This window comes from Clytia hemisphaerica, unplaced genomic scaffold (genome assembly GCF_902728285.1).
Source record: "Clytia hemisphaerica strain Z4C2 unplaced genomic scaffold, Clytia hemisphaerica genome assembly, whole genome shotgun sequence".
Classification (NCBI taxonomy): domain Eukaryota; kingdom Metazoa; phylum Cnidaria; class Hydrozoa; order Leptothecata; family Clytiidae; genus Clytia; species Clytia hemisphaerica.
The window spans coordinates 696,047-840,225 of record NW_027104211.1 but is presented as its reverse complement, the minus strand read 5'-3'; the positions used below and the strand labels follow the sequence as shown (position 1 = coordinate 840,225).

Sequence of the window (144,179 nt, the reverse complement as noted above, 5' to 3'; positions counted from 1 at the left end):
TCCTGAAAATTAAAATAATAATAACACCATCACACCGGTTTGTCAATTTTAAAATACCGGAATAATGACAAAAAATCAAAACCCGTAATGCTGTACTTAAAGATCCAAACCCTTCACACCGTAAATGGTAAAAGAACAACCCCCTTATCATTTACCCTGAGTATCAGAGGTTAATTTTTCAAAGAAAGTAGTAACCTCTGAAGACAAATTATAGAAATTTTATCGCGCATATGTCAATCTAATCACTGTAGAAAAAATCTAAGATGAAGAGCAAATATTACCCATATTAATGTCTAGCAGACTGTATCAGTATGCAGTTTACTATTTACGAATTCCCCAGAAACCTCCAAGTGTAGTTGAAATGAGTTTATTTCGAAAGAAATCTTTTACATGATCCCCAAATGTATAACAGTAATTACTAAACTTTTAATTATGGAAATGTCACTTTAATTGAATCGAAATAATAGACAGACTTTATGTTATGATTCTCTATCACTGACTCTTTTTACAAAGCATTGATGACTTTTTGTAAGCTGTGTTTTCAACGACGGGAATAAAAATATCGACTATGACGCTCATCCAAGATCTTGGATGGTCGTCATGGTTACTTTTGTCTTCGCTGATTGCGCGATGAATAGAATCTCGATTCGTCGGCACAGCGTAAATATATGATTTTGAGCTGTGCTTTTCACGGTACTTATCATTATCTATCACTGGGCAAATTTCAGTCCCACTACAGGCACGACGCAACGGGTACGGCAGGTACGGCGGCCGCCGTACCAGATTTTCACAAAAATACCCAAAGTTTTCCTCTTCGTCGGTCAAATCGCTATAAAATCGCTTAAATTTCCTCATTCGCCGTACCAGATATAAAAAGCTTCCGTCGTGCCTGCACTAAGGGTAGGAAAAATAGGAAATTTTCTACTTTTTACTCCTTGAAAGATCAAATAGGTCAAATTAGTCCCAACAGGGGTCGTACAAATCGCAAAATTTTCCTATTTTCCTAGTCCGAGGGTCGGAAGTCCCTTAGTCCGAGGGTCGAAAGTCGGGCGGCCCATACCCGTCAGCTTGCAACCCTAGTACCCCCCGGATTTGTTAATATTAGCACTTCAAAATCAAACGTCAGGAAATATTAAATCTGATAAACATGGTTTATCGATTATAAAAGGGGATTTCCCCCTAAACGAAATTCTGTGTGATGAGAAAAACAAAAAGTTCCAGGGAAAGTAATTTCAACCACCTTTAAGAGTATCGCCCTCTTTCTTTATGCAAAAAAATCAATGCCCTATTTTTAGGCATTTTTAGCCCAAAAAATGATAACAGAGGACGAACGGAAAGGGGTCGAATTATAGGACCTCCGAGGTAGATCTAAAAATCACGAGCAAACGTCGAGTAAACCTCTGATTGGATAGAAATTGCACACACCAGACATATTTTTTCAAAATTTCTAAAGAATGAAGTAATCCTTGCATTTCTCAGCCAATGAGAGCTTTACTCGACGTTTGTTCGCAACTTTTTTAATACATACTTGGGTTGCTAAGAATTTGCCAGTCTGGAATCTACCATTCGCCGGCCTATTGAAAATTGGCCAAATCGCAAGAATACCCCAAGAATACCCTCTAGGGTGAATTTCACAGAATTCGAGAAGAATACAGTCATTTTGTATTTGGTTAACAGAAAAAACTGCTTCCTTTCTTAGAGATAAATTAACCCTTTCAGTCCCACGCGACCGCACTGCGGTTCTTTTGGACCCGTCGTTTTTTCCCAGAGGACTGCATAGCGGTCCCTGATTTATTTTTTAAATTGTGATGTTTTGGCGGGAAATAAAGAGATGTCTTTAAACAGCTTTCAAAGAAGATAGGATAGCGCGTCGTGTGCAAAAAACCGCGTAAAAAAAGCTTGTTCGAGTAAAAAGTTTTGTTTACAAAAGTATTTACAAAAACTTTTGCAAGCAAAATCTGTAAGGCCGAAAATGGGATTTTTTACAACTTCTATCAATCATTATGATTTTTCTATAAGGGCTAATCAAACAATTCTTTTTTCAGTTAGTAGATACTGTTGTGCTAAACATTTATCAGAAGAATGAATGGGTTTAAATCATTTTTTCATAAAAAAAATTACCATTGAATGGCAAAAAATTGCTGTCTTCAAATTTTTTTTTGCTTTTCTCTGGTCATGTGACACGCTGATGACGTCATTTTGAAAATATTTTTCTTTCAAAATGATCCTCATACTATAAGTGAAAAAAGGTGAAAACTTGAGAGGACTAGGTTTAGTGATTCCAGAGATATTGAAGAATGAGTGAATGCATTAAAAAACTCGTTTTACGGCTCTGGGAAAGTAGCTGTGAAAACTCTGGGACTGAAAGGGTTAAAGCTTTGAGGAAGATATGTAATTTTAACCCAAATGTTCACTCAAAAGTCCAAAACTCTCAAATTGATGATTTCTCAAGTTTCTAAAAAAGTCAAATCTAAAAAAGTAAGAATACGCTAAGAATATTTCACCCTTAATTTTTGCACTTTCTTAAGAATACTTGACCCTCGTCCAAAGTATACTATTCTTATCAAAAAAAAGCGTGTAGTGGACAATTACCTTGGATTATTCAAATCTTTCTGAAAACTGTTTACCAGTGAGACTGGGATGTGAGAAAAGCCTGATTTGTGGTTTAAACTACCTCTTTATGAATTCAGTGTTATGTAAGGTTTAGTCAAAAGTTTACTACTGAATTTTCAGTGAAAAATTCCTCACTACCGAAGAAACAATTATACATACATAGTTTGTTCTTGAGATTTTTTGAATTTAAAAAAAAAATTAGATCGCAAGAAGTTTTCTTTTAAACTGTAAAAACCTCACTTTTTACAGTTATTTTTTCTTATAAATAATTTTCTACTTTTTCTTTATTTTTGGCACGCGCCGTAAGCGCTCGCTTCGATGTACTTGATTTTCTTATTATTTGATTGGTAGTTTATCACGTGACTTTTGTGACTTAGCTAATTTTTCACTTATAACGGCCTCGTGTTGAGAAGGTCGCTCTCTTATTTCAGTATTTTATAGAAGATAAGGTGCATCATGAAATTTATTGAAGATATTGTTTGAAGTGACTATCCTGATTTTCCTGAAAGGAATTAACATAAATTTCCGTTTTTACATGGCGCAACAGCAGCTTGGTTACTGGTTGATACCGCATCCGATTTAAAGCTCACTGGCTACACGACTCTACGATTTACAAACGTATGACCGTTTTTTACTCGAGTTTTTTATTTTGAGAAGTTTTTTCTTGTCTCGTTTTTTCTTGATATTTGAGATTTTGTGATTTTCTCTGCTGAGATTTTTCTGTAATTCTTGAGACCATTACTCCAAGATTTTATCTTTGATTCTTGAGACTTTTTGCTCCAAGATCTGTGTTTTTACTCGTTTTTCCTTTCTGCCTGAGTGGTGAAAGGGCTTTGTTTCTGTATCTCCGGTCCATAGGATTAGGCCTGTTCAAAGTATTCCTTATTCTTCCCGGTTGTTTTTTTTTCTCCTGTGGGAAGAGGAGAACATAAAGTTTTGAATTGCGATTCTGAATTTTTTCTTGACGATTTTTTTTTTCGAAATTCCGTCTGAATTCGTAGTTTTATTGGACATTTTACTGACAATTTTTTTTGACAGATATTTTTTTTGTTTTGATTTTTTGCACTCAAGAAATTCTGTTCAAAGTAGATTTTTTGGCTAGAGAAGTTTGCTTATACTTTCTCGTTTTTGTCCAATTTTAAAGTTTCCTGCTTTGCTATAGTGAATCTCTCTTTCTATTTACTCTTGGCTATTGTGATTGTGTTTCGCTAGAGTTTTTCTTTCAAAAGGTGAGGATTGGTGGAATTCTATTGTTTGAAGTTTCCCCATCGTTTTTAGATCAGCTGTTGATAGCTGTATTTGAGATTTTTTATTTAATTTGGTAATTGGATTTGGTGTTGAAATTTTCCTTTCCTTGATTGGCACGCGTCGGAAAATTTCCAAATCTTTTCTTTCTCTGATTTAATTGGCTTTTGTTTGAAGTTTCCGTCTTTTATATCACCATGACACTGGATCGAAAACTCAAGCGGAGAGAAGGCCTTAGAGCTTTCTTAAAATCCACTATGGAGAATATCGAAAAGTATCTTAAAGGTGATGACATTTCTGAGGCTAAGTTAAGATCCTTTAAGTCTATGCTAGATTCCACTTGTGCCCAACTTTCTGATATCAATGAAGAGATTCTCCCACTTTTAGACCCTGAAAAGATCAGTGACGATGTAGTTCAAAGCATGGGGTTAATGTTTCCTGCAACAGAGATCGATGCTTGTCTTGACATTAAGCTTTTGGAGATAGCAAAATCGAATGGCTCCGCGTCTGTTTCTTTGCCAACTGCATCCGTTTCTTCTGGGGCAAGTGTTTCTCGACTTCCAAAGATAGAGCTCCCTACGTTTAAAGGTGATCCGCTCAAGTGGCAAGGGTTTTGGGATCAGTTCAAGATTTCCATCCACGAAAATGAGCGCATAAACGACATTGACCGCTTTAATTTTTTGAAAAAATATTTGGCTGGCGAAGCCTTGGATTCGATTAAAGGTTTGACTCTAAACTCTGATAATTACAAGGAAGCCATAGAAATATTATGCGAGAGGTATGGGAACGAGCAAGTTTTGATTTCGTCACACATGCAATCCCTCTTGAGGATACAGAAGATAAGATCAAAAGACAACATAAAGAGCCTTCGAACGCTTTACAACCACGTTGAAAGCTGTGTGCGAAATTTGAAAGCCTTGAAGCTCGAAGCTAAAGGTTATGGCAGTCTTTTGATCCCTATCTTAAAAGAGAAACTCCCTGACGAGCTAAAAATTGTGATCTCTAGGAAGTTTGGAAGTTCCATCTGGACACTAGATTTATTGCTCACTTATCTCAATGAAGAACTTAGAGCTCTGGAAAATTGCACCAATTCTGGTGGCGGAAAAGCTGAGCGAACTGATGAGAGTGATCCACTTTATAGTGCCCTTGGTCTTTTTTCTAATACTGAGAAGAACGTCTGTGTCTTTTGTAAAAAGAGTCACAGCTCTGCTAAATGTCGAAAGGTCACAAATACTCAGTCTCGTCGGGATATTCTGATTAGAGAAAAGAGGTGTTTTGTTTGTTTGGCTCGTGGACATCGTTCCAATGCTTGTAGAGATAAGTACTCATGTAATAGGTGTAACAAGAGGCATCACATTTCTATTTGCGATGAAGGTAAACAAAGATCTGAAGCTGATAACATTTCTAACAATCAGATCTCGATCTTGACTGATGCAAATAGTGAGCCTCAGTCTGAATCCAAAGCTCCTTGTAGTTGTAGTTGCAACTCTGTTCCTACTCCTGTTTCTCAAAATTGTGCTCAAGTTTCTTCACGTAGCGTTTTGTTGCAGACTGCAACTAGTGATATCTTTGGTTCCAGTTGTCACTACAGTGTGAAAACAAGATTGTTGTTCGACACTGGAAGCCAAAGAAGCTACATTACGACAGAGTTAAAAGAGCGTTTAAAATTAAAGTGCGTGAGAAAAGAGAATGTAGTGATTAAGACTTTTGGAAATTTGAATAATGCGGAAATCAAACGTTTGGAAGTTGTTCAGTTCAAAGTGAAACATCGGAAGTCTTCTAAATACGTTTTAGTTGAAGCTCTTTGTGTTCCAGACATTTGTAGCCCGATTGCAAACCAGAAGTTGGATTGTGCAAAGAAGTTGAATGAATTCTCTGATTTGGTGTTTGCAGATGTTTCCGAGGAGTTTGACTTGAGTATAGGTGTATTGGTTGGTATCGATTTTTATTTTCGCTTTTTTACTGGTAAGAGACGTGAGAGCAAGGAAGGTGTTGTGGCTTGTGAATCTTCACTTGGTTGGATTTTGAGTGGATCTGTTGTTTTCAAAGGTTTGACTGAAGTGACTTATAGTCATCAAATGAGAGTTGAGGTACAAACTGTTGATCCACTTGATGCCAAGCTCCATAAGTTTTGGCAGATAGAGGAGGCAGAGAGTGCCGAGGATAACTCAGTGATTAACCAATTTACCAAAGACATTTACCATGATGGTACTAGGTATGTCGCGAAACTGCCTTTCAAGCCTGACCACGAGAGTGTGCCTGACAACTTTTCGACCTGTGTGAAACGTCTGGAATCCCTTAATTCGCGTCTCGATCGTCTTGGTATCAATACTGACTACGAGAAAATTTTTATTGATTATGAGAAAGACGGAATTATCGAACGTGTGCCTGAGGCGCAGATTGCGAAAGAGGAGGGTACCGTTCATTACATTCCCCATAGACCAGTTATCCGTGAAGACAAGGTCACCACTAAGATAAGGCCCGTGTTTGATGCTTCTTGTTCTGTCAATGGTGTATCTCTGAATGATTGCCTTTATCCTGGTCCAAATTTACTTGCTAAGATTTTTGACATTTTACTACGTTTTAGAATGAACAAGATTGGTATTTTAGCTGATATTAAGCAAGCTTTCTTGAATATCAGCATCCATCCTGATCATAGAGACTTTTTGAGATTTCTCTGGAGAGACCCTACGTCCTCTGATAGAGAAGTCGTTGTCTATCGTTTTTTGAGAGTTGTTTTTGGTTTGACGTCTAGTCCTTTTTTACTCAATGGTACGATTCGTCAACACATGTCGAAGTACCTCGAGTCTGACAAAGCTTTTGTTGAACAATTTTTATCTGATTTGTATGTCGATGACATAACCACTGGTACTGATACCGTGGAAAGTGGTAAGATTTTCTGTGAAAAGGCACTTTCTAGTATGTCTGATGCAGGACTTCAGTTAAGGAAATGGACTTCCAATGACGCTGAACTGCAAGAATTTTTCTCATCTAAAGAACCACCGTTACAACCCAAGTGTATTGAAGATGATAGCTCGTTTGCTAAATCCCAATTTCAATCTCAGGATGAATGGAAAAGGGTACTTGGTGTTGAGTGGGACATTTCCAAAGATGTATTTGTCTTTAGGTTTGATTCGTTTCTGGAAAAGGGTCGAACGATAACCTTAACTAAGAGAACCATTTTGAGTCTTGCTGCTTCTATTTACGACCCTTTAGGAATTTTGACTCCTATCACTGCTAGAGTGAAGACTATTTTTCAGCTTGTTTGCAAAGTTAAGTGTGGTTGGGACGACAAGGTTCCACCAGACATAGCTTGTGCTTGGTATGGTTTTTTAGACGCTTTGGAAAGTGTGAAGATTGTTGAAATTGATCGATTTGCTTTTGTTTCCTGCAACAGTGATACTTTGAGAGTTGAGTTGCATGGATTTTGTGATAGTTCTGAGATTCTTTACTGTAGTGTTGTTTATTTGAGAGTGATTTCCGAGACTGGGATCAGTATTTTCTTTTTGACTTCGAAAAGTAAGGTTGCTCCTTTGAAAAAGGTGACGATTCCTAGACTTGAACTTCTTAGTTGTGTGTTGTTGAGTGATTTGTTGAATAATGTTAGATCTGCTCTCTCCGGTCGTATTTCTGTTGATGCTACTCGATGTTGGTCTGATTCAAAGGTTGCCTTGTGCTGGATAAAAGGGAATAGAAAGACTTGGAAGCCTTGGGTTGAGAACCGTGTAGTGTCTGCAAGAAAGGTTGTTCAGAAGGAGGATTGGCATCACATCCCTGGAAAGGATAATCCTGCGGATATCCCTACAAGGATGGTTCCTCAGTTTAAAGACGCTTTTTGTGAGAAATGGTTTAAAGGACCGGAGATACTCTTTGACGAAGATAAGCTTTCTTCTTTTCTTTCTAACGAATCTTCTCTTCTCGACACTGATAAGTCTGACGTTCTTTCTGAAGCTCGAAATCGTTTTGTTGACTTTGATGGTCGTTCTTCTTATGATCCTTTTGAGTGCAAGGATGAAGTTTTGAGTAGCGTTTCTTTTCTTTCTACGACTGACAAATCTGACAATGACATCAGCCTGAGCAAAATCATTGATGTTGGTAGATACAGCACCTTACAAAAATTGATTAAAGTTACCGCACTTGTATACCGCTTCGTCTCCAACATCAAAGCTAAACGCAACAATGATCATGTTATCAAAGATGTCATTTCATCTGAAGAACAAGAAGCTGCTCTTACCAACTGGATCAAGGAGGAACAACGCCTAATGAAGTCCATCCCAACATATCGAAAGCTGACGAAATCACTTGGTGTCTTCGAGAAAGACGATTTATTACGTGTCCGTGGTCGTTTTGACAATGCTGATATCACCACAGACCAAAAGCATCCAATATTGATTCGCAACGCCACTAGCCCGTTCACGAAGCTTGTCATTTGGAATTCACACGAACGGACAAAGCATCAGGGGATTGATTCAACACTGGCCGACGTTCGAAGAAGATATTGGATTGTGCAAGGAAGAAAAGCCGTGAAGAACACCATCAGACAATGTGTCGTATGTATTCGTTTTCAAGGTAGAACATTGCGTTCACCTCCAACACCGGACTTACCCGATTTTAGGGTTGATTTTCACGAACGTTCATTTAATTCTGTTGGCATGGATTTTGCAGGTCCCCTTTATTTTAGAAATTTTTTAGATAATGATAAAACCAAAAAGGACAGTCTTAAATGTTACATTCTTCTCCTTACGTGTGCTACTTCTCGAGCAGTCCATTTAGAGTTGGTACCGGACTTGTCAAAAGAATCGTTCATCCGTGCATTCAAACGTTTCGTCGCCCGAAGGGGTACGCCTTCGCTTGTTATTAGTGACAATGCAAAAACATTCCGTTCGTCCACCGTCAAAAGATTTATGACATCGCTCAACATTAAACAACGTTTTATTCTTCCAGCTTCTCCTTGGTGGGGAGGATTTTATGAGAGACTTGTGAGATCTGTTAAATCCTCACTTAAAAAGATTTTAGGACTTTCTTTCCTTACTTATGAAGAACTTGAGACCGTGCTGATTGAAATTGAAAGTTCCATCAACACACGGCCACTAACCTACGTTAACGAGGATGATACCGAAACCATCATCACTCCTAATCATCTTATTTTTGGAACTGACATTCATGATAATTTTTCTTTTGTTTCTGCGAACACTTTCGTTCCAGTTAAACGTCTTCGTCACTTACATAAAATTTTAGAACATTTCCGTAACCGTTTTTCGTCGATTTATATAAATGAACTCCGTCAATCACATATGTACAGAGAGATCAACAAACCGGATAAACGTAAACTCGTCGTCGGAGACATAGTTTTGGTCAAAGACGACACACACCTTCCGAGATCAAGATGGCCCATCGCTAAAGTTGAAGAACTTGTCAGTGGAAAAGATGGCAACATCCGCGGTGCAAAGTTATCTACCGTCACCAAGAATGGAAAACGAGGATCCATTCACCGCCCACTGGCCAAAATCATTCCTTTTGAAATCGTCGATAACCATCAACAGACGCCTGAGACACCTGTTTCACCCACCGCTACCGAACCAGCTCAAATGGTTGAAAACTGTGAGAAAGTAGTACATAATCGGGGGAGAACCAGTACGAGAAAGGCTGCAATCGAGGGACAGAACCTGCGAAGATTAAGAAATCAATATCTTTGAAACTTTTTCATGAACTTTTATTTCTTTGGTCGCTGAGGATGTAAAAACCTCACTTTTTACAGTTATTTTTTCTTATAAATAATTTTCTACTTTTTCTTTATTTTTGGCACGCGCCGTAAGCGCTCGCTTCGATGTACTTGATTTTCTTATTATTTGATTGGTAGTTTATCACGTGACTTTTGTGACTTAGCTAATTTTTCACTTATAACGGCCTCGTGTTGAGAAGGTCGCTCTCTTATTTCAGTATTTTATAGAAGATAAGGTGCATCATGAAATTTATTGAAGATATTGTTTGAAGTGACTATCCTGATTTTCCTGAAAGGAATTAACATAAATTTCCGTTTTTACATAAACTTTAAATGGTCAACGTGTATTTTTCTTTCAAATGTTGCCTCAAACGCGGGAAAAAGAGAAGAAAAAACTAATAGCTGGAAATAAACTACCAACAATTTTGAAAAAAATGGTCAATCGAAAGCCAAATAGAAAGGCGACTAATTACAGACAACAACAATCGAATGGCAACATTCTAAATGCTTTTTGCCAAGGGAAAAGTGACATTCCGTTGACTCGCCTAAGACTTCCACTTCCTGAGCTGAGATACCACTTTACACTCTCCTGTGAAAAAAATACCAACTCCAGATAGTTGGAAATGAACTTCAGAAGGTTTCTTAGTAGGATTTTTAGAACAAGCTTTCTTCAGTGCCTCTAGATGCAACTTTGTACTATTTTCCGACTATTTTCAGCAAGTAATCCCAGAACAACTTCAATAGACCTTTTCATAAATTACGTCACGAACATCACTTGCCTCGTATTCAAACAATTTCCATGGTGATCACATCCCTTGAGACATTAAATGATTTTTTTATGAATAGAAAGTAGCTGTAATAAAATCCGCTGGGAGTAAATCACCATGGTAATAATTTCAAAACAAGGCAAATGATGTTCGTGGCGTAATTCATGAAAAGGTTTATTCATTCAGAATAACTCATTGGAGTCTTAGTTTGGGAAGTGGAATCTTAGGTGAGTAAACAGTACTGAAGGACGAAAAAACTTTTAAAATAAATCATATATCCATTGCAATGTCTCGTGAAACAGATGCTTAAAACTTGTGGTATGGTACACCATAGGGATCTTTTTTGCTCACATTGGGCATCGCAGTGTAACCAGGTGGCGACATCATGTTTTGTTGTGACGACATAGAGTTGTTAACAATAACTTGTGGCTGGCCGCTGACTGGTGGTGGTGGTTGCATAACGAATGTGGTTCCACGGTCGTTCTTCTTGCTGCAACAACAACATTTACAACAACAACCAAGGAGAATGAGGAACAGAAGACCGCCGCCACCTCCGACTGATCCTTGAATTGCACTTGTTTGTGAATTCCACCAATAAACAATAGCTATTGGGAGAATAAAACCAAGAAATAGTTCTAATTAGTTTTTTGATCACCTTTTTTATTAGAAATTGGAATGAGCCAAAAACATGCGGGGCAAAAATGATCATTTCAAATCGAACTTACTCTGCACCAGACAACCTCAGGTTTATCGCTTCGTAGTACAATACTCTACGGCAATGAATTTTGAAATTAGCCGCAGATACTTAGGCTGCTGGCATCCACTAACGGATTCGTGCTCCTTATAGATACTACCTGCGGGTTTGTAAAGGTCTGTGATTCAAGCTAGTAGATATTGGGTCTGCGTACAGACAATATCAAACTTTGCTGCACTGCTGCTTGAGCACCTCATTTTTAAAATCATATATTTTAGTAAAATCTACAGATTAAAAACTCCAATATCATAATTTTGGAATTAATCCCCTAAGATTGACCTAGACTACAATGGATCCATAGCAACCATAGTACTCGTTTTCACACAGTTTGACGTCGTGCCACGGTATGCCGAAATATCCTGGGAGCATTCATAAAAACTAATCCTCCTATCGATCATTTGATTCATTATTTTTGTATACAAACACACAAACATATAGATATCAAGCAATTTTCTCATTTTTTTTCTCAATTTCTCAATTTTTTTCTCTAATGGCTTTAGTTGAAGTCTTCCAACAACTACCCTGCAGAACCAGCAGAACAAACGAGACATAAAATTGATGATAGAATATGGCCACGGACAGATTTTGCATTTTCAGAGACAGGGATGTAATTATAATTAGTTATACTGAGACGATTAATTTGTCTGAGACGAGCAATTTAGAAAATGAGCATTATGGAGGAGTGTACTTTCCATTCATGTTTCAATAAATAGGATCTCTTCCACAGATCAAATTTTACAAACTACTCGTCTCAGAGGATTTTTCCGTCTCAGTATAAATGAAAAAAACTATTCAATAAATTATTTTTCTTGCTATATATCAAAGAGAGAAAAAAGAAATAACATACCATTACAATCACTATTGACAATCTTATCATTAGAGAGCGTCACAGCATGTGAACTAATGCCCAGGACTTTCACATAAAGTTGAATCTGTAAAATAGACAAGAAGTTATATACAAATTGTTTTTGGAATAATCGGTTCGAGTGGATAAATTAAGTAAGAAAGTTGAAGTAGAACTTCTTCATCACTTTTTAACAAACAATTGTGCAAAACGTAAAAAAATATCTAAATCATAGACAAGTCTGGTCTGTAATTTGTACATCCATAGAAATTAAAATCAAAACAAAACAAACAAGATACCAAAACTCTGTTATAACTTGAAAGATCAGAAACGAAAAGATTTAATTCTTACTTTAAGATTTGTTTCTTTTTGGTCTGGTAAGCTCTCAATTTTGATTCTCAAGTAAACACCTCCCAAAGGTGTTGAAGCACCAGGTATTCCTATATCAGCAGAATCTTCAAAAGTCTCTTCCCAATCGAGGTCAGGAAATCCGAATGTAACAGATGGTTTTTCTCTACATGTCTTGATTTCCATATGGACACGCAATCTCTGGCCAGCAACAGACGTGTAACATGTTACACTGTAATCACCAAGAAGTTCGTCAAGAGCATTGGATTTCTTAGCACAATCTCCATCGTCACCTCGTATAACGATCACTGAAGTATGAGAAAAAAATATAATCTTTAAAACTTTAGCATTTCATTTAGTAGGTTGGTTCGCCCTGAGGTTTTGAGAATTCCTACCTCCTCTTAAAATACTTCTTTCTTGAGAAATTCTAGACGTTTTTTTTTTACCTGGTGCCTTTCATTGCTAAAAAAATCTCTTTAACCTATAAAGCTAAATTTGTGAACTCTCCTAGTTATTTCGAAACAAAATTGTATTAAAAAGGCAAATTAAACAATCGATCAGTTTAGCAGTTTATACATGTTTGGTACAACCTATAACAATTTGGTTTCTTAAAAGTCTTAAAAACTAGAAAACTAGATTTCATCAATTATAAGTAAGGGTATAAAATTCGTACCTGATACAAAGATTAGAAGGGCTGCAATCAGCTTCATGGTTGTTGTAGAGTTTATATCAAGAGATATTCTAAAATCCGTTTCAAAACAAACTGAGATACACGCAGACTACAAACACGTTTCTCTCACAGCGACAACCCAACTATGAATGGGAAAAAAATAAGAAATCAAATTACTCTTGAAAATCAAATTACTGTCTAACATCAATGGGTTCATAAAGATATTTCTATTCTATATGCCGTGCTTCTTAGAAATAGAGGAAATAGCGTAATCTGATTGGCTGATTGAAGTACACACCTGAGTACACGCGTAGCGTTTAGTCGTTTGAAGTAGAAAATAAATCTGCGATGAAGAGCGCGTAAAATTATAGTCTGTTCCAAAAAAGGACATTTTTTTGGAACCCTCGACACTTTTAAAAGTTGTTAAAAAAAGGGTTATTTAATGTGAATTGTGTTGCAGTTCGAAGGTTTTTGCTCATTTGATATAAAAATATTGCGCCACAGACAAAACTTTTTCAGCTTCACGAGCTTTACCAACCATTAAAATGAAGTATTTAGCCCCCACATTTAATGATGAGATTTCAGCTCTCCCCAAGTACATTAGGTCCCCCCCAAAATATTTGAAACATATTTAGCCCCCACCTTTTTTGGGTGTAACCCCTCCCCCCGCCCCCAACTAGCAGGGGGTTGACGCTATGATTAATTATTAAAAGTTTTTAATGCAGTAGAAAAAAACCATTTTTTCTTTTTCATTTCGCATTTTCATTTATAAATTCTTAGAAAATTCTAAAAGCTCACGTCAAGCCACTTAAAACTACCTTTTCAGCGAGGCACCTTTTAGCTATATCTTCTCTCTCTCAAGAGGAATATTTGAAGAAGTTTTTGGAATAGACTTCAGGAGTTTCTCCTGTTAACTGGGAATGCTGAACAAAAAAATCCCATTCGCAAATCTGTATATCAAAGCACAGTCAGTATAAGAAATATTATCAGCATAATTTTAGAGAATACCAGCAAGCATGTAGCATTTTCAGTGAGCATAAGAAAAATAATTATTCCAACAAAATCCCGACCTGATCCTTGCAAGAGTTAATAAAAAGGAGAGAAACTCACTCGAATGTGCGACTGCACTATTTTTAAACGAATTAAATGCTTTCTCACCAGATAATCCAATTTCCCTCGATTCTAACGTAAAAGTAACGACACAAAGCTGATTAAAAAGACCATTAAATATTAAAAATCTTTGTTGCACTACTTAGCAGAAAAATAATTAAAAATTTTTTTAGATTACAGAAAAAATCAATTATCAAATTCCAGTCAAAAGTGGCCTGGTTTAGACATTGTAAAAATACGAAAACCTTGTTTCAATGACTATCTTTCTCGGGACAAGCTTCGGTTGCTATGCCGAGAAGAATACTTTTGGTATCGTTTTTCCGACTTATAACTGTCTTTATTTTTCTTCCCATCAGGCGAGTGATGTTTACGTGAATGTTCGTTTCGACTTTTCCTGTCAGGAGAATCTCTACGTCTCGTGCGTTCGGGTGATTCCCTTTGTCGATGCGAGCGTTCCGGGCTTTCACCTCGCTTTCTTGAACGGTCTTGTGATTCCCTGTGTCTTGATCTTTCGTCTGGTGATTCTCTGCGTCGTTGTCGGTTGTCCGGGGAATCCCTTCGTCTTGGTCGGTCCGGGGAATCCCTTTGCTTTGATCGATCATGAGATTCCCTTCTCTTTGACCTCTCAGTTGATCCATTTCTACGCGATTGTTCTCTTCGTGTTTTTTCCACCTCTCTTTCTCGCCCGCTGTCTTTTCGCCTTTTATCGTCTTTCGTTTTCTTTCGTTGACGACGATCTGAAAAAGCGAAAAGTAAATTTCAGTTAACGTCAAATTAATAAACATGGATCATCAAACGGTTGCAAGCATACACAGAATAGTTCTTTTAAAAGGTTAAAATATATTTTTTTTCGTGCATACGAAGTCACTCGATCACCCAAACAGAAAAGCTTCATGATATACCTTAAAGGGAAAACTTATTTGGACAATTTACGTCGGGAAAAACTTCGTAGATGTTGTGAATTTTTTTGGTTATCACTCCTTGAAGTTGACAAAAAAAATTTCATTTGGGATTTCGTCACTTTTCCCCGACTAAACTTAAGACTAAACGTAACTTATTTTCCTGTCATTGTACCTGATATGTTCCACCTGTGGCACGTTGTTATTCAATTATAGCCAACCGCCCCTCCTAGGCCTCTCATTTCTTGAAGCATTCTTTTTAAAAAACACACAAGAAAAAAAACACATGCTATCTTACCATCACCAGACGATTCGTCGGACGAACTCGAACTATCGGAGTCGGATGAACTATCTGAATCTGAGGAAGAGGAACTCGAACTATCTTCTTCTTCTGCTTGTTGTTGTTGTTGTTGGACTACAGGTACTTTTGGCATGGTCTTCAAATGTGCTCGCAACTCGTCACTGTAACAAATAAACAGATTGAATTGCTCATAAAAACTATTAATATAGCTAGAAGTTCAACGTTGATTTTTCTGTTCAAAAATATTATATTCGTGAATATATCTTCAACGAGCACAAGACTATCTAATCCGAAATCTATCAAAAGTTATTTTTGGTACTATTCAGACAGACGGAGTAGTTTCAAGAGCCACAATATTAACAATTTTATTTTCCTCAGCTGTTGTCTAGATCTCATTTGAACTGATCATGAATGTCAAGAATCATGTTCAAGTGTAAGTAAGGACATTTTGGTGCCAATATATATTTTAATTTTAAGCTTATCAGAAATCTACCCATATTTAAGACCCATATAGGGCTATCCCAGAATAGTCTGTACCCCCTATGTTGAGGATGTGTGACGTTCAGGGTGGTATGGATAATAAAAAAATACAGGTTTATTAACATTGTCAAAATTCGAAGAGAGAAAACCTACGTTAGGCCACCTAAACCAATAGCAGTGAAGAAATTGATAGAAAATCGAGTGTTTCTTGGATCGTCACGCGGGAACACTCCTTCTACGTATGACGCTATTATCCTGAAAAAAATAACGGTGAAAATGAATTTGCAGATCCATTGCATTGTATTAACAATAGACCTTTCCATGAATTACGTCACGAACATCACTTGCCTCGTTTTGAAATTATTGGCATAGTGATTAACTCCCAAGGAATTTTATTAAAACTACTTTAAATTCTATTCATTAAAAAATCATTTACTGTCTCAAGGGACATAATCACCATGGAAATTGTTTGAATACGAGGCAAGTGATGTTCGTGACGTAATTTATGGGTCTAAGGTCTATTCAGATAGGATAACAAAAGAAACACAAGTCATATCGATAGGTTTTATACGTAGTTCAGGGATGGATATAAGACGTATTGTGTGAACAAAGTTTTTTGAAAATTTCTTCCATAAAGCTTACTCTACGTAGGAAGCAAATCTAAAATAGCGAGCAAAAAACTGAATAGTAGAAAATCTGTATTGCAGAGGCATAGTGTGAACCCCCTTCTATAAGGGAAATCCAACTTTTCATTAACGGCTCAATAGGGGGATAGGACTTTTTCCAATTAAAATGGGGGGGGCTTGGGCACTTTTGGTAGGGGATTTACAAATAAAGAGGTTGAAGAATTTGGTATTTGTAAACAAAATGTTTATATAAATAGTTAGAAACTATAGAAATTTAATTTTTTTTCGTATTTAAACAGCTGGTAAACTGCGACTAGGGGAATGTATATACAGGTGATGCTTTATAAATGAGGTGGTTCAGACCCCTCTGCACACGATGAAAGGTTTGGTGTTTGCTCAATATTCAAAGGTAGAACGACTGTTGACAATGACTCGATAAAGAAGTCGAAATATTCAGAAATTTTACCATCTCTCTCTTTTGTGTATTTCGAATGTCGAAATCAAGAAGATAAGCTTATTCGGATTAAGTTTTGTTTTTATTTGTTATTAAATTGTCTGGTAAAAATGGATTCAAAGGTAGATTTAACGAAACAGATGAATGACAAGTAAAAACTCACGGATCGTTGATGCGTAACTTCAATTTTTTGATGCCCAGGTATTCGACCAAATCTTGGAACAAAATTTTTATGAATATACGGCTGAAAAAAAGGATAATAGGAACATTCCCATTAGATTGGAGAAATAACACAAAAATATGATTTAACACCCATTGGAATTTCGGTGGAAATTGTTATCCTCATTATCGGTATTTCAGTGCGGAAATTTTCATCCCCACTAAATAAAAAGGGTCCCACTAAGACGAACATCTTTTTCATGATTGATTCAAACGTACCTTGAGCTAGTTGTATCATCTTCATTCAACTGAATGGCTGCAAGGACCTGAAAATAAACACAAAGTCTGTTTCAATATACTCTACAAAGATGACAAAAAAGGGCTATAACTTTTTATAGAATCCGATTTTGTGTTTGTTGGAAATATATTAAGGAGTGTAATTATTATCAAAAAGAAAAAAGTTCAAAAAGCTTGAAAAATGAAGATGAAAAATTAACTATTGTAGAATTTTGGTATCATCATTTTATATAACAAAATCTTTAAACCTTAGAATGTCATCAAAAATTTCAAAACAAAAGATATCTAGTCACAAATCAGTTAAAATAAACCAGCTGCGCTGGAAGCTCCGGCTTAAGAGATTAAAAGATGTGAAAGATGAGTTTGTTGTGTTAGTTGTGTTAGAACGTTGCCCACAAACTACTAATCAGAACAGATCAGAAAGCAAAGTAATAATTCTATTGCAGAGCGAGTATGAGAAATAATCTTAACAAATAATTAAACCAGCTGGAAGTTTAGCTCTTCTAAGTGATTACACATGCACTTTCTTGCCTAAAGAACCAATCCCACCCTGCCCACTCATCCTCGACTAAAAAGTTCAAAATTGGAGCTAAAGGAGATAAACATTTAGAAGTCAATATTTCCAAGTTCTTATAAATTTATTTTTTTCTAAACTTGCCAATTAGCGAAGCCATGATGCGCTGTTGATTTGATTGTCCGGATAAAATTTTGGGGAGAAAAATAGCCTAAATTAGAGGCCACGGCTTTTAGCTAAGCATTATTTTTTCTATTGGGATAAAATACTTGGAGGAGAGTAGGATAAACCAAATAAAATGGTACAATAGTGTGTATGTAATAAATAGTGGTATATTTGGAAAAAACCTGTTTCGGGTTTGAAAAATCTTCAAAGGGAACGGTCGCCCAAAAATATCATTTTCAGTTATAACACTGAAAATTTCTCCTATCTTGTTCAAATTTACACAGGAATTGTGTTTTAGTATCCTTTACTGAATTCTCATAGTGATATGTTTGTAAAAAATCTGTGTCGGGTTTGAAAAATCAAAAGGAACGGTCGCCAGCCGTGATGAAATTACGACAAAGTCCAAAAATGATCATTTTCAGCCATAACACTGTGAAAATCTCTCCCATCTTGTTCAAATCTACACAGGGATTGTGTTTTAGTATCCTTTATTGAATTCTCATAGTGATATGTTTGTAAAATGTCTGTGTCGGGTTTGAAAAATCAAAAGGAACAATCGCCAGCCGCGATGAAATTACGACAGACAAAGTCCAAAAACGATCATTTTCAGCCATAACACTGTGAAAATTTCTCCAATCTTGTTCAAATTTACACAGGAATTGTGTTTCAGTATCCTTTATTGAATTCTCATAGTGATATGTTTGTAAAATGTCTGTGTCGGGTTTGAAAAATCAAAAGGAACAGTCGCCAGCCGCGATGAATTTACGACAGACAAAGTCCAAAAACGATAATTTTCAGCCATAACACTGTGAAAATCTCTCCCATCTTGTTCAAATCTACACAGGGATTGTGTTTTAGTATCCTTTATTGAATTCTCATAGTGATATGTTTGTAAAAAATCTGTGTCGGGTTTGAAAAATCAAAAGGAACGGTCGCCAGCCAGGATACCGTGAGAGTGGGTAACTTGCATCAGTGGAGGCTAACATGCATAGCCCTCAAATGAATGACCCGTCTAGTCATTAAAATACAAAGTTAAATCAAAACAAAAATGGTAGAGTAGAGCTGCGAGCGGAGCTGAATATAGTTTATTTTAATGACCAGCCAGGTCATTTATTTTAGGGCTATGCATGTTAGCCTCCACTGATGCAAGTTACCCACTCTCACGGTATGAAATAACAAAAACGATCATTTTCAGCCATAACACTGTGAAAATTTCTCCAATCTTGTTCAAATTTACACAGGGATTGTGTTTTAGTATCCTTTATTGAATTCTCATAGTGATATGTTTGTAAAAAATCTGTGTCGAGTTTGAAAAATCAAAAGGAACGGTCGCCAGTGTCAACAATAATGTAAAAATGATGAATACAAAACAGGATCATTTTCAGCACTACACATAACACCACAAAAACTACTCAGATTGTTTTCAAATTTGCACTGTAATGATGTAATTTTAGTATTCTCTTTTGAATTCCAATGGCTATGTGTTTGAAAGTTTCATTGTCAAGTTCCAAGGTTTACAATGGTTTGTGCGTCTAGACTAGAAGAGAAGTTAGCCATATGCAAGATTTAAGCACTCGATCAGCTGACGATTCATGGCCAAAATTTCTCCAAAGTCTTTCCACATTGTTAGAGAACCAGTATGCATCAAACTTCTCATAAATTATGTCCAAAACATCATGAATAATGATGAAAATGATCAATTTTTCAGTCACAGTCAGCTAGTCCACTTTCGGCAGCCATCTTTTTCTTAAATACTTTCGGCCAATCAAATCACAGTATTATTGGAATCAAATAATCCGTTTTTATTAAATCGGAATAGATAATCGGATTAGATAAACAAACAAAAAATGTCTTGACCGTCGTCGTCGGACGAGAGAGAATTTAAGGCTCCTAGGCCGGAGCAAAAATACAGGTTAAACTTTTTTCGTCCGGTTTACTAGAACAAATGCTCGTTTTGGTAGTTTTGAGTTATATCTTTCGAACACCCCTTCTCACAGACCTGGTATGATGTTTACAATCAGTGGGGATAAAATTAACGGACTGAAAATCGATGGGAATGATTTTCTCATTTTCTGGGCATTTCAATTCTTTTGTTTTCAAGTGAGAAAATTCAGTGGGGATGGGGCAGGAAGAACTTGTTTATTTGATTATTTTCAGTGAGGAAAAAAATTGATCAGTTTCCACCGGGGACGATATTTTGGGCAAGTTTTCCTGTGGGAAGGGTTCCGAATTAATTTTTTCACACTGATGATATTCTAAGATCAAAGAATCATTTTTTTACTTTTCCAATTTATTTAATGTTGGATCACTTATTACTCATTTCACTCTTGTGAAAATGGTAGTTAAGGTTCAGATTTTTATTAGTTTGTTTTCTGTGCTCTTTCTTAATAAAGTTTATTGAATATTTCCCCGCTATAAGGGGAAATATTAGTTAAAAAGGCATTTCTCCGATCCTTGGCTACTTACGCCCTTTTTGCGCCCTTAAAGGGGGCGGGAATCCGCCACCACATTGCGAAGTTTGTTTTTGTTTTCATTTGCCTTAGTTATTCAGACAAAATCGCACGGATTTACCTTGATGTTACGCGCATGTTTTTGAGTAATCAAGACACGAATAATTCAGATCAAAATACAAGATGGACGAAAATTCACTATTGGCTTTTTAAAATTATAACTCTTTTCTGACAAACAAAAAACATACAATTTTCATCTAATTGGCGACCAATAATTACATGAAATGTGAGGCTAACACTTCAACTGTAATCATCAGTAATTTCAAGAGTTTTTCATCATTGATTACAAAGATATCCATGGATTACCTCTTCCGAATACCAAACCAACCAACTTAAAGATTTCAGAGACATTTGCTTGACATGAAGAAAACGCTACATCCCCATAACTTTGGACATTAAATGATTGGCAAAATGGTATTAACATTCTATTGAGATGTGAAACTGGTTCAAGTTGAAGAATTGATGAGAAAAATGGGCAGTACGAGAAATATTTTTGCTTTGAAATACAAACTCTTATATGGACAATGTCTCTGGAACAAGTTATATGAGATTTGTTTACCGAGTGACCCCAAAACAAAGTCTTTAATTCTTGGTTCTTACATTCATGAGGTCAGAGGTTTTGTGGATTTTCTAAACTTTTGAAACTTGTGTGATTGTTTTGGTATGTGTTTTGGTTGTTTTCCTGACTAAAGACACTTTGAATGTGTGATTGTTTTCTCTGACTAGAGATACTGTGAGCGTGTATTTAATGAACATATTGCATCTTGGCTTTTAATGCAGGAATTGTCAGTCGAACCCACTGGATGAAAACATACGATCTGACGAAAATGCAATCTCGAAATCGTAAGGACCGCGTTCGTCTATAAGGACTGGGGATGACAACAAAGTTGCGTGATTGTGTTTATGAATAGGGCGCCGTATCAGTTTTTAACTTTCTGGCGCACAACAAGATTCTTGTTGTGAAATTTTCCGCGGGAGGACTATTTTCCTCAGATGTATAATTTTCAAGTGCTTTCAGAGGTTTACCGTGCACGTATGAAAATTATGAACAGCTGTTATCAGGTTACCTTCAGCTGAAACAAAATGATAGCTTTTTTCTGAGAAAGGAAGATATTTTTTTGTGCCTTCCACCACGTAAGTTTGTTTTGATTTTTTTCCCGTCAAAAGTCACGTGATATTTTTATCTCGATCACTCCGCCTCAACTGGAAATTCCCCTATGCACCCTAAAAGTAATCGAGTTTTAGAAAAACAATAACAAACCGTGTTATGTGGTGGCGGATTGCCCCTTTAATAACGCCCACGCCTCTCCCGATCGATTTGTGCAGTGAGGCGGAACTCTTGTCTTTAGTGTAAAACCTTTAGTCAGGATTAATCAATGTGCGATTTTTATTGAGGAAATTTAACTCACCATGTGGTGCATGTTCTGGACTGTTTTGGTTGTCAACTCGACGGAATTGGAAACTTTCTCTCTGGTTATTTTTCAGACAGTGTCAGACAGCTTTAAAAGTGACTTTCAGGGATCTTTTTCCTAAGGATTTTTGAAATTTTTGGATGCAATATTCTTTTTTTTTTTTTCCTCCTAAAAGTGCCATACAATGTGCTGGTGATTAAGGAAGCATTGATCACCAACAGTGTGAGTAAACAACAGTGCTTGATCACTAAAGAGGTACACGGCAAAAAATATAAACCTTGTCTGCTTGAGCAGATTGATTTACATTCTCGACAAAGAGGTCGATAAAACAAACCTTGTCTGCTTGTTGAGCAGATTGATTATTTACACTATATTTCGTACACGGCAAAAATATAAACCTTGTCTGCTTGAGCAGATTGATTTACATTCTCGACAAATAAAAGAAGTCAAAGAAAAACTATTGTCCGATATTTCAGGTTGACATGTATTCTTGACAAAGAGGTCGATAGAATAAAGCATCTCTTCTTAAAGAAGTCATTGCCAAAAAATGACAAAACGGTCACAATGCAATTGTTTGACCTTTGCCTTTATGATTCCAATAAGAACTGCTGATTTGGCCTATCCCATTTGTGCTGGTTTCCTTGATTTTGAACAAACTTAGCTTCACTGTTCTTTTGTTATACATTTTTTAATATACATTATATACATATTTATATATTAATATACATTTTGTGCTTAATCTGAGGTTTACATTCAGTGTAATTTTTAAAACACATGACTACAATAATATGCAACGTTCCTCACTTTGACATTTTCTTGTTATGAACCCTCGTTACGCTCTTTCTTTATAAGAACCATGAAATTTGAGTTAAGCCTAAGCTTGTTCTTATTTTTTCTATTGTCTAGAATAATAGACCTATTGTTTCAGTCTAAGCCTGATTGTTCTTATAAAAAAAGAGTGTATGCTGTTAACCCTTTCAGTACCGAGCCCTTTTTTCTATTTTTTTAGCCTACACTTTTTCATAAGCGTATCGTAATGCCCGAAGTTTTTATCATCTTATCCTGGAGATGAGCTTACTTTTTTAAATACAGTAGAGTCTCCATAACTCGAACCTCTATTACTCGAACGTCTCCTTAACTCGAACAAATTCGTTGGCAGCATGAAAATCTCCTGATAAACTCATGAAAAAACCTCCATATATCGAATGTTCCCTCCAATTTGTTTTCCTTTCCTGAACTTGAAAAATATAAGCAATCTGATTGGCTAAGAGACAAACCATATTTCTTTTTTGAAAATTTTGATTTTTGGGCCTGGGGTCGAGTTTTCATTTTTTTCAAAATCTTAAACTGCTACAATCAGACCTTTAAATAATAAATAATTCGAAAGTTACTGAAGTACGGCGCATTTTTCAAGGCTTCACTTTTTCTTGCCTGAGAAAGGTTAGAGATTGAACTTTAGCCCTTCGGGCTTTAAACTCAATGAGTCCTTCTGCAAGTGTAAGGGGGAAATATTTAGTCGCATTTGTGCGAATCTTGTTTATATAAAAAATCTTCAAACCTTAGAACGTCATCACTTTGAAAAAATTTCAAAAGATATTTCATACGGTTGACTAGAATTAAAGCTCTTTTTGTAGTTTTGAGTTATGTCTTTCGACCGAATTTTTTCACACTTTTGATGTTTTAAGATCAAAGAATGGATCTTGTTGAAATGAAATACAGAAATCTGTGTATCTCACCGTCCATGGCATTGCATCGCTGTGAAGAAGATGACCGAACAATTTAGCCGTGTTCCGAAGTTTGTTCGTCTCCAGTTGATGACACGCCTCATACTGAAAGAAAACGTTTGCAAAATATTGATTAGGTAGTCCTGTTTTTAAATCATTAACATTTTCGGTTTCCTATTGGCAGGTTCTCGGAGCATCAAGAACCTTTTTACATCTCCATGCTCCAAGGAAAGAATTTCGAACCGGAAATTGATTTAATTCTTTAACTCATTACATCCAAATGTCATGTATGTCACGCAGGAGATCGAGTGATTTTTCCGGGCCCATACTGATAGGTCGTAAGAGCACCACGACCCGTACTATTTTGTTTTTTACCCCTACTGAGCGAAAAGCAAAAGTCAGAAACTAGGGTCTTTGGGGCGTGTACAAGTATTTGAAAATTTAAATGATGCGAAAGATCATTCTGGATCATTGCCATTTTCAAATTCAGTGTCATTTACATGTATCCGGAAAGCATTTTAACTTTTACTTTGGAGCTTTTAACGAGTAAAAGTACGAGAAGAAAAGATAAATGACTTTGAAAAAAAGAATTTCAAGCCGTCATAACTGTTATCATTTGCCGACATAGATTATATGCTGTTTACAGTTTACTGAAACAATAGAAAGATGATTCGTTTCTCTTCACCGATATATTCAATGTTTATCCAGGTGTCTATGCTGTAGAGGGTGTATCTCTTCACTTCAATAAGTAAATAGAGCGTTATTATAATAAAGAGTTGACACAATATCTTTGTTTCAAACTCAGAGTTTCATGGTGCACAGGCACCAATCTTCAGTGAAATGAGATAACGTTAGAAAATAAAATACAATATGTTGTCTTCAAAAAATATTTATGACGTCACATTTGAACGTCATCAGGTGGTTCAAAGATATCAAGCTGAAATTTTCGTCTGTGTCTACATTTGGCAATAATTTCTGATCTCTTATTCAGTAAGTTCTTGCCAGGATAGTTCGCGATCTCGAATTTCTCGGCAAGACACAAATTGCATCGTTTGGTATCTGGAGTAAATGCTTTGTGACAGGGGCGGGTAAGGAGGCGTTTGATATATACCTGTTCTTTGAAGATGACCATATATTGTTCCATGAATTCCTTCCTCAGTAAACAAAACCTCTAAAATAATCAAAAAGGAAATGGTTTAATAAGATGGAGTTTCTGTGGGATTGTTCAAAAATTACAAAACTCATCAAAGGTTTTTAAGTCATAACGACAGGTGCACAAGGCTTACACTATCTATGTTCATTATTTGATGAGTTTTAGCCATGTTGTTGTCTGGCGAATTAGTTAGCCAACAAAACTGAATTTGATAATTTTTAAAATCGTATACAGTTTGTGTCTCTTTAATTTAAACCTCTATAACTCGAACGTCTCCTTAACTAACAATTTTTCTCGATCCTTCCAATTAACAATGCCTTGTAAACTTTACTCCGTAACTCTTAAAATCACGCGTCAAAAACAAACTTGTAAAACAATTGAAACAATCAAAATCAGCAATATTTTATTTCATTTTTTATTTTGACATGTGACATTTGTTTTGATTTTGTATCCCGCTGCACACGGTTTGTTTACAAATTTCGACAGTACTTTTATGTCCCTTTAAGACAAACAAAAACATAATGGTAAGATACCAACCTGTCCAAGAAGACCAAAGAATTTTTCATAGGATCTTTGCTGTGAACAACATTCGACAACCATGAAGCAAAACTCGTGCTGAAAAAAAAACAAGATTGAAAAAGATCTTGACATATTTGAGCAAATGTTGCAAAATATTGATTTTCAGCGTGCCTATATTCATGATATGCCCGCTGCAATGACTTCGCGAAATTATGCAACTTTTCTGTTTTTATTCCACCCAATACGTCACTTTTCCTATTGTTTAAGTGACGTATTGGGTGGGAAATTTTAAAATTTTTGAGAAGACTCTCCAGTGGTGCATATCATGAATAGACTGTGGTCGTCTATAATCCATGTAAAGGGCCACATTCACTACCCAATATATTGTCTGGTAAATATTGATGATATATTGCTGAGTGAGTGTCGGCAATATATGGAAAAGTGTCCGCAATATATTGTCAGCTCGGTTTGCAATATTTCAACAATATAGGGGGATTGTTTACAGAAAGAAACTTTCTTTTTATAATAGAGTACCTGCTACGGTCGTACATTACGGTCCGAAAACGATATTGTCAAATATTGTTCGTCAAAATATTGCGGAGTCTAAGTAGCCCTTAATACAATAATATGGACATTATATGAAATACGATGTTACGGATCAGTTTGTCTCTTACATTATGATGTTGCTTAGTCATTTAGCATACTAGAATAGCGCCAAATCGGTACGCCATTGCCAAATATTTTTTAAGATAATATAAAGAAGATAAATTATACCTCTTGTCCTGGCTTGATATTCAATTTCATCATTTTGTGAGCGCATTCTTCATAATCCAAACTAAACAAAGAGAAGGTGACGATGAAAGGAAGAATTGTAAACTGTTGTTTTACTATTTTCGAATCGAAATTGCTCTACGTTCACTTACACTTGACTCTCTCTAATTCGATCTTCAAGAGAACAAGCATTTTACTCGAATTAGAGAAAGATTTGAATTACAGAAAGTGTTTTATACAAATTTCTGGCTGAGGGGACCAATATTTTAGTTCGAATTGTAGAAAGATTTGAATAGTAGAGGTTCGAATTCGAGAGAGTTGACTGTATATTGAACGCTTTTCCAGAATAATGGTCACCTTATTTCATTTTAGACTTGTATGTATAACTTAGAACATATCTTCTCGCAGACACGTGTTTCGTCCTTCCCAAGATACATCAGTGCAACTTGGGTAAGCAAGCATAGAATGCTGTTGTCACAAGGAGCACGCCAAACACTAACTGTCGAGCTTTGCATAATCACTTGTGGTGAGCGGAGAATCAGAGCTTGCTTTTCAGAAATATGTTTAACTTGGAACATACAATGTATAGCAATGTGCCCTCCCGATTATTACCATAATGGCTTTATGACAACTCCTGAACTTGGGCACAGGATATACGGTAACTTGGAACATAGCCAGCCAGACAGAGGACCGTTAAAATGTGCTCATTGTCTTTAATGAACCAGTTTGGGGAAAATTTTAAATGTATAACTAGCAAATGGACAAGTCATTTGTCAAACAAATGTTTTTTTTTCGTTTGAGACTGAAAACGGATTTTAAATAGTGATCTAGCACATAATCTTGAAATTTCGTAGCCTATACGTCACAGCTGTTTCTTTACGCAGTAACGTCTATTCCACTATAGGATTTTTTGACGTCACTTTAAACTTCTGAAGCTCCTGCAGTAGCGAAAATATCGAGTTTGCGCTTTCAAAGCACTCGAAAGGCTTCTATTTTTCGAAAATCATGGAAAAGTATGGAACTCACTAAGAAACAAGAGGTTTTTGATGAGGTGCTCGCTAGAAATTTCGGTGAATTATACAGAATTTTGAGACTGAAATAAATCTTTATTCATTTAACTAAATTGTATTTTATTTTCTAACGTTATCTCATTTCACTGAAGATTGGTGCCTGAGCACCATGAAACTCTGAGTTTGAAACAAAGATATTGTGTCAACTCTTTATTATAGTAACGCTCTATTTACTTATTGAGCACTCTACGAGGAGAAGATAAACACCCTCTACAACAATATTCATTTAACTAAGACGGAAATCCGTCTGAGACGGAACAAGTTTGAACACTGACTGTTCAGGTTTTCAAATGTAGGTATACAAGAATTATCAATCTCAAGTGTTGAGCTGGATTTCCAAGGTCTCAAAATAACTTTTCCGAACGAAATTTCGTCAAGTGCACACTTGAAATTAGAGATTTTTTTCGAGTTTAACCTAGCCATACTTAAAAAACTGGCGGTAAATCGATTGTTTTACGATTTATGAGGCATCAACCACATTCAATGTATTCAATAGAACCAAAACAAACAAACATACCTGGATTGAATAGTAAGATAAATCAATCTTCGTAGAGCCACTAAATTCGTTTCCGTTTTATCAATGATTTCCATTTTTTCCGTTTCCGGTTTCTCCTGTTCTTGATCATCCTCGTCACTGTCGTCATCGCTACCACTCTCGTCACCAGACCCCTCTTCATCTGAATCCTCATCACCTGACCCCAATAAATCTGAAAAAGAAAGCATTTAAAAGACATAAAAGTAGTTGTTACAAAAGTTGAAAACAAACAGTGTGTAGTGTATGATACAAAATCAAAACAATTGTCAAACGTCAAACCAAAAGATTTAGGCATTATGATTGTTTTTATTGTATTTCAAGTTTTTTTTATGACACTTCCGTTTGAAGACAATTGGCTCGGCCAATTGTTCACTTTCACGGTAACGAACGAATACTTTTCAAGTTCTTGAAGAAAGTTGTGCGATACAAGCCTTTTTCATAAGTACATTTTTATAAGAATATGACCCTAAAATTTGGCAAAAACAGAAGAGCAAAATAGAAAAAAACAAAGCCTCAGTTACAGTGGACCCTAAAACACCTATTTTCTTAAGAAAATGGACAAAAATACTCACAGAATGGTGAAAATAAGAACACTTTAAGAAAGTTTTTGGGTTTAAAACTCAAAAGTTAAGAACAAGATGTTCTTGTAAGGCGTAGTTTATATGACCAGGTTATTTTAAACAAAAGAAACAAAGAAGTTTGGTGTCTTTTCACATGAAAACATTATTGTTTGAATTAAGATCGACAAAAAGGTAGGCCGTTTAAACCAGTGCCCGATCTTCATTATTAAGTTCGGCAAAATTTGTCGTGTTCAATTGTTAAGTTCGACCTCAAATCAAAATTTGATTTATACAGCCGCTCTTTTACCGCAATCAATTCGACTTAGTTTTTTTTTATCAAGTTATTTGAATTAGACACGGCAAAAAACCGGCCATATAAACTACGCCTAAATAAACGTGTATTTCCATGAGGGGGCGGATTTCGAGTCTCAAAATTCATATCAAGGATTAAATTCTTCACATACCGCTTTTGATTTGTTTATATTTTTCTTCGTTTTCAGCAAAATTTGGATCGACTTTGAAGACATCTAAAAATGAGAGATTAGATCATTGTAAGTGAAAATATTTGATAAAGCCACAAACAATTCAGCATATATAAGTCACGTGTATAACAAAAAATTGTCAGAGCTTTTCCCTGATAAAATTTCTAGGTGTGTTCAATTGTTTTTAGTAACAAACTTAGGATTTAAAAAAAAAATCAATACGCAAAACTACACATCCAGCACAAGAAAAAAAGCTAGCTTGTTGCAAAAAATGAATACAAGCTTTAAGATGTTGACAACGCCAAAATGAGTGATTTGCCGTCGGGCACGAGAAGAGAAAACGGCTAATTTGGATTTACTCGGAGCTTTGACAGCTCAAAAACTCTCCATTATCATATCTATATCGCTAAATATAAAGTTTCAATTATATAGGTTGATTTTTTGTCACTGTCGTGTCGTTCGTCAAGTTAGAAAAGAAAATTCGTTAGGATGTTAGGGAGTCTTAACGTTTTGTAAGATTTTGAATAAGATTATTTGAAACTTGATTTCGAAAGTAGCATACTGTCAGGTACCTAATAATACCCCCTCCCCCCCCGCTAATTAATTTTTCAAAAATTTTCCACCCAGGACATTCTTATTCCCCCGCTTTTTAATTTTTGGGAAAATGTTTTGAAAGTTCCCTCTTTTGTCCTAATTCTGCTCAAAAATTTTCCTCCCGGGACGTTTTTATTCTAACCCCCTAATTAAGTTTTGAGGTTTTTTCCACCCCCCCCCCCTCCCGGCTATTAGGTACCCAAGTACTTCCCAAATAATGAGTTTGAATACAATTTTTATAATCATTATCTGAAAATTCTTTAATAATATTCAAATCTTTGTGTATGTGTACAAACATTAGTCTAAACAAACGAAACTATATACAAATATACAAGTTGTCGAACGAAACCTGTCTAATTACGTTCGATTACAATAACAATTTAATATTCAATCTTCCACAAAACTATAAACAAATATACAAGTTGTCGAACGAAACCTGTCTAATTTCGTTCGATTATAATAACAATTTAATATTCAATCTTCCACAAAACTATAAACAAATATACAAGTTGTCGAATAAAACCTGTCTAATTTCGTTCGATTATAATAACAATTTAATATTCAATCTTCCACAAAACTATATGCAAATATACAAGTTGTCGAATAAAACCTGTCTAATTTCGTTCGATTATAATAACAATTTAATATTCAATCTTCCACAAAACTATATGCAAATATACAAGTTGTCGAATGAAACCTGTCTAATTTCGTTCGATTATAATAACAATTTAATATTCAATCTTCCACAAAACTATAAACAAATATACAAGTTGTCGAATAAAACCTGTCTAATTTCGTTCGATTATAATAACAATTTAATATTCAATCTTCCACAAAACTATATGCAAATATACAAGTTGTCGAATAAAACCTGTCTAATTTCGTTCGATTATAATAACAATTTAATATTCAATCTTCCACAAAAATATATGCAAATATACAAGTTGTCGAATAAAACCTGTCTAATTTCGTTCGATTATAATAACAATTTAATATTCAATCTCCACAAAACTATATGCAAATATACAAGTTGTCGAATGAAACCTGTCTAATTTCGTTCGATTATAATAACAATTTAATATTCAATCTTCCACAAAACTATATGCAAATATACAAGTTGTCGAATGAAACCTGTCTAATTTCGTTCGATTATAATAACAATTTAATATTCAATCTTCCACAAAACTATATACAAATATACAAGTTGTCGAATGAAACCTGTCTAATTACGTTCGAATATAATAACAATTTAATATTCAATCTTCCACAAAACTATATACAAATATTCAAGTTGTCGAATAAAACCTGTTTAATTACGTTCGAATATAATAACAATTTAATATTCAATCTTTCACAAAACTATATACAAATATACAAGCTGTCGAACGAAATCTGTCTAATTTCGTTCGAATATAATAACAATTTAATATTCAATCTTCCACAAAACTATATACAAATATACAAGTTGTCGAATAAAACCTGTCTAATTTCGTTCGATTATAATAACAATTTAATATTCAATCTTCCACAAAACTATAAACAAATATACAAGTTGTCGAATAAAACCTGTCTAATTTCGTTCGATTATAATAACAATTTAATATCAATCTTCCACAAAACTATATGCAAATATACAAGTGTCGAATAAAAACCTGTCTAATTTCGTTCGATTATAATAACAATTTAATATTCAATCTTCCACAAAACTATATACAAATATACAAGCTGTCGAACGAATTCTGTCTAATTTCGTTCGAATATAATAACAATTTAATATTCTATCTTCCACAAAACTATATACAAATATACGAATTGTCGAATGAAACCTGTCTAATCTCGTTCGAATATAATAACAATTTAATATTCAAACTTCCACAAGTTTAAACAGGTCTGATGTAAATTTCAAGCCTTTGAAAGCTCTCTTCATCACCTCTGATTTTCGAGGAAACAATCCCTTTATTTCGTTCTACGTTAGGAACGTCAGAATAAGGGTTATGAAGAAAAGTTCCACCACATCCTTTGAACCACCAGCCTGCTTTCCATTTATTTGCACAATTTTCCGCCCCAGACAAGTCTTTATCGCGGTCAGAAGTAGAAAATTTCATCCCGTCCAAAGAGAGCCATGCTTCTTCAAAGTCTGTGCTTCCAAACTCATATGTACCCGAATAAATTTTATAATGGTGCTGTTCACCCTTAAGATAAAAACCTTTAAAACCAACTGAGAACTTTGCGCCATCGAAAGCCCAAAGAGTCAAATAAATTATCATTACACGATCTTTGGTTAAGAGGTGAATATTTTCGTTGCCTAAATAAAATTCACCGCTCAGATCTCCGAAACCATCTTTGTATTCTTGCCACAAACGGTTGAAATTGACCGAACCATCTTGTCGCCTTTCAATCATCGTCCAAGTGTCACCAGCAAAATTACAATATACTTTGAACTTATTTCTGTTGTAGAAAATCCAATAAACACCTGACTGCGTGTATCCTCTAGATCTCCAATCTTCACAGCCAATGTTCTCATGGACAGCTTGCGCCAACATATCTCCGTTTTGGGAAACCAGATAACTTGACAGGTCAGAAATCATGTAAAATAGTTTACAAAGCCATCCTGACGTAGTAGTGAGCTGTTTATATTGAACATATTCACAGTGTGTGAAGTTTTTGACGCATTTATCGAAGCAATGATCTTTGGAAGCTACTTCTCCACCAAACCATGGTTGAAGACCATCAATAGCAGCGTTTGAATATAAACGTTTGAACGGTAGAAATGGCATGTTTTGTCCGAAACAGAGGTGGAGACATAATGATAAACTTATTGCAGCAAGTCTTTTCATCATTTCAAATATGTAGCTTGATCGAATTTGATGCGAGTTGATAAAGTGATATTTTGAGTGCCGATGTTGTGACGTTTCTGTCAATAAACTTGGTGTTGGTACCCGTATATATGAGATCGTTCGATTTTTTCAAAGTTCCTGTCGTCACGTAAATTTGGCAAAATGAATCAAGAAAGCTAATTTTTTTCTTTAGGTCAAGATTCGTTACGAAATTTGATTTTAAAAACATTTCAATATTACACCATTCATCATTGTAGAAAAAGAATCAATACGAATTGGGAGGGGGCTTATTCAGTTCAGTAAAATATAAACAATTGAAAATTTCATTCAATTCTATCTTAAATTCATGAGGGTGTACGTCACTATAAGTAAGCAACCCTTTCCTTTTGTTTCCAATACCAACCAAAAAAACAACAATTATTGATTTTTTTGACCAGTATAACTGAAGCTTACCAAAAGGAGTGAGTCAATTCTAACAACCAAAAATAAGTTAAATAGTATCAACAACACAAATGAAAAACCTTTACTCTTAGGTGCCAAATAAATGAGGAGGGGGTGGCTAGAAAATTTTAAAATTTTAAATAAACGGGGGCTAATTGCCGGGGGGTTGGAAATTGTAATTACGAAAACCCCAAAATAAGGTAAATATAGCCTAAAATCAGGATATTTAGGGCAGAATGAGGGACCTTCTCTTTAAACGGGGGGGGGGGTCCTAATAAGCACAGTGGGCCCAGAGGTGGAAATAGGGAAAAAACGAAAGTTAAAATTTTGCTTTATTAATATAATTTATGGAATCTTGAATAAATTTCTGATCAGATGCCAAAGTTTCAGGTCTGTATCTGATTTGTAACTCAAGTTATGTGGCTCCAAAGTTGACTGAAAACCAGATTTTGATAAAAATCAAAAAAAGTGAAAAATGCATATTTTTGAAGATTCTGAACTAAATTCAGCTTCTAAATCAGTTCATTTTGTGTGATTACCTTAGAGACATTATATTCTAAAGAGAAATTGCTTAAAAGTATGTATAAATGTCCAAGAGCGAGAAAAAACTCAATCGAAATTCTCATCACGAAAATGCTTAAGGTAACCACAAATGTCCAAATATCTCGAAAACCGCTAAGTGTCACATATCAAACCATATATGTTTTGAAAACTACAGACACTAACCTTTCTAAAAATGCTGGAGTTTTGATGTGACACTTAGCGGTTTAAAAGTTCAAATTTTGCCTGCATTTTCCAAGCTAAAAATCTCAATTTTCATGATAAATCTCAAAAGAAAGTCAAAAGTTGAAGTCTACTATTTTCTATCTCATGTAATGTGACCTTAGAGCTCTATGAAAGCCTTTATAATACAAAAATTGTAAGAAATAGTTTTTTGTTGCTCTCCCTCTCCCTATTTCCAAACTTTTGCCATCTGGGCCCAGTGTGATAAGGTCTGGGGATTGTTGTTGGGGGGTATTTTCAAAAAATTAACAAGCGGGGGGCGCTTATTTGGCACCTAAGAATAAAGCCAGTCCTAACATTTATAGAGGTTTTTTAGTTTAACTAATTTACGTTATTTTCGCCATAATTTAAGTAAACATTCGATGGGCATAAGCAATCACCTCTTCAAATTCGAACGTTTTATTTCGAACCGTAACAGTAGATTTTACCCAAGTTTAGCCAGATTCGGATGATTTTGTAATATTTTTGTAAAAAATTTTAATTTGAAATCGAATTAAAAAGAGCTGCTTTTGTAGGACATCGGTAAGTCGTACAGTACGTATATTTATCTGGTGGCTGTCGGCGGTGCCCTGAGTGAGGGCTAGAAGACTTTACCAAAAATAAATGGATAGTAAATTATGGTAAATATGAGATTTCGATATCAGAAAGAACTCCCCGTGAATGAAATGATTCACGATACAAAACCCTGGTAACAGAACTAATCTTACTTAATAAATCATCGCCGGTAATTTTTTCTTCCAATCTGATAAGATGTGTGACTTGGTCGTCCTCTTCAACTAGATCCAGTCCTTCCATGATGATTGGGTATTCCTGTTAAGAGAAGCATAAAAAGATCTTGAACTATTTACACTACAGTTTCCAGAACTCGAACTTCTTACTCGAATGTCTCCTTGATTCGAACAAGTTTTCTTGTCCCTTCAGTTAACAAACCGTAATAAATCAGTTTCCAAAACTCGAAATTTCCATAACTCGAGAATTTCGATTCCCTGCACGTGTTACGTTAGGGTTATAGAGAGTCAACTGTAAGTTCACAGGGAATAACAGTTCAAGTTTTAAATAATAAAGATCAAGTTGATAGGGATAAAAACCGTTATCGTTTCAGAAAATCGTTGTAAATTCATCATATGCACCATTTCAATGTCTTCTGACATTACATCACGGACCCAATAGCTGATTGGTTGTAAGTGAGGTAAAATCAGTCAATACATCACTTTCAACCAATCAGCTGTTGGGTCTGCGGAAGACATTGCAATGGTGCATATCATGAATTCATACCTTGAACCCGTCTTTTCTGACAGCAAACATGACTTCAATCGTATATTGTGTTCTTCGGTCTGTATCTGAATCGTGCAATATCCTTCGTAAAGTGTCAAATACAGCTGCAAAAGAAATGGAACAAACATTATTCAATTGATTTAAATGTATCGATTAAAAAAGGCATTGTAGATCATAGTCATCATCGGGGTAGGGAAAGAATTCGGGGTAATAATTAGCCTGGAAAAAAACTTCGTCAGGGGATTTCGTCATCTGGTGACATTTAAGTGGATTTCGCTAAATGCAGTGTAAAACTGAAAAGTTGGGTGAAGGTTTCGTTGGGCAAAAAAAGTCTGAAACTTTTTTTGAAAAAATTGATTTTGAAAATTGATTTTGAAATTCCGTCATATTTAGTCAATAAATCTCTGACATGTTTCTGGTGAAGAAGTGCTAAGATGATGCTTAGAGCCTTAAATTCTGAAGAGGTAGAATAAGAGATATGTTAGTCTGAATTAGTCTTTTCGTACCATTTATTCCACGAGGTGAAAGCTCTGTCAGCTTTTGTCCAGCTTCTTTCAAGAAACTGATCTAAAATGAAAAGAGCATTATACGTAAAGCTGTGCACTCAATGGATTGAGCACTCTGGTGACAAATCTTGCTCCTTCGCATGAACCACACTGATGAGTCCTGAGATATCAGGAGACAAATCTCAGGTGAGGGGAGGGGGTGGTAAATTGATGAAGGAGAGTTTTTCTTCCATCATGAGAATGATGAAACAAAGGAGTATACGATATTTTTTGTGAGAAAGTCGACTCTTTTTGAATGCCTTTAGATGTTCTTAACTTTTTGGGCTTTAAATTGTAGTTAAAACTGAGTAGAAAACGATAAGATATCTTATTGAATTTGTAACTATCAACTACCAATCAAAAGAAGTGTGTTTTTTTTCACTTACTGCAACTTCACAGCTGTCACCTGATGGATTTTGTAAAAGTAATGACAAAACTTCCAATGCCAATAATTCATGAACCTTTAAGCAAAAAAGGGCCTTGCATTAAAAAAATATTCCATTTTAAACAGTCATATTTTCCATTAAATGAGAGAGTAAGTCTTAAAGTAACTGAAAACCAGAAGGTGGGAAAAGAATCACAAAAGAATACTTCCTTGACATAAGGGGATATTTTTGGAATATCCCAATACTGTACATTATTGAATGTGACTGACATTGTCACTGATCTATTTGATAGTTTTTTCTCTTCTTTTGTTGTTTTACAAATGAGCAGAAACAACAACAACTTACGACTTCTTGGTTGACCAGGTGTGCAATGAATTTGACTGTGTTTATGCAAACATTCTATGAAAAAACATAAGATTCTGGCGTTAACAAAATGAAACTTTTTCCTTCTCCCCTAAGATTGATGATAGGTTACTATCAACTCACCATTTTAAATTTCCTTTAGAAAACTTGGAAACCAACTCCACTTTTTCAAGTACAACCTTCTTGGCTAGCAAAAAGAAGCTTTATCCTTCAACCCTGGGTGGGATATTGATTAAATGACATCCAGATTTTGAAGAGTCGCCTTCTTAAAAATTCCTTTGCAAAACTTTTCAAGCACAATCCTCTTATACTCACCTTGTCATTTCTCTTGAATGATTTTCTGAATTGTATGATCAGTCGACGTATAAGTAATTCACCAATTTTTGGAAACTAAAAGGAAATAAGAGTAAAACAATACGTCATTGTCATTATGGGAGTCTAAAAGATGGAGGACTGAAAACGGTTTTAAAAGTCTCCTTACAGAAAAAACCTCAACTCCAAAAGAAAAAACACAATATAGCTACTTACAGAACACTTGTATACAATACTTATAGAACAAATCTTTTAAAAAAAAAAAAAAAAACTCATGTTTTTACATTGTTTTTATTCTCTGTCCAGAATACATAATACAAAATCACATAGTTTGCAGAGGGGTATGAACCCCCCTAGGTTTATTTCATCCCCCCCCTATATACCCACCCCCCCCCCTTTTGTAATGAAATCTTATCCCCCCCTTTTTTTTCACAGAAAATCCGTTTCGAAGGAAACTCGCTTATCAAATAAAAAACAGAAACAAATATGGCAGACTAGAAGAAGTGATTGGGAAAGTAAAAAGTTTTGTTTTGTTTTGATAGTACATATTTTTTTTACTTTAAAACACAAACTGTGACAATTTGTATTTGATTAGAAAATTGACCAAAATTTCCGGCAGATCTCGGTACCCCCCCTACAAAGGCCCTCCAGAAAGTTGGCATCCCCCCCTATTAAAAAGGGGGGGTGCAAACTATGAAATCATGTCACTTACTTTGGTATTTATAATTGAGACCAGGGCAGCATAAACATGAGTGAATGTAGGTGAAGCAACTTGAGCCCTCATTATGGATTGGCATAAAACACCCCTGAAAGCCAAGAATGAATAGATTTATGTTAAAAAGCTCTGAAGCCATCAGCACTAAAGAAATTTGAGATTTAAAATCAGACCAAGACAAGCCCAAGAAGAATATCATTAGTGTCTGGCCGAGGAAAGATTTACTCGTTTTCATCTCTTAACGCTTATTTCAATAAGGGGGCGTTTGTGAGCACGCTGATGCAACGATTCCAAATCTTGGACGTCATCCAATGCGGCTTATCTCAAAACCATTTCCTTTCCTGCACAGTTTTTCCAAAAGACTGAAGAGAATTGTTTCAAAAGAAAATTATTGAATAGAATATATACTATTTTTGAAATCCTAAAAAATGCTAGAAACAGAGAAACTACCGGGTGTGCCACAAAAAAGTTTCTCTCCTTAAAAATAACTTTCTAGAAATCTAAAAATTTTAAAAGAACCATTCCTATTTCATTGGGAAGAAGAAAGATAAACTTAAATTTTGATGGGTCATTTATTAAACTCGGTTCATTAGATCAAAAGTTATCCTCAATTGAATAAAAAAGTTGCTTTCTGAAAGTGCTCGAAAACGTTGAAAATCAACCTATCATTATCAAATTTTTATATCAAAATTGTCAATCACAATAGCCTTTACACGATTAAAAGCATTTTTCAGTATTTAAACACATAAATTTTGAAACTGATGGAACGAAAGGGTTAAAAAATTTTATCAAAATCATTTCAATTTACTTTTAAGGAAATTTTTCTCCAGATTTTTGGTTCTAGACTGGTTTGGTTCTGTAAGGCAAAAAAACAAATTTGATGCATTTTTATGAATTTTACCAGATATTTTTGCCTTTTTTGACAAATTTTCTGTCTTTTATTGAAATTCAACCTTTCTTTATAAAACAAAAGGTCATTTAGACAACTAATTATCATTTTTATAATGACTGAAACGAAGATAGTAATGTATCGTGTAGTTATGCGTCTGTTTAATTTGATAGGTCAATTTTTGATGTTTTTGCAGGTTTTTGAGCACTTTCAGAAAGGAACTTTTTTATTTAATTGAGCATAACTTTTGATCTAATGAATCGAATTTAATAAATGATCCATCAAAATGTAACTTTATCTTTCTTCTTTCCAATAAAATAGGAACGGTTTTTCGAAAAATCTTAAATTTCAAGAAAATTAGTTTTAAAGAGAAAAACTTTTTTGTGGTGCACCCGGTAGTCAGAACATATTTCTTTTCATTTTTAAACCAACTAACTAACCTTCCTCTGATGATATTTTCATGTAGAATTTCACCAACAACAAATCCAAGGTTTGATATATTGACTTTGTTAACTAAACCGTTTATACTTTTCTTTAATGCCTCCCATGACATCCTCTGATATGCAGCGCTGAAAAATAAAATACAGCAAATTTTGACTTCATATTAATAATAGAGTTGAAGAAATTGCAAGAACCCAATCTTTTCTATGTTGCTCTTAAATGTTTTTAACAATTTGGAGAAGTGAAAGAGCTTACCTTGTTTTATCTGTGATACTGGCTTGCATTTCTCGTAATTTAGAAGGAGGTATGTATGCACCACCTAAAAAAGAAAATCTAAAAAGTTCAAATTTGTTTCTGCATAGACAAAAATACAAATATTTAAAGCCAATTTATACATAATATAAATATGTTTGCTGATCTTGCAAGATAATGAAAAGACCCATTGACCCATTAAAAGTGTAGACCATTTGGTTCTGTTCTTATTCAACATTTTCATTGGTCTGTATAATGTAATTTTGGAAAGAAGATATTCTAAGAAAAATCAACTGACGTAAAGTGAGCTATTTTCTTTTGATGATTCATTTTTGCAAGCTCAGCATTTTTCCATAGTGGCGCGACCCACAGTTCAATATAAATGTTATTAACCTGGTTTTAATGTTTGGTTCAATCAAGCCAAAATTCCACGAGGAAAATATTAAAGATACCTGCTTTGGTGAACATATCTTCAATGGATTTTTCTTTTTTTTCTTTCTTTTTAACTGGCTCTGCAGCAGGTTTATCATTGTCTACATTGGGAGACTTTTCACTGTCAGCTTTACGCTTTCGGTCATCGCCACCTTCTTTGGCACGAAATCGTTCCTCTCTTCGCTTCAATTTGGCAGCTTCTTTCTCTTTGGCTTCAGTTTTTTCTTTAATTTGTGCTTCAGCCCTTTCTTCGTCATCTGAGTATCTGTCACCATCTTTATCTTCCTGTTCATCATCGCTTACGTCATCACTGTCGCTGCGCCTTCTTTTCCTTTCTTCACTTGTGTCTTCTTCTTCTTCACTGTATCGCTTCTTTCTGTATAAAGTACAGAAAATTTAGAAGTCAAAAAAATATAAAAAATCTCAAATGCTTTATGCATTTTATAAATCCAACATAAAAAGGAAAAGATGTTGTGAACCAAAAATTTAAAACATAAAATTGAAAAAATATGCATTTTTATATACTGATAGTTTTTTTGAAATTCACCTAAAGCTTTTTCTAGGATATGTGAAATTGTAAGACTCATTATCATAACATTCATGCAACTTTTCAGAGGAAGTAGCTTCACAGAAACTTCCTATGATCCGGGCCCATTGCAAATATATAATATCATTGGCCAGGGGTTTAAAACGTAAATATTTCCAAAAGGGAAATAGGGACTTACTTTTCAGCACCATACTCTTCTCTTGTATTATGATCTGTTCTCTTCCTCCAATCTCGCTCCCTGCTGTCCTCATCATTTTCACTCTCACTAGAAAGAAATTTTAATGTCCTATTTCAATATTTAATAGTGTTTGGTGGAACATTTTTTTTAGAATGGACAATAAAAGATTACCAAAAGTGCCTTTTTATGGCTAGTTTTCCATTGGTTCAAAATAGATCAGAGAAAAGTTTTAAATATTGTATAAAATTCAGCCTGAAGGTTTGCTTAATGACGGGTATATTGTACAGCCTGAATTTTGAAAGTTGAAATTACTTGGGTCAATATCTGAAGAAAAACAAAAATTTGAGAATTTTGGCACTTGTCTGCAGCTTTTTGAAGTGAGGGGTAAAAAATAGGGTTTTTCAGGATTTTTCCTTTTTGTAACCCTCAGGGGTTTAGATTTCATTGGTCTTAACGTACCCTAGCAGGGGTTTAGTTAAGAAAGGGACCCTTAACAATGGCACATATAATACTTATATCCTCTATTTGCCTAGGTACCCCTGGCAGAAGGAATTGGATAACCTACCTTTCAGCATTACTGTGTCGGTATTCATCTTTTTTCATTTGAACAACACTTTTCATCATTGCCTTTGGGGTTTGTTCACCCTCGCTAAAAGAAAAAACAACCATTCATATTGTTATATCAATAAAAGACTGGAATCAACCATTTCTACATTTTGATAATAAGGACATGATCGCTAACTATGTTACATTTTGTAACATCACATGACATTACATTAAATGGCATTTTAAAATTTTGAAAATCTCAAAAGAAATTTTATTAGGGGTCTAAAATTTCATTCAAGCCAAAAAATGCGGTTAAAATTATATGTCAAAGCAGTAAAGACCGGGTGACACAGGAAAAATTATCAGGGCTTGATGGCTAACTGTGTCACAAATAATGTGAACTATCGTATCATTGAATTTTGTCATTGTAAAGAGGAAAGGCAAAATTTGGTAGATAAACTTTTTAATTTGGTTCAGTGGTTCTCTAGACTAGAGACTACTTTTGGCTGAACTTTCTTTGGCTGAATCTTTGGCTTTTTGATATTTTTTATGAGTCCAGTGAAGTAGACTAGGAGGTTGCCATTTTGAGAGAAAATGTTAGAAATACAAATAATAATAAAACTACTTGGAGTTGAAAGATATGATAAAAAATGAGAAACAAACATCAATAACACATTTGCAATCCCTTTTTCTCAAATAAAAACATTGCTTCATACTGTTTGTATCTTCCAAAAACAACTAAAATCTGGCTGACTGTTTTACAGTCCACCTAAGCAAAAGCATATTACCATATACTATCGGGCCACTTAAAGGGGAACTAAACATTTTTTTGAAAATACCTAAATCACATCACATACTTCCAAGGAATGACCTCTGAAAATATTTTTCTCTAAAAACTTCTCTATCAAAAGATATAGCTCTTTATGTTTACAGAAAATCTAATCTTTTTAAAGCAATGCGTATTTTGTTTGTTAGGGGAATAGGTCGAGCCATCTGTTTGACGTAAACACGTTCAGAAAGTAATTGGAAAAGCTCTTACTTTTAGTTGATAGAGAACCTTTGACTTTTTTAGTGTAGCCAAAAATTTTTATCCACAAATGGTTTAACCAAGAGACAGAATTCATTAAAAAGCCATTTTTGAGTGGACTAAAACTATGTTTGAACTTTCGAAAACAAGTGAGTGAAAATGATTTTAGAGTCGATTGAAAAAATTGAACTTTTTATTGGAATAAGCTGACAACCCCAAATTTAGTCCACGTAAAACTGAATCCTTCCTGAAATCAAAAATGATTTTACTATCTTCCTATTATTTCTTGTTCACGAAATATCAAGCTTTAAAGTTGATGAAGATACACAAAATTCATAAAAAATATGAACGATATGACGTCACAAACATGTGTAGAGTGGGGGTTCATTTTAAACAAATTATACGTTTTTTAAAGAAGGTTTTATACAAAATAGGAAAGACATTGAGAGTGGAAATTATAAATTTTTCGAACTTATACTGTGTTGTGTAGTTCTTGGAGACAAAAAAAGCATGACCTCAAAAAATGTTTAGTTCCCCTTTAATCACGCCATCCAGCCTATAAAAAAAGCTTTAAGTGGACCCCGGGCTAGTGGTTCTCAAGCTATAAAAGCTTTTGAAGTCGAAATTTGCCTTTGAAAATGTCCAAAAACATCTCAAAAATGAAGTACTGTATCAAATTAACGCAATTCTATCCAGACGGTGTCAATCGAACAACTTCGAACAAAAATCGCAATCGAACCAATCGAACGTAATCGAACGCGATCGAATAATTGCAATTCGATTGTCGAACGTAATCGAATCTCAATCGAACGGCCAATTCCTGGGTAATATTCGATTGTGTTCGATTGCGTTCGAGCAAGGTTAGATTGGTTCGATTAATAGTTGACTATGTTCCATTGGTTCGATTGATTGTCAATTACATTCAATTAATATTCGATTTCGTTCGATTACGATAAAGTTCGATGAGTTTGATTGCGATTAAATTAAATTGGATCACTCCGTTAGAGCTTTTTAGCGTGGGCGGCCGAGCGCTAAAGTATCGTACAAAAACGAATAAAATCTAAATCAATCGAACGTAATCGAACATAATCGAATACAATCGAACGTAATCGAAGCAATCGAACGGCAAATCCTAGGTAATATTCGATTGCGATTCGATTGCGTTCGACAATCGAACTGCAATTATTCGATTGTGTTCAATTGCGTTCAATTGATTCGGCGTTCGATTCGTTCGATTGACACCGTCTGGTTCTATGCTGAAAACCTCATATTTTCATTATTTTAATGACTTTTACTAATCGATTAATGATCACAGCTAATTTTTATCAATTATCCTAACAAAAGTTATGGCGATGAGTTAACTTTTTTAAAGACATATAAATAGATTCTGTATGTGTACAATTTCCAGTATAGATAAGGCATTTCATTTGAAGTTCCTTGGTTTATAAAATGATTTAAAGGTTTTCTTTTTAGATACTGTAAGTGTTTCCGTTTCATATCAGATACATATTCCTTATCGGCGATCCAAAAAATATCTGCAATCTGATTGGTTAAAAAGAGTACAATATATCTTGTATTTTACATGTAAAAATATAAATTGACGAAAAACCGATAAACCAGCTATCAGACATTTGCTCGTACAATATGGAAATATTTCACTAGTTCCTGAACGGAAAAATCTTGGAACTCAAAAATATTTCTCATATTGTACTCGCAACTGTCGGATAACTATTACATATCAGGGCAGTTCATACCAGTGTCTTGCTATTGTTATATCGTGCTGATATAAGCAAAAAATGTTTTTCTTTTCCTCTTTTTGACCAATCTTGCTCCACATCCGTGTCAATCCAATGTTAAAAAGCTTGCGAATTAAAATTGATGAGTAAGCAAACGATATCACTCTTATCTAAAAACAAAACCTTTAATAAATCTAGTTTTTGACAAACCTCATCCTGCAAAAATAAAAAGGGTAGATTTCCATTACATATAATATTTTCAGAAACTTATGTTACGAGTAGCTGTATGTTACAAGTGCGTTACAATTTCCCGGTCTGTAATTTGTATAACCTGTAACCTGTGAGCTGTGTTTTATACTAACCATCTACCTACCTATATTACCTCAAAATCATGATTTTATTTGAATGAATCCAATTCCTTAAAGCCATTCTCATCAAATTCATAGCTGTCAACTCTCCCGCATTGGGCGGGAGACTCCTGCATACCAACGTTTTCTCCCGCGGGAAAAAAAATCAGCCAAATCAAAAGTGAAACCCATCGCCAGATAGATCAATATCATACTTAAAACCTGAGCTTAAAACAAATGAGCCCCTAACTCATAACTCATGAGCGCCCACCTAGAGGTCTTTCCGGAACCTGTCTTTTAGCCATTTTAATTTCTTGTTTGATTTTTATAGGGGTGGATAAATCATGCGAAACCACAATCACAAAATAGATCCTTAGAAATGCACAGATTTGTTAAATAATCAAGGGAAAATTGAACATACTAAAACATCGGAGCATAATATAATAAATAAATATCCTTCTAGGAATATAGCATTTTTTTGAAAAGGTTGGCAAATAATTCTCCAGGATGCATCGTTTCTTAGGTATTTTCCCCCTATTTTCTACTTTAATATTTTTCTACCCTGATTTTCTAACTGTCTTAGGGGACTGAGGACCACCGGAGTAATCAATTGGTTATTACAGTTATTGAAAGTAATCAACACGCGTGAGTGTACGCGCGCTCTGGAACACAGATATCTACAAAAATCCATAAAATCTAGCGTCGTATTTCCAGATCTCTTAACTTCACATGAGCGTGGTTTCTATGCGCTAAATCTTATTGAGCGGTTCAAGTTCACCTTTCTTTTTTAATGAATGCAACACAGGCACGACGCACTCAACTTATATACATCAATTAAATCATAGAAACCAGGCTCTTGCTGACATTAATTCATCTCATCGCACAGGCTGTTAGATATAATAATAATAATAATAATAATAAAGTTTTACAGATTTCCAGGCCACCGTGCATGCACATGGGCCCCTATAAATCGCTCATACATTGGTTTGGTTTATTACAAAGGTTACTAAACCGATCTTGTTTTACAAAATATCTTTTTTAAATATAATCCTCCTTGAGGACTTCCTCGCACTCTCCATTTGTAATCGCTCTGCGGCATTGCTCGATTTCTCTCGTTTGCTTTACTTCACCATTCTTTTACTTGGTCTCTTTCCATTATTGTTAAATCGTCTGTGATGCTCATGTTGGCGTACTTGTCGTACTGCTTCAATTCCCTTAAGTTTCTCATAAATTTGTATTTTACATGCCCGCCATTAAATACAACTTTGATTGGTCGTGTACGATTTGATTCTTTACCAACACGGGAGACGTAAGTTGGCTCTGTGTTTATTTTAACGTCGTTTTAGGAGTTTGTTTACGAAATCATTTTCATCTCTATTGCCATTCTCTTCCACTCCATGGATGATGATTTTAGATTCCCTTGATTGCTTTCTCTGTTCTTCCATTGTTCTTCGACCTTTTCGCTGCGAAGTATTTGTTTCATGCTGGATATATTTAACTTGTCATCGGTTTTCGTGATTTCGGCAAAACTTTTACTTGAATTTGTTTTCGTTTTGTTATCTGTAGGTTTCGCATTCATTGTATCTTCGATTTTAGTGGTAAGTTTAATTCAAGCTAAAAATTGAGCTTGAATTGTATCGGCAACATGGTTCCTTTCTTTAACGTATCCCTGACATCTAGCTTGTAATTCTTTAACCGCGACATTCAACTTCCTTTCATTCTCGTTTTTCACCTTGATAATATTTTCACACGCTTCAATCTCTTTACGGCTATGTGTGCAGCTTTTGATTTTCTCTGATTGGTCCAAGATTTTTCGGTGTAGCTCTTGATCGATGGAACAGCAATTTATGCATTGGTATTTTCGATAGCCTTTATTCAGGAACATTTGTACAGTATTTGGTAAGATGGTAGTCCTGTGCATGCATAATACAGTGTTCGTTGACATTTATGACATTCTAATCTCATTTTGTCGTCATCTTTTATGCAATTCATCAAAATATCCAATTTGCAACATTTTCGATTTCATCTCCTGTTGAAATTCTGCTAGGCGATACCGTTTTTTTGTTGAAATTTGGTCGTTTTTTTCATGTTTTTGTATTTTATTAAAAATTCTCCATTTCAGATAAGAGATAGATAGATAGATAAAAGCCCCTTGAGAGAGCAAGACATTAAAAGATGACGTGAATGGTTAATCATTTTTGTCAGGTGCAGCTTTACTAGACATATATCTATTTTTGTGATATATGAATGACAGAAGGTGTGGTTGAACTTGGTGGAAGTATCAAAACAAATTTGTTGTCAAAGTGATTTAACAGTAAGTAGAAATACAGTCCAGATATCAACAATCCCATGTTTCGACCAACCCTCCCAAGTTAGAGCAGTTGACGGTAATCAATAAATGATCATTTGATTACTGTACTTTGATTCATTATCCATTACTTTGATAATCAAATTCAGCGATTAGTACTGTACTGATTTATGCATTCCATCATAGGGGCGCCCAGTGGTTTGTGTGAATGCGTTAATAGGCTTTTTCACTTGCCACAGCTGTTTAAAAGTGAAATAACAAACCTGCAAAAACCTGCAAAAACAGAAATCGACACACTTCCATAAAAGATTTTCAAATAGGCTTCGTGGATGATAGCAAAATGTCTAAAAAAAAGACTTGAAAGGTACCCTCTAGAATGTGCATTGTTTTTCATATTTGAATGTAAGTACACAATAATATTTTTATTTATCTGTGTTCTATGATAACTCAGGATTACTCTCATGAAAATCCCTTGTGAAATCACCTCTTGATAGAGGAAAGCTATCCTAAACAAAAACAACTTTTTTTATCGCTTCTCTTTTTTTTTCACTCGTTGCCTACCATCTTGAGTTTTGCTCGTTCTGTTGAATGCAGAAATTGTGGCAAACACTCGTGTTGCATGAATAAGTAAAAAATTGAAAAAAATTGCGTGATTTTGTGAGTTGAAAGTCTGCTGGAGAGCAGTCTGCAGAGTGTGGCATGTTTCCTTGAGATCTCGATTGCACAACTGGGAAAAAGTTGAGTGCAGGTGCAAAATTTGAGGTTTTCAGGTGCAAGTGCAGACGGTTTTTTACCCCAAGTGCAGATTTCCGCTATTTTCTCCTCAAGTGCTGCTAATTCAAGCAATTTTTTGCCTTTTTGGGCCAATTTCTGAGGTATAGCCTAAGTGCAGATTTCCGCTATTTTCTCCTCAAGTGCCAGCAAGTGCTGCTAATTCAAGCAATTTTTTGCCTTTTTGGGCCAATTTCTGAGGTATAGGTGCACCTTGTTCGGACTAAAATTTATCAGGTGCGCTCTTCCATTGCGGAACAGGACCCTCCCGGCGCGCCCTGGCGCTCCGGAAACGTCCAGAGCAAAAATTACTGTTTTTTTTCGTGCTCTGGAATCTTCCAGTGTTTCCGGAGCAAGATATCCACGATATAATTACGATACCGCTCGCTGTGCTAATCATGTGAAAACTAACTGCACACACGCGTATTTTTAAAAAATCAGCCGAAGTAATCGAAGAACGACTTAACGATTAACAATGGAATATTAAGTACCAAAATTTCAAAAAAATTGTGAGTATTTGATCACTTTCTTAACAACCCTAACTCGATAACCGTTCGAGTACTTTGATTGTTATTGATTACTTTTGATAACTTTGACAACTTTGATAACCAATTGATTACTTCGATAACCAATTGATTACTTCGATAACCAATTACTATGATATATCTTTAAGAAAAACCAAAATAATTGACCTAAAACCAAAGCACAAAAAGAAGCCTAGCCATAAAGATTGACACTCTTATTTCCCCCGCCATTTTTATGTGACTTCACCCTGGGTTTCCTCAAGTAACTCATATCGCGCATTCTGAAAGTGGTTTTCGTGGCGTGACTCGCGTGTTTTAATTGGCCGAAGTAAACTTGGTTTCAGATTATTTTCTTATTGGAAACATATTTGATAAAATTGAAGGCTGGAAAGTACTCAATATTGTCATGATACAATCGAAGGTAGAGTACCCTGCCCAGTTGGCGACCGAAATTTTTTGATTCAAATTTTTCACTTACTTTTTACTTTTTTGAAAATCCTTTTTGACCAACGGTTAGACAACTTTTAACATGCTCTTCGTGTTTGTTTTGATTTTTTATTTGAGGCGATCTTCTTAGAATAAAAAACTTTCGAAGCGAGCGGTACTAGTGCCCAGTTCCCGACCGACGTACCAGTCTGTGACTGATCGCGAGAAAGAAAAAATCAGTGCTCTACTTGCAGGTAAGGTCGTATTAATTGATCAGGATGATAAAAAAACTCATAAGCTTTCCCGTATTACATTTATTTACACTCGTTCTTTTGTTTTAAAATAGCTCACTTACATTTCCCTTCGGCATGTTTTTTCAGAATTTTTCTTCAAGTCGCCATTTTTTCCAAAATTTTGTTTTTGTTTTGTTTTGAAAGTGGCGGTCTATGGAGAGTCTTCATTTGATAAAAACGCGGGAATTTTTTATGTCTGTTTTTTTCTCTTCGCGTCTGGAATTTTTTAATCGCAATGTAGAGTCTTCTTTTTCATTTTTTGAGTTTGGTCGGTCGCAGACTGGACGTCAAATTTCAAAGCTGATTGCGTCAACTTTTTTATCAATATTTCAAACGAAAAAAACTGTTGAATTCGATATATTTGCCATGTCAAGTTAAATAAAAAGAACAACATTTGTTAAAAATTGAAGCAGAAGCTTTTCGGTCTTATGCCATCATCAGTGCTATAGATAGCAAAATTAGAAATCAAAAAAGTTACAAATTTATCAGTCTAAAAACAATTAAAGCTGTTAAAAAGTTAATAAAAGAAAGTCGTTAAAAATATCTATGTTACACCATTGCGAAATAAAATTAGCCGTTTTGAATCTAATTGGTCATTAAGAATAGGTCTCTTGAGGGCAATGAGAGCAGCCTCTAAGTTTTTGCGTAATCGTGTGTTCCCAGGTGCATTCAATATTACTTTCCATTGGAACTCATGGTCAGGGTGGTTTAACAGGTGTTTGGCTGGTTCGGAGTTATGTTCAATATTGTTATGCTCTGACCATCTAGTTTCCACATTGCGGTTTGTTTCACCAATGTAATTCATACCACACGAGCATACACCTTCATAAATCTTACATGCTGGGTGTGGGTTTTTGTCCTTAGGACTAAATAATTGCTTCACTTTCTTTGTAGACCATTTAACTGCGAAATCAATCTTATCATTGGTATTGATTATATATTCGTTGGTACAATGCCGCACAAGTGATTTCCAAATACCTGAAACCACTTTACACATGTAACGAATATATAATCAATAACACTCAGGATTTTCCCAAAATGATCCGAGACCAACCACCCCTTACAATAGATGATGAATATGTTTCATACGATGTTGAGTCACTATTCACAAACGTTCCAATTGATGACACGATAGACTACATTTTAGATCAAATCTATGTACATAAAAAACTCCCGATAATTTGTACACAGCTGATAATGAAACGTCTATTACTGAAACTGTCTAAAGATAGTACATTCATCTTTCAATCGCGCCTTTACAAACAGATAGATGGTTGCACCATGGGCGGACCTCTCTCAGTTACTCTTGCCAACATATACCTAACCAAGATCGAAACAGAGATCGTCCCAGTTATCAAACCACCTCTCTACAAACGCTATGTTGATGATATCATTACGAGAAGAAAGATTAGAGAACCAGATCATCTTTTCCACGCCATGAACAACTACCACAAAAACATTCGTTTCACAATTGAAATACAACCTACCAAGTTCCTAGACAGTAATATCACTCTAATCGATGGGAAAGCAGTAACGTCTGTACATAGAAAGCCAAACAAATTACCCACACATTGGTCATCGAAAGTACCCAAGAGATATAAGCGTAATGCGATAAATGGAGATTTGAACAGATCCTATCGTATTGGCAACGATTTTACAAATGAAAAAGACGTGATTAGAGATAAATTCAAAATGCAGGTTTTCCTCTACGTTTCACTGAAAGTGTGATTAAAGATTTGAACTAAATGAATGATGATCGTCTGATACCCGAATTTCTGTTTGAAGAGAAAAAGAAGTTTGTCCTTATTGAGCTTCCTTTCTGTGAAAGTAATGAATTGTTATTTAAACGATTTATATACAAATTAAAATCTTTTACCAATGATAAGATTGATTTCGCAGTTAAATGGTCTACAAAGAAAGTGAAGCAATTATTTAGTCCTAAGGACAAAAACCCACACCCAGCATGTAAGATTTATGAAGGTGTATGCTCGTGTGGTATGAATTACATTGGTGAAACAAACCGCAATGTGGAAACTAGATGGTCAGAGCATAACAATATTGAACATAACTCCGAACCAGCCAAACACCTGTTAAACCACCCTGACCATGAGTTCCAATGGAAAGTAATATTGAATGCACCTGGGAACACACGATTACGCAAAAACTTAGAGGCTGCTCTCATTGCCCTCAAGAGACCTATTCTTAATGACAAATTAGATTCAAAACGGCTAATTTTATTTCGCAATGGTGTAACATAGATATTTTTAACGACTTTCTTTTATTAACTTTTTAACAGCTTTTAATTGTTTTTAGACTGATAAATTTGTAACTTTTTTGATTTCTAATTTTACTATCTATAGCACTGATGATGGCATAAGACCGAAAAGCTTCTGCTTCAATTTTTAACAAATGTTGTTCTTTTTATTTAACTTGAAAAAAACTGTATCAAGCTGATTTTTACAGAAATGCTTTCTAACATATTCATCGTTTTGGACAAGTATTTTTTGGAGTGGGAGTTGAAGCGTTTTTTCTTACGAGGCTTTTTTATCCACAGGTAGCCATTTTTTATTTTTTTCGAAAAATCCGGGTTTTTCATGTGCTTCCGTGCAAAGTTGGATCTTTCGGATTCTACTCGTTCTTTTCTAGAACTTTTTTTACATAGTACGGGAAATAGGTCAAGGCAGATTACTACCAAAAGAAATTCTCCAGAGGTTTGTTTTTGTATGACTTTTCTGGGTTCAAAGACGTTCGGTTGCCAACTGGACCGGTCGCCAACTGGGCAGGGGACTCTATTCAATATGATCGAAGGTAATATCGAAAAGTATAATCGAAATAAATGAATGAATAAATCGAAAATGGTCAAAGATAAGAAAATGCCATAACGTGGAGTTGAGCGAGTATTCGATCACCGATAAAATCGATCGTTATTGATTACTTCGATTACAATCGAACGTTCGATTTAGTACCCTCTGCTCTGGTATTTCCTCCAAATTTTTCCTCAACCTCAAGTTCAGCCCTGCCATAATTAGGGTGCGCACTCGTCGGGATTTTTTGCGTGGAAAAAGTCGAAAATCAAAATTAGAACATTCCATCAATCATAACTTATCCTTAACAACTCCAAACTTGTTCATTCCTTTTTTTTTAATACTCAGAATTTATCAGAGAAAACAAAGAAAAAAACCCCATCCCATTACCTACCTTCAATAAAAAGATATACCATTTATTAGACATCAAGGTGAAAAAATGGCGACTTGGAATTCATCCGCCATTTTTGGCGCGATTTTGGTGCTTCCGAAAATTATTTCTTGCTGGCGTGGTGTAAGGAGGCGATTCTTTGAAAATGTGGTTTTTTTGTGGTTTGAGGACCCTGCCGACGCACCGGACTGTCCGGTGTATTTGTCCGGTGGCAAAAAATATCCTTTCGCTACACCGGACACAATAAGTCCGGTGTCAGTCCGGTGTTGCATACAGGGAATTTTGGACGCCGGACATTTATGAAACAAAAAATTAAGGAACACCGGACGCACCGGACTGGTCATGTCCGGTGTTTTGATTGTCCGGTGGAAAAAAATATCCTTCTCGGACACCGGACATTCGACTTCTTTAAGTCCGGTGTATAGATTGTCTGGTGGTGAAAAAAATTCTCATTTTACACCGGACTTTCGCGTGTCCGGTGTACATTAAGTCCGGTGCGTCGACAGGGTCCTGTGGTTTGAAAATGGAATAACTTTGGAACTACTTAACCAATTTTAACAAATGACCCCTCATTTTTCTCACAAAGGTAAGGACTTTCAAATAAAATTAGTTTGGTTTTCAAAATTTGAGGGGAAAATTTTGGCCTGACTGACCACCCTACCATAATACTCTTCAAGCTGAGCTGGAGGGCCTCATCACATGGTCCAATTCAATTTAATTTTCAATGAACTTAAGTTGCAGCAAATCCAGGCAAAACGTTTCAAAGCTACAGAAGAGTTGGAATGGAACTATAAAAACTTTATAAAAGCACAGAAAGTAAAAACTGTTGTTGCAGCTTTACCTACTAGTGTCCATAAAGAAACCAAAAGTATTAAAACTTCAACAAACGTACCTATCTGACATGTTTGAAATCTAGTGCAGGAGCTCTTTGTTTAAGAAGATGGTGAAAATGAATCAGTTTGAGATTGGTGGGGATTGTAGTGTGCTGTCTACCGGTCTGCCTGTGCCTGTCTCTTGTGGTGAAAACTAGTTTCAATCAGCAATTCCGCCCCTTCAATTTTTTTCGTTCTTTCTAGTCCGTGGTAATTTTCCGGGGGTCAGGATTCGATTATTGTCAGTTAGGGTCAGGGTCAGGGTTGCTAGTAACGGCTTGTCACTGTGCCGGGTGCATACTCGGCGCCTTGGGCACCGCAGGGTTGCTAGTAACGGCTCGAATTTCAGTCATGTTTAAAAAAGGGGTACGTTTACCCATATTATAATAACATTACCCCCGTCTTTTGCCAGTTCGGTATAATATGTTATGAATTGCGTGATCTTGCTGTGCAACGATAGTGCAAGTGGTAAAGCGTCGGGTTAGGAAACCAAGGTTGCTTGCATTTGGTGGTTCGAACCGAGGTGTGGGAGTATAGTTCCAGGATTAGCAAAACAGCTTCAAAATACAGTAGTCAAATCATAGACACATGAATTCATATGTCTATGGTCAAATTCAGAAAGACTAAGTCTAGAAATCAGATATAACAGAGTTAGAGATAGTAAATAGAGAAAAAGAGGAGAAGGGCGGAATTGGTGATTGAAACTAGATCTTTCCGTCTCTTGTGCTCTGCTGATCGTTTTGTTTTAGTTTTCCGTTTTCCGTTTTCTTCGAATCGGGATAAACGGGGTGGGCGCATTGAGTTTCAAGCCTGATGAAACCTTTCTCACTCAGGCAAGAAAAATTGAAGCCTTTAAAAATATGCGCCGTATTTTTGATGACGGATTGAATCTAGCAATTCCTTTGTTTTTGAGTGATATATTTTTCAAAATTAAGCGGTAAATTTTAGTTTCAATCTGTCATTTGTTTAAAAACCAGGCGGGTCGCTCAAGGCCGCGCAACTTGTTGGCTTCAAATCCTACCAAAGAGATTGACCTCTAGCCCTTCAGGCTTGAAACTCAATGGGTGGGCGATCAAGAAAGGCGCGAGGGGTGGATTTTAAGGCGGCATTAACTTTTAATATCGCGGCGAGCCTCAAAAAAGTCGATAAAAATTCCTTTAAAAGGAACCCTTATGGCCCCTTATGGCTCACACTTAAGTTTTGATACTTGCAAATTTTATTTTTGACCAATCAAATGGTCAAAACCATCGACATTTCGCACCAATTAAAAAGACCTTCGGTTATTATTATTACATGCCTTGCGGTTGAGCCATCGTACACATCGTCACATAGCGGATTCCGTAAATCAAAGCGACTTACACAATAGAACTAAACAATCTCTATATAGGCTAAACTCCCAAAGCTTTACTGGCGCCCCTATAAGAAGGACACCTTAGGGTGGCAGGGGAGTTATGTCATTACATAATATAGAGTGTGAGTGCCTCCCCTCAATGACGAAGAGCTCTTTATTGCGACTATCGAGGTCTAACCCTGACTTTTAAGCAGATTTTGCTCAGAAAAGTTTTATCTCGAAAATCGGGATCCGTCCACAGATCTGTAAAGCCCGAAGGGCTAGATTTGCGGCTTTTATCGAAAAGTGAAGCCTAGGTTTGGAAGGATTTCCTACCAAAGTCACGTGACTAAAATATGCAATTTCATCGGTTTGAGAGATGTGAAATAGCGTTTGCCGCCTACTTTATTGATCTCGCGCTCCGAAAACAATTAAAACGCTAGATCCTATCCATCGGCACGAAATTTAAAAAGTCAAATTTTTGCTTCACTTTTTTTTGCTGGAGAAAGCTTAAAAGTTGCCTATCTATAATCTAGCCCTTCGGGCTTTACAGATATCTGTGGATCCGTCACATTTTAGGTATCCCAATTTGGCATCATTGTGCAATAAATCGGAAAAAACTAATGAGTCAATCCCGAGAAACGCTGACTGACAGACGTACAAGCGAGCGAGGACACTGACGGCGCGAACACTGACGGCGCGAACACTGACGGCGCGGACATTGGTTAATTAATATCCATACGTACTTTAAACCTCAGTCGCAAACTCCCGTCTTTTTTAAGAAAGGGTATTCTCCGGGGGTCCGGTTAACATTTTAACCCGACGGACACAGAATGAATGAGCAATGTAGATTGTGTAAATAATAAAAGAAAAGTTAATAATTTCTTCACTCTCTAAATAATCGAAATTAGTTGATACATGCTAATAGTTTATTATCTTCTAAAAAATAAAATGTTTGTCTTTATATGTAAATAAAAGTTCGTAAAAACTTTCTCCGTAAAATGTTTCATTAAAAAAATAACGGGTGAAAGTATGGGTTCCTCGACGACTAACATCTCTCCTTTGTGTCAAAAGCGAAGGGCAGTTTAATTTTGTCCACGTATAACTGCGGAATGAATTAATTTATAAACAGATTATCTTAAAACCCTATATATTAGTTTGAGGAATTATGCTTTCAAGCCATATATATGTAACTATTGTCAACGGAGTTCGTACGCGATCCCCGTGTTAGACATTCGTACATGGTAAATATGTTGCCAACAACATTCACTGAATATCCATAAAACGCTTAATTTGAGCAAAAAAAAAACAAAAAGCTAAGGAGATGAGATACGGGTTTATACGGAGGCAATGCGATAAAAAAAAAGTTACTTGTAAAAAAATGATATATTAAAAAATAACTTGTGAAAATAATAAGTCATAACATACAAACTATAAAGCCAGCTAATTAGAAGCACTAAATCAATTCATTTTAAGATGAAGTCAATATCCACACTCTGAAGTGGACCATATTTGAGGATGTAAAAAGATTAATACAGTTGACACTCTCTAACTCGATCTTCAAGGAAAATTGTATTTTCATCGAATAAGGGAGCTTATCGAATAAGGGAGCGTCGTTTATGAGAGTTTATCTTTGACGGTGACTTTCAATTTCATCGAATAAGGGAACCTATCGAATAATAGAGAGTCGAATTAGAGAGCGTCAACTGTAATTTGGTAATACTGTAACACAAAAAAGTTATTAAACTTTTTTGAGATTCCGCTGAAAGGCATTCTATTGGTCACTGGAAGTTCAAAATCTAAATTGAAAATATATCCGACTAAAGGACACAGTTAAGACAGATGAGATGGAGTTTTTATAAGATACTTTAATAATTGGTTATTTGAAGTAATAAAAATGACGCATTTTTTAGAAAAAGTAACAAAATAGTTTTTTATCAATCAATCAATAAATTTTTGTTGTTTCTTGCCTGTGACCCTTCAAAATATTCAAGTCTTAATAATGGAAAGGTAATCACTGAAGAGTTTTATAAAATAGTTTTATTACCGGTTCACGACCAACCAAATCAAATAAGAGCTTGTAAAAACTCCATCTCGTCCCAGTTAAGGAACAACAAAATAAAGTCTAGCGGTGATTAGTAGGTGTACGTCAAACGAAGGAAATTAAAAAGTTGGCCTTATTTTCTACTAATACACCGATGATGAGAAATATAAAACATAATTTATAAATATCTTCTAAAACGTATCCATGCGAATATACATCTCTACAAATTAATAATTATATTTAAATTTTATTATTCGTGACGATACGTCGTAACGAGATTCTATTCTTCTCGTTAATTTATTCTTTACTTTTTTGTCATAAATTAATTGAGGATGATGATTTTTGAGCTTTTACATTACATCGACGAAGAATTCGTTTGACGAGTTTCCCATTGCCATTCGGAAACTTTGTCGACTTGCGCTCAAACTAGCAGGTAAAGTATCTAAACGTCCTAATTCACGATGTTGTTCGGCAGGCGTTCGGGTGCCATCTTGTGGCGGTTGTGGGGAGCCGGCGGGTGGAGGTTGAGGCGTTTGAGCGGGTGATTGAAGTTGAAGTTGCTGGAGTTGTTGTTGAATCTGGTGATGCATCTGTTGTTGTTGGTGCATTTGAACCTGAATGTGTTGCTGTTGTTCAGGCGTTAAACCAACAGGCGCTGCTGAATATGCCACCCCGGGCGGCATGACCATCATGGGTGGAATACTGTGATGTGATGAAATTGAACGATTATCAGGTGCTATGATTTCACTTCGTAAACTTATAGTGTCCGAGTGAAAGGACGAAAGCGAAGAGCGGTCGTCCAGCATTGGTTTTCGACTTCTGGAACCTTTCGAACTGTGCGAGCGATCAGATGAGCCGCTGCTACGAACGGTAGCCTGGTCGTCGTGTATTTTTTGTGATTTCTGTGAGCCTGAGCCACCGCTTCCACCGCTCAAATGACTAGGAGCTATGCTACCTGCGACGTATGGATATTGAGCGTACATTCCTGGTTGAACGACTTGTTGGTATGCGGGTGGTGCACCGGTAACCATCATCCCGCCCGGTATCATGGCCATTCCGTATGGTTGTTGTATGTAACCTCCTGTAAAAAAACAACAACAAGTGATACTTTTATGGACCTACCTGGTTATGCATTTTAAACATATAATTGATATCTACGTCAGCATTACTGTAAACAATCATTCAGAACACAAAAAGTGACGATCTATTAAAATTAGTCGTTTGTCTCTTATAAAAAAACGTTTAGAAACCAAAATTTCATGCTCTTGAAATATTCTTTCATATTCAAGACTTCGTGAGCAAAAAAAACATCTATCTCATCAAAGAATTGAGTAATTTGGCTAAGATCATTGATGTATGCTTATTAATAGTGATTCTTATAGATAAACATGCGTTTTTTGAGCCAACAAAATTTTTTTGCAAAAATCTGCTACAGCCATCTTTTACCAATGATATTAGCATACTTTCATGCTAAAAATCAGAAAAAAATCAATGATCCACTTTTTCACAAAGTCCAAAAAACCCGTTTTTTTAGCCGTTTTTTAGCCCAAATTTGCCCAAAAACATTTTTTTTCGAAAATCGGGCTCCGTCACATTTTGGCCACTACCATTTTGCACCTTTGTACCAAAAATCAAAAGATTCCTATGATTCAATCCTGAGAAAAGTTGGTAACAGACGGACGGACGGACAGACGGACGGACGGACGGACGAACACAGGTTAATTTATAGAACCTCCAGGTAGGTCCAAAAAATATGTCTCAGTAATACTCGTACTGTAAACCAATAATTCAGTGAAATAATTTCTTGGCAGTTGATCCGATTGAGGAGTGAAAGAGTGATCTACTGAAAAACTTGAAAAAGTCAAATCTCTGAACCAACAAATGAAATAAGATGCGTAATCCAAAATGCAAAAGATTGAAATGGGAAATCCTTTCAATACATTCAATAGAGGCTTTTTTGGGTTTTGATAAAGTTATAATCCTCCATTATGAAAAATTATTAACAAAAATCATACATGTGGCTATTCCAAGAACCCAGCTTTACGATGCTCTGTTTTCGTTACGCAAAATACTCGTCTCTGTATTTAAACCATCTTTACAAAGACTTTTTTGGGAAGAATCCAATGTCTGTTATAGCTTTCTAACTTACCCATTTGAGCTTGAGCAGACGTCGAAGCGAGCGGTGCTAGCGTATCTTCTTCACTCCCTTCTATATCTTGCATATGCATACCACGTCTTCTATCACTGAGGTCACCGAATACATAATAACATTGTTCGGAGAATGTCACTTTGTTCACTGTATGTCGAATGAGGTTCGCCTGGAAAAAAGATTTCAATTGACTCTCTCTTATTCGATCTTCAACGAACAGAGTATCTTCTTTGAATTAGAGAAAAATACAGATAACGGAAAGACTTCTAATTCTGGTTTGTACTTGTTTTGTGTTGCTAGCAATGCTGAGAAGATTCTAAAAATATATTTCGACAGAATTGTCTACTTTTAAACAGTTAAGATAAGACAGAATATTTCAATCATTAAATCGGTGTATGGTTCACAGTTGAATTGCAATAAGAGGAAGATGAGACGATTGAAAGAAGGGGAAAAGAAATTACCTTCAATAATTTAGAAGCGTATTTCCTTGCTTCACGACGGTCTTGGAAACCTTCGACATTTGCAAATAGCCAGTCCACAAGATCAGAACCTGAAAAGTGTAGGTCCAAAGTTATAAGGGTTGAGCTATCTCAACAATCAAACACTAATTATAATATTTTTTTATTGTATGAATAAAAAACAAGAACTGCCAAAATTGATAAATTTCTGAAATTTTTTTCGGTCGTAAGAATAACTAATTTTAATCACCATTATGGTGAACAAGGAAAAAAAATTACATCGTTGAAGAGAAAACCTTTAAAAATTCCTTGTAAAAGGCATGTACATAAAATTTGAAATCTCAAATTAGACCCCTTGTATAAAAGAAAAACCCTTCAAGTCATTGAATCATACACTAAAATATTTGAAGCTTTAATAAAGATTTTAAACAACAATTCCAATAAATATTTTTTTTTTCCAATGTCCAGTAATAAGTCAGTCACTTACCGATGAAAGCATTGGGGATTGTAATCTTCAACCACATTCGATCACGAACTGTCAATCCTGAATTCTCTTGGTTCATCACCTTGACAATAGTCAACATATCTGTATCTATGGTCAACGTTAAGCCGAGATCGTGCTCCAAATAACCTAAAATCAATTCGATATTAAAACGCATCAATCCTCGAAAGTGCATGTTGAATCACAACTCAACTACAACCATACACATACAATAAAATGACTAACTGGCTGATCAGTTTAGCTCAGACAGTGAATCGGAATAATGGATACTTTTGTGTAGGTGTTTGTTGTTCATCAAGAATTGTCGTAAAGAAATCACAACACAATTCCAAAAGTTCATTTGCCAGAGTGAAAAAATAGCATCAATGTTACTATAAATAACTTTGGTTACAGTGAATAGTCTACTTTTCTCTTCCAATTTACGATATCCTAATTGCTTCTTTTTTTACATAATTTAGATAATAAATCCTTCCTCGAAAAATGTAGTAGCGCGACCTCACAGAATGACGTAAAAACTACTGCTAAACGTCGGAGGATAATTGAATCACTAAGGATGAAGGTTTTAGACTTTCCTATCCAGCGATGGTGTTTTCACCGACATATTTTTAAGCAGTGAAAATGGGAGATCTTTCAACTATTATCATTTTTGAAAATTCCGGAAAACTTTATTCGAGCAAAACAAAAAAACACTCGATTGATACATTTAAGCAAATCTAATAAAATTTGTAAGGTGCATCATTAGGGAATCTTAATTGAACGATCAATCAAATTAAATTTTGAACAAATAAGAATTTTGAAAGTTTCAAACTTAATTAGAATCAACGTGAATTTTTGAAGGGGGCGTAAATTTTTTTCTGGAACAAGACAGGGCGACATCTTTCAACAAAAATCAATCAACCAACTTTATGTATTTATGATTATTTCATCAATCATGTTGGTCGCTTATAATTAGCCTCTGACAAACCAGAAATCGTGGTAATAATATTGTATTCATGTTTATAGCTTGTTTACCAACACGTATAATGAATTCACAAAACAACAATATCCCCTCCAACCTATTATTATCATATCAAGAAACAAAATCCTCTATTTTGCTAAAAATTTCGACGTTCTGAAAATTGCCAAGACGTCATTAGGTTTAGCGGATACAAAGACTGTTTCTTTGGTTGACAATTAGCAATTAGCGAGTTTGTGATTTTATTCAAAGGCACACCACGCATTACTATAAATCTTGCAGTTTTTGGAATGAATGTTACGAAATGAAGGGTTGAATAAAATATTTCGACTATAAATGAAGGAATGGCCAAGGACTTACGGTCAGCTTCAGGGATTGAACTGGAGAAAGAATCACTTGTTGAAGTCATGGTGCTCATTGACGGACTTCCTCGACCCATTAAACCTCCACCAGCTAGAAGAAAAGTTAAACGATATTTTAGTTGAAGGGAATGTGGGCTGCAGGGTGTTAACATGGCCATTACCACCTCCGAACGCATACAGGCGATTTTGAATAAATCTGCAAAACAGTGTATGGTACAGGCTATTGTTAATTGAGACTGTTTTTTCATTTTCAAAGTTTCATTCCACACAAATCCCTTACACAAAAACGTCAACGTCTGCGTGGGAAACCGAAAATGTTTCCTCATTTTAATCTGTGGAAATGGATTGGAGTATGTGCGGCGCCGAACAACTTAAAAAATATATGTAGTATACTGCAAATAACTTTTTTCTATCGCATCATTTCCAAAAAGAATATGTTCAAAGGTTTCTTGATTAGTCAATCATTGATAAATCAAACTTATCGCAATTCAAAAAGCTATCTTTCACGAATGAGCTATAGATCCTGGCCGATCATTGAAACAGAAAACCCTCTAAACTCTAGCCTACTCTATTCAACGCCTTCCGCGTTACCCTTTACTCGCTGTAAGACATACCGGAAATTTTGAGTATTTTACGAAACCGTTTAAATCTCATGAAATTGCCAGATCGTGAATTTTTTCGGTCAAATTTGTAATATCAATATTTCATTCGAAAGCCGGAAAATTGTGTTTTGAAATTGAGTTAATTTAGCAGACATTTCGAGGAAATGTAAGGATGCAACCGAGCGAAATAAAACTCAATTCGAAGATTTATTATTTTCTCGTTACACTTCCTGATAAACCTGTCGTAGAACCACTTTTGCGTTATAAGAACCAGAACGAAAAAACTCTGAATGAAAAATTAAAATATTTATGTTGATACCTCTCATAGCTTCTGAATGCTGTACCCAAGCAGCAGGGTCGATCGGCCTTGTGACATCATCTGAAACAAAGACATATTATCATAATTATTCATTTCCATAATTTGAGGCAACCTTAGAAAAAGAACCGGCCACTACCAGTTGCACTGCAATAGTTGTACTAAAAAATAAGCCAAGCCTTCTTGGGTTCCCAAAAAAGTCCAAGAAAAAGTCGTAGCATTTTCGTACTGTAACATTACAGAAGTCAATCAGTTACTCTCCTGTTAATAATAGCGAAACACATGCACAGCGGTGGTTCATGATGATGAAAGGTTTCAATGTAGAAAAATGATCCAGTTAAGTAATTGTAGTAAGCTCATAAACAAATACACCGAAATCCAAAAGTCTCAACGAAATTGTCGTCTAATCTTGTTTTCAAGTTTCGGACTAAGATTACGTCATCACGCAAATGGTCTAGGCATTTTGATCAATGCGCTATATCAATTGTAGCGTTCTTATATCTTACAGAACATGGATAAACTAGAACCACCTGCACTTTTCTGCAAAATCGTAAGATTAAGGAGACACCTAAGTGTTCCCAAATTTTCAACATACTTGAAACTGCTTGAAAAATATTATGCTGACTTTCCAATTATTATTACCGTTTTGTATAAATTACAAATCAAATCACAAAAAAGCACATCGCAGTTTTCGTTCTTGGATAAATTTCAAACATAGTGGGTGGTTGGCGGTAGAGGGAGGGGCGGGAAGAATGATGAGTTGTTATAACTTGACGCAATTAAGGAATCGTCGACAGGAAATGAGTTTTATTCCGTGTAGAATGCAACAGAGATGACGAAACGGGAAAAACAAAAGCTCGCCGACTCGATTTTGGCTCAAAACAGACAAAAGGAATTTTTGAAATTGGAATCTCATTATTGATTTTTATTTTTTTCTCAAAAAACTAATTTCATTTTTGAATTCAAATGCAGTGTTGTTTAACATTATTAATCTCTATAATTGAAACGTGAACAGTAGGACTGACTTTTGATGGAATTTAGCCCATGTTTGGAGAAGATTTAAAGCTTTATAAGCAGTCATTTTAGAAACCACAATATTGAAACATAAGGCTTTCGCAACCACCTTTGATTACGGTTAACCTATATATCTAAACTGTTTGAGGTAACCGATTTTCACGTGACCATATCGTACTGTTAAAACGTTTAGGACGTCGAGAATGTATGATAATGCGATCGATGAAAGCGGCTTACCCTTAGGTACAGTGAAGTAACCTTTTGGGTTAGGATCCCAGCATTTGGCTACTGTCAACTGAATTGGTCTAAAATAGAGGAAGATGGTAGGTAGAATATTTTACTTTAAGTCATTATGTTGAAGTGAAAAAGAGGAAAAGACGAAAGTTCGACAAAGGGTCATAACACATCAATTAGTAATGCAAGCGGCTTAATCACAATTGTGAGCCGTGGTCTGTTTGCACACGGCCTAACTAGACGAATTTTAGTACACCCAACAAAAACTTTAAATGTTTATAAGCTAACTTCTAAGTGTACGCACTTACCCTGGCTTATGGACACACTCACGAAGAACGCGTACAGCATCATCGTTGCTCATATTCTCAAAGTTCACATCTCCAACCTGAGGAGGTGAAAGAAAAGAAACGATGCAATTATTGTTTTTCACTATTTGCATACAATCGAAAAAGTTTATAGACGACAAAAACGGTTTTTAAGCCATACCTAAGGCAATTGATGACGGAATGCTAATAGATTCGGTGTTGATACGATAAACTCACTACCAGTGGACCCTGTCTCCTCTGTCCCCTTCACTCTTCTCCCGGAAAAAAATAAAATTTGTGTCAGAGATTGTTTAGATGAACTTAATTCTGTTTCGTTTTGGACATTAGACCCTCCTAATCTATAGAAAGGTTCATATATTAATTACCGAGTATTTATTTCGTATGAGCAGATCTTCAGGTAACGCCCTCGGAACACGTTTGAAAAAGCGAGTGCTGATTTGAACCATCGTGTAAATATACCCTTATCAAACACCGGCAACTATATTCATTCAATACTAATACAACACCAAAAGTATGTTTACTGTGTTCAAAATTTAAAACGACATATATAAAACATTAACTAGTTTCCCAAAGTATAAGATCCAAGAAAAAAATAATTGCTCCAAAAATGTTAATGTTATGTAAACTACACCACGAAGCAGCCTGATCCCATCGCACAGATTGTAATTCTGATAAAAAACACAGTCCACGAAAAAAACAGTCAGAAACCGCTAAACTAAAATTAACCGCAATCTTCAAATAGTTTTGTGTGTGAGATGTAAATTGACGCAGTTTAAGTTTCCTTTTTTCAGAGAGCTTTCTCTAACTCTCCAATTTCTTGGTTTTGTGTAGTGACCGACCAGTGTAATTTTACGTGTGTTTCTATAAGATTAAATCCACTTTAGCAGCAAAAAATAACTTTTCAACTTTTGACATCCTTAAAAATGTCAAAACTGTTTCTACTAATTTGTTTTTTCCGACATTCCGTTTTAATTAAAAACAATTCGTAAAAAGAATCTGCATAGATCTTTTGCAATGTTACTTTTTTGACACTTAAATCATTTTGGTAGCACATGAATAGGGCATAATACCCATGCGCTACTTGAACACTGTTTGCAACAGTGATAATACACCAGTTTTACTTTTTTTTTCATCAAAAAGGGAGAAGAGATGTGTGTTTTTAGCTACGAAAAATATAATTCCATTTCAAGACAACTCTGTAATCGACCTTTTCTTTACAAATCGATAGATCGCCTGTCCTATATTATAAAGATAAGGAGACCAAAACGTCTTTTTCAAAAATCTATATTAGTTTATCATTGAATGTCTGTCTGGACAAGCTGTAAAAAGAGAAATATTTTAAAGACCCTATCTTTGTTAGAAATGTTTATCTCTCTAGGATATCTTCTTAACTTAGGGGTATCCAATGATTTATGTAGTACAGCACATTTCGTGCTGTTCCGTTCACACAAAAAGAGCCTGTCACTATATTAACCTGAGGTCCACATTATAAAATTTTGGCAAATGTGTGTATTTTGAGTCACCATGGAAAAATTTTGCTCTTTATTAAGGACTTTCATGCAGACGATGTAAAAAAGGGTTAAAGTGTACACTTAAAACTAAAACACATGATGATTTGAATCTGATATAATATTGTTGTATCGAATAAAGAGGGTTGAGATGTCAAAGTTCTTGCGGTTGAAAATATATAATGTAGAATTTTCATCGATATAAGACCTATGCAAATTATAGGAAAGTTCATTGTTGTCGATCATAATTTCCATGAAGATCTTGAAAAACTTACAATAAATACAGATTCATTCATCGCTTTTCATGGTTAAACAATACACATGATGGTATAATTAAATGATGGTAACTGTCATAATGGGCCTAAATTACTTTTAATGTAATTAGCATTTGGTCGTCTAATAGACGAGTAGCTAGCTAATTAAATTATTAAAAATATTCGTTGAGTGTAATGCAGTTTCTATGATAAATGCATCCAGACCACTCTCGTTTTTAATACTGAGATTTCAGTAATAATAATTTATAAAATACCAAAATTTACACCAATAAACCTTCTATGAGCCTCCTTACCGTGAGCTGAGACACGAGGCGTAAAATACAAAATACAAAAATCATGACAGATACTTACCGCAAGGATCATATCACCAGGCTCAACGCGACCATCAGCATCCACCGCTCCTCTGAAAAAATGAAGAAAAGCTAGATCGGAAAATGAATCCTAAAACAAGACCTAAATGAATCCTAAAACAAGACCTAAAATAATCCCTTCATCCCATGCCTCAGGCTTCGCAGAAAGTTTTTGTTCGAGAGAGGGGGTTTAGCAAATAAAATAAAGGAGGTGTAAAGCCTAGAGGATCAAGGCATGTCCGAAATTGATCTCCAATACGAGACCCAAAGCCATAAATCAATTGCAAAATTGATTTTTCAGTAAACTAGACAAACCAACGCAAAACGTTCCAATCGAAAATGTCATAAAAAATCAAACGCTATTAGCACAAAATTTACGCGTAGCTTACCCTTTCATAACAGAGCCGACATAGATGCCACCATCTCCTTTCTTACTGGCTTGACCGACGATGCTGATACCAAGAAAGTTGATCTTGTCTGAAAGAGGAAAGAAGAGTAATTGTTCAAAATGCTGAATGTTACTGGAAAGAGATACTCCTCTTACAATTTTTCGTCAATTCATAGACGAGCTCATTGTTAGCTAATGTTATAGAACCGATCAGAGCTCATGTCAAAAGTTTAAGTCTGTTAGACAGAAAATTCTTGGTTTTCTGATTATACTAATTTTGGCACTTTTTGATTTGTCAAAGTATTAATGGGGCGTGTTCAAACTTATAACCTTTCATAGCTTTACCAATGGTTAGCTAGAACTCCTCTAAAGACCCTCTCGCAGTACTAAAATTTGTGTGGATTGATTAGAATCCTTTATGGCTTATTTTACACTTACTGGTGGTGATCAGAAAAGTTTGACATGAATACAAATGATTGATGTATAATTCCTCAAAGTCACTCTCAAACCGTCGATAATGGTTATCGCAATGCTTGGCAAACAAACGCATTATCAGTAATTTACAAACCATTTTTCAAATAATCTAGCATTCGATCTTTTGAAGATTATTTTAAAACCTCTAATGTGAGGTAATCTAGAATTTCAAATAACATTCAACTCGATCATTTGTCATTGATAATTTCCCACGAGCATATAATTTAGCTTTTTAGCTTTATTTCTACTTTTAAAGTAAAGATTCTATGATAAAATTTTAAGACTATAGATTACTCATTGGGGCAATCGATTTCAGCTTTATCCCTCTCTTACTCTATCCCCCTTTCAAGTTTTACCAATCTTTAAAAAGTCTTGTTTTAGGAAAAAAATTTAAAGAGGGCTTTTAAATTGATTGAAAATAATCGAAAGAAAAATCAAAGAAAATGAAACGAAATTAATATGAGAATGGCCCTGAAGAGTTTAAAAGTAAACTTAACAGTGCTGCCATAAAGAATTGATGTGTAGAGGAAGAAGATGAAAATGAGGATAGCGAACGAAAAAGGGATAGCGAAACTCTCAACAGAAAAGACAAAAACAAAATGCACAGTCGATTAACAGGAAATTTAATCTTCTCTATCCTCTCTTCAAGAATTTTGGAATATGCGTTATCTTGTGCGCTGGTGCCCTAGTGATTTCAAATCAATCATAAATAGTGGGTTTAAAGCTGACACTCGTTGTTGCCTTGCTTACCCATAATGCCCCGAGTAAGGTATCACACATTTCTCTATTTTGAAACAGTGAGATAAAGTCTAAAATTTGAAGTATGTTTTTCAGTATAAAGAAAGATTATGAAGCAAAATTATTCCTTTGGTTAGTTACATGCTATTTAGTTCAAGCAAATTATAGACTTACCCATATTGAGTGTGACTGTAATGATATTCAGTGACATCGTGGACTCGGTGATGGTGCTGAATGACGAGCACTAAACAAGAAGATAAGAAGATTATAAAATTCAAGTTTTAATATTTCAATATTTGAAATTCCAAATTTGTTTTTTACTGAATGATGGATAAAACCCATTTCTTTATAAAACGTTCCTTGGTTGACGAATTATGAACAACGACTAGCTATCCAGTAACGCTTACATGTATTTTATTGACAGACTAAAACCCTTGAGCACTGATATTAACTTTAATATCGTCTCCTAATACTGCTTCCATGAAGGAAAAAGATCCATCCAATTTGAAATTCGTCACGTTTGAACTTACTGTTCACTACGAAAAGGCTCCATCTCAAATTCATTTTGATTAAGTCAAATATACTCATAGTAGATTGAACCTACCCTTTCAACTCGTGGCATACGTTGTCGGCGCCTGCGTCTTCGTTTGTTACCGCCCACATAACGAGAACTTTCAGTAGCCGACGACATTTGACTTTCTTCCTCGGAATCGACGAAACTTGTCGTCTCCAAGTCACTGCTCATCATGGATGCGCTGTCGTATTGATCGTAATTGCGATGCTCGCGATGACTTCGACGTGACCTCCTGTCGGCTATAATTTGAAAAATGTTTCTTTAAATTCTGTTTTCAAATTTAGAAAGATGTCTCTCTTTGGGCTTCAGTAAAATAATTATAACAAAAAAAACTTATATAATAAATTTTTATAATGTAAGTAACTTTCGGGGAAAAACTTTTCAAAAAGAGGAGGACAAAAGAAAAGGGGAGAGTTATCTTACCATCACTTTCATATTTTCGACTGCTTCTTGATCGAGAGCTTCGTCTTGAGACGATTGATTCTGCATCCGAGTCTTGCACGCGTTCTTTACTTCGCCTTTATTAATAAAAAAAGAACAAAGGAGTGAGTAAATATTTTAATTTTAAATGATTAATTTTTCAACACCGACCAGGTTCCAGTCAGTTACGGCTTTTCATTATCAGGAAACAGATTCAAAAGCACAATAAAAACTTTGGTGGTAGAATAAATCTTGCAATAAAGATAAACATATATAATTATATATAATAATATATATATAATATATATAATATAATATAATATATAATAATATCGAACTATAACCAAACAAAGTTAAAAGTTACTGGTGGTCTCATTGTTGATGTGAAGACGACAAAATTGATATATGAGCTGACTCTTCAAAGGTAACAAACTGATGTACTCAAATCTAATTTTCAGGTTTTGAGTAAAATCAACACAGGATTCAGCAGAGTTGCCGTTTTCTCTAGAAGCTAATCATCAGTATCCGTTCCAATCAAATTTTTAAAATATCTGTGATTTATGCCGACAAAAAACAACAAGTGTAGCCTTTAAATTTCGAAATTCATTCCATCAACAGTTTCTTCATAAGGCTAAAGGACTTACATGGTACTGGAGCGAGAGATGTTGGTATTTGAAGATTGAACTGGTACAAAAATGCCATCACCAGAGTGCTGTGATTGACCATCGCATGAACCATCTTCTGGTGGTACAACCTGTATTACGAAAGGGGAAATTGATAGGAAATGCAGGCCATTTCTAACGCTGCCCCTCCTGAAATTACTAAAATAATGCTAAAAACAGCCTTTTTAGTGGAAAATCACTGGAAAAAATGCCCTTTTTGGCCAACAACCTTGCTTTTCTAAAATATGGCCTGAATAATGAGCATTTTTTTAGGATCTGGGTAGATTTGTGATCAAAGCAAGATAGACAATTAAAATAAAGACCTGTAAAGACTCATACCATGAAACGACCATAAATTAGAATTCAGAACTTTTTCAGTCATTTTGACAAAATGTTTTATTTATAAAGTGATGACAATATATTTAACATTTTAGGATTATAATATAATGAAAGAATGAAAGCCATTCATCGTGTCGCATTGAAAGCAATGTCTAACGATGGCCTTGAAGTCCCATTTATAAAAGAAATTTCTTACTGCTGATATATATTCAAAAATAAAAGCAAAATTATTTCTTACCCAGGAAACAACTCTACCATTGAAACAAGGTAATGGTGCATCATCGTCAATTATTTCTTCTTTGACAACTCTGAAAGTAGAAGAAAATGCATTTGGTAAAGAAGAAAATTGACAAATTTCCCTTAGAGACCATATAATTGTACGATTTCCCTTTATTTGAAAATTCCTTCAAACCAGCCCTTTGATTTAATTGTTTCTGATAACTACTACCAAAAAGTTTTTCTGATATCTTTTGGCTAATTGGTCTAGAAAAAGAGGTGGGCTCTGGGAGATTTTATTAAAATTTGAAATTTCTTTGATTGTTAGGAAGGGACAGTTCTTCTCTACTAGTCATATAAAATCTTTTTGAAGAAAAATTCACTAATTGGACAATTTTACTCTCCTAAAAATCAAATCAGCTTAAATTTAGGCAAAATTTCTCAACGATTTTGGTCCAAGCCAACAGGCAGACATTTTCATGGTACATAAGTTTAATCAAAACATTATTCCACAGCTATTATCTGTGTTTTGTAGAAATTAATAATAAATTTACAAGACAATTTTTTCATTTTTTTCCTTTTAGTAAGGGGGGACTTTTTGGAACCAAAAGCTAGGCCTGGCTATTTATAGTCCTTTGAGTAATGAACACTTTTAGCTGGTGTTTTTGTTAGAGATTAATGAAAAATGATATTTATGCTCTCTTTCTACTCAAGTTAAGCAGATTAGAGAATTAAAATGATTTGAGGGATGAGATTTTGAGAGAGCAAACTTTCATAAAAAAGCAAACCTTTATCCTGTAAAAACCCCATACACATTCCATAATTTACTTGTTTGATAAATATTATAATAGCAATAGTTTAAATTCTCCCAGGGCCCCTTTATGAAAAGACAAACAAAGATTTGACAAAAGTGATATCAAAATCATTGAAAATTGATATGTTACCTGACATTACAGGATTAAAACTTTGACTAAATTTACAAAAATTAATTATTTTTCATATCAAACATCAGAAAAATTTAAAATGGATTAAAAGAGATTAAAAATGAATTCAATGAAAATCCTTCAAATTGTTTCTCAAATATTCAAACATTGAATTCGGATATTGCTTATGAACACTTGAGTTATACATTGCAGTATACACATAACTGCATCAATCAGGTACTTGAAGAAAAGTGACACACCATTGACATTTGATTTTCTGAGTGTGTCAAAAACCCTCTTATTTGTCCTTGAATTTGATTGTTCAATTTCCTGATTTTGCGGTTGATGTCAATAAAAATCTCACAGCAAAAAAGGTCAATTCTAGAAAATATGAAGTGCAAGTGCTCAAAGTTTTTTTTCAATTTGATAGCTAAGGGATTTTGTCTCTTATTATGTCGATATATATTAAGTCGATGAATAGTGAAAATTTAAATTCCCCCCAAGAAATTTGAAAGACACTTGAAAGACACAAACTAAGTTCAAAATGGATGATCAACAAGAATCTAATTAACAACTCTTTTTGTTATACATGACATTTTGTACAAAACAAGCTTTAGAAATTAACATATAACCAAGAAAGATGGTCATGGAGTTTGTTTCTGTGGGACTTAGAAAATATTAAAAAAGTGCCTGCTCAATTAGCACAGCCACAAAAAGAGTCTTAGTCTATCTTCAACTTACTATTCAAAAGAAATCATACAATATTATAACTGTTCAATATACTTGAGGGATTAAAAGCATTTGGAAATAAGTGACAGATGATTGACATTGAGATTTTGAATGAGAAATCAATAAAACTAATTGATCCAACCGCAGTCTCATAGGAAAATTTTCTTTGATGAATGAAATTAGCAACATGTGTAATTAATGAGAAAAACAATTAAAAATCGTAGAGGAAAAACTAAAGGTATGTGTTTATTGAAAAGGCCTCTCTTTCCTAAATAAGGGTAAGATTAAAAGGAGACTTTCTCATTCATACTGCAGCCTCCAGTATGACCTCACATAAAAATAAACACTCTTCTGCTCAAATTAACACATTCGGGTATTTTCTTTTCAATACAATACACTAGAGGTCTATCTAGATTAGGTTTGTACTGATTGGCATGATTATTTCGACATTTTTGCACCAAAAATTTAGAAATAAAAATAAGGATTCTAGGTTGTCTTTATTTTGTCTTATTAGTCTTAGGTGCCTTATCAGGCCTTATAAACAAATAAATGATTTGGGACCTCATTTCCAAAAGGATTAGCAGTAGAGCCATATTCAGGGGGGGGCACGCAGTTACTACAAGACAGTATGACGCTTACTACCGTGGTGGTACTGTATTCAGAAGTTATGAAAACAGTTACTACACAGTGTAGTAACTGCTGTTTGGGGGGGGGGTGCCGAACACTAAAACTAGCACTTTTGGTGTAGTAAGTGCTTATATTTTAATTCTTTTTAAAGAACTTTCAAAATTTTTCACAAAAAATGAATTTTTTTGTGAAAAAATTATTTGTTAAAAAAAATATTTTTGTTATAAATGGACGAAAAAAAATTTGAAATTTTTCTCAGACCCAACTTTGAAATTATGCTTTCCCTAATTATCATTTAAATGTTCTCAACAGCTGTTAACCAAGTAAATTAAAAGAAAATCTAGCACAAAAATGGCTTTAGGTTGAAAAACAATCGCAATTTAGGGTAATTTCGAGCATGTTTTTGATGATATCACTCAAAAACAGGGGTGGTACCTGGAAATCTTTTCTGAAAACAGTTACTACCAAGGTGTAGTAACTGCAAAGGGTGGTGGTCCTGAAAAAAAGTGTTGAAAAAGCACTTACTACACATCATGTCTATAGTAACTGCGTGCCCCCCCTGCCATATTTAGTAATTTCTCTCTTAATTTTTTCTTTCTTGAAAAAGCAACAAAAAAAGTGCCCTGCTCTGTCTCTGGCAGACGCTGCCCTGCCTGTCTAGAATTTGGTGTTGGGCTGTTGAGTCTGAAAATGTAATAGCATATGATCATGCATGTATATCTAGCTGGGAGTGCTGAAACTTGTATAGCTAAAGTAATAAAGATACAAAGTGAGTGCTTTGAAATAGACTTTTTCTTATAGCATGTTAAATACATACTCAAGCTTTATTTTCAGGTGCCTAATAAACTACACCCTGTTTATTAATTTTTGAAAACATTTTCAGCTGTCAAAAGAAAAATACCTCCCAAATGAGGTAATTATACACCTAATTTTGGAGGTATTTAGAGGTAGAATTCCCAAACCCTTGGTGACCAAGTTACCTGTTTCAGCCCGTTTATTAAAATTTCAAGATTTTCCTGATATCTTGTTTATTCCAACCACATAAATGAATTCAATGGATCAAAAATCAAATTGACCTTTTGTAGAGTGCGTAACTATTCTGACTCCAAAAGTTAGCGGCGTAAACATCAACCACATTATAGTTATGTGGTTAATGTTTACGCCGCTAACTTTTGGAGTTTCCTTTTTAACAGCTTTAGGCTGTAAAATTTCTATTGATTGCTATTTTAAATTTTTCTTTCAAATCGAAACCTCCATCATGTCTGCGAACCAAATGTGAAAGAATAATTTTTCAAAAGTATAATTTTCAAGACTATTTTGGCTGTTAGGAAGGCATGGGGTTAACGTCTGAATCGGTTATACAAAAGAAATTTCGTTATCGACAGCCCCTAAGAAATAGTCTTTCATACATTATTTTTGATTGGCGTTCCCTGTAAACCTTTTAGAACTCTGCTTTTTGATATAGCATTTTCTGTCGTTGCCATTAAAAAATTCCACAAAGACGGAGACAAACAAACCAAACTTTCAAAACATGCAAATTAAAAGCAATAATATCTTAGTCGTACTATTTCCTGTGCAAGAAAATGTTAAAACCCCGTTTTGATCTATGAGTTCCAGCACAACACATTAGTAAAAGCAAGTATTGTAGCCATAAATCAGGGAGTTCAGATCAATGTTTTGATTTGAGATATGACATCATTTTGCCGTGCTATTCCAAGGGGAATAATTTACTGTTAGCTGAATAGGAATTTTTATTGTTGCTGCTGATTTTTCAGCTTGAGTTTATATCTAAGGGGAGCCTTTTAAACTCAGACTTGCCACAGAAAACTTCAACAAATGGACGTTCTGATTTCAAACCCCTACCCTCCTTCAAAAAGGGTTCGTCGTGGCAATCAAACTTGATCTCAAAATATTCAACCCTTCTCCCATTGCTCGCTGTAAATATTCCATCGTTGTTTCGTCAGCCATCTTTATTTTTGCTACGGATTTCTTTGCCACGAAAGAACGTCAACAAATTATAGCCCTACCCCTTAAACGTCCATTTGACTTTTTCTGCGGCAAGTCTGAGTTTGGAAGGCTCCCCTAATGTTATGGTTTTTTGAAGGGCTTGTTCTAAAGAGATGAGAGGGTGTAAATATTTCTGGTTTTCAATTAATTTTTCTTTTACAAGATTACCCTTAAATATAATGGCAATTGTGCATAAAAGTTTTATATCAGTACGATCTACCTTCAACTGCTCCAACTTGGGACTATCTGACACAACAAGTCATTTGATTTGAGTTAATGAACGGCGTACTAAAAAATACACAATTTCTCTTTCGCACCCAGTAGGCTTTTAAATCAAAAATTGAAAAAATCCGTAGTGGAACAAACGCGATGTCTGGAACAAACGCGATGTCTGGAACAAAGAAGAACAAATTAGTGGCAAAATGATGGAGCATTTGACGTCACTCGCGCGGCAAGTTACACACTCGCTCGGCAAGTTACACACTCAGTATTTGTTAATCCCATCAGGCGGTAGGTGGTTAGGCGGCAGACGTTTCTAATTCTCCATTTGGCGTCTGGTCATTTTGAATGAAAACAAAAGTTAAAAAGGGCGCGCTATAAGTGAAAGTTATCGTGACATTGTTATGACAGAAAGTATGATTGATAAACTTGGCGGAGTTATCAAAACAAATTTATTGTCAAAAAGATTCAACAGTAAGTGAAAATACAGGCCAGATATCAACAAGTTCCATGTTGCGACAACTCGTCCCAAGTTGGAGCAGTTGATGGTATTTGCAAAGGTTTTGCATATTTTCCTATGAAATCTTACCACCACAAATTTGTCGCTATTGTTTCTGAATATAATCCAAAAGATGACAGATGAAAAGCCAAAAGTTGACATTGTGTGACATCGCGTCTAGCAAAAAGTCTGTAGATAGTAGTCTAATTCAAACAATGTCAAACAAACCCTATCAAAGCAATCTTTGTAATAATTGAACCACCAGCCATGGCGTCTTCCAGCTTTTTGGTCCCCCCTAATAAGAGCTAAAATCCCCCATCTGGCCTTTTCCCCCCACCTGTCTTTAAAATCCGTGCTCCCCCCAATTGGGAAATCCCCCTAGCCGTATTGTATAAGGGTTGCGAAGTGATGATCCAGACTTGCCTCAATTCGCAAGCTACTATAGCAAAAAAAAGACTCTCAAAATCCCTAGAAAGAAAGGCTCATAAGCCTGAATGCCCAAACACACCAGGAAGGTCTGTATTTATCCTATTACTCCCCCCAATAGGTAGAGGACTGAATATACCCCCTATTCGCCTTTCTCCCCCCATCAAGCTTAAAAATTTCACTTCCCCCCTGGCACCAAAATCTGATTCCCCCCCCCCCATCTTCCTGAGGGGGGGGGATGATCCCATGCCAGCCTGGAAAATGGTGCACAGTACGCCAAATATATTCGACAAGAGGCAATAATTACTTTTGGCTAATTGGTGTAAGGACCGGATATAAAGTAAGATATTGGCGTAAGTCAAAGCTTCACCCCCTGAATCCCACCCCAGGGCTCTGCCCTGGACCCATTTGGGGACGTTTTCTTGACGTAGACCTTAGTTCAAACATAGACTTTGCATCGTTTCCACACTGGTTGAACCATCAAGCTTTATGGAACATATATACTCTGACAAAAATTTCAGTCCCAGAGTCCATTGTCAGCAGATAAAAAAACATACTTTTGTTAGGCTACTCTACCTATCTACCCACCCACTTTAAACCATGAAGCATAGATAGGCTAGATGGGTAAAAACTAGGGACCTTTCTGTATGTTTTAGTTTAGAAGTTACTAATGATATGAATGCCGTTATGAACTTTTACTTTGACCTGAAAACAATAATTTCAGAGCAAAAAGTGTAGAAAAGAGTTGTAGAATAAAAAACTCCTCTTACCCAAAATCATCATCCATGGACTTGAAGAAGAATTTGAAGTTTGGACGATTGATAACACTTTTGAAATCTCCCAGTGTTACTTGGTCAGGAGGTTTTGGAATTTTGACAAGGTATGGCGTTTCTTCGTCATCAACATGGTATATTATTTTAGTCTCTTTTTCAGCCATAACCCTCTATGTATTTAGTGTTTCTTGACTTAAAAATAATCCTAAAAAACACATCCAACTATTCCGTTTAAAATCTAACAGCCTAAACGTTCGCCATTTTACAACCAGGATCAGTGAACAGATTTCGAATAAATCCAATATGGCTGCCGACATAATACTAAAGAAATAAGAACGGACCAATCAAAACGCGGGATTATTGCTAGCTGTTTTTCCGATAAATCGGATTTCGGGAAAAAAGCGAAAAGCACAAACAAACAAACAAAATGATAAAATTAAAAGCAAATGGCGAAATAGACGAAAAGGATCAAAATATTGGTAAAAGCATAACAAGTTATTATCTTTCGAGCAAAGCGCACACGGCGGCCACAAGTGCTTAGCAGCAGCCGTGCGCCCCACACACGCGCTAACAATTAGCCAAATTCTGGAGCCGCTCGCTGCGCTGCCGTGCGCAGCTTGTAGGGACAAAAAATACTTTCGCTTTCGTTTTTAGGCGGCATTCGCAGATATTTGGTAAGAAAACAGTGAGACTCCCCTTTCTTTTTACCAGCAAAAAATTGGAAAAAGAGATTGGATTTATGTTGGAACTTTTATTGGATTTCAAGAAAAAGCCTCTTCCAAACATGAAACGTTTATAATCACTCATCGTTTGGGGAATTTTCAATTATCCCAGCCTCAGTCTTTGGCCTATAGCCTATGAACTTTTTGTACTGTATATGCTTTATTTGGGCTAATACTTTTCTTAGAAAAACTTTTTCTGCTCACTTTGGGCCTCAGTTGAGTATGATAAGTAGATTTTGGGTTGGGAAATAGGTAAAAAGTAAAATCATACATAAACATGTTTAAGTGTTTGAGAGTATTTTGACTTCATGTTATGTTTTTCTCATCTTTACCACCACAAAATTATCCAACAGAATATAATTTATAAACTATTTTCAAGCATAAAAATATTTGGCTGAAGCAAATTTTGTACAAATTTTATATATTTAATGATAAAGTAAAAACATCTCGAAATTTTTTTATCATAATCCTTTGTGACAGTACTTGGGAAGTTGGAAGCTTTTCCACCGAACAGAATTGAGCACTGATAATCCAAATAAAAAATAATTTCAGACAGTGCTTTAGGCATCATAACTTTGCCTGAAGTGGATTTGTACCGTCAAAGGCTCTAACTTGGGACAGTCTGACAGAACATGGGACAGCAATTCGGCAATCATTTTACCGAACCTCCAAAGTCATTTAATTAACATAGTCGCAAATCATAGAAAACAAACTTGTTGTCAACAGAGATTTAACAGTGAAAATACAGTCCAGAAAGTCAACCATCCCATGATATGACCACTCGTCCCAAGTTAGAGCCGTTGATGGTGTTCTGGATATCCAAAACAATAATAATCGGGGGTCATGTCAATGTCGTAACGTACTTTCAATTTTTGCGGTACTTCCAAAATTTCAGAATTTTTTGGCACTTTCTTCGGATTTGCTTATCCTTTTCTTGTCCTGGATCCAATCAAAACCTGCACGTAAAACGTACTACAAAATCAGTCACTTTTATAACATTATAACTCGGTCTTTGACGACTGGGAAGATTCAACGACAAAATTTTGAGAGTTAAAAGTAAAGTTAATCCTTCAGCGCAGTCAGTGATGAATCCGATCCGACCGATGGTGTCTCTTTAGCCATTTTTCAGATGAATAAGATGAAACCATGTTTGAATTATGACTTATGAGCCTATATCGTCCTATATCTTGGATATCTCTCTGCTCTCATATCAAAACTGTTCATTGCGATCGAAAAAATCTTTCCCAGCTGAATTCCATGATAGGGAATGTTTGTGAAGCTATTATAGTCATTGTTTGTACCAATATAAAGTTACTTCTGCAAGTTAGTAGTCTTCATCAACAGCTTTCGAAAGCAGCAAAATCGACAAAACTACTTGAGTGAAGTTTGTAAACAAAAAAGCAAGTTTCACACATTCATTATGTTCAAAAAGTATTGTCTGTTATTCCAATGTATGATAGAAGTCTATTCCAATACATTTAATGTTGGTTTCAAGCAGTATTCTTCTTCTTTCTTCCCAAGAATCACCAAATCTACTCAAAAAGCACTGTTTTGCAGTGCTTCCCCAGCCAAAAATGTAAACAAAATGGCTTCCGCCTCGATTTTTGTCCCGACACGCGCATCAACTGCAGCGCAGCGAGCGGCTCCAGAATTTGGCTAATTGGAGCCGCTCGCTGCGCTGCAGTTGATGCGCGTGTCGGGACAAAAATCGAGGCGGAAGCCAGGTTGTTATCCGATGGTATTTCCGTATTAGTATTGATAGTTTTAATTTAATTCGTAATTTCCAGGATCTTTTGAATCGATGCTACATTAAAACAAAAGAAGTAAGGAAGGATCTGGTATGTAACTTAATTGAAAGGAGGGCACGCACTATTCACCTGCACTTGATACCATACAATCTTTATCTTTTTTTAACTCTTTTATTTATTTATAGTACTTTAGTTTAATGATTTTTACTTTATTTGTGGCGTGCACATAATTAAACATATTACAATAAAGATACCCGACCCGGGGGAGTACTTAAATTTTACCGTAAAATGGGTGCCCGATATGTGCGAGCAATAAGGGTGCCTTATTTTCACATCCTCGAAAGTCTGCCCGGGGGGGGGCACTTAGGCAAAAATAGGTACGGGGACGTGCCGCTGGTCAGGGTACCTTTTTCAGTGTTGCAGAATTACTGACAGGGTATCTAAAATTGCAAAATCCTGATCTGACAGGGGCGCAATTTCATGATGTGTGTCTGACAGGGTCTGTTTTTGCCGTTTTTGCATGTAGAGTTCTTTTACAAATCGTTTTGACACGGCAGTGAGCAGACCCCTGCGAGGGGCAAACAGATTTTACTAGATGAGATGTTGCAAGAATTTATTGTAGATTTTGATTCAGATTTTTTATTTCAACTGTTATGTTTTGTTTCTTCCCATATCGTTGAGACATTCCGCTGTAGGCTTTTAGAACAGACTCTTCTGTAATAGTCTCATTGACATCCTCTCGTCCTCTTTGTAAAAGCGTCGTTTTAAAGCTTATACTTGCAAAGTATAGTCCTTTCAAACCTAGACTTCATCAGTTCTGATTTTGAGACCCTTACCGTAAGATCACATAAGATTCCGATTCCTGCTATAACATTCCACTTGCCACTTGAAAACAGATGATAGTTAGTTCCGACTAGTTGAAAACAATGAAACAAGTTGGCCGATTATAAAAATAATCAAAATATTACTTCTTTTTTGCGTTTTATGATTTGCCAGCTTGGATTAATTCACTTTTTTCTGCCAGTATGCCCGGGAAAACTAGCGGAATGATCCCGGAGAAGCGCCAGTAATGCTAGAGCGGGAATCGGAATCTTATGTGATCCTACGGTAATCCTGGAAACGGATATCTGAAATTTATCTACGTTCATTATTACCTTTTTTGAAACTATAGCGTTCTATTTGTTCTTGTACATCTATAATATTGTATGACCTTTCTAGTTTTGAAGCACATTTTGTGGAAGTAGAGAGTGATGATTTTGAATAATATTAAAGATATGTTTACTTTGTAATTTCATAACTCTCGTCGTCCATTCTTTTGGTCGGTTTTCAAGGTATTGAGGTTTAATGTTTATTCAATGCTGTAGTTTTTTAACCGAAAATGTTGATATCACGTTATACTTTACGAAAAACGCGAAATACGTGTATAAAGAGTAGGTTTTTAACATAGAATCTGACAGGGTAAGTTTTTCAGGTTCGAATCTGACAGGGTAAAGCTATAGGTTTTTCATAGTAGAATCTGACAGGGTAGGTTTTTCATCGAATTTTTCTTCTGGCAGGGTCTATTTTTCATCAAATTTCATTTCTGACAGGATCGACTTTTGAAACTCCAGCGACACGTCCCCGTCGGTCGTCAAGGTCAGTGCCCCCCCCCCCGGGCTCAAAGGGGTACCATATTAAAAAGCAAATTATTGTATATTGAGCCTCTGTATGTAAGGGTCCAAAATTCACGAAAATCGAAATTTCCTCTCGCTCTCGAAGGGTCGTGATTTACAAAAGTTTGGACAAAAATCGAGCTAAAATCTACAACAGGTTCTCAAAAACGTTATAATTTTCGATAATTTTTCTCTGTTATTTTTGAAAAAATCCCTCCTAAGCATAGATATATAAAAGCGCTTTTATATATCTATGCTCCTAAGGGTCCCCCAAAAACGGCACCTTTTTCTCTCTCTTCTCTAAGCCGTTGTTATGGGAATACCTTATCGAGAAAATAATATCGGAATTTTATTTAGTCGGGGTTTTTTTTCGTCGGGGGAAAATTTCGTCACCTAGGCATTTTCGTCACTTTCCCCCGACCAAAATTTCAAATTCGTCACTTTTCCCCGACAAAAATTTCAAATTTGTCACGTTCACCCGACTAAACTGTCCAAAATGCATGGTTTCCTTCACTAGCTCGAAAATGGATCTTGATGTAATTCGACGTTTAAAGCACTAATTTAATTTCGGTAAATAAAGGTGTGAAAAAATTAGATTTGAATTTTGGTTGCGGTATAAAATTTCGGGTAAGAGTTTTGATCGGGTGATAAAATGTCGGGGAAATATTTCGTCAGGGAAAAATTTCGTCACCCACTCAAAATTTTCGTCACTTTCCCCCGATAAGGTATGGAATCAGTCCTCTTCTTGGGTATCATCAACGGTGGCAAACCATTCATTTTGAGCCACTTGCCCATTCTTTCGAGTATTTTTTGTTGTTTGTTACAAGTGACGTGATACCATCCTTTCGTAAGCGCTATCAATCAAAGTTGAATTGAAGCACTGGGTTCGAATTTGGCAGGGGTAGTCTTATTTGCATAACTCATATCATAAGCCTACCGCTTGGGGTGCTTACTGTGAAAGACAGGATGTATTTTTGCGAAGAAATCCTACAAAAAAAGGCGAATGATTTCGAAAACATGAAATTTGAATCAATTTAAAAAGGGAAAATTGGATTGGAATCTTTTATGGTCGCAAGGGTTGCATCTGACTAGCCTTTTAGGGGCGGTTTTGCCAAATTTTTTTTATGATATGACGTTAACTAAGCATTTTGACTCGCATTTTGAATTCAGGGAACTATTTTCTAAAGCTATGCTGCCATCAAGGGAGCGCTGTGTATTTCAACAAAAAACATATTTGATTGAGTTTGGAAACTATTCTAGTCGCGAGTTGCTAGTTTCGAGTTGGGGAGTTGCTAGTTTCGAGTTGGGGAGTTAAAAAATTACCGGCTACCGAAAAAGAATAACATACATCAAAAGTACGATTTTGAAAGTTAATGTAATTTGAGAGTAATATACAACACATATAATACGTATAATACATATACCACCTGTAATATGCTTATTTGCCTTAAACACGTGCGCTGAGAGCATGGAAAGCTATTTTCTATTGTCAATTCATATCCATTTATATTTCCTGCATCACATTGAGTATGAATATAATTAAATATTTCCCGCTTTCCAAAAGGGAAATATTTATTAAAACGGGCTTTCTCCATAATTTCCCGTGTCAAAACGCCTTCCGTACGCCCTGACTGACGCCCGTTTTTATTTTCACAGCGAAAGATGCATCCAGTGAATTATAAGTAATGCATCATGATTCAAGTCGACTGATAAACTATATATATAATATATGTTACAAGTTCCTTACGGATTCTCAAGCCCAGTTATAATAAAACTATTACATGTTAGTAGCAGACCCGACTGGCGATTGTTATGTACCAGGTTGAAACATGAGTATTTGCTGCTAGAAAGATGCAGTTTGTTTTCAAGTTAAAATTTTTAAAATAAACCAAACTGTGTGGGTTTCTTTACTTCCAAACAACCTACCAATAGTTTTGGAACACTCCATAATAAAGGGAGATGGCTGTTCTTGTGGATTGACTTTCTGGTTACCCCATATAAACACGATGTGACATGAAAGTGAAGGGACTTGTTGGTTTTTTGATTTGTTGGTTTTTGTTTGATTTCTTGACTCATATATCTAATGGCAAATGGGATAGCAAATGACTTTTCATGTATTGCTTGGCTTTACATATGATACATCTAACTTTGAACCCTCCAGAATGTTGAAAAAAGCATTTTATGAGATAAGTTTCGATTGTGATTGTAATTTTCATGGAAATTTTTAATCGACAGATTTGACTTGGCGTCAATTTTGTTTGGTTGATAAATCAATCTTTAGCTTTACCATGACCGTGGGATGATTTTCAATAAACTTTTGTAGTTATACACAGTTTTGTTTCCTACACATGATGACTCAAGCCATGATTGGTATCAGAATTTTGGAAAAAAAACATCTTACGACGACGAGAAATTGTTGATAGAAATTATATTGACTTATTTTTACAATTTTGGTGGTGTGGATTTTGTTGTTGTTTACACCGTGGGATCCTGTTAGGGTATCTTGATTGTTGTTTGTTGGAATTGATTACCAAAAAAAAGAGAACCTTTTTTTGATAAATACTTTATTTTTTTCATGAACCGTGTGGATGGTTGACATCTTTCTCTAGTCTTGTAAACCAATGCAGTGTCTGTTTTCAAATCTTGAATTCTCTATACCTACTGAACTGAATTGAAGCTCTGACTAGCTCTGTTTAAAGCTATTTAAATGCTTTAAAACTTTGAGGCATATTCTTTTCTTTGTTGCTATTAAAGATAGATTTTTACTTTGTCCTAATGTAAATTTATTGTAAAGTTTTAGTTTTTGAGTTCATCTGCAGTAGTATTTTTTCAGTAATCCTTAAATCTTGTGAATAAAGTAACATTTAACCAGACTTATTGCCCTCATTATATTCAAATTTTTATTTTTTTTAGGACTGATGAGTACATATTTTTAAATACCAAAACAAAGCAAACAACATGCCAGTTCTTTCTGGACAAATATATATGTATACTTTATTATGTGTGCTTTGATTTCTATTTTAATCAACCCTCTCAACTGCTGATCTTTCAACTATCTCATATAGGAGTATAGAATGGGCTTTCATAGTACCATTTTCTCTAAGTATTTTTTACCACTTGCGTGGATTAAAATATTATTTTCTCACGATAAAAGCTCACCCTCAATAGGGTGACACGACATGTGTAGAGTTGTTGAACAACTTAAGACTTGGAATTGTAACTTGTAACTCTCACCTTGCTTTCTTTTACTAAGGCTAATTATCCCTTTTTATATATGTCAATAATGACCTTCATTTTTAAGGAAATATTTAGTCGCAATTTTGCGATTCTTGTTCTTGATTAAAGTGACTTTAGAACCATTGTATTTTATAATGTGATCAAAATTTTTATTAAAAAGTGTCGAATTTTTTGAGGCTAAGATGACTGTCAACTTATATCCTTTTATAAAATAAGCATCACTTGCAGTATGATCAATATTTTTTGGGGGAATTTGTTTGACAATCATTGTATTTAAAGATTTTGTCAATATTTTTACAAGAACGTGTCATGTTGTCAGCATTATGACAATGACATAACAGTACTAAGTATTTTGGCTTTGCTAGCTAGCACCTTACCATTTTCATGATCTTAAAGTCAATAATATGTTTGGTACTGGCTAATTTGAAATTTGTACTTTTGGGCTACATTAGTTTAAATTAGAAAATTTTCGGTCGCCGTAAAGTTTTACGAACATCCCAACTCGAAACTAGCAACTCCCCAACTAGAACATTACCTAGACTCTATTTGATTTGACAGTAAAAGTCACAAAATCATGAAAATATTGCCACCCACCAGGGATATGATATATCATATCCCTGCACCCACTAGTGCCACCCGCGAAATTAAGTCCCCACGAAAGTTTATCCCATTAAAGTAGTTGGGTATGCAGTCCCGTTACCCCTTCAACTATCGAAATTTCGAGGTCGGGCATTTAGAGGAGATTGAACAAATTAAGTTTTTTTGAGACTGGTGGTATTATTCCAGCGATTGTTAGCATTAGTTCAAAGGGTACAGGGATTTTTTTCTTTTTACTTTTTTTTGGCAGGGAGGGACAATAATCAAAATATCAACATGACGAGAGATCCTTTCATTTTCTCTAATGGAATTTTTCAAACATACATATAAGATTCTTCCGCGAAAATGAAAAACAAAATAAACTAGCTATTACATCAACGTTGTTTCTACAATTTGTGAATAAATTATTCAAACTTGAATGTGAGAAAGGTTATTTGGAAAGAAATACGTACGAATGGTTTAAGTATTAATTAGCTACTCTAAAAGCCAGGTGAATTTTACTAATTAGGAACCGATCAGCTCAAATTTAGACGAAAAATGGAAAATGCGTCGGTTTTAGATTATTTACAGGGTTTCCATGGATTCAAAAAGATCCAAGAAAAGCTAAGATTAAGACTCCAATGTACAGGATTGATGCAATTATCCACTAAATCTCTAATAATAAAAGATTAAAATTTGAATATGGTAAACATTAGGTTAAAAGATAAAAATAATAACACATAATAATCGAGGAAAATGTCGAAGAAATAAAGAGAAAATGTTTTATATACAGAAGAAATAGGAGTAATTTATTGACTTGAGTTATCAGTCGAGCTGACATTGCCAGCCTCAGATGCTGCAATATTCATATTGTTTATACTGGTGCTTTGACTGACGTCGTTCATTTGTAAGAAAGAGCTTTCAACGACTACATTCCCTCCATCAACTTTTTGTACATTTTGGTTATTGCTACTACTGTCCACTGCAAAGTCAGACGAAGCAGCTTGGTCAGGGAAATCAATGTTACTTTGTTCAGGATAATTGCTACGCTCGTCCGATGCAGAAACATGTTCCATAACAAACACACCTTGTCTAGAATCAATTTTTTGTTCACCAAGAGTTTGCGAATAAGATTGCGAGCTACTGTCGGGCGTTTGTACGATTGAGCGTTCACTCGAATTGGAGACCAAACTTTGTTGCGTGTTTTGAGATTCGATCATATTGATAGCTTGACTAGAGTCCACGCTGCTTTCAGTATCGACACTCGAAACCGGGGCTAAACTTTGATCGGGAAGTTGATGCATTTCTTCGTGTACTTGGTCGCTTTGTGTCACGAATTGCGCTTGCATTCCACTTTGAGAGGGTACTTCGATTTGTCCCGGGACACCTTGATCGGGAATTTGTAAGTGTATGGTGGCAGGGATTTGATCGGACATTTGTGTTGCTTCGGCTTCATTATTTGATCCTTCGATAACTGCATTCGTGATTGTTGGGACTTGGATGAGACTTTCTGCCAGTGCAGGATCAGACATAATCGTTTCTGTTCCGTCAGGCATTTTAACGATGATTTGTGGTTGTCCGTGTTCATCAGTGCTCAACAGTAACACAGGTTCACCGCTACTGGAAGCTTCAGTGTCAACCATATCAGAGCTGTCGGCAACTCCTGTGGCAGGGTCAGTCGATATGAATTGACCTTCAGCTAGACCACTATTTGCTGAGACCATGTATTCTTCTGCTGATTGTGTGGTGCTTTCAACTTGCTCACCTTGCTCCTGCTCGGCGACTTCGCTTCCTTGTTGAAGAACCATATGTTGGTTCTCCTCCATACTCGATTGTTGTACTTCTGGGTTTGCACTGATTTCTTCGTTTGCTGGTTGTTGCTGTTGGACTTCATCGACAGAGCTACTGACCTCTTCCGAAGAGGTGGATTGCATGGAGAGCGTTTTCATGATCGGTAGTTTGTTTGTTTTGATTCCAAGGTTCGATTGACTGATAGTCATTGAGCTTTGCGACATAGGTGGCATGGAAATGGTTAAGTTGCTTGAGCCACGAGCTGATTGAACAACTGCGGACGGACCTCGTTTTCCGTCCGGCTGAATAGATCCTAAAATGTTGTTGACGATTTCGTCATTTTTGGCAGCACTGAGGGAGCTTGTTGGTTGTTGCTCGTTTTGAAGAAAGCTTTCGACAGCAGCTAGTGCAGACGTAGCTGAAATGGAATCGTTGACTGTTTGTGAAGAGACTTGGGAAGAAGCTGCTGCAGCCGCTGTTTGCTCTTGTTGAACCATGGCTGAAATCTGCGCTAATTGCTCCTGTGAGAAAGTTGTAGTGACCGAACTATCTGCCGAATTATCAGCAGCAGAGAGCGCGACCACTGAGCTCGATTGTGAAGTTGAACCATCAAACATACTGACTGGACCGATGACGATCAATTTGTTGGTGGAAGCTGCATTATTGATGGCAGCCAATACGTCAGGGTTTTGTAGGATGTTTGCAAGGTTGGCTGCTGTGTTGGTGTCAAGAGGAATTTCCTGACCATCTGCGTCTGTGACAGCTTGTGTGCTTGGATCAAGGATGATTTTGTTTTGTGAATTACCAGAAGGCATTTGTACGGAAAGTGTGCTACCAACGTTACTTGTTTTGTCTTCGTTGGAGTTGTTTCTGATGAGCACTTCGACAACTTGGTCCATATTTCCACTGGAAGCAGCAGATTGGAACTGGCTTTCAGGGATGTTGACAATCCCGTCAACTTGGACATCGGTTGAATCACCCTTACGCGCAACAGAGGATAAGAGACCTAGCCCGTGCTCCAAGTTGACATTCTGATCACCACCAGTTTCGCTTGCAGTGTGAACTTCGATGTTCTGCATGTCACCAAGCACGTAATGATTACTACCAATGGTCTGTGCGTTCAATTGTTTCGCCTGTTCAAAAGCTCGGAAATTCTTGGCGGCTGTGGCAGTTTTGTTGGTGAAATCACCACCAGAGATGATTCCGGCAGCGTTGTTATCGTATTCTTCAATTTCGCTACTGAAATGTGCACGGAAACTTTTGTCTGGCTTTGGTTTTCTGTGAGTGGTCAAGTGTGACGTCATGTTTTGTTTTTGCGTGAATCGGCGACCACATATTTCACAAGCGTATGGCTTCTCACCTAGAAAATTTGGGAAATAATTCTCATGATAAATACAGATAGGTAACCGTTTATTTAGAAAGGTGCACAAATTGTGAAAGCAATTGAAAAACTGATTGGGTGGAAATTGATTGATTATTAAGATTGAGAAGGACATTTTCGAATTCTACGAGATCGTAATGAGTCTTCAATAAGTCGAACGTACCTGTATGTGTTCGTAAATGTGTCTTGAGATTCCACAACAACGAGAAGCTTCTACCGCACTCAGCACAAGAGTATGGCTTTTCACCCGAGTGTGTTCGCACGTGATAGGTCAACTTGTTACGTTGTGAAAACGATTTATCGCAGTGTGGGCAATGGAAGTTTTTGACTTTGAAATGAACTGTTTTCAAATGCTTTCTAGCAGCTGCCTCATCGATGAACATCTTATCGCATAAAGTGCACGGAACTTCTCGGATCTTGAGATGAAACCTTTTATGGTGACGCTCTAGTGTTTGAAGATTGGATAAAATCTTTCCGCACTCTCGACATTGTACATATCGTTCTGGACAAGTTAACATGTGCTCGTGGACATCTTCTTTACGGAATTTACCTGAAATGAAGTAAAATCCAATCACTTGAAAGATAACGCTCAGAAGATATTATATGCATGGAAACACAGCAATCCACACCACATCAATCAAATCAGCTTTGAGCTTTGTCAACTTTTACCATCGAACTATAGGTAAACGTTTGAAAAAGCTTGATACTCAAATAATTTTAGGTGCAATTGGTCAAACGTAAAACTGGTGTAGTCAGCTGAACTTTTTGTTTAATACCTTTGCAATGTGTGCATGTTGCAAGCTCAGGTGAGCGTTGTTCAGGGATTCCAAAGAAGAGGTTTTCATCAATGTCTTCATCGTCATCATTTTCATCTTCATCATCTTCTTGCTCCTGTTGTTCTTGTAGTTCAGCTTGCACCTGCTCTTGTGGTACCTGGGATAAAGAAAAAAATGCAATAATATGAGGCTGGTCTTACAAAAATGTTATTTTGTCATCGCATGCCTGAAATTTTCAACGTAAGGAGGCGATAGGTTCTGTTTTGATTTATTAAGACAGTTCCTTTGTTTTTTCAAGATAGCAATAATCACATTTTGGGAATTACCACTTTACATCATTGAGCGAAAAATCGAATGAGCCAATCCTGAGAAAACCTAATAACAGACGGACGGACACACGGACATACACAGGTTAATTTATAGGACCCCCCTTAAGGTAGGTCCAAAAACAGAAAATAAGCAATAGGATGAAAAATCACCTCAATTTCAGATTCTTCAATCACCTCATGGTGTGACGCTTCAGTATGCTCATGATTCATAGTTTCAATGTATTGATGCTCATCACTGATGAAGATTCCTTGGTTCTGTTCATCTTCAGCCACTTCATCGTCATCATCATCATCGTCCTCGTCATCATCCTCAGCCAAAGTTTCAGCCTCGTCTTCTCCGTCTTCTACATCTTGGTCACCTTCATCTAGATCATCATCTTCTTCATCTTCCTCATCACCAACACCACTGCTTCCCAATGCACTCAACTCGTTCTCTTCTTTCACTGCTGCTAACATTTGTTGCTCTTCTAATGCGTCCTCTTCCAAACCCTATTCAGCAAAATATATAAATTGTCACCATGTGAAGCAATTAATCAACTTAACTTAAATTTTCAATCAGCAGACGATAATAGCATGTCCATAAACTGTTGAATTTCAAGTCAGAAGGGGCTAGGATGAACCTTTTGTCTTTAAGGAAACGGTGATTTCAATAATTTTATATCAACAAATTTTTTGCAGATTGGACCTACCTGAAGGCTAATGTTATAAGAAAACAGAAAAAAAGGGCAACAATAGTAAGAGAATGCAAACTAAAAAATCAGAAAAAATACCAAGCCAATCGCGAGAACAGAAAATGACAGAAGGAAGTTTCCCCAAATACAAAAATCTGATTTTTACGGCAAAAGAGTTTTCTGGAAAACAGTTTCAGTTTTGGTTAGATAAATTTTACCAAAAATGATGTACACAATTATATAAACAATTTATAGAAGCATACAGTACCTCTTCGTTGTTTTCATCAATAGGATCCAGATAATTGGAAGTGGTCTTTTTTTGAACAGCTTTTTTACGACCAGTCTAAAGGAAATAAGATATACAATAAATAATTTTTGCAAAAAATTCTTGTCCAAGGTTTTCCAGATCCGAAGAAGCAATCTCACACTTTTCTACTTTGCAATGTAATTGAATATTCAGCTAATGATTAGTTGCTGAAAATGCTAAATGCAGGCCAAAACAAGGGTTAGGGTCTGGGGCCTCATATCCCCATAGGGAGTAATAAAACCTCTGAAAGCCAGGCAGATTTTTGCCAAACCAGGCACTTTGAAATGGATAAAATTGAATGTATTTCCAAAAAAAACGACCTTATAAATTAAGAATTGAAACAGGGGTCTATACTAAAATCTCAGACATGACTTTAAGGATTGTGGGATTTTTTTTGCAGACCATCACCAAAATGGGTGTAATTGTAAATTTACTTTAGTGATGACATGTACAGAAAGACCACCCTTTTTGGTTTTCTAGGGACCATTTTTCAAATAATGCTGATTTTTACTACATATTTAGAGTGAGTAAGTTCTGATTACAAACTCAGAGTTTCATGGTGCTAAGGTTGTGTTAAGATTTCAAAAATTTGGACAAGTGTAGAAAAAATTAGAAAACTAAAAGGTCTGAAAAATATTCTAAAAATTAAAATCTTTAATTTTAGTAACAAATGCAAAAAATCTTAAGTTTTTTTCTGTATATAATTCTTGATACTTATCAAAATTATTTCTCGAGTTTTTTTTTGACAGTCCAAATCACCACTAAAGCTTGTGATGTCTGATATTTTTTATTACAAACCCCCATGATTAATCATGATCTGTCTTCTTGGCTTAAGGCAAGGTCGTAACAGGAACAAACATTTTAATTTCTAATTCAAATTGAGTTTTGTATTTGAGTGATAGAAGTTTTACCTTTTTAACAACCTTTTTTCTTTTAGCTCTTTTAGGTTTCTCATCTTCATCTTCGTCATCGTCTTCACCGTTTAACTTTCTTTTTCGTGCTGCAGCTAACGCCAAAACTGTCATTTTAGAAGATTGATTTGAACCTTTTCCTTTAGCCGATTTCTTTGATTTGTCCCGAGTGGAAAGACCACCCTTTCCTGAAATAAATGAAAAGTTTTATCATATGAAATTATTCCTGACTAGGTAAATTGAAGAAGAGAAACTAGATAAACAGCAAATACTGAAAAGTTAAAATCTCCTCAGTGGATTTAAAGGTATGTGGTAATATGTTATGAGATATTTCTTCATTTTCCATTCCATTCAGTGAAAACTGTATTTTCTATCAGTAGAGACCTAAAACTGTGAAAACCAGTTCTGCATAAATTAGTTACCAAAAAAAGAAGAACTGTAAAAAGTGAAATCTGTGCATCAATTTCACAAGACGTCTAGAATAAAAATTATGATGTATGAATGAAAATGTTTATTTTTTCTTAGTTTCATGTACGCGTTGTGACAAATGGAAACCTTGTACAAACCTCTAGGTGAGTTTGTCTTTTTCTGCAAATTTCTTCTAGATGTTGTAGGCTTCTCATCATCCACTTCCTCCTTCTTAACTTCATTGGCCTTAATTCTAGCACTTCTGCTTCGACTTGGAGTTAAAGCAACTTTAACAGTTAGCTTCTTCTTTCTTGGAGATGGCATCCTAATAAAAGAAAAATAGTTGGAAAATATTTAAATCAGAAACTCAAAGAAAAAAATGCAAACTATTTAACTGCTTTAGTTTGAAATCCTTTTAGTTGCTGGCAAGTGATGTTAGTAACGCAATTTATGAAAAGGTCTATCTTCTATAAAAAACTAACAGTTTTTGACAAATTTTGAAAAAAGCAAGTTATTTGGAGATTCCAATCAATTATTATAAGTGCTTGAAGTTAGACTGTTATTATTACTCTGATGGCTAAACAAATTGAAACTTTAACAATCATATCATAAGCGGTTCTTTGAGTTAAATGATGAAATTTGCAGGAGTGTTTCAGTTATGTTTATGAAGCTGTTATATGTTAAGATATGTTAAGATTTCAAGAAAATCTGAAACTTCATTTTTCAAAGTAAATTTTTTTGTAGTTTTTTACAAAAAAAAAACATCCACAGCTCTCCAGTTATGGCACCAAAAAGTCCAGTCTGGTATCATGGTGAAGATCTTCAGCAAGAAAAACGAGACATTTTCACACCCTTTGAGGTGACTTTGTATATTTTGATTTACACATTCCCTATGAAAACTTCATAGTTACCAAGTGCCTTGAATCCACACATACACAAAGTAGCCTTTTTTATCCTGCTGTACGTCTGTGTGCCCCACAAGTTCAAATATTCATTAGAATTCCTGTTTCAATCAATGATTCAAGCTTTCGTATTATTCCTTTCTCTAAAGAAGGGTGTCGAAATTAGACGAGGGATGTCAATATTAGACCAACTTACGGTAAGAATTGATCAGGGTGATAAAAAAACCCATAAACTCTCTGTATTAAATTTCTTTTAAGTTTCTTTTTTTCTTTTGAAAGTGGTGGTCTATGGAGTCTTCATTTGATAAAAACGTGGGAATTTTTATGTCTATCCAGACATTCAATATACTGGTTTCCTTTGTTATTTCAAACTGGAGCTATAAACTTTGCATTGGAGCTGTCAAAGTTGAAGACTGCAGGCATGCCCCTGGAATGTTTTGATCACAATAAGACTTTTTTCTTTTCCTCCCGGCATAGTTTGGATCCCCCTTTCTTAATGGGGGGGGGGGGGTGACACCTTCCAAAAAAGTGAAGAAGGGGGATCAGAAATTTTCATTAAAAAGGGGGGATAGCAAGGAGGGGGGATCGTTTAAGAAGGGGGGGCTTAAATATATTGTAGATTATTTTCCAGCACTGTTATGAAATTTGGGCTGCATGAAAGAAAGTTCTTTATTTTCACTAAAAAGTGGTATTATATTTGCCAGACTTAATTTTGCTTTACTGTTTCCCTTCCCTTTTTACCATAAAAAATTTGGCCCAAAACCCTTGGGGAATAAGCATTTTTAAAGGTTTGGGGGGATGCCAAGAAGGGGGGATAAGACCCCTTTCCGCACTATGCTCCGCGTATTGAATGTTTTGATCGCAATGTTGAGTCTTCTTTTCTCATTTTTGACATTGGTGGTGGCACGTCCAATTTAGAAACTGATTGTATCAACTTTTTTATCAATATTTCAGACGAAGGAAACGTATCGAGCTGATTTTTATAGAAATGCTATATGCATATTCATCGTTGTGGACAAGTATTTTTTTTAGTGGCAGTTGAAACATTTTTTCTTACAAAGCTTTTTTGTCCACAGTTAGCCATTTTTTATTTTTTTCGAAAAAGCCAGCTTTTTCAGGCTAGCTCTAAAGCTCTAACTAAAACAGCATCTAATAACATGAAAACCAGAATATGATTCTTCAATGGGAATCAAAACCATAAAGTGCACTTACAAACATCAATTTGTCAGATCTAACAAAATTAACAACAGCACTGTCATCATTGACAACAAAAAAAGCGATTTTCTGCCAAGAGCCTTGTAAACATTCCAACAGCTTCCATCGAAATGATCTATCACAGCTCAGTCAAACATTTTTAACACGGTCCGAGGATTGAGCCGAGAACACTCCCAAAATGCCCGCGCGGGTGAAAAACTTCAATCTGTCAATCATTTTCTCAAGCGAAGAGTACACAAAGGGATTCTAGCTTTACGATAATGCCGCGTATCAGCAGTGAATAGTATTCAATTATCATTATCCCTTTATTTTCATTCCTAGTACTTTTGCAAAAAAAGGGAAAATAGAAAAGTTGTATTTTTTACTGCTCTATTCACATACTGACTAGAAAATGTCGGACTACTGACGACCTCCCCTATTCACATACTGAATTTTAAAGATCTTTTATGTGGCATTTTTTGGCAAACTTTAAAAAACTGATTTATTCTTTTTGTCCCATCTTTGCAGGACTTTGGCTTAAGTGCTTGCGTGCAGCATAGGGTACAAAGTCCAAACATGCGTTTCCCATGATTTTTGTATGAAGAGTTAGGTCTATACTGTTTGCGCGTGCTTCCGTGCAAAGTTGGATCTTTCAGATTCTACTTGTTTATAGGTCAAAGCAGACAACTCCAGGCGGTGTCAATCAAACTGTTCGATTATCGAACTAATCGAACTTAATCATACCCTATTGAACGATAGCTGTTCGATTACCGAACCCAATCGAACACCTATCAAACTGGGAAAACTTTCGTAAAGTTCGATGACTGTTCGATTATACGATTATAGTTCGATGAATACGATTGAGATTTGATCAGTTTGATTAAGATCGATGAAGTTCGATTGGTTCAATTGAATCGATTTATACCTTGCCACCCAATTTTTTATTTATATTCCTAGGGCGTATTGGCGGCCGCCCATGGGCCATTCTCGCGGGTCATCCTATATCTATCCCATCGAGATGGGACAAGCTGGAGCTTTTAAAGCTCAGTGGTCATTAATTTGTAAAAAAAAAAGATTTTAATTTTTATTACTTTCTTTAAGGGGTCTTCAACAAAAAACTTTCAAATTTTTTATCGGCCAAGCTCCAGACCCCCTCCCCCCCTTGCTCTTATTGGCCAAAATTTTTGAAACCAACTTTTACATCTTCGAAAACACAATTTTTCCCAATCACTACCGCCATCGCGTTGAGGAAGGTGATAGAAATTGACTGTCAATCGAACATCACCCTTCTGTTTTTCTACTTCCTATCTCTCTATCTCCTTTTCTATTTTCTGACCTTCTGAGACTTGTTTTCTGATTTCTACTAACTTTTCTATGAAATTGATATTTCAAACTTTCTCCAATATCGACCCGACCGGGATTCGAACCCACCAAATGAAAGAATCTCTGATCAGAAACCCAGCGCGCTATGCGTTGAGCCATACTTATAGAATGACTAAAAAGATGGGGGTAATGTTAATATAATATGGGTAAAATTGCCCCTTTCTTAACCTGACTGAAATTCGAGCCGTTACTAGCAACCCTGCGGGGCCCAACAAGGCGCCGAGTATGCACCCGGCACAGTGACAAGCCGTTACTAGCAACCCTGACCCTACCTAACTGTTAGTTAATCAATTTGAAACAACAAAACCCCCGGAAACACAAAATCGTAGATAGGGAAAAAAACCATGTTCGACTGACGGTCAATTTTTATCATCTTCCTCACGTAGATCTCGCCTTCCCACCCGTCTTCGTTGAGTTTTTGTCTATTTGCACCAACATTGAGTTTGTTCATACCCGCATTGATATTGTTAATCAAAACAAAAGTTAAAAAGACGCGATGAAGTCGCAACATTTCGAAGGAAATGGCAGCACGCTGGCCAATGAAAAAAGAGTTTTTTTATCAAAGCTAATTCAAAACTGTACTTTTAAAGTTGCGAATTTGTGCGCGAAGGTGAAAGCAAGTGAAATTGTATGCTTTCAGTGGAGTTTGTGGACAAAATCAGAAAGAAATTGGCTGTTGGCTGAAAGGATTTTCGTCCCAATAGACCTTTTTTCAAAGAGCACGTCCTGTTGAATAATTATGTAGTCCAGCCATAAAAACAATGATAGAGCCATGCATAATTACTGTATCATGCATATTGTAATAATTATACATGGTTTTATCATTGTTTTTCTGCTGGACTACATAATTATTCAACAGGGTGGCCTCTTTGAAAAAAGGTCTATACTTGTTTTTTTATCGGTATGTAGTTGGACCCCCCCACCCCCTTATCGGCCCAATGATTCCGATAAAAAATTCGAAAGTTTTTTGTCGAGGGTCCCTAAAGAAAGTGTTATCTCTATTATTTCAAATGAGCAATAATGAGTGAAGCATACGGTGCCTGTGTTTTGATTAAACAACCTCGTAATTTCCTGAAAGGTAAAGAAAAGTAGAACCAATCCGCGAACTTTCATCTAAACCACATTGAACTAAGACTGTAAGAACACTCATCGAACTAAATTGAACTTATCAATAAATTTTTGTAAAGTTCGATAGCTGTTCGATCGGGTTTGGTAATCGAACAGCTATCGTTCGATAAAGTTCGATGACGAAAATCAGTTCGATAGGGTTTTGGTTGACACCGCCTGTTTTGTGGGTGAAATTTATGTCAGTTAGGAACAGGCAGGCAGCTTGCTTGGAGGTTTGCTAAAGATAGTTGTCCCTAACTGGATTTTACCACATCGGCCTATAAAACCCGTCAGGGGCAATCTTCTTGGTAGTTAGAGATGTAATGTAACAACAGATAGTTACCGTAGAGTCGTCTAATCTCGACATACGTCTTGCAATCTCGACACCGGATCTGTAAAATAATCAAAACAAACCTTGAATGAAATTCTTGGTATCATTCTTATCGAACAAGTTCATCCATCAAACTAGAAGTTCAGTAAACATTGCAATCCTTTCAATTAAAAAACAGCCATTATAACAGCCATAATTATAAGCAGTTTTACACAACACACGAAACGCATGCAAACTTCCTCGTAACTTTCTCGTGTCCATCATTAAAATTTTACAACTTAATTACGCTTCAAGTCACGTGATAAAAATAATTCGCGCGCTTAGCCTGGTTTCCCCTTCCTTATATATAAAAAAACACGCTCTAGGTGCTAACAGGCCGCACGCCGTGATTGCCAGTATGGCGGTCACATTAAATTCAAAAGGAAACCGGGTTCTTTTTATTATTTTCGGTTCACGGTAAAAATGTCTACTAAAAAATTCCTCGCGTGCAAAATGTTGTGTTGTTGTGATTTGGACATCTTCGTTGAAAGTATGCTAATTAGTTTTTAGCGATTACTACATCGTTAAAGTTTTCTTTTCAAATATAAGTAATAACACTTCACATTTCTCATATTATATTAACAATCTGTGACGTGATAGAGAGAGAGTACATTTTAGTGATTGATTGATAACTTTGGTATGTATTTGTTTATGTTTGATTTTTTATTTCGAAGACCAGCCTACAGCTATGTCGAGATTGCAAGACGTATGTCGAGATTAGACGACTCTACGGTACCATCTAGATCTTTATAACATAATGGCTACACATTGGGAGATAGCAGTAGCTGTTTGATTGCCAATTCAACAGTGACAAACCAACAATGGCAAAACAAAAACATTGGTTTAAAAAGCTGGAGCTCAAAACTGTGATGTAAACAATTCAATTCAATGTCAAATCTATGTAAAAATGGAAAATGGTCAGTCGAGAGGGTGTCCATCTTCGGTGGAAGTTGCAATCGAAAGTGGATTCTTAGAAAACAAGATGGCTTTTTATAACATCTCCGCCATATTCAAAAGTGCGCCATTTTACCAGCCCCATCTTGCAAAATGGCATCTCAGAATTTCAAGATATAAACAATCTAAAAAGACAAGATTTCCACACACAGATCGTAGGATAGTTCGAAAACGTAATTCAAAATATTACCTTGGAATGAAATAAGTGTATTAATCGTTTGAATCTCTCAAATTTACAATTTTTTTAAAGATATTGGACAAAAAAAGCTACACGGCCATCTTCCCTTCATTCTTTGATCAACACTTTTCACGCTTCAACGACAACGTAATTGACATAATTTATGCAAACCATATATGGTAAACGATTCATTTCAACTAGACTAGAAAGCACATTCTTTACGTGCGCATGAAAAGTTAGGCACAAGTTCTAGGCTAGATATTTGTTTATACTCACCGATATATAAAAACGTGATGTTTGTATATATCGGTGTTTATACTGCGACACCGAAACGAGGCTGCTGTCAAAAACAAATGAACATGGCAGAATTTGGAAGTACAAGCATGATCACGATTTTACCTACCCAAAAGTTAAAAAATCCAATAATTCACTGTTCTTGTTTTTTCGAGTTGTCAGTGTTAATTTTTTTACATTTTACTAAAGTAGAAAAGAAGTTCCAGATTTTCTTGAGGCTAGTTTATTATAAATATATTTTATGTCATTTTGAAAAATAGTTTCTTCCACTAAAGCGACACTAAGAGTTTTTTCAGGCGGCTGCAACGCAATTATACGTCCACCTGCTAGCATCATATTTTCTGCCGGAAAAAGCAAATTGTTCTTTTAATGGTATAATGGTAATATTTTTTTTTCGACGTGATTTGCATATATTATAGACCTTTTTTCAAAGAGGCCACCCTGTTGAATAATTATGTAGTCCAGCAGAAAAAACAATGATAAAACCATGCATAATTATTACAATATGCATGATACTGGACTACATAATTATTCAACAGGACATTGTAAACTAAAGAAATTCATGAAATGCAAAATTTCATTTATTATGTTTTGGTCTGGTTGAAATGCTTTTATCTTATTCTTATTCAAAATTTACAAAAAATATACATATTTGAGTTTTCTGTGTTTTTCAGTGTCTTTCTGTTTTTGCCACATGTGGACAGAGCTTTCCTAAGGGTCTAGACACATTTTGTAAGTTTTCTTGCATGTCCACTTTGTTCTGGTCTTTGTCCTTTGGTTTGTTCTGCATTTTACACACAATTCAATTTTAAAATAATTTATATAATTTATACACAAAAAATAATTATTTATTCATAATTTATTACATATCAACTTAGTTTTTTATAATTTTTGTCCACTTTGCTTTTTGATACAAAACCAGCACTTTGTTTTTTGTCATCAGTTGTCAACTAGCTTTTGAGGAGTTAACATCTCTCAAACTCAATTTTCAAATCAATTCAAGATGGCTACATCATTCAAGTTAGTTAGCTCTTAAGCTAGGTTGATAGCACTTCTAATCAATCAAACTTTGTTCAACTTCAAGCTCAAGCTCTTTTGTGTTCAGGACCATCACAATATCAATTTCCTGGCATGCTGGTAAATAGAACTTATATATTTTTACATTTTTCTTTCAACTTATACTTTCAATTTATACTTCAACTTACATTTTCAACTTACATTTCAACTTACATTTTCAACTTAGATTTTCACTTATACTTAAACTCAGGCATTCAATTTTCTTTCAACATGAGTTTTCTTTTGTGTATACTATACATTATCGCTAGAACTTAGATTTTCCACAAGTAGGCGTGTCAATTTCACACTTTTGTTTTTGTTCAAGTTAGTTATTTTTCTTTTGTATTTCTATTTTTAGTTTTGAATCATTCTTTGAAAGATTGCAAAGAGCTTGCCAAAATTGGTGAACACCCGTCTGTTACATTCAAAACAGCCAACCATCTTCATGCGCCGTAGCAAACGTGAAGCTGCGACCAAACCAATCAATTACAAATCATTTGCTAATAGTGGTCAACGATTACCACCCAATCAACCAACTGTATCAACAAGCCCTACATCAAGTGATAGTGAAACCAACCTTGAGAAGTCATCACTTCAAACTACTTTCAATTTGTACGAAAGCCTTTATGAGAGTGATCAGAGTGACACATCCTCAACTGACGCCAACCTTTCAAAACTCATTCAAACTTTATCACTCCAAGAACAAACTGAATCAACAATGGATCACGATATCAAGCAACTTTCCGTTGAACATAACGTCCTTTGCAGTGACATTGCTGACTTCGGTATGGATTACGATATTGAATTTATGTCATTTAATGAACTTGAAGATGTGCTTCAGAATCTAATGAAAATGCGTAATCGATTGAAGATAATCCACAGTGAACTTTCAAAGGTGATCACAGATGAGGATGTATATGAAAAAACATTCCTTAAAGTCTTTAATGATGCAATTACTAACACAAGAGAAATTATCCAGCGCATCCATAGTCGTCGCCAATCAGTACGCCCTATCGATAAACCAATACAAGATGCTCATCAAAACAAACTTGTCTCTGACTTCCTAATGAAGGAGGTTAAGGGAACCATCAAAACGCTCAAGGCAGTCTTCGACAAGAAACCAGCTGAATTTAATTATGACGAACTTATTCTAGCTGAACGCAACATTTCTGCTAATCAACAGAGTATGAACAATCTTTCGAAACAGATGGAGAAAATCCTTCTAAGTCAACATAACTTTCCAAATGATGAGATCAAAAATGTCACTACTTCATATGATGCACTAGTTGTTTCGAAATCCATGTATGTTACAAACCTTGAAGCAACACTCAAACATCAGGAGATTGCCAAAGAACAAAAATTTCAATCATCCAAACTGAACATTAAACTAAGCAAGTTTAAAGGGTATGACTCATCTTCAGACTTTTATTCATTTAAAACTGATTTCGACAAGTTGCATGCTAAATCAACACCAACTGCTCACCTTCCTGATTTGATTAAGAACAACTATCTTGAAGGCCCAGCCCTTACCCTTGTTAAAGGAGTTGATGACATTGATGAAATATGGCGTAGACTAAAGTCGTCATATGGTGATCCGAAACTTCTTCTATCAAAGAAACTTTCTACATTAAACAAGGCAACCCGCCTATGGCGTAATCGTGATCCTGAGAAGCAAATTGAAACAATCAGTAGCATGCTTAACTTTATGCGTGATGCAATGAACTTGTCTCGAAAACATCAAATTGAAAATTTTCTCTTTTATGGGAAAACACTTGAAGACATCTATCAGTTGATGGATGATGCACGTCAAACCAAATGGTTTTCCTTTCTTGAAGGAAAAACACTCAATCAGCCAGATGTATGGGAGGAGTTTATCAAATTCCTCGAAACAGAGCTCTCAATCCAACAACTCAAACTGTTACACTGTTCTCAACCAACAAGCGATACTGGTAAACAAACACCAGGGAATGGCAAACAAGGACCATCAGGAGGTGGTAGAAGTTCACACCATACAGACTACAAAAATCCGATCATCCAAACAAAGTGTTTCATCTGTGGTGCAACAGGACACATCCAGACAAATGGACCCAATAACTCAAAGTTATTACAATATTTCTCATGTCCAGAATTCGTCCAAATGAAGCCATCCCAACGATTCAACACCCTACGCCAAAAGGGTTACTGCACACAGTGTCTGTTTCCAGGCGCTCAACAATCAAAAGGAAAACACCAGGAGGGACGGTGTCAACGCGAGTTCACCTGTCCACACCCATCTCATGACAACTTCGACGTCAAGAAGCATGTTCTCGTCTGCCAAGACCATGCCTCAACGCCTGAATGCCACCAAGTCCTTCAGAACTTCAAAGAAAGATGCATCCTACGACAAACGAGACTTCAACAATTCTCCAAAGACATCAAACTGGTATTTCATATCGACACTCAGTCCTACAACTCAAGACGTAAGACTACACAACCATCAGATGTTGACAGTACTGACAATGACGACGACAATGATGCAATCTACATCCTACAAACAGTTATTGTTGATGGCCAGCTATTTACCATATTCTTCGATTCTGGCTGTAGTGACATGGTCATTTCGGAGAATGCTGTCAAACGTCTTGGTGAGAGAGCCAAGGTAGAGTATAGTGGTGACATCCCAATTGGAGGTGTTGGTAACGTTCAAACCTACAGTTCTGGATCCTACAAAGTCAACATCCCACTACACAACGGTTATGATGCACAATTAAAAGGACTTTGTCTTCCAAAGATCACGTCAACCTTCCCCACGTATGAGCTCAAACAAGTGGAGGAGGATATCATCTCAGCATTTCAGAAGACTGGAGGCAACCCAGATGACCTACCATCACTCCCATCATCCGTTGGTGGGGAAGTAGATATCATGCTAGGTATCAAGTATCATCGATATCATCCAAAGGAAGTGTTCCAACTGACAACCGGCTTGACAATATTCCAATCCTTGTTCAATAACAGCGATGGCAGCCGTGGCGTTGTAGGAGGCCCTCATCGTGCCTTCAACATCATCAACCAGCATCACATTGCAGTCAACCAAATGAATACATTCCTTGCAACTCATCGTAAACTATCAAGCCATCAACTGACTACTCTTCCAGAAGTTGACCTAATTCACGTCAAAGTTGAAAAGGATCACCAACAAAACCTCATGCTGGAGTTTGACGACCAACACCCAACAGCACTCGTCACCAGAAACAGCAAAGTCTTTGAAGAAGCTGAGAATGCCGGAAGTCAAATCACATATCGATGTGTTCACTGCAGAGACTGTAAAGAGTGCAAGATAAGCGAATCAATCGAATCCATCAGCCTGAAAGAAGAAGTGGAGCAACACTTAATCAATCAATCTGTTTCAGTTGAGTTAAAGAATCGTATCTCACACGCAAGCCTGCCACTACTCCACAACCCTGAGACAAAACTTGTCAACAACAAACACAAGGCACTGAAGGTATACTTCCAACAACTGAGGAAGTTGGACAAGGAACCATCAGACAAGAAGGATGTCATCACATCAGAAGCCAAGTTACAATCAATGGGCTACGTTGATTACGTGGAGAACTTAACACCACAACAACAACAGATGCTATCCAACACCAAAGTAGTCAACTTCATCCCCTGGAGAGCTGTGTGGAAGCCAAACTCTCTATCCACGCCCTGCAGAATCGTTTTTGATGCATCGCAACCCACTGATTCAGGATACAGTCTGAACGACATCCTTGCGAAGGGAACCAACAACATGAACCGACTAGTTGAAATTCTTATACGATGGTCGCTACATCATACAGCCTTCCACACTGACATTAGGAAGATGTATAATTCAGTTCGTCTTCGTGAACATCATTGGTGCCTACAACGATATATCTGGGAGGAACAACTTGACAAAACCAAAATCCCAAAAGAGAAAGTCATAAAGACATTGATCTATGGTGTGAAGTCATCAGGTAATCAATCAGAGCGAGCCCTGAGGGAAACCGGACGACTGTCCTCTGAAGACTACCCAGAAGTTGCTAAAATCGTCATGAAGGATATCTATGTTGACGACTGTCTATCCGGTGAGAAGTCAATGGAGCTTGCCACTCAACGTGCTGATGAACTTGAGATCGTGGTCAATCGTGGAGGTTTCTCACTCAAAGGAATAACATTCTCCCACCAAAAACCAAAGCCAGACCTGACATCAGATGGTGAAAGCATTGGTGTCGCTGGAATGAAGTGGTATCCGGAAGAAGATGTTGTGTCATTAGATGTCAGCGAGCTAAACTTTGCCAAGAAAGTCAGAGGCAAGAAACCTGTCAAAATCAATGATGTACCACTTAACCTCACTCGCAGACAATGTGTCTCAAAAGTAGCTGAACTCTATGACATATCTGGGAAAATCACACCACTGACAGCCGCAATGAAGCTTGATCTACATCACCTTGTTGATCTTGGCATTGGATGGGACGATCGTATCCCAGACAATCTTCGACAAATATGGGACTCACATTTCAAAATGATGGAAGAAATCTCCCAAATAAAATACAGACGTGCAATCGTACCAGAGGATGCCATCAATTTAGAGATCAACTCAATCGATACAGCAGACGCTTCTAAAAACATCGCATGTGTTGCAATCTACGCTCGTTTCAAGAGAAAGTGTGGGAAGTTTTCATGCCAACTTGTTTTCGCACGCTCAAGACTCATCCCAGATGGAACTACTCAACCAAGAGGTGAACTCTTTGCAGCAACTCTCAACGCACACACTGGAGAAGTCGTTAGAAGAGCCTTTGGATCAAACCTCAAATCAAGCTTGAAACTGACAGACAGCCAAATTGCCTTGTTCTGGATCAATGGTGTTGAGAAGCAACTAAAGCCATGGGTCCGCAGTCGTGTTACTGAAGTCCACCGATTCACTGAACTAGCATCATGGAAGTTTGTCTCGACCGAAAATATGATCGCAGACATTGGAACTAGGAGAGGTACAACCATTTCTGATGTATCATCAAATTCAACTTGGTTCAACGGGTTTGATTGGATGCATGATCCTGAGGATACCTTCCCCGTGAAATCTGTCGATCAAGTCAAACTCACAAATGAAGAACTCAAAGCTGCAAAGAAAGAACAGATTCTCCCAATTGTTGATCCAATCACTATACCTCCATCCATCCACTTTTCATCCATAAATCAACGGTTCGACTTCTCAGAGTACCTTGTGAACCCAATGAAGTATGGTTGGACAAAATCATTGGCAATCATGAGCGCGATATTTCAATTTGTATCAAACTTTGCATGTCGCAAGAAAAGATTGTCACGTATCGCTCTTCAACCATGTGAAAAATCAACTTTTCAATACTTCTTCACTAAAGCAACAGAGGAAGTACAATCGTTCTCATTGAAAAAGAAGTATGAACGAATCTCAACAATGAAGGATGGAATCCTACATTACACTGGTAGAATTCTACCTACAAACAATGTGACAGCAACTGGAAAGCTCACCAACATAATGCTTGACCTCACCGCATCATCATTCTTTGTCCCACTGGTCGATAGACACTCACCGATTGCCTACAGCATTGTCGATCATGTCCATTGGAACCATCCAGTTGCCAAACATGCTGGAGTTGAAACTGTTCTCCGTTATGTCCTTCAAATATCCTATATCATTGATGGTCGTGATCTTGTCAAGCTCGTCCGAAGACGCTGTGAAAGATGCAGATACATCGCAAAGAAAACAATCAATGTGGAAATGGGACCGATATCAGACCACAATTTGAACATCGCCCCTCCATTCTATTCAACACAAGTGGATTTGTGTGGACCATTTACTTCATACTCAAACTTCCACAAACGTACCACAATCAAAATATGGATGGTAATCTTTTGCTGCACAACAACATCCGCTACAAAGATCAAGATCATGGATGATTATAGTACGCCAGCATTCATCTTATCATTTACACGATTTGCCAGCGAAGTTGGATATCCCAAGTACCTACTACCTGACGAAGGAAGTCAACTAGTCAAGGGATGCGGAACGCTTAAACTTTCCTTTCGGGATATCCAAAACCGCCTGTTTCAAGATGTTCTTGTCGATTTTCAAACCTGTCCTGTATCCGGTCATCACATGCATGGCAAGGTGGAGCGGAAAATCCAGGAAATCAAGAAATCACTCAACATCAACTTTGACAAGTATCGTTTCTCCGTGCTTCAATGGGAAACCGTCGCCAGCCAGCTGTCAAACACCATCAACGACGCACCACTGGCCCTCTATGGACATTCAGAGTTTGAAGTCTCCGACATCTTAACTCCAAACCGACTTCTGTTAGGTCGTAACAATAACAGGAGTCCATCATTTCCTGTCAATATCACCTCAAAACCCGACAAGTTTCTCAAACAAAATGAGGAGCTATTCAATGCCTGGTTTGAAGTATGGCTAACCGTTCATCTGCCAAAGCTTATGCATCAGCCAAAATGGTTTGATAACACATTTAATTTGAAAGTTGGTGATATTGTACTTTTCCTAAAGCAGGAAAGCCAGTTATGCAACACATATCAATATGGAAAGATCAAAAGCGTCGAAACAAGCAAGGATGATCGTATTCGAAGGTGCCAAGTCGAATATCGTAACCACACCGAAAATGTCAATCGTACCACCTTTCGTGCAGTACGTGGCTTGGTTATGATACACCCTGTGGATGAATTGCCTTTATTTCATGAATTGATTATAAGTGATATTGATAACTTGAGCAATTGAAATTTTGCATATGCCGGCCGGGCAGTGTAAACTAAAGAAATTCATGAAATGCAAAATTTCATTTATTATGTTTTGGTCTGGTTGAAATGCTTTTATCTTATTCTTATTCAAAATTTACAAAAAATATACATATTTGAGTTTTCTGTGTTTTTCAGTGTCTTTCTGTTTTTGCCACATGTGGACAGAGCTTTCCTAAGGGTCTAGACACATTTTGTAAGTTTTCTTGCATGTCCACTTTGTTCTGGTCTTTGTCCTTTGGTTTGTTCTGCATTTTACACACAATTCAATTTTTTAAAATAATTTATATAATTTATACACAAAAAATAATTTATTTATTCATAATTTATTACATATCAACTTAGTTTTTTATAATTTTTGTCCACTTTGCTTTTTGATACAAAACCAGCACTTTGTTTTTTGTCATCAGTTGTCAACTAGCTTTTGAGGAGTTAACATCTCTCAAACTCAATTTTCAAATCAATTCAAGATGGCTACATCATTCAAGTTAGTTAGCTCTTAAGCTAGGTTGATAGCACTTCTAATCAATCAAACTTTGTTCAACTTCAAGCTCAAGCTCTTTTGTGTTCAGGACCATCACAATATCAATTTCCTGGCATGCTGGTAAATAGAACTTATATATTTTTACATTTTTCTTTCAACTTATACTTTCAATTTATACTTCAACTTACATTTTCAACTTACATTTCAACTTACATTTTCAACTTAGATTTTCACTTATACTTAAACTCAGGCATTCAATTTTCTTTCAACATGAGTTTTCTTTTGTGTATACTATACATTATCGCTAGAACTTAGATTTTCCACAAGTAGGCGTGTCAATTTCACACTTTTGTTTTTGTTCAAGTTAGTTATTTTTCTTTTGTATTTCTATTTTTAGTTTTGAATCATTCTTTGAAAGATTGCAAAGAGCTTGCCAAAATTGGTGAACACCCGTCTGTTACAGACATCCTCTTTGAAAAAAGGTCTATTAGAAGGACATGTTCATAAAACATAGGGCGAAAGTTTAGCTACACATTGAAAAATGGCTTTTTTACATTTTTATCAATAACTTGGTAGGTAAGTATTGCAGTAATCTTGCTGAAAATTGGTGAAAATGACGATAATGATGTAACAAAAAGGACTGCATCAAAAAATTTCAAAAATATACTCCTCAAACAAGGAAAATGATAAAATTGTAACTTTGTTACTAAATTATCAATCATTAAGGTTCTAATGGATTATTTACAATTCTGTAAAAACAAAGATAATTTTGAAGCATTGGTAATGTGGCAGTAGCTTTAGGCAAGTAATGTAACACCCTTCCTGAAAAGATATGGGATCAAAAAGTAACTGTTACTTATTTATCAGGAATTTATTTGATTATTGGAAAATAAACTGGTGAAAATGACGATAATGATGTAACAAAAAGGACTGCATCAAAAAATTTCAAAAATATACTCCTCAAACAAGGAAAATGATAAAATTGTAACTTTGTTACTAAATTATCAATCATTAAGGTTCTAATGGATTATTTACAATTCTGTAAAAACAAAGATAATTTTGAAGCATTGGTAATGTGGCAGTAGCTTTAGGCAAGTAATGTAACACCCTTCAAACAATATCAAACCAAAAAAACTATTTGTTTCTTTTCGTCAAACATGTTCTGGCTGTAACAATACACTCATACTTTCCACCCTACCCTAGCTAGATGGTGGGATTAATGGTTTTCCAAAAAAGTCGAAAAGGGTGGGTTTACAGTGATTTCTTGGTTTATGGCGGGGTTGGTGGCAAAGGGTTCTAGGTGGCTTTTTTCGAGGGTGGGGATGAGGACTTTTTCCTTCAATTTTTATATTGTGTTTTGTTTTTAATGATTTTGAATTATCTATTTTTAACGGTTAGAAACTATTCTAGATGTTTTTTTGTATGTAGACTTTTTTACTGTTAATTTTCTCCATGAGTTCATCTTTCTATCTCTTGAAATGATTCTGCAAGATAATGAAAAATTACAACACTTTTGTTGTTATTTTAGTGTAAATATAAAAACTGGACTTACTCTGGCCTATCTGAGAACAAGTTAAGAGAATGGAAACACGTGGAAATTGTTTTTGTTTTTTTGAAGAGTTGGGTATGAATATTTTAGTGGTCAGAGAGTTTCTTGATTTAGGGCTCAGTGGGGCTGTTTTTGAGGGTGGGGTATCAACCCTGTTGGAAAGTAAGAGCAATTGTCAGTCAATCACAAACGTTGATATTACAAAAAACTCAACATCCTTGCAAATGTTGTCTTTTTGATTTCCAAAACATGCATCTTATGCGTTCACTTCCATAATATAATTTTTGTAATTGCACTTTCGGTCAGTCAAGTTCATCATATACGCATGTTTTTGTCATACTTTCAAACAGCTTTGGATTCATGAAAAATAAAAATAAAGAAATGATGAATTGACGTTTGATTTCCAATTTTAGAAGTTGTAAAACGCCTGTTTGCCCATTCATCTTAAATTTACTTTAATTGTCTTTTAACTTAAAAAACATTTAAAACGTTTGTTTGATGCTTTATTAGTGAAATATTTCAATGAATTCCTAGTTTCAATTATTAGTGGACTTTTTGTAGACAAAGCAAAATACCTCTTTTTAGTTTACTTGCGTGATCATTATTTTAAATTGAAGCAAACCCAAAAAAAAAGAAACTTCAAAAAGTTGCATATTTCCAGTGCAGTGAGTAAACGATTCTGACAATTCACAAAATTGACGATGATAAATTTTTTTTTGGTTAGCTAAATGTCTCATATCAGGGGTTAGTACTGAAAGTACTTGCAATAGAATTGTATACACTAACATATAGTTTTGTTGCCCACCACAAGATGAAGAGGTTCAATTTAGAAAAAAAGTTGTGTTGAATATTTTGAATGTTTTGCTAATCCGAATCAGGATACAATTTTGATTCCAGAAATAAGTAGTAAATAAAAACATTACAGTACATAATGACAAAAACATTAAACACAATCTTAGTGACAGAATAAATGGTAGCAGATTTCTCATCTTTAATTTTTCAATTTTATCTGTATTTTTTTCTTTTGACACATTCGTAATTTTCTAGAAGGAAAGACTTTCATCCTTTTGTTTCTTCCTATTTTAGAATTTTGTCAAAGAAAATATGGGAACACTTTGAAATAAAATGAAGGGTAAAGAAGCCCACCATATGAGAAGGATTATTGCAGAAGATCCAGAATGGTTTGTGCCTTTTTCCCTTTAACCCTATTTATATCAGGCTTTTTTGGGTGGCGTTTACATCATCCTCAGTAAATGTTGATCTACATGTGCTTTTTTAACCAAATTTCCCATATCATAAGGAAAACACACAAAATACCTCTAAGACAAAAAAATTTAATGAATAAATTTAATCTACATCATTGCTTGATTAAAAATTTTTTTATCAGAGACTATAATTCCTTTTCTTTCAGGAATCTTGCTACTGTTCCTAATCTGGCGGATATATGTTTAAAGCACATTGTCAGCAATTTTGGAGGTATTATCACTTAGAAATTCAGTTTATAAAATTGAATTTCTGTTTATGAAAATTCTACTTTTAGCAATATCGGCTAGGATACCTGAAATTCATAGGACAAACAGATTGTCAGAAATTATTAAGCTCAAGTGCACACTGAAAAACGTCTCAATTATATACTGTTTTTTTAAATGAAATTGAGTCGGTTTAAGGTGCTTCTTTAAGTCTCCCCTTTCCCACATAGTTTCGTTAGTGATATATGATTATCTTTTTTTCTTCAGAAAAACCACTGCTGAATGAACTTATACAACAAGATAGAAATCATGTCTTAAAGAATCTACCTGTAAATATCCCTTTGAGGTAAATTTTTTTTGTTTGGCTGTCCTGGGGGGAGTGTACTAAGTTTGCAAGATGACGGGTATGTCTGATCCAATAACAAAGCTTCAAAAATCAACCCTTAGAGATGCTGAATTTTGAAAATTTTGCCTATGTACCTCCCCCCTGGGCTGGCCTTAAAACTACAGGCTGATAAATTAGAGTCTCTTTACATGTTGAATTTGGTAAAACTTTTGACAAAAAGATAATTCAGCGTTGTAAATATTTAGTAATATGAAAGTCAGTCCATAATGATACATCACTCAATAACATTCAATCACCATATAAGTCTTTCTCATCTAAAATATCAAGGATTTCAGCAAAGCGAAACTGACCAAATTGACCAAAAGTAATACTGGCGATGTCAACGAAGGAACCCCATCGCTTGAATGATGCCTACCAGTGATGAAATTGCGTCCAACATTCATGAGATTGGCTTCTTCATTTTCTTCTTTTGGTATTGTTGTCTTCTCTGCAATACTTTCACTTTCACCTTCGTTTGATGGATTTGCTACATTGTTGATGTCTGTTGGTGCTGGTAATACTTGATCTACTTCAGGGGTACCTCTCGGTGGTGGTGATAATGCTTGATCTGCTTCAGCCTTTTCTTCACTATCATCTTCACTGTCATCACCAATATCATCTCCTGTTTCTACTGTTGGGTCATAAAAAATATTGGTTGCATTGAAACGTAATACAATTTCGGTGGATTCTTCTTTCTTTGACAATTTTTGTGGCTCTGGATACCCATCTTGCATATCAACATCTTCTCCATTCGAGAAATACTAAAAAGAGATTATGGCTATTGTTATCATTAAAATGATTAATGAGCCCTACAAACTCATGAGATAGTTTCTTAATCCTGGCCTCGGATTGGAATAGGGATTGTGAGTAGTGCTATCATTAGGAAACCAGATCTAGTGAGTTAGTTAAAAAAGACAGGCATAATTTGGCCCAACAGGGTTTTACACTAAAGAAGCATAGATTAATAGGGGGGGCTATGGGCTTTCAGTGCTCATTGAAAAGTAATTATCCCACAATGATCACTCAATGGAAATCTCTAAAATGATGGAATGAACCGACTTACTGATGGTGAAAATGTCATTTGAGCATTCGAGCAAACCGAGAAAGTTTCAAGATGTCGTCTATTGACAGCTTTTTGTGATCCATTCCGTCCACGTGCTTTGGATTTTTTCTTTGCTTTCCGCGATTTTTTGCCATCAAACCCACACTTGATCAAGATTACCACATCTAAATGGTCCACTTGATTTGGCCAGTGTCTGTTTTAGAGAGATAGGAATGATGAAATATTATTTAAAGTTTGTCTACTCTCGATCTACCGCCCTAGTTTCGATGACCAAGCTGCTTTTCCGAACTGAATTCAGATTCTGAAGATATAAGCAAAGTTTCCGAAAACGGGTACTGATTTAATAGACCAAATTTGTTGAATATGGAAAGTTTTAGCACATCTTTTCCTTCATTATGTGCTATAGTAATGATTTAAAATGTTTAAATCTCTGTGAAATTTGTTTCAAAGAGAGAAAAACTTCTTCTTTTACACACCACTGAGGTTCACTGTTATTACAACTTACATAATGATGTTAGCTTTGGTCCCTCCTTTGACGAGCTCATAAATGTTTCCATCTTCACCAGTTATATTGCCAGCATCTTTGAACATGAATAGCTGAAGAGTGATGTTTGCACCGTTTGCCAGTTCAGCACTCATTTGAATGAAACCAGCTTGAACGCCGAACGAAAAATCAGTCTCATTTCTGACGATATCAAATTCAGCATCTTTCATTCGCCATTTCCATGCCTGTTGTTTAAATAAAATACACGCTGCTTTGTGGAAATCTGCAAATATTGGCTCATGCCCAATAGTTCTTAGTCTTTACATAGTGTGCAAGAAGTGGCAATAGAATAACGCTCTCTTTAAAATGACTCTTCTGGCTTACTTTTGATTCTCGAATTACCCAATAACTACACGAGTCACTGTAATAAAAAAAAACATCCCTCAGGGCACCTTTTGCCTCGTGTACTTAAAAACTCTCAACTCAACAGCAGAGATGAGCCTCTTTTGATAGTTACATAAACAAAATAATAAAACAAAATTAAAATGTTACACTGACATAAACAAAAGTGTAGGGATACCTATGGGATAAGATTTCAGTTCCTATCCGTAAAACCATGTTAACCTGTGTTAACTTATAGATTTTCCTTAACGGTATATTACCATAGCAACACAGAAGTAGTCAACAAAAGAGTACAAATTTTTGGATGATGGCTAGCCTGTGCCAGACGATCCGTTATAAAAAACCGCGTGGTTTATGCTAGTATATGCTAGCCTGTAATGAACTCTTCTCTGCGGAAAAGATCTTGTTTGTTGTTTGGGCTGCTGACTAAAGTCTGTCTCAAAATAATTTGCAGCTGGAGACAAAAATGGCTGTAACTTTTGATAGAATTCGAATCAAGTTGCGATTTTGTGCTCGTTAAAAAGATATTCGTGAGTGGAATATTATGAAGTAAAAAATTTGAGAAAAAAAAGGAAAATGAAAATGAAAAATGAAGAAGAAAAAAATCAACTTCTTGTAGAAATGTGGTATAATTACCATTTTCACAGGAGTGACTCTTCAATCTTAGATCATCATCACTGTCAAAAAACTTTTCAAAAATATTCATTCAATCAAAAGATATCAAACAAAGTTTATTGCTGGTTGACTCTATAAACACTATAAAGTAGTAAAAAACGACAAAAAAACAGCCTTTTGTCGATCAACCAGCAATAAACTTTGTTCGATATCTTTTGATTGAATGAATATTTTTGAAAAATCATTTCACACTGATGATGATCTAAGATTGAAGAGTCACTCCTGTGAAAATGGTAATTATACCACATTTCTACAAGAAGTTGATTTTTTTCTTCTTCATTTTTCATTGTCATTTTCCTTTTTTTTCTCAAATTTTTTACTTCATAATATTCCACTCACGAATATCTTTTTAACGAGCACAAAATCGCAACTTGATTCGAATTCTATAAAAAGTTACAGCCATTTTTTTCTCCAGCTGCAAATTATTTTGAGACAGACTTTAATTATATTCTTGTTGAGGAGTTGTGAATTTCAAGTTTCAGGAACATCTTGCCAAAGTTACGGCAAACGAAATTTGATTTACCTTTTCCTCTTGAGAACGCTTTTCAAGAATCTCTTTGATCTTCATTTGGAAATATTGCCCTCTTCTTTGGATAGCCAGTTTACCTTCTTTTTTGTCAGCTCTCATGATTGAATTAGCAATCTTGCGATCTAACTGGTGCTCTGTTTTTATTTTATTAAACTCTTTTCGAGCTTCTCTTTGACGTTGCTTTGCTTCTTCTCTAGTCTTCCCTCTTTTGTTGTCTCCTTTCTCCCCATCCACCAAATGATAGCTAATTAATAACATTGCAATTATCTTTAAGATTAAAGGTAATTTCATGTCTCATAAGATCTGTGAGAGTCGCACTCCCAACTATCCAAGAAGAAAAGTGTAAATGAGGGAAGGGCACTTTAAAAAGCTTTTCATTACCTTTTTGTGTTTACATTGCGGTTTGTAAGGCTCTTAAGCATTTTTTTGTTCCCTTTTATTCATTACGAGAGACGACAGAAAATCGATGAAAAGATTTTCTTGACAAAGGTTGGAAGAAGTAATTTCATTGTTTTTGGTCGACTTTCTTCCATTATGTTAGGAGGCGAGGTATAATTTAAGGCAAATATAGTTTGAACTTTCTGAAAGATAAAAGTTGAAGATTTAAAAATCAATCAATATTGTTTTGGAAAGGGTGTTCAGAAATGAGTAAATATTGATGTATTAGGTTTCTTTAACAAACTGTATTTGAAATGAGATATAGCAAAACTGATTTCTTAATTTAGAAATAGAGGTATAGATACAATAAAGGTTTTTGTTTTAAAACAAACCGCTATTGAGTATTAGGCAACAAACAGAGAGGGGGATGGTCTCAGTAAAGTAATCCCCATGAAGCGATAACTATCAAGTAGTTAACTTTCTTACCGAAAGGTCCTTGCTCTCACTTTGACAATAGACTATGAGTGGTTACCTAAGCATCTAAACTTTCAAGCTTTAGCACTTACTGTAACATAATAGAATGCAACAATTTGCAAGTCCATTCTAACCTCTGTTTTCAGAACGTAAAAAAGCTAAGGAAAGAAATTTATTTTGCTCGAAAAGCAAATAAGGAGAAAGCCATTTTTTGGAACTGAATTGATAAATGAATTCAATATTGTCGTTTCGAGGTTTTTCAAAACAAATTCTTCTCTTTGATCGAAATGAGTGATACCCCTATGGGAGGAATACCTTATCGGCCAAAACTTAGTCGGCCTTAATTTTAGTCGGCCTTAATTTAGTCGGCCCTAATTTAGTTAGGCCAAATTTTTAGTCGGCCCTAATTTTAGTCACTAAGCCAAAATTTAGTCACTTAGGGCCGACTAAGTTTTAGCCGATAAGGTAGACCAATCTGTAAAATCTACATTCCGCCATAATAAGCTCAAATAAAGTATTACTGACAATCCTAGCTAGAGCTACCTAAAACACCGTTTATGGGGCTAGATGATACTGATTCTTTACAAAAAAATTCAAACCTTTTTTGAAAAGTAGGATGTGAATGAGATGTGGAAACAATTTTACGACCAAAAGAATGACACCACGAGAAAGAGCTGTATGGGAAGATAAAAGCTAGGGAAAATTAGACGAAAAACAAACGAAATTAATTTGATACCAATGTATAAAATTCTGAGCCAAATGTATTACAAAAATTCTCTTACTCGAACAAACAAAAAATACAGTATTATTGCTCTTTCAGATAGAATTAGTTTGGTTTAGTCCTATAAAACGAGGAAAAACTTCGGAAACTGCTAAAAATATCTATTCCTCGACCTATTTTAGTACAACAGCCAACTTGATCACAGACGAAGATTATTGGAGGAGATGTTGTACTGCACGATGGAAGATTTGTGACGTGTCTTGTTATGCACAATCATGGAGAAGAATGTTCTTTGAGAAAAATCTCCAAGGTCAGAATTGACCTTATCGGAGTTTTTGATTTTTCGAAAAAAGCGATGCATTATCGCTTTTTAAGAAAAATCTCCGATAAGGTCAGAATTGCTGGTTTTGGACTTTTCTTTTCGTTTTGGATGAAACTTTTTAATATTTACCTTTATGTTAATCTTTATCGGACTCAGTGAAAGTAGAGAGTCTATCATCATACTTCCCTAACACCCTAGTAGTGTTACGTACTTTAATATTCTCACCGAGTTTTATATCACACTTGTGCATTATTAAATCAATGAAAAATCTAGCCTAAATTGCAGACCTCTACAAAACCCCAGGTAGTATAGTGCTCTATAACGTATAAGAAGCATGAACTTGTTCTTTGTTATTTTATTTTCTGAGTCTGAGAAAATTGGATCTAGATTCAACAACTTTAAATTTTTCTTATAAGAATGCATAGAGAAATTCGTACCTGGTACTACAGACCCAAAACAGGTAAATTTTTTTGTTCGATATTTTAATTTTTATTACATTTTCAAATTTTATAATTTATATTGCTTCCATTTGGTCGGCGATTTCTTTTGATGAAAGCAAACATTTTCCTTTCCGTTATCAGTGAAATTTAGCGAAAAAGCGATATTTTATAGAACTTTCGGTTTTATCTTTTTTCAAGAGCGAAAGTATTCACGAGGAGAAATATTTCTTATAAACCTTTTGTAATATATTTTGAAAGGGCTTTACGATTTATTAACAGGAAGAACCAAATTTACATCCCTGATAAATTTCGTCCCTTTATTTCTGTTCAGCTTGAAGATCTATTGTTACTTTCTGGCAAGTTTATCCATTGTTTGAAGATCAATAATCTATTACCTCCAATCAAGGAGCCTCAGAAAACAGGGGATGATGATTTCTCTGACAGGTAAGGACAAAAATTTAACATTTAAATAATTTGAAAATCGACAAAAGGAGTAGATATTAAAGTTTTGAACACGCTCAAAGGGAAAATGTAATTTAACTTTGTTATCTTACTTTTTATTGTAACATATTATTATGTAACAGAAAGTTACAGTTTCTAAAAGTCAAACGGTTGGACAAAAAAGCCTTATTTTTAAATGATTTTACTTTCAGCGAGTCAGAAACAGGGGAAGAAGTGAATATGGATCATTTCGACTTCACAACAGCTGTCCCTCATCTACCTAATCTTGAAGAATTGCACCTCTGTTATGGGTATATTATAATAATTCTCTATATATTTCAAACATCTATCATTCGAATCTTTGTCTGAATCGAGCTACATAATTGGTCCTCATCAGGAAAATCGTATTAAAAATACTCAGCGCAATTTGTATCCTTCTCTAATTCGAATTTGAAGATCGAATTATAGAGAGTAATTTCTAGATGGCATTACTATTGGATTTTAAGTCCTATCTCTCTATCTCTCCTCACCCTTGTTATACAAAGATCTGGTGGATAGTGTTTTTTAAGGTTTCATAATAGAGAAACTTTATGATAAATCTTAGGCTTAGGTAAACTATTTCCTTCCAAACAAACTTTTATTTTGAAAAAAAAATCGAAATTTTGAAGAATACTGGAATGTTCACAACTTGAATTGACAGCCAAAATTTTATGTTCACTTTGTATTTCAATGTTTTAAAAATCTTTTGCATAGCGTTCGTGATTGTGGGATGAATTTCGAATGGGATCTTTTCGAATTTACAAATCGTGATTGCTCCATGTTGGCTAAGGTATGAGAATTTCCATTCTAAACATCTTTATTGTTGTAAAGCAACTTGGGTTATTTTTCATTTTAACGCCTAAAAACCAATGATTTATAGGGAGACTTCAAAATAAAGAAATGTCTACACCACATGTTACCTCTGGCGATATAACTTCAGTTCTTCGGGAGGGAGGGACTATATTAATGCCTAGTAGTGTTTTGTAGTAAATGTTCGTCGTGTACCCTGTGTTTATATTTCAATAAAGAAAAAACAGTTACAGTTCTTCAAAATAAAAATGTCATGGGGCCGTCCATATAGTACGTACGCAAAGATTTTCCAAAAATTTGATACCACCTCCCCCCTTGTACGCAGAGAACAATATGATGTCATTTAAACAATAGATGTACGCTTTTGCTAAACCCCCCCCCTTCACTGCGTGCGTACTATATGGATGACCCTCATGATCTTTAAAAAGGAAATTCATAGTCAGTGATTTTGATTTAAAATTCAAAAATCTACTGTACTAAGTACACAGACGCGCAAAATATTATTAAAAGTTATTTCTTCGCAGGCGGTGAAGGATTGCAAGAAAATCAAATTATTTCATCTCCACAAGAGCAAAGTGAACGACGAAAAGGCGCGTGTTTTGATCAGTCACATGTTAGACCATCCCTCGCTAACTACTCTTGGTAAGAAATTCTTATTTAAAAGTTTACACGCTCCAAATAAGAATTTATTCCAATTTATTATTTATCTCGAATTTATTCAGACGGGGTTAAAAAAAGGGCGGCATGGGTCGCGGTACTATTTTTAGACCTACCAGTTCAGGACCGAAGATATTGAATGATTTTATATGATGCTACTTATGGATCAAAGGCCTGATAACCCTCACTTTTTGCCATTTAAGGGTCTGCTCCACAACACTGGCATCAGTAGCGTAGTGGGTCAATCAAATCTTTGGAGGCAATTCTTTCCAGATTTTGGGATTTTGGCACCCCCTTTTAAACGTAAAATACCTTTTTAAAGGTTATGCGAGGGAAGCGATTTTTTGTGTACTTTCTTTTTTTAGCGGAAAACTGCTTATTCTAGGATGTAAAAAATTAAAGAAAAATTTCGTTATTAGTAATTAGAGGCACCTTTTTGCGCTTCTTGCATTTCGGCGCCCTCCAAAAAAGGCTGCCCCCCCCTGCCACCACGCTACTGACTGGCATATAATTTCTCACTTGGCCGATGAGTTGTACAAAGTCTACATAGTGTCCTCCAGGGTTTGTCACCCCCCCCCCCCCACCAAATTCTTCATTTTTTTTAACCCCTCCCCTCTCTTTTTTCCCTCTATGACTTTTCAGTTTTTTAGTTTCCCCCCTCTTTTTTGCTTTCCCCCAGAAAATTCTGAAAATATCAGTTCCCCCTATATACCCATATAAATTTCTCAAATGTCAACCTGACACAAAAGTAAAATTTAGCTGCAAAAGGAATACTAGACAAAATAGAACAAAAATGAGCTAATGTAAACAAACATGCTGAGAAAAGCAGACTTAACAAAACAACAATGAAATGAAAAATTAAAATCCTAAATGAAATCAAAACAAAGTTGAGAAAGTTGAAGTGATTTCACATTCCCCCCAACCAAATTAGCCAACTATCGATGTTTTCCCCCCTCTCCCCCCCCCCTTTACTATTCAAATTTTCATTTCCCCCCTCACCCATCCAAAATTGGAAAATTGGTTCCCAGGACACTATGCAGTTACGTGATATCAATAATCATAATGAATAAGAATTCGATTGCATTGTTCTTTCCTCTTAGATTTATCCTACAACAAGCTAAGCAACAGCAGTGCACGAGCCCTTGGTAAACTTCTCAACAATCGATCCATACTTTCTCATCTGGCATTGGTTGATAACAATATTGGTCCTCAGGGCGCTGCCGCCATTGCACACGCCCTTGGTAAAAATACCACCCTCAAAACGTTGAACCTGCGTCTAAACAGGTAAGTTGGAAATTAAGAAAAGAAAATTCTGATATTTCTGATTTTCCATTAAAGGTTTTAGGTATTTTTGATACTTGTTCATTTATTTCAGACCCAGGGAGAGGGTACTTAGGCAAAAATTGGTGCTGGGTATATGCAGACGGTAAGGGTCGGTTTTCTCACCTTTCAAAGTCTCTCTAAGGGTCGGAAAATTCACGATTTTTAGGAATTTCTTTTGATTTCGAGAGAAAAATTTATAAAAAAGTCTCTCTAAGAGTCGACTTTTCAGCTAAAATCAGCACATACCCCTCATCCGCCACCTACCCCCCCCCCGGATTTCAGAGTATCAAACTCCACCAGAGCAATGAGACAGAATAATATCCTGATCTTACTTTCTAACTTTTTCAGACTAGAAGACGAAGGTTGTCAATCTATACTTCGTGTCTTACTGAAGAATAACACACTGGAAGAAATTCATTTGGGAAGTAATAACATCACACACAAATCCACTCCATTGCTTGCACAGGTTTGAAATCTTATTGAAATCAGGCCTTTACTAGGTTACGTCATATCTTCCTTCGTTTCGAGCGTAAAACTACTGGAGCTGTCTATAATGTAGACTAGTCCTTAAATCCTATGTTTGATGTGTGTAGTTATAAAAAACCATGCTTGCTGTTAATTTTTTTTCGCTCCATAACAGTTATTTTATGGTCTGATAAATAAACCTTATTTGGCCCATTTGATCAGTCATTGGCTTATCGTAATTTTCACTATCCTCTATTAAAATGCATCAAACGTTGATTATAAACCATCATTTTAAAGCAAGGCAACGCAGTTTTGAATGTTTTGGCTGTAGAAGCAGGCCAGATCGTCACATTCGCCACACCACTTCAAATCAGAACGTGGTATGCCAGATAGAATGGATGATCTGATTTGAGATTGAGAACTCTTTCACTTTAAATTCGTACGTAAAATTTTAGTTGAGAGGATTTATTCTTCAATCGGACCTTTTTAAATCACACCATTCTCAACTTTTCTTCTTCTTTCATTTTTGACAGGTGCTAGTTTACAACAAGTCTGTAAAAAATATGAACTTATCCTGTAATAAATTCAACGAGGTAATTATTTGCACTTCTTTCACTTTATGATTTTAAGGAATATACCCTGTCAGGACAGTTTTTAAGTGACTATTTTTCCAAAACTGCACATGACTTTTGACAGACTGTTTTCATTTTCGTAATACATGTTTTTTTATAAGCATATAAGCTTATAAGCATATGAAGGCTCAGATTTGCAGAATTCCTAAGCATACCATGAGCATATATGTCAGCCTGGAAAATTTTCAAGTTGTCATTTTTTATCTGTTTAAAAAGGTTTGGTAGAGGTCAAGTAAAAAAAGACGTTCCACGGCTAGCTACATTCTAATTTCTGAAATTTCACTAAAAACTTGGCTGGAGGTGAATTATAAGCATGATTCATAAGCATATAATAAGCATAAACTATGCCTGGATGCTTTCCGAATTTAAGCATACATGAGCCTAACCAAGGGGCTTACACTTGCTTATTAAAAAAACATGTCTTATAGTCCTGGAGATTTTGTGTGCTTTGTAATCTTCCGGGATTAGAAGACTTGTAATAAATAATCTTATGTCTCAATAATATCCGACCCAAGCTATTCCATATGGAAGTAAGGGTTCTAAAGAGTCTTCTACATGTTTTATTCATAAGAATATCCAAAATTTTTGACTAATAAAATAGTGATAATAAGAACCAGGCTTCAAACCCAAAAAAAGTCTATAAAGATTTTGGATGTTCTTATGAAAAAACGTGTACTTTGATAAAAACGAAACAGATCCTTCAAGCTCCTTTTTCTCTTGTTTGTTTACAGGAAGGTGGCAAAACAATACAAGAGGGGATGGAAGACAATGGGACTATTGTTCAAATGGACATGCGCATGACAGACATTGGGCAAGAGTGTGAATACAGCATCAGTCAGTTGCTCAAGAAAAATCGTGAAGCTATCAGGCGGAAAAATGAAAGAGCGGCGTCCACTTAACGGTGCTGTTATGATCTTTTCGCTCGCTTTAATCGAAATTTTTTCTTTGAACTAAATTTGATTGAATCAAATGAAATGTTTTAAAATTTTAGTTTGTGAAAATTATTGTATTATTATATTTATTTTTTTAAGTATTTCAAGTCGGTTCCAAAAGAATTTGTAGTCCATGGCTTTTAAATATTGAAAAATATACACACCTCCTAATGCCACCTCGAAGAGTCATTTAGAGTGGATTGATGCAAGTCTGAAAGAATTTTCTAAACCTTCAGAAAATACAGATGATAAAAAAAGAGTACGTCAAAATTTTCATTTCAAATTTTTCTGAATCTTTGATATTTTTTTTATATTTTTCTTGGATGAAAAGATACCGTCCAACTAAATGTTAAAAATTTTCCATAAATTATACTGTTTGCATTTTTTTGGAACAGACTTTAGATTAATCTGATGTTAACAAGACGACTTAAAGTCGAAAATTTCGCATAATATTTGAACATAAACGATCAGCATTATGCATTAAATATTTTGAATGAAGCGTTACACAAATAATACACATTGTATTACAGGTCGTAAATACCCTGTTTTCTTATGAAAAATCTCAATCCATTAAGAACAAAAAGATTCCTAAAAAAATGCGACTAAAAAATTCCTTTTTATATATAAGCGTAAAAAAATCTTTCAATTCAGAAGAATAATTCAGAGAACTGTAATAAACTTGAGAAAATGAATTTTAAAATTCTTTGAAAATGAAGAAGAAAAAAAGAACTTTTCATTCTTTGATGCCAGAAACTTCATTTTGTGCTTCACTTGGGCAAAGTTTATCAACTTCTTTCTATAAACAGTAGAATTTTCTAAAATTGAGAAAATGGCTTGTCAGAAAAATCTGTTGTATACTATCTTCACTTTTTGATATGAATGATGGCGCACCACCATCAAAATCATAGGCAAAAAAACAGTTGAGTTGTTGAGCTCCAGCTTCTGGACTAGAAAATAGCAGGGTAAAAACTAGCCAACTTTATAAGCTTTAAAGAAATTATACTCCTTGAGATTAAAATTTGGCTATTTTTGCCAAAAATTTCCAAAATCTCAATATGCAATAATCCATATGAAAATATATTAAGAAAAGCTTGTAACTTAAGGATACAGACTTCGGTCAAGATTTATTTACCACTGTTACTCAAATTTTCCCACCAGATACAAATTGACTTAAACCTCACTTATAAAGTAATACAATTATTCTTCTGATGCTGTAATAGACCTTTAAAATTATTTAATTAATTATTTCTAGGTTGACCGTAAACCTTACAAAATCATAAAATAAATGTTTACACACAAGTGAAAGTAGTGTAGTAAGTGCTAAAAACAGTAAAAGAATCAATATTATACGTAATCGATTAATGGCCCTTCTAGCAAATCACAACAATGACTCCTTTGTACCGTCAACTGCTCTAACTTGGGACGATTGGTCGAAACATGGGACTGTTGCATATCTGGTCTGTATTTTCACTTGCTGTAAAATCGAAAGAGAAATCCTGTATTTTTTAATACGCCGTTCCTTAACTCAAATCAAATGACTTTGGAGGTTTGGTGAAATGGTGGCCGAATTGCCGTCCCATGCTTTGACAGATAGTCCTAAGTTAGAGCAGTTGACGGTAACTATTTAAAATGCATCCCATTAAACAAACCCTCCCCAATCTCTTGCTGGTTATCCCGTAAAAATATATAGGGGAAAGATTCCAGAAAAGCAACAAGAATCTTAGTACGGAAATGGGAATCTTATACAAAACAACGGTACCACTGGAGTTTTTTATATATCAAAATGAAAATCAAGATTAGCAAAAGGTGTATCAAGATCGGTGAAGTTTGATTGAAGCTCGATTAGTTTGATTTATTACCTTGTTGCTCATTCTTTTTTACATTCCGACGGCTTATTAGCAGACGCCCACGCTAAACCATAAAGAGCAGGGCAATATCTATCATCCCATTGGGGAGGAAAAGCTGGAAAAACTTACTTACCAAACCCATCGAACACCGATCAAACTTCATAGGAAAAAAAAAACTGTCATCAAACTTATATAATCAAACTAATCAAAAATACTTGATTACTCTTACCAAATAAGGTTCGGTAATCGAACAGCTATCGTTTGATTTCAATGGATACTGTGAAGTCCAGTGAAGTCGGGTATAACTTGCATCAGTGGAGGGAAACTTACATATAGCCATCAAAATTTCAAAACAAAAGAACTGCACAGCTCTGCTCGAAGCTCTACTCTACCATTTAACTTCATTTGAGGGGCTATGCATTAGCCTCCACTGATGACGCAAGTTACCCGATCTCACAGTAGTTTGACAGTTCGATTACGAAAATGATCGCTGAATTTCAATTAACTTCTAAAGAATACTTGCTAAAACTGACTGTTTGTCACAACTGGTTTCACTATTAACACATTACTATCTGGTAAAAAAGGGAAAAAAATATCATACCTGCGCAGTTCGTAGTTTTAGTGAAGAAGAGGCAGGGTTTTATGTTGTTGTTTATTCTACTTACTGAGCATTATCAATTTATTGGTGCATTCAGTAACTACACAAACATAAAATACTTAGTAGTAAACGAATAATAAACCTCTTTAAATGCTCTACAAAAGGCCAGAAAACATGATAAAAATTGATACAGCAGCAGCAAGTTTCAAAAGCAGCCATTAATGATTAAAAAGTTCTCACGATGAATGTTTACAAAAATGTAGAAAGTTATGGAGCCGTACGCTCCAAACTGTGGAGCTAATAATACAGTCGTCAAAAAGGCTTGATGTAATTTATTATCTCCACAATTATCGGACCACTATAAAAACGCGCGAAAATCGTCCGTGGCTAAACGAACGTGTAAAGTGTAAGTTAAATTTAGTAAGTTCGTCCACCGTATCGAGTACTTTCGTTTTCTAATTTTTTTTCCGAGGACACCGCCGCCGCCGCCACCGCGAAAGGCTATCGTAATACTTCGCTAAGCGAAATTAATAATAAAGTTATATGTTTTGCTATAAAATATAATGTTAATATGAATGGTTTACACCTTACACAGTATTCAGATTTCTGGCTGGGAAAATATTCCAATGGGATAGAAAATAGTTTGCAGTTATTAGTTTAAAGCAATTTTATATTTGTAACGAATACCCTATTTTCAGAATGCTAATATTATTTCAGTCTAAAGTTTGTACACCTACAGGCAATGATTTCTTTCTTTTCAAGAAAAACTTTACCAAAATACAGCTGCAAAAGTTCACAAGTAAATGAGAATATATAGCGCAAAAATTTGGATGAAAATTTTGATATTCAATATGGAAATTTGGCTTAGCGTCTTTCAACTATTATGACCTTTTCTTTTGATAAGACTTTTGGGAAAATAATATCAAATATGTTTGTAATTTTCGCTGGTAATGATTTTGCGTACAGTGAGATAAGTTGAAGGTAGACGCTAAGCGAATAGAAGCGAACTATTGTAGAGATATAAAATTTTAAATATATTCAATTTACTTTTAAGGTAAATGGCGTAGGAATATAAAATAAAACGCATTCATTAACTTTTAGGATAACTGATATTGAGGTATTTAACCTCTAATCATGTTTTATTTGTAATATCTATTATTTTTGCTGATCTAGCATCTGGTTATATTTCAAAATGGCTGGAATGGAACAATCGATAGTCTAATTGCGACACATTTGATTCCTGGATTCTAGAGACGATATTTGTGGTTAAATTGTCCAAGTTCCACAATTGTTGCTTCAACGTCCATAGAACGTCCAGATCATAACGTCATTAGATGTATGTTGAAACAACGTTGTGCGTGTCAAGCGACCTAGCGAGAAAAGTTTTGTAACTTTGCTGAAGTTTTGTATTCTTTAGGGAACAACTTTTCTATTGGATAGCTAAATCTCTTTTTTTACAGTTAATAATCCAAAATATGAAGAACTGGACTAACAACGAATCAAGACATTTTCGATGTTACAGTGAAACACCTTACTTCTTCATCAACGAGAAATCACAAACCAATTTCATTGTTATTGCTATCTTTGATTATTTGATTGCTATTCCAGCTTTGTTGCTCAACGCTGCTTTCTTATACACCGTTTACAAACACTCAAAATTCCGCAAGAGCATTTCTAGTTTGTTACTGGTGAACTTGGCAAGTTTAGATCTAGCCATATCATTGATAAGTCTCCCTTTACACGGTACACAAATGATATTACACTCCATGTCACAAAGTGTATGTTGGTTAACGAAATTGAACGACATGACAAGTTTCATGTTATCAGCTCCTGTATTTTCGAACTTAATTTTCATCACCATTGATACATACTGTGGTATTGTTTTCCCTTTCATTTATCGTGAGCACGTGGCTCGCCCCAGACTCTTTTACTACATGTGGACGTCTTGGATTTTCCTCATATTAGGTTCAATATTATGCAACATTTTCCATTTATGGGTAGTCTACACGCTTGGATATTTCATTTTAGTTTGCTTAGCTGTCATATTCTTTGTAGTGGCATACACGCATATCTACCTTACCGTAAGCAAGATCCAAAGACGTGTTAGTTGTGTCAGCGTGGCTTCAATGCGATCACAAGGTGCTGGGAGTAAGGAGCGAACCATCATTATGAGTCTACTAATAGTACTATTCTTTGTAATATCTTTCCTACCGAGTGGATTGTATTATTTTTTCGCGACAACCGATTACGCTTCTAGTGTATTTAGGACATATATGTTTCCTTGGACTTATTCCATCCGTTTATCCAGTTCATTCGTCAACTCATTCATCTATTACTGGAGGTTAGGAAATATAAGAAAAGCAACGATTGAAATTTTATTTCCCTGTTGTTTACCGCCTGTTGATAACAAAGCGAAAAGAGAGTCCTATCTCAGGAAAGTTTCCATTTTCAACCGGCCGGTGATGGGAGATGAAGGAAATCCAATGGACACACTCCAACGAATGAGGATGGATCAACAAACTTCTTCTTATCAAGAACTGAATGTTTTTCGAACGACTTCTTCATCGAGCTATGATAATTCTTAATCACCGCCATGTCGAATTCTAATTCTTCAGTTTGTAAACTTAAGGCTGTATTTGTTTGAAAAAAAAGATGATCCTTTGTTTCTAAACGTACAAACACGTCACGTCACCCACCTCACTCCATTGTACCTATGTTTTAGTCACAGTCCCTTAGTCGCTAGCCTGGGGGGGGGGGGCAATCAAGGTAATCTTCCTACCAAAGGGTCGTTTTTGTATTTTCATATTTCTCAAAGTGGGCTGTAAAGGTTTTTCGGGCAAAATCTGAGCACTGTAAAGGTCGATTTTTTGTCCAAATTTATTTATAAGTGTCCAATTTTGAGACCCTAATTTTTGTCCACACACACAGTAGTTTTCGGATCAAGTACCCTTCTTCTGAGATTTTGCAAATATTAACCACAATTAAGGTTTAAAACGCTGTATAACGTTTTTGAAAGAAACAAAAACATGCGAATCGTCTAAATCTTAAAGAGCTTATAAAACATACTCCACATAGGTCGAAATGGTAGACGAGAGAGTGCGGTGGTCAAAAGCATCACATTTATTTTATCATCACTCAAGAAATTCACCATATTGAACGTTTCAGATTTTTGGAAAAAACCTACTAGGATGCTGAAAAAAATGCCAGAATCTTTTAGCTCAATTATCTTTTAAACGAAGTAAGATAATTTTGAATGTCTAAAAAAAATGTCCTTGCATACACACTGTTCAATACACACCCCTGTATCATAGGCCCCACTGAAAAATTTGGACAAAATCTCGTCCCCGGTACTATAAAATACCTTAAAATTTCAACTTCACTGGGAAATTGACTTTGATTTCATCCCCATTCAAATTTCATTGTAAAAAATTGCACTTCAAAACCATCCCCATTGGATATTTTAAGCTTGGAACAATAGAATCTCTATCCCCATTGGGATTACGATGGAAAATTTTATCCCCGCTGTGGGAGAAAGTTTAACCGGGGCTGTGAGACAAAGGTGTTCTTACGTTGAAATATTATTATTGCTTTCTTGCTAAAATTCAAAAGCTTCAAGCTACAGCTTCATAGCTACAATCATGGTTTCAGATGGCATTCTGGGTATTTTAGCGTTTTGCAGAATTTAAAGTTCGGGCGATTATGACATTTTCAGGCTTTCTACTTTATTTAATCGGATATTTCGATTTGAGAGGGGGTATAATGGCTTCCAGGCTATATTCTCAGTCTAGTCAAAACATTAACAAACTTTCGGATTCTCAGTTTTAAGTTTCATGATAAAACAGCCCCTTCTCACAGACCCGGTAGGATTTTTTCAGCCAGTGGAGATAAAAATAACGGACTTAAACTTGATGGAGATTGATATTCGCATATTTTTTTATGACTAGAGATTTAAATTCTATTGTTTTCAAGCCAGAAAATTCAGGAGGGATGGGAAAAATAGCATAATATTTTGCAAAAATCGAGACAAAAATCGGAGGGATCAGGTCTGGTTATCGTGGTCGCTGGTTGGATTCTTTAACAGTGAATAGAACTGTTAAAGAATCCGCCCCCAGCGTATTTTACTGACCAAAAACTGTTTAAGAATCCGCCCCCCTTCAGTTAAAGAATCCACCCCTACTGTTTAAGAATCCACCCCTCTTCAGTTTAACAATCTGCCCCTCTTCAGTTTAACAATCCGCCCCTCTTCAGTTTAACAATCCACCCCTACTGTTTAAGAATCCACCCCTTTTCAGTTTAACAATCCACCCCTTTTCAGTTTAACAATCCGCTCCTCTTTAGTTTAACAATCTCCCCCCCTTATTAATCTGATAGCAGCTCATTTGATTCATCAGCAAAAAAATTTACAAATCCGTGCGGATAGTCTAGTAACTACATGACAGGACAAAGACTTTCCTTCAATCAGATTATTTTGCTTACTTTAAAGCAGTCGCCCGTCTGTTAACCCAAGAAGTGCCAATGTCGGATATATCCAACACGGCTTTTGGAGGTGAGGATAAAACCATCCTGACAATTATTTTTCAACTTGAAATCTTTGTTTTTTGCCTAAGTTGATGGCAATGAAATGTATGAATTACTCTTTCTTGCCCTGTCACCACATTAAATTCGTGAGCATGGCACATTTGGCTAGAGTTTTGCGGGTAATTTAACAAAAATTATTGTTGGATAATGGTCGGCGTTTCAACCTAACCAAAGCCTCTTTATAAGGTCACAAAGACCGACAAAGACAAATGAATTTCTCTAAGGGTCTCGTCGTTTTAAAAATAGACCAAAATGTTGTCTCTTTAAGCGTTGAAGTTTTGGCGAAATTATTCGAAATCAATGTTTCAATGTTTCTTTTTTTTTAAACTTATTCATAGGTCGCAAATTTTATTTCAGTGAAAATGAGTCTGTAACGTGTAAGGTTTAAATTCACAAATTCACGCGCAAAAATGTCTGCTTTCATGGTCACACAAACACTTTGTTTCACGCATTCACGCACACGTTCAATTCAACTCTGGCTAACTGACGCACAAAAAAAATCCATTTAACGCATTCACGACAGCAAAAAAGGCCATTTACGCAGACCTCTAAGCTCCCATTCCGAAAGGGTTGAAAAGTAGCCCACTATTCCGAGATAGGATCTAATCCGTTCTGTGGAAGGCTTACTTCAGAAGCTGAAAAGTTTTAATGGTTTGTGCAGCAGGCATTCATGTAATCTTTTCAACAATTTACGGACGGATTTTTCAAAACTTTTACGCTAAATCGGGGAAATCGGGCAAAATTCTTCAATTCAAGATATTTATCGAACGAAATTTCTCCAATGCATCACATGGAAAGATAAATTCAAAATTCATGTATCCACACAACGTATAACGCATCCGTATTATTCACGCAATCCTCCAAATTACGGAAAGATCTGATAAAAAGATCCTTCGATTTAGATATAAATTGCCAACTTCAATTCCAGCGAGCGCTAGATATGCTACTTTTGAATCTTGATACGTTTAGCCCTGGCCTTGGCTGGTCACTTGATCCCCTAAAACTAGGGATTTTGGAGAAAAAATACGCATACTTTTTTATAGGCTAATGCAGAATAAATCAATGCGAATGACTGAGTTGCGTAAGAGGATCTGCAGATTTTCTTCAGTAAATGTTTACAAATTTGCGTGCTATTTTTCAAAGAAAAAAAGACTCGGCCTGAGTGAATTTCTAAACGACTTCGGAGCGAAGTGAATCTTTTAGTGCTATCTTTTAGCCTAAACTCATTTGATATCCATCCTTCGGAGCGGATAAATACATAAAAGGGTTATATCCAACCTCTTCAGATCATCATAATCGCCACATCCTTTTAGGGCAGAGCGTGGTGTGCGCAGAATTTTCATGATCTGTTATGATATTAGTTTATCACGGAATTAATTAATGTGAATGAATAAAACCTTAAAAATCCAATCCCAGTAATTTGAAGGTAAATATAGCCAAATACGGGCCTTTATGTTGGCAAAAGAAAACTTCTTAGTCTTCGTTTTGGAAAATCACAAAAGTTTGAAAAGAAAATGCGAAAGGTCACAAAAAGTTTTCAGTTTTGCGGAATTTAAAAATGCGAATTTGTGCCCATTACTCCCGCATTGATTTATTTCACATCAATGTATTCTCGCATTGATTTATTTCATTGAGGCATATCCAGCCTGAGATTTGGATTTGAATTTGGGTCTGACTTTTTTAAAGCTAACATCTACCGCTTATCCCGCTCTGCCTAAAACAAACTGCCTTTGAAGGCCTAAAAGAAAAAGTTATTAGCAACGAGCTACACGCTTTTTTATAAGAATACACTTTATAAGAATGTCCATGATGAAAATGGCCAAAAAAGTAACAATATGGTAAGAATATCACCATCGTGGAATTTAGCAACTGAACCTAAGAATGCCATTTTTAATGCATTTTAACCTGTAGATTGCCAATTTCGATCTTAACCCAGAGGAATGTAAAGAGATGGAAAAACAGCTTCTTGAAAACAATGGAAAAACGGCTCGTCATATACCAGGTCTCTTGCCCTTAAGGGAGCTTATGTCGAGTAAATAGGTTTCTTTTGTTGTCACTATAAAAAATCTGCATAATTAGCGTGTTGTGACAAAATTCTTTTGTTTCAAGCCTGATTATGCGCAAACTTTTAGGGCTTATATGTTGGGTACACCTCTCCTATACGAAAAGGTACCTATATCTTCTTGCTCAGAATTTCCTAGCGATTCTACTGATATAACCGCATCATGACCGCACCATAATATGGAAAGCTAGAGCTCGAGAACATTATAACTTCATCTTGATTTTACTCGACTTCTGACAGTTTTACAAGAACCAATTTAATATCATTGCGTTAAGAATTTCTTTTGCTATACATTGGTAAAAATATTGCTCCTTATTCTTAAAAATTGAACAAGTAATCGTCAAATCATGTAGAAACCGTCCGATTTGTATGGCGAGCCGTCTTTTCTGGACTTTTATTTAATGACCTAATCAACGTTTTTACAATAGAATTTTTAATAGAAGTGATCGTTGAACTTTGAGTAATCAGAAAAGCTGTTTTTCCATCTCTTTACATTCCTCTGCTTAACCTAAGAATACCGTAAGAATATTTTTGGATGATTTTCGCCAAAAAGTTAAGAATATCCATGATGGAATGAAAAAACACCATTCTTATAAAAAAAGCGTGTATTAACCAACCTCTTATTAATTTCTAGTTTAGGGGATATCAGTGTTTAAAATGCGACAATTTAAGAGTTGATGACTCTAGTCTTCATTACAATAGTGGAGGGGGTTGATCGGACTAGTTGATCGGTACATCGGTATGAGGCCTTTATTGATTGGTATTTCGGGATTAAAGGAAAAAGTCGATCGGTGCTCGGTATTCAAACCACCGCTCGGTATCGATAATTGACACCTTTTTATGTCTGTATTTCGGTATTTTCTGACTATTATCGGTATTTTGGGATCTTAAAGCAACCTTATTTCAAATTTACTGCCTTACATAAGAAACACATATAACCCTTTCACTGTGACTCAATTTATGGTCAAAATTGTTCAATGTCATAGTAATAATGAGCGATCGAGTTAAACCTCTGAGCGCCAATGTCGTTAACAAAGGATAACTTCAAACAGATATGCAACAATAGTGACAATTTCAATCATACTCAAACATTTTCTCTTTCCAAGCTAGACCGAGGTTTACTTTAAACTCTTGTATTGTAGATGATTTAACTACTTTTTCAGGTAGGCTATTCCACTGTTGAATACCCCGATAGTAAAGGGAGTTGCTCTGGGGTCCACGGACACCATCGTTCCCGAAAATTCTTACCAGTTCAGAATTATGTGTTCTCATTGGTCTTATTCGTTGGTTAAATTTCTTAGGAACACACGATTTTTCATAGTGATTTAAATGTTTAAAGATCTCAACCATATCACTTACCGCACGCCTATATTTTAGACTTGGGATTCCAATTCTTTGTAGTCTGCTTTCATAACATAGTCGTCCACATGTTTCAACCGTTTTTGTAGCGCGCCGCTGAACACCTTCTATAAGCTTTTTGTGTTTTTTTAGTTTTGGTGACCAAATGACTTGTGCATATAGGTGGGGCCTGACAAATGTTATGTAAAGTTTACGGAATAATTCAGGAGTGAGATACGTGAAGGTTCTTCTAATTAGACCAGTCATTGAGTTTGCCTTTTTTACTTGGTTTGATATATGTTGGTCGAATGAGAGATTTTGGTCAAAGATAACTCCGAGATCCTTTTCGAATTGTACATGTTTCAGTAAATTTCCTCCGAGTGTGTATTGATGTACATGTTTAATTATATTCGGCTTACCTAACGTTAGTACATGACATTTGTCGGGATGAAATTTTAAAAGCCACGTATCTGACCATTGCTGTAGTCGATCGATGTCCTCCTGGATTATAAGTGCATCTTCAATTGATTCTACTTTATTGACAAGTTAGTGTCGTCAGCAAATAGAAAGAGTTGTGATTTAATTGAATCCGGTAAATCGTTGATGTATAGAACAAAAAGGGTAGGCCCTATAGGACACTACCTTGGGGTACTCCACTAAGAACTAATTGTTTTTCGGATTCAGCTCCATTCACTTTAACTATCTGAAATCGATCCTTCAGGAAGTATCTGATCCATTCAAGCAACTTATTTCTTATTCCGTAGGCTTCTAATTTGATTAAGAGCCTTTGGTGGGGAACTGAGTCGAATGCCTTTGCAAAGTCAAAGTATACTGCGTCAACAGCTTTACCGTTAGCAATGTCTTCGGTACACACATCTAGATAGTTTAGCAGTTGTGTTACTGTTGATCGGCGATTGATAAAACCATGTTGCTTGTTAGAAAGCAGTTTCTCTTGCTCTAGATGTGACATAATATGTGTTTTAAGAATCTTTTCCATCATTCGACACACAATGGATGTCAGGCTAATCGGACGGTAGTTTTCAGCTATATTTTTGTTTCCTTTTTTGTAAACAGGTGATACATTAGCGTTTCTTATAAATTATAGTTCAAAAATTGGGTTTAGTCATTATCAAACATTTCACAATTCAACATAAGTAAAATGTCAAGCATATCAAACTAATCTGAATCGAAAAACTGTTTTTTTTTACTACTTTCTTATGAAAACACTGCAAGTGACCCAATGATCCAAACCGAAACTCAGAGACTTTCTTGAAATTCAGTTTCATGACCAAAAACACATTTGTCCAATCAAAACAGGAAATGATTTGACTTATAGTTTAGAACGTTAGTTTATATGCTCATAAATAGTGATTCTTATGGACAAAAGTTCCAGTTCTAAGCCTTGAGATTTTTTCAAAATAAAATAATAAAATCTACTTTAGCCATCTTTTACATATGATGCTAGCCTACTCAAATACAAAACTTTAGAAAATAAATCGTTTTTGTGGGAACTGCTCCAAAAGCCATCTTATTTTGTTTAAGATTTAGCTGAACCAAGTCCTTAGTTTTTGCAAGGTATGGCAATTTGAAATTTAGTTCCAAAATTGGCCCCCAATGGCCCGTGCGTCGGGAAAGGGTTAAAAAAAAGGAAACTGGTATCTAATCTTTTAAACTTAAGTTTCCCCTATGTGTCTTCCAGTAGAACCTTAGATGGCTTTGGGGTAGGCTCTTAAACAGAGGGGTGAATTGTTAAACTGAAAAGGAGTGGATTCTTTAACTGAAGAAGGGCGGATTCTTAAACAGTAGAGGCGGATTGTTAAACTAAAGAGGGGCGGATTGTTAAACAGTAGGGGTGGATTCCTTAGCGAGTTTATGTATTCGACATAAATCGAGCAGGACGGTATAAAGCAAAGCTGACATGGGGCCGAAATCGCCGTCAACTTTGCTCGACGACGGTAAAAACACCAAGATACCGTTGTCTGTTTAGGTGAGCAAAGGCGATATAGAGCTGTACATCAACTATCGACTTTGTTTTGTATCGATTTCACTTACCGTCACCCTCGATATCGTCCGATACATAAACTCGGTTTTAACTGAAGAGGGGCAGATTGTTAAACTGAAGAGGGGCATATTCTTAAACTGAAAAGGGGCGGATTTTTAAACAGTAGGGGTGGATTCTTTAACTGAAGAAGGGCGGATTGTTGAACTGAAAAGGGGTGGATTGTTAAACTGAAGAGGGGTGGATTCTTAAACTGAAGAGGGGTGGATTCTTAAACTGAAAAGGGGCGGAATGTTAAACTGAAGGGGGGTGGATTCTTAAACTGAAGGGGGCGGATTCTTAAACTGAAAAGGGGTGGATTCTTTAACTGAAGAGGGGTGGATTCTTAAACTGAAAAGGGGTGGATTCTTAAACAGTAGGGGTGGATTGTTAAACTGAAGAGGGGCAGATTGTTAAACTGAAGGGGGGCGGATTGTTAAACTGAAGGGGGGCGGATTCTTAAACTGAAAAGGGGAAAATTCTTAAACAGTAGGGGTGGATTGTTAAACTGAAGAGGGGCAGATTGTTAAACTGAAGAGGGGTGGATTCTTAAACAGTAGGGGTGGATTCTTTAACTGAAGGGGGGCGGATTCTTAAACAGTTTTTGGTCAGTAAAATACGCTGGGGGCGGATTCTTTAACAGTTCTGTTCACTGTTAAAGAATCCAACCAGCGACCACGATAACCGGACCTGATCCAATCGGAGTATAATTGTCCACCGGGGTCGATAAATTTTCCAATTTTTCCAGTGGGAAGGGGCCCTAGAGGGTCTGTGAGAAGGGGATGTGTTAAAACTCTACTTTCCAACATTTAGTTAAGGCACTTAAAAACAACTCGCGGTTTTTAAGATTTTGCAGGGAAATTCCTTTTGTGCCAAATATTATGGCCATAATTGTAGTAAAAATAATTGAGTTTTATTTCTAGTATATGGCGTAGAAGAAGTTTACAGGGCAAAAGTTAGGTCAAACAATCTGAATATCACCCATTTCAGCCGAATACCCTTATTATATTGACGACGGTAGGGTTCATTTCAGCCAATGCAAAACAGTCAGAAATTTTTTATTTAACAATTTGATTTCGATATTTTGAAAAATTAAGATACTGTACATTTCAACAAAATTATACTAAAAAATTAAAATGATAGAAAGACTTCAAATTATAAAAGCCACAGCCATCGAGGAAAAAAAGCCGAACGAACTTTAAAATCTCTGAAGAAACAGACAGAAATAGTCTAGGTTATTTCTGTAGGAATCCCGGGGGGGGGGGTACTAGGTTTGCAAGGTGACGGGTATGTCCGAGCCGAAAATCGAAAATCGACCCTTTGAGAGACAAAATTTTGGTGATTTTGGGACCCTTTGAGAGACTTTGGTGATTTGGGCCCTTTGAGAGACTTTTTCCTAAATTTTGGTCCATTTTTTCTAAATTTTGGTTTGATTTTCACCAAATTTTGGTCAAAGTTTTTGGAAATCGTGACCCTTTGAAAGAGAAATTTTTGATTTTCGTGATTTTGGGACCCTTTCAGAGACTAACTTTTGAATTTGTACCCCTTTGAGAGACTTTTGAGGAATGAGAAAAGGTACCCTTATGGCTCGCACATACCCGGCACCCATTTTGCCTAAGTACCCCCCCCCCGGGTAGGAATCAGACTTTGATAAAAAATATTTTGCCTGCAAGAATTAGCAAATTCAAAATTGACGAGTTGTGATCGTACCAAAATTTTTGACATTTTTTTTTAGGTTTACCTTTTATAACGCCCCATCAATAGGATACAAAAAATCAGAACTCATAAAATTTCTACAAAGAACTATTTCCTGTGTCAAGCGGCGAAATTTCGAAAGTCATCACCGAAGCTACGACAAACATATCTTTGCCTTTGAAAGTCACCGTGAAAAAATTATCATTGTTATTGCTCGTCGTGCATTGCACCGCCGCGTGGATGCCATCATCAAACAAAGCACCGATAAATACCTGAGCCACGATCTTATAATTGTCTTCCGTGATTTGCACGATACGTGATTGGATAGATTCGCTGAGCGTGCGACACCATTGGTTCACATTCTCTGCGTGATATTCTTTTCCCACCAAAAAAGTCTCAAGTTCACGTTGACACGTGGCCTTCATGTCTTGTAAACGAACTTTAACGTAATCTTTGCGTCTCTCTTGACCCGTCTTCATTTTCGATTGTAATATTGGTGTGGATGGCATTTCATGTTCGTCAGTGTTTGTTAGTTCTGGTAACTCTAGCGCCTCTTCGATATTTTGATAATCAGCAATAGGCGCATGTGAAACGATGATTTTATAGTGTAGACCCTGCTTACAAACGTTTTTACGATGTTCGCGAGACGTTATAGTGGAGTGAGCTTTCTTTCGTTTCTCAAATAACATGTCACTGGATTTACTACGCAGCAGTGAATGATCATTTAAAAAATCCATGCTTTTACTGCGTTTGCTATTCTTAATGTCCACGTGTTCCTTAGAACATGATCGACTCGGCACGCCTAAAAATTTCATTGACATATCAAGGGAGTTCTTCTTTTTCATTAATGTGAAATCGTCTCTAATCGTATCGTCACCGCGTAAAAGGGACGTTTTACGACCACTAAACGATTTGATCCGATTCAAACCAGTCGGCATGGAACGTGATTTTTTATACGATTTAGTCGAATGGCGTCTTCTAATCGAGGGAGGCGTGTTTAAATGTTTGGTTTGTGGAGGTGAGGATTGTTCATCGAATAATAAACTATTGATTGATTTCCAAACACGTTTCGCGAAATTCGATCGTACTTTACGCGATTTCGTACCGCTGTTATGAACAGTTTCGAAATCAGATAGCGCGCTACTGCATTCTTCGTATTCCGAAGAGCTTCGACTATCCATACTTTCTTTTCGTAAGATATCAACTCTGTTTCGATTGGAATGTGATGTACTGTTGTTACGTTTCGCAGGTGAATCACCGGAATAAAGTAAAATCATTTTGGATTTACTGACATTATACATGGCGAGTGATGATTCACTTTGTGATTTGACTAATTTACGGCGCCGAAATTTTGTGGTTCGTTCTGGTTTGCTTGAAATTTCTTTCTCGTCATCCGGTTCTTTCGGTTTTTCGATCGGTCCTTTCGACGATTTACGAGTTCGTTTACCGAGCGATATTTTTCGTTTCTTCCGCTTTTCTCGTTGTTCGTTCTCGGTCGAAGATGACACACAAGAGTCGGTCGTTTTACTGAATGATGGACTTTTTCTTAACAAACTCGGTGATTTGATGAGTTTCTTAACGGCTGCGGCTGCTTTTTCCTTATTACTCGGTGCTGTTGTTGTCATTGTCGGTTGATCTTTGTGATGATTATGATGTGTGGCCACATCAACCAAATGTCTTAATTTGTCGTTAAAACTATATTTCCGATGTCTAACGACTCCCACCGAGTATTTTTCGGCATCACTTTTGTAATCGAGAATTCGATTTCTCGTTTCATCATCGACATGGTAGTCATCTACCGAAAAATCATCAAACGAAATCTCAGGCACTGTCAGTTTCTTTTTCAATAATCTTCTCTCATAAGCGGGCCCTCCTCCGTTTAAAGGTCGGTTTACACTTGACATTTTGTTATCATTAGAATTCAAACTACTCGATCGTGACGACCGAGCTGATGTTAATTCTCCGTTCTCGTTAACAACTACATTAGCCTCGATTCCACCGTTCTCATTAGACTGGGGAATAACGTCTTTTTCGATGTTACATTTGAGATCAATCTGTGGAAGTGGCGGCTTCTTTAAAGGTTCATTTGTAGGGATGATTTTCTCTGTGTCATTATGAGTGACTGAACTTAAGTCTAACTGCCGCATTTTTCACTATTATGTTCCCTAGAAATAAAAAAAGGAATATTTGAATTTTCAAAACACATAAAAATTTTTGGCCCTATCTTTTGTAGTTTGAACAGCATACAGCCTAAAATTTTCATCAAACACCCATTACATCTCTGCCTAAAATATAATCTCGCATTCTTACATCATACTTATGCCCTCAAAAGATATGCACAACTCTCTACAACTACTGAACAATGGAAACATAGTTTATATCAAAAGATTATAAAAATCTGATACAATTATTTTGATACAATTTCGTTTAATGTTGATAAAGTAAAATCAAAAATAAACAGTGTGCCACAAAAACAAATGTCAAAAATTCCTTTCCTCTCTTTTTTTATACGTAAATACAAAATATCCTGGGCAAATACAGATTAGATACCCTTTTCAACGCAATATTAAATTTTGATGACGATGATGTAGCCTACATGATGATGTGGCTAATATATTCTCCATTATCAGTCCATGAGAGAGGGGTGTGACACCCCCTTCTCACAGAAGACTCGGTGAATTTTTTCGCCAGCAGGGGTAATAATAACGGACTGAAACTCGATGGGGATCGATTTACCGTTTTCTAAGGCTGGAGATTTGAACTTCATTGTTTTCAAGTCAAAAAATTCAGCGGGTACGGAAAAAAAGTAGAATATTTTTCCATGAGAACTTGTTTATTCGATCATTTTCAGCGGAGACAAAAATTGGAGTATAATTTTCTACTAGGGACGAAGTTTTGGCTAATTTTTCCAGTTAGAGAGGTTCACACCGGGTCTGTGAGAAGTGGGTGTGATGTGGACTTACTTACAGATGGATTTCTGCCAAAAAATTACACATAAACAGAGCTACATTTTAACGGTTCTGTATCAAAGTCCCTGTATCAAAACTTATTAGAGGGAATGCGTACAGCCTAGTAGAATACACTCTTTTTCTTTTATAAGCATAAAGTTTATAAGCATACTTAGGCTCAAATGCGGTAAAAAATAGGCATAATGCTAAGCATACCTCCAAGCTAAAATGATAAAGTTTTTCTAAATCGCTGACCTTTTAAAGCTGTTTGAGCTTTCTAAGACCAAAGATTCTCGACTACGGCGCCAAATTACCAAAAGAACTTGCATTCATTGAGCCGATTCAATGTTCTGACTTGAAAGTTCTAAATTTCATGAAGCCAAAGAAAATCAACAAATCGAAGTCTAAACATATAAATAAGCATAAATTATAACGCTCAAAATGAGAATTTGCTAAGCATATTGAGCCTGAACCCTATTTTCCCGTATGCTTATAAAAATATGAGTGTACTTCATCTCTCGGCATCTCACTCTTTACTGCCCTTTACTTACATTTAAAGACAGAACCTCAACAACGACCAGTAAACGACTGAGAAGATAATTTCAGTATGGTAGAGAACTCTATCGGAATGAATCAAAAATGAGACATGAGAAAAAGAAGGAAAAACACACTATTGTTCCACAAAATCGTCTTGAGAGGTTTAACAAAAAATGGTCGGACAATACCGAAATCTCATTTAATATACTCACGCACAACGTTCTTTTATAAGCATTATGATGAATGGGTCATGTTCTTTTTATAAACCTTTAATGGATTTTCATTGAAGTTTCGGGGTATATACTTTTTGAGAATCTGAATAAGGTGGAATTCCTGATCCTATCAAAGGTCAACTGCTTCAGATTCAGAAGAAGTACAACCTGTTTGATCTTGGTACTGACTTCCATACTAAGAGCAAGCTTTCAATATTTCACGTGGTATATTTTCTTACGAGAGAAAGAGTTTTGAGAGATAACAATAAGACATGAGAAGCGAATTAGCATGTTGATTGCGAAAGGAAATTGTGATTTGTGCAAACCTAATTATGGTCAACCACTCTAATCATCATCTTCAATAAAAAATTGCAAACGAAACAAAACAACATTTCAAGCTACTTGTACTTGCTACCTAGCAAGAACTGGCTTTGAAATGCCAAGCATTATCGACTTTGTCTTGGAAGCCCAATAGAGTTTTTGTAACATTGTCTGGCTTTGAAATGACAAGCATTATCAACCTTGCCATAGAAGAACGGTGTAATCTTTTTTTTAAATATTGACTGAATTGAAACTCGGCTAGCATTGGTCTTACAAGATTCTCCACCATTATGGCCTCTCAAAAAGTCGACAATATTTGGAAACTATTTCGTTTATGAAAGTCGGAGAAAGTGAAAAATCATGACACTGGAGTGACTTATTTCGAATCACACATTGAACGAGCACAATTTTCACGCTCACTTCTTCCCATACCCTTTCAAATTCAAGAAATTATCACACTACGAGGAGTTCCAAGCTTTAAGACTTATTACACGTTTTTTTATAGGAACAAACTATATAAGAACACAGGTGACCAAAATATCAAGAACAAGTTAAGAACATTTGCAGACACCCTCAAACACCTATTTTCTTAGGAAAATGGTCAAAAACACTAACAAAATGGTGAAAATAAACATGCTAAGAACATTTTTAGGCTTAACACTCAAAAAGCTAAGAACATCCGAAGGTTTCAAAAAAATTTTACGGTCGAAGCGATGGGAGATGATGACGTATCCTACAACTCACTGACCGTCAATCTTATCAATAAACCAAAACAAAAAGATCCAATAAGGTTTAATACCAAGATAAACCTATATCTTAATTAACCAGTAACTGGATTTTATGATAAAGTTCCAGTAAGTCCATCAAGTCCATCAAGTAAAATCATCATTTGTCAAATGTAACAAGATTTGATAATAAAGTACATTAAAAATGATCATCATTTGGCAGATATTTTAAACAGTGACTTGTAACCAGAGAATCTCTCTCGTCAAAAAACGTCATTACTCAAATTGACGTCATCTTATCAAAAATGAAGGCTGACAGTACAAAAAAAATTCGATACTTGATGGGAGAAGGGAGATGAATGGATTAATTGAAAGTCAATGTTTTGTTTGCCATGTGATTTCAACAAATCAAATATTAAAACGGAGTGGAGAAAAAACTGTTCATTTAATCGATTCGCAAATATAATCCTAAGCTCTATATCCCACCACAGTACTCGTTTTGAATAATTTTCAATGTGTAAAACTGACTGTTCAATTCTCGTCCGTTTCTCTCAAGAACGACACAACGAAACGATAATCAAATGAGACTACTGACCGCAAATCTGCCGGTAAAAAGATAGACTGTAACAGCCAGTTTATGTATTTGCACTTTTGAGGACGGTGGAGTGATTTGAAGCGATTTGGAAAAATCCGCAGTTCTAACCCAGACAATCGCGGACGGTAAAAAAGCCCATTTACCATCCTCAGTCAGTCAGGGTGTAGACAAATCAGAAGCTTATCGTCTCCGTCGCGGAAAAACACAGATATATAAACTCACTAACCATGCTTCAATGGCTGTAACCATTTAAGGAAGTCTTTGCTCAAAAATTAACACCTCTTTCACATTCACATACATTTAATGCTTTAATCATTGGATCCACGCGGAACAAGGGCTTGTCGAATGAATGACGTAGAGGCTTGACAGCGCGATGACTTAACCAACCCGCCATGGTACGCAAACACGACTCTAGGATATCACTATTATCACCTTAATAATAATCCATTTAAAAAAGATTAATCCCTCCAATAATCAAATCGTAATTAATCTAAAGCTAATAATTAGAATCGTGGACGAAGGCTATTCATTGATCTTAGTCGTCCGGGGTGACCAAAAATTCAATAAAAAATGACGCGACGCTTATGCATTATTAGTGGAAAGTAAGAGAGGGGCTTAACCAATGCTTCCGGGTTAAATAGGAGTCCGGATTTTTATCAGAATTGGTCAAGGAAATGTTACCAACACTCTCAATCCAAAACACACTGAAAGAATTATTAATAAATGAATGAATAGGGCCGGCGAATCAATTTTGAAAGTGGAGGGGCCAAATAGTAAGTGTCTAAGGAGGCGCCACCGTGGTTGGTTGGTTTTTTTTTTCTCAGCAAAAAAGTGGGGCGGCCCTGATGAAATAATTATTACACACTTATCAATTGCTCCAGATGCTTAATATTTCAACACAATACATTAAAGTTACGTTTGGAGCCTGTGAACTACCCCTGAAGTTAAATAAGAAAAAAACATTTATTGACTAGGAAGCACCACATGTAGTGAGTATAGAATATGACATGGGAAAATTTGGTCAACCCACCAAACCACTCGTTGTTCCCAACAGTTGATTTAACACATTCACTGCCGAGCCCTTTTTCAGAAATCAAAAATTTGACCTCTTCGAATTTTGTCGAAATTTGGGGAAAACTTGGCCAACCGACTCTTTGACAAAGATATGAACAGATGTTTTGACTAACTAATCAAACCATCTTACAAATCGAGCATTATTCAATCAACCAATCCAATCACCAATATTGAATTATCTGAAGACTGGAGTCATTTGTTACACAGTGTTACACAGTGATACAGACGTTATATGATAAAATGTGATAACTGTCTTTCATTCCGTGCTGCGTATACTCTGTCTGTCTTAAAATTAATCATCTAGCATTCTGAATCCCAAAACTTCTGATGATATTTCGAGAATTCGTCCAAATTATATCACCTAGACAGATATTTGCACTTAAAAGCACTTTTTATTTTGAAGTAACTTCCTTGTATTGATAATTGACGAGAAATCTTACATTGAAAATGACGTAGTACCTTTTAATCAGGAGGAAAATTGATTAGAATTTTGTGGTCAAGCAAAAGAAACTTTTAAGGTATCTTTCAAGATTATGAGTAAAATCAGCAAATTGAGTTTAAAAAAGAGTATACCCTCCCGAGCTTCTCTATAACTCGCAACCCTCCAGAACTCGAACATGTATATTCTCATATAACTTCATCTCGCTCACAACCCCTATTAAATTACTCCAAATTATTTCTAACGGGACACTTTGACCTCCTCTCATTGTTCGTCAAACTATCACACAACCAAATAATCACCTTGAATAATATTCTAAAAGGTCAGATACCAATTCAAAGTCAAGGAATGTGAAATTTTATTCTGTTCCATGAAGTTTGGTGACAGCAAACAGAACAGTATCTCTTTTGTTTGAAATGGATTAATGAAACCAACCTATCGATCTCTCAACACGTCCAAATAAACTCACCACAAAAGGATCAAGGGATTTTGTTTTTTCAAGTGGCCTCAAAAAATGAAATTCCCTCTAAAATACTAATCTCGCCTTTCGAGAAAGAAAGGTGATATTAATATCAATCACCATGGGGCATTCTTGGACTAACCCTTGGACTGAAAACGCTTATTAGAACAATAGAACACAACTCTTCGCGGCCTGCTAAGCACGTTAAGAAGGCTTGGGGCCGAGGCAAACCGGTCAAACATTGGACAAATATGTTGGATGAAAAACTGAAAACGTTAGCTTTCCAATGTTAAGAGTCTTTGATCTTACCGTAAATGATGGATGAAATGTTTAATGGCGAACAAACTTCATTCAACACGTTTTTTTCTTCTTTTTTTTTGAAGATTTTACATTGGCTATGTTGGATGAAAAAAAGATGCTGAACATTTTAATGAACTCTTACAAACTCAAATAGCTCAAGTTAGCAGGGTGGGTGTTCGGGAAGTCGCAAACCCCGAAAAGCCGACGTATTTTTCTTGAATTCCCGTCAACACCGACAGTAAAAATCCTTATTTCGAATGACAATTTTGATACCAAAATACTGTCCCTTTTTCTCTAAACACCGGTAGAAAAGTGCCAATACCGTACGCCCCTCCCTCATATAATAGGGCTGAGACTAGGACCAGTAGATGATTATGATGGCTAAATAATCTATTTTTTCTCCTGTGAATCCTCAGGAACCCCATAACCAGCCATGAATCTATGACCAATTACATAAACCATTCCAAATAACAACTCTTTATCAAAAGACACACTGAAAGCAAACCAGCCTTTGAAAAATAAACCACCACTTAAATATGGCGATTAAGACGAATATCGTTTAACCCTGACTATATCCGGATTTCCATTAAATGAAACGGAATCTAACATTACTCGTTATAGAAAGGATAAACCTCACTTGTTATGACCTTTGTCTATAAATCGAAACAATTTTAATCGCTTTTTTAAATATAGATCTTTTACACTATCAGGTTTTGGTAGTAATCTTCTTAAACGTATCTACGTTGAACATCAAAAGGGTAAGTAACAAGCTTACCTTTTTATAAGAACCAGAAAAATTTTGTTGAGACTCGGCTGTTCTTATTTTGTTTGATAATTTGAGCCTCAAATTGTTCTTATCATGTTCTTATTTATAGGGTGAAATTGAGGCACTTTTGGCGTTATGCCCAATTTTTACTACTTTGACTCCTAAGTTTCTTGAAATTACTCAATTTCAGGCTCAGCATTGTTCTTAAATTGTTCTTTTTTTGGCGATTTGGTCCTTATAAAATTGTTCTTATAAAAAAAAGTGCAGGAAAGTCAATATTGTAAATACCTCGAGGCAATACTTCTATATATTTTTGTTGATAATCTTTTTGACCGAAAAAAATCTCATAGCTTTAATTCAAAGTTTCCATATTTGGTAATTGGATCGAAAAAAAATCTTCATAACAAAACTATTTGCTTCCAGATGATTTGGTCAGGTCACATTTTTAAATATCAATGGTTAAAACGTCACGAACAAGATATGACAACAATTTTTACTGGAATTTGTAGTCATTTGAAGGCTATAACATACAATAAATGGAATTTTAAGATAACGGATCGAAATCAGTAACGAAACGTGGCCAAAAATTCAAGTATTTGAAGAATGTATGATGAGATATCTTGAGATTGTTTTATCAGATAAAACAATCTCAAGATTCCTTTTACTATATCGCTTCCCGTTTCCTTGTAAGATTGTCTCTAGCTATCATCGATAGAGTCAATATTTAACGTGGATGACCCAGTAATCTAGGATTTTTTGGCAGTCTGTTGATCTCACGGGGTCCACGACCAGCCGGCTCTGCTATCTATGAACTGAACGGAACATTGGAAGAAGCGAACCCTTTGTTTGCAACACTGACGCCTCTGACCAAGTCAGTCAAAGCTCTCCTCAAAGTAAACCCATCTTGTTATCTGATAGTTTGAACGACAATCTTCAAATGTAGTTCAAACTGCTATTAAAAATTGCTCTTTCCCAAGCCTCCGTTAGAACTCTAACGTAGAAAGATTTAAATAACCTTAATTTTTCCATCAATTTCAAAAACTCATCCGCCAAGATAATATACATAAAGAATCATAAAATCATCTTGTGGAATACTTCTCCAGTCACCCCCTCTATTAATTGAAAGTGAATGAAAATGGTCTCACACCAACCTGGTTCAAAAAAAAAACACTGACAAAACTAACAATCAATCAAAGGAATCACGTAGACAAAGTAAGTATGGTAGACACAGCATTCTCATTACATACCAATTCACATATAAAGACGACAGTTTATCAGAAAATTTGATTATACTTGATTATAGTAGTCTTTTCATTTGCTAACTCTAAAAAAACTAATCCACTTGTCGGTTGAGTTGATAAGAGGCTCGAACTGTGGGTTAGAAATCATCAAAGAACGTGGTCCCAATATACACGCTTTCTTTTTTATAAGAACAATAACAGAAAGTCGACGAGACTCATATTTAGACAACGCCTTTAAGAACAAATATAAAAATCTGAGGCTCAGGATAAGAACATTTGGCATTTAAGCATCTCGGTAAGTAGACATACTAGTGACATTCCAAGGAAAATGATAAGAACCCTGATAACAGAAGGTCAGCCAAAGTTAAATTAAAATTAAATTCTTATAAAAATGGTGTCTTGATCTTAGCATCCGCGTGCGGTACAAGAATATCATAGTGAGGCTTTGTTGGCGATCCGTTGGAAGCACGGCAGGGATTGGTTGTGAATAATGAAAGCAAAGATACTCGCAATCTTTCTATTGTGATAATGCACATACATGCAAGCGCCCCATAAATCTCATTATTCTTTGAATCTATCAGGGTACAAGAACAATTTTGAATATTTTAATCCTACCTTATCGGAGGGAAAGGTAGGGAAAAGTAACTCAATCGTGGTCAATTTGATTGAGGCTGTAGTAAATAATGAAATTTTGTACCAATTATTTGTGAAGCGTAAGAAGTGAGCGGAAGAAGTTTACAAGGATCGTTGTAGCCCGGGGTCCACTTAGAGCTTTTTTATGGTCTTTTTGGCGCTGATAAGTGGCCCGGTAGTATATGGTAATATGCTTTTGCTAACGGACTGTAAAACAGTCCGCCAGATTTTTGTCGTTTTTGGAAGGTAAAAACAGTACGAAGCAATGTTTTTATTTGAGAATAGGGCATTGCAAATCTGTTATTGATGTTTGTTTCTCATTTTTGATTACATCTTTCAACTCTAAGTAGTTTTTTTGTTATTTGGATTTTAAACATTCTCTTTCAAAATGGTGACCTTGCCAAACGCTCCTAGTCTACTTCATTGGACTCAGCGTCATAAGAAATTATCAAAAAGCAAAGTTCAGCCAGAAGTAGACTTTAGTCTAGGATCGTTGTTGAAGTAGTTATTGCCTACTATTTATTATGCAAGCCTTTTGAGATGCTTACTAATTAGAAATTTTTTAGAATATGATCAAAACAGCCAGGGAGAAGTGAAGAAAGAGCTTTATAATGGTCACGTGAGTTTTATTAAGAACCTCCCATGAAGAAGAAATGGTCACCATATATAACATTTTATTTAGCGTTCTTTGGAAGAAATCTGTATACACGAGATATAAATATAATGAGGAAATGAGGATGTACGAGTGATCTTTTAGTGAGCTTTACTGATCTCCGGCTCAGACAGAATGAGGTGTTTCTAACGAAGAAAAAAGGGAAATGAGAGGTTCCGGGAGGTTTATGATCAGTTTGTCATTAGTACAGTATTTGACACTGTTATGAGAAGGAAAAACAGAAAAATTTGTAAAGAAATTCACTCTGTTTCAGAGTTTAGACCTTTTCTAAGCTGATTAAGACAAGAACTAGAAAGATGAGTAAGACTGTAAATAATCTATTGTTATATTTTGCTGATAATAAGCAAAAATGTTTTTTCTTTTCCTCTTTCTGACCAATCTTGCTCCACACCCGTGTCAGTCCAATGTGAAAAAGCTTGTGAATTAAAATTGATGAGTAAACAAACGATATCACTCTTACTTTAAGAAAAAACCTTGAACTGTGCCTCAAGCCGTCAGAAGTTTTTACATTAGACTTTATATTACGACTAGACTATCAGGTCTGACTCTAGAAGTTCGTTTAGTTTTAAACATTTGAGTTACCAGGTCAATACTTTGTGCTGTTATTTCATTCATATTGGCGAGCATATGTATTTGCGTTTTTCAGCGAGGGAGACGGTTAGCTTTTGATTTGTCTAGATTCTGATGAACTCAGCTTTGCAGGTCAAAACTACGGGTTATCTCAAATCGCTTCAGTCATTTCGCCGTTCTCAAAATATAGTGCAAATACGTGAACTCGCTACCATGACGTAACGTTTTGATAATGAAATAAACACATACCTCGATTATGATAATCCTGAACTATTGCTCGATTCCTGCCATCAACAAAGTCACAATCTCATCCAGCAGATGGTCTCTATTCTCTCGTGTTACCTAAAGCATAAGCATGATAATTTTTAAAATTTGTGACCATAAAAAGAGTAGTCAAATTAAGAAGATGACAAAAAAGTAATGCAATTGTCTTTGTGTAAGATTTTATGTTTTTATACCATTTCTGAAACGTAATTCGTGGAAATATTTATCCATTCTCTACGTGTCGCGAACGAATTCGGTTCAAATGAATCGTCGTTTAAAGTAATGTTCGGTAGAGAAATCGTATGTAATGAATCAACGGATCCTGCACTAATGTACTTCCCAGTTTTCTCAAAGGTAACGAATCGAGTGGAGATTGAACCCACGACCTCTCGCTTGCCGGGCGATTGCTCTCCCAACTGTGCTATCGGTTCGTTGCCATTACACTAGTTCGTATTAGTAGAAATCGTATGCTTTTATTTAGGCTAATAAGTAAAGTCACCGCATCAATATTTATTTACAAAACAGCGCAATATTTTTAACAAGTCATCGTTTGAATAGTTGTAAACTAGTGGAGACAGCCCTGCTAGGTCTGCTAGACGAGCACATAAACCGACCATTTATATAGTAAATATTATCATCAGCACACGAACATATAACATTTAGCGCCAACCGGATGAATTTGATAT

The 144,179-nt window shown here is 35.7% G+C and overlaps 9 protein-coding genes across 9 annotated transcripts; 3 read left to right on the top strand and 6 right to left on the bottom strand.

Moving 5' to 3' along the window:
* Nucleotides 1-9,903: 9,903 nt before the first annotated feature.
* On the bottom strand, nucleotides 9,904-13,172 carry LOC136815599 (uncharacterized). The gene is made up of 4 exons (XM_067072051.1): nucleotides 12,967-13,172; nucleotides 12,297-12,601; nucleotides 11,949-12,033; nucleotides 9,904-10,952 (listed from the first exon to the last, which is right to left on the bottom strand). Exons 1-4 carry the CDS (start codon nucleotides 13,001-13,003, stop codon nucleotides 10,654-10,656), a joined length of 726 nt encoding a protein of 241 aa, XP_066928152.1. The 5' UTR covers nucleotides 13,004-13,172; the 3' UTR covers nucleotides 9,904-10,653.
* A 1,002-nt stretch (nucleotides 13,173-14,174) lies between these two features.
* On the bottom strand, nucleotides 14,175-51,872 carry LOC136815598 (pre-mRNA-splicing factor CWC22 homolog). Its single transcript, XM_067072050.1, has 24 exons — nucleotides 51,760-51,872; nucleotides 40,260-40,343; nucleotides 39,695-39,781; nucleotides 38,990-39,345; nucleotides 38,541-38,604; nucleotides 38,285-38,413; nucleotides 36,953-37,046; nucleotides 36,244-36,318; nucleotides 35,911-35,964; nucleotides 35,566-35,640; nucleotides 35,141-35,201; nucleotides 34,635-34,738; nucleotides 34,067-34,169; nucleotides 28,687-28,749; nucleotides 27,645-27,834; nucleotides 26,061-26,121; nucleotides 25,305-25,382; nucleotides 24,726-24,785; nucleotides 23,627-23,719; nucleotides 17,272-17,318; nucleotides 16,997-17,077; nucleotides 15,907-16,008; nucleotides 15,271-15,434; nucleotides 14,175-14,810 (listed from the first exon to the last, which is right to left on the bottom strand). The coding sequence occupies exons 1-24, from the start codon at nucleotides 51,768-51,770 to the stop codon at nucleotides 14,332-14,334; spliced, it is 2,715 nt and encodes a 904-aa protein (XP_066928151.1). The 5' UTR covers nucleotides 51,771-51,872; the 3' UTR covers nucleotides 14,175-14,331.
* A 3,555-nt stretch (nucleotides 51,873-55,427) lies between these two features.
* LOC136815597 (segment polarity protein dishevelled homolog DVL-3-like) lies at nucleotides 55,428-74,479 on the bottom strand. The gene is made up of 16 exons (XM_067072049.1): nucleotides 74,176-74,479; nucleotides 67,998-68,067; nucleotides 67,403-67,512; nucleotides 66,762-66,856; nucleotides 66,369-66,577; nucleotides 65,939-66,008; nucleotides 64,554-64,641; nucleotides 64,166-64,217; nucleotides 62,014-62,090; nucleotides 61,709-61,776; nucleotides 60,461-60,520; nucleotides 59,538-59,630; nucleotides 58,208-58,351; nucleotides 57,724-57,812; nucleotides 57,263-57,431; nucleotides 55,428-56,194 (listed from the first exon to the last, which is right to left on the bottom strand). Exons 1-16 carry the CDS (start codon nucleotides 74,340-74,342, stop codon nucleotides 55,464-55,466), a joined length of 2,292 nt encoding a protein of 763 aa, XP_066928150.1. The 5' UTR covers nucleotides 74,343-74,479; the 3' UTR covers nucleotides 55,428-55,463.
* Nucleotides 74,480-82,411: 7,932 nt separating this feature from the next.
* Nucleotides 82,412-94,924, bottom strand: LOC136815611 (uncharacterized). Its single transcript, XM_067072064.1, has 8 exons — nucleotides 94,788-94,924; nucleotides 88,846-89,012; nucleotides 88,280-88,467; nucleotides 87,330-87,404; nucleotides 86,541-86,879; nucleotides 86,062-86,218; nucleotides 85,449-85,835; nucleotides 82,412-85,264 (listed from the first exon to the last, which is right to left on the bottom strand). Exons 2-8 carry the CDS (start codon nucleotides 89,009-89,011, stop codon nucleotides 82,923-82,925), a joined length of 3,654 nt encoding a protein of 1,217 aa, XP_066928165.1. The 5' UTR covers nucleotide 89,012; nucleotides 94,788-94,924; the 3' UTR covers nucleotides 82,412-82,922.
* A 2,267-nt stretch (nucleotides 94,925-97,191) lies between these two features.
* Nucleotides 97,192-102,888, top strand: LOC136815624 (uncharacterized). The gene has a single exon (XM_067072077.1). The coding sequence runs from the start codon at nucleotides 97,192-97,194 to the stop codon at nucleotides 102,886-102,888; it is 5,697 nt and encodes a 1,898-aa protein (XP_066928178.1).
* Nucleotides 102,889-104,921: 2,033 nt separating this feature from the next.
* LOC136815595 (dynein regulatory complex subunit 5-like) lies at nucleotides 104,922-117,783 on the top strand. Its single transcript, XM_067072047.1, has 14 exons — nucleotides 104,922-105,013; nucleotides 106,025-106,119; nucleotides 106,350-106,414; nucleotides 106,675-106,753; nucleotides 111,701-111,828; nucleotides 112,257-112,300; nucleotides 112,612-112,724; nucleotides 112,934-113,032; nucleotides 113,475-113,550; nucleotides 114,095-114,212; nucleotides 115,328-115,511; nucleotides 115,899-116,016; nucleotides 116,549-116,608; nucleotides 117,379-117,783. The coding sequence occupies exons 2-14, from the start codon at nucleotides 106,064-106,066 to the stop codon at nucleotides 117,544-117,546; spliced, it is 1,308 nt and encodes a 435-aa protein (XP_066928148.1). The 5' UTR covers nucleotides 104,922-105,013; nucleotides 106,025-106,063; the 3' UTR covers nucleotides 117,547-117,783.
* Nucleotides 106,943-110,282, bottom strand: LOC136815596 (uncharacterized). Its single transcript, XM_067072048.1, has 4 exons — nucleotides 109,940-110,282; nucleotides 108,361-108,584; nucleotides 107,856-108,048; nucleotides 106,943-107,553 (listed from the first exon to the last, which is right to left on the bottom strand). The coding sequence occupies exons 1-4, from the start codon at nucleotides 110,234-110,236 to the stop codon at nucleotides 107,068-107,070; spliced, it is 1,200 nt and encodes a 399-aa protein (XP_066928149.1). The 5' UTR covers nucleotides 110,237-110,282; the 3' UTR covers nucleotides 106,943-107,067.
* Nucleotides 117,784-121,488: 3,705 nt separating the features above from the next.
* Nucleotides 121,489-122,609, top strand: LOC136815553 (G-protein coupled receptor 83-like). Its single transcript, XM_067072006.1, has one exon. The coding sequence runs from the start codon at nucleotides 121,500-121,502 to the stop codon at nucleotides 122,607-122,609; it is 1,110 nt and encodes a 369-aa protein (XP_066928107.1). The 5' UTR covers nucleotides 121,489-121,499.
* A 9,070-nt stretch (nucleotides 122,610-131,679) lies between these two features.
* LOC136815594 (transcriptional regulator ATRX homolog) lies at nucleotides 131,680-143,567 on the bottom strand. The gene is made up of 2 exons (XM_067072046.1): nucleotides 143,479-143,567; nucleotides 131,680-133,900 (listed from the first exon to the last, which is right to left on the bottom strand). The coding sequence occupies exon 2, from the start codon at nucleotides 133,880-133,882 to the stop codon at nucleotides 131,834-131,836; it is 2,049 nt and encodes a 682-aa protein (XP_066928147.1). The 5' UTR covers nucleotides 133,883-133,900; nucleotides 143,479-143,567; the 3' UTR covers nucleotides 131,680-131,833.
* Between the last annotated feature and the right edge of the window lie 612 nt (nucleotides 143,568-144,179).

Coding starts and splice junctions, on each gene's coding strand:
- LOC136815599 (XM_067072051.1), bottom strand. CDS start 13,003: ATGAAGCTGATTGCAGCCCTTCTAATCTTTGTATCAG. Junction 12,602..12,966: donor CCTTCTAATCTTTGTATCAG/GTACGAATTTTA, acceptor CTCATACTTCAG/TGATCGTTATACGAGGTGAC. Junction 12,034..12,296: donor AAAAAGAAACAAATCTTAAA/GTAAGAATTAAA, acceptor TCTATTTTACAG/ATTCAACTTTATGTGAAAGT.
- LOC136815598 (XM_067072050.1), bottom strand. Junction 37,047..38,284: donor GAAAATATCATCAGAGGAAG/GTTAGTTAGTTG, acceptor CTTGGCTTTCAG/GGGTGTTTTATGCCAATCCA. Junction 14,811..15,270: donor CGACGAATCGTCTGGTGATG/GTAAGATAGCAT, acceptor TCGCTTTTTCAG/ATCGTCGTCAACGAAAGAAA.
- LOC136815597 (XM_067072049.1), bottom strand. CDS start 74,342: ATGGCTGAAAAAGAGACTAAAATAATATACCATGTTGATGACGAAGAA. Junction 68,068..74,175: donor TCCATGGATGATGATTTTGG/GTAAGAGGAGTT, acceptor TTCTACTTTCAG/AGTTGTCAAAGAAGAAATAA. Junction 66,578..66,761: donor TCGAAAATATGAAAGTGATG/GTAAGATAACTC, acceptor TTCAAATTATAG/CCGACAGGAGGTCACGTCGA.
- LOC136815611 (XM_067072064.1), bottom strand. CDS start 89,011: ATGCCATCTCCAAGAAAGAAGAAGCTAACTGTTAAAGTTGCTTTAACT. Junction 86,880..87,329: donor TTGATGAAAACAACGAAGAG/GTACTGTATGCT, acceptor TTTGCTGAATAG/GGTTTGGAAGAGGACGCATT. Junction 86,219..86,540: donor TTGAAGAATCTGAAATTGAG/GTGATTTTTCAT, acceptor TCTTTATCCCAG/GTACCACAAGAGCAGGTGCA.
- LOC136815624 (XM_067072077.1), top strand. CDS start 97,192: ATGAAGGAGGTTAAGGGAACCATCAAAACGCTCAAGGCAGTCTTCGAC.
- LOC136815595 (XM_067072047.1), top strand. CDS start 106,064: ATGAAGGGTAAAGAAGCCCACCATATGAGAAGGATTATTGCAGAAGAT. Junction 113,551..114,094: donor ATTGCTCCATGTTGGCTAAG/GTATGAGAATTT, acceptor ATTTCTTCGCAG/GCGGTGAAGGATTGCAAGAA. Junction 116,609..117,378: donor CCTGTAATAAATTCAACGAG/GTAATTATTTGC, acceptor GTTTGTTTACAG/GAAGGTGGCAAAACAATACA.
- LOC136815596 (XM_067072048.1), bottom strand. CDS start 110,236: ATGAAATTACCTTTAATCTTAAAGATAATTGCAATGTTATTAATTAGC. Junction 108,585..109,939: donor AGCGTTCTCAAGAGGAAAAG/GTAAATCAAATT, acceptor TTTAAACAACAG/GCATGGAAATGGCGAATGAA. Junction 108,049..108,360: donor ACCAAAGCTAACATCATTAT/GTAAGTTGTAAT, acceptor TCTCTAAAACAG/ACACTGGCCAAATCAAGTGG.
- LOC136815553 (XM_067072006.1), top strand. CDS start 121,500: ATGAAGAACTGGACTAACAACGAATCAAGACATTTTCGATGTTACAGT.
- LOC136815594 (XM_067072046.1), bottom strand. CDS start 133,882: ATGCGGCAGTTAGACTTAAGTTCAGTCACTCATAATGACACAGAGAAA.